Raw genomic sequence first — 144179 nt, 5'->3', positions numbered from 1 at the left:
CTCTGCAGTATCTCTTGAATATGCTAAAACATTCAGATCTCTCAACCCTTGTGGGAGATCTACATCATTCAGTCTGTTCCGCATTATGGATAAATGAATTCCCAGTCCTTCAATAAAAACATTTTTCTCAGGAAAACTTTCTAGATTAAAGAGTATAGCAAAAACAAACATCAGAGTGTTCACCTTTCTCCATGCACTGTCTAGCCCATGCATTCAGATCTCTCTTTCTTTCTTTAGAAACTGTATTACGAGTTAATCTTAGATTCCGCTCCTTTATCAACTACAAGCGGAACAGAACCACTTGGAAGAGAAAGAGTAGACATATCTTGTACAATCGGTAGCAAAGGTGCCAACACTGGTGTAGAAGACAAATCTACCAAACCTATAGCAGCAGGTAAAGGCGGAGGGACAGGTGGAGGAGCAACAATAGGAAGAGGAGCAATAACTGAAGGTAGAGGAGCAATAGGAGGAACGACAACAAGAAGAGGTAAAGCAGCAGGAATAGGTACATACGGAGGTGGCGCAGTGGCACCATGGCTTCGTTCATTTAAAAGCTTGTCAATTAATTCATTAGACGCATGAAAATCTTTAGACGGATATATTTTCTGAATGCCAAGTTGAAAAGCCCTGTCCATATTTCTAACACTCTGACTGTTTCTGTTGATCGTATAATAACGCTTTCTCAGCGTTCGACATAGGTCGGCATGCATGTTTCTCTCTACTTTTAAGTTGCTGCATAGCTTCTTTTTTTCAATTTTGCAATACATCAAATGCTGCAGGTCTAGCTTTTTTCTTTAACAATATAGAATCTAAATACTCTATACGAGAAATCTCAAACCTACCATTGATTGGCCACTGAAGTTCGGAAGCATGTCTGGTTTTTCTGTGCCAAATACCGTTAAACACTATACTTCCAATGCTGTGCTTACAGTATATAGTACACGCCGGCGACTCCTCCTGCGGTGCTGGACGACCAAATAAGATTGTCTGTCTCTGCGGAAGAATGCCCTGAAACAGGCAGACAATTTCTCAGGCATAACAGATTTCTGGTGTTACCTGGTCAATAATTGTTCTCGCAAGGATAATATGCCAAATCAAATTATCAGGATACTTAGGAATCGGAGCACGACTCACTTGATCAAAGAACTAAGGGAGGTCCGATCGGATTACTAAGGTCAACAAAGGACCCTCGTGGTTGGTGATTTCAGCAAAACTGCCCGCCTCGATATATGGACCCTTGTCAAGATGCCATCTCGGATCATGTGCTCACCGTCTGGGCATCAGATCGTGCAGTACTATTGAGGTGTCGCATCTCATCCAAGAAGGGCCCCCTTTCTCACCGTCCTATCCCGGTCTGATAGCCATGTCAACTCTTCAACGAGCTGGCATCAATCTTGAGGGTCCCTATTCGGCTGCCATCTGTTAAAGCAAAGGAAATATCGAGGCTGAATACCACAAAAGGAAATACACCAAACACGGGCTATAAAGATTCACAGATCTTTATTCTACTGTACAGTTTACAGAGAAACATAGAAACAGATAGCTATCTGGCTCTCAACACCCCGCAATGAGTACCAGCCTGTCAGAGAGAGGAGAGAGAGTGCTGGACATCTGGACATCTGAACATTCATAATTTTATACATTTCTAACAATATTGTCCAGCCCCTCTACACGTTAATAATCTGCGCTCTAGAGTTTGTGCCTAGTTCACATACAGCTTATACAATAATATGCATATGGATTACATGAGTTTATATTTCTGCAGTGATACAATGACAACGTATGCTCTCAAACCTACAACAAGCATCTTTTACAACTATGTTACAATTGAATTGGGCCTGTGTCCACGCTTGGCGTTTACTCTGCATTGTCCCAGACGTGTATTTGTGGATTAGTCTTGCGTGCACAGACATTGTTGGGACAACAGTTCATACTCAGTGCAAGGCCTCATTACCTAGTCCAAATAGTCGGCTCTTGGTCAGCCTAAACATTAACATAACTCAAAGGTCGACGGGCTTGGTTGCAAATTGAAAACACAGTCCACCATTTTAGAACAGAGAATATCTGAACGGAAATCAAAATGGCGGATGATTCTAAAATGGCGGCGAAGTTGATCCAAAATCGGAACCTTGCAGCGCGGTTTTCTTCGCAGAGCGACTAGGCCAATATAAATCAAAAGGAGGCACTAATATGATTTCCCGTTTGACAACATAATGAATACACAATTCATTCTAAACCTTCCAGCCATCACCTCTTTTGTTTTGCTATTGTCACCCCGAGTGGGACGGGTATGCTCGGACGTGGGTCCCGTGCCCGCTGGGCCTAGAGACCCAAGCTACTCCTCACTAATGACGCCCAACAAGGCTGAAACATGTCTGGGGATGTTTGTGGTCTCGTGCAGAAGGGATGTGACCTAGCAGTTCGGGCTGGACTACCCTTTTTGGGGGTGAGACCAAGCCTGATTTGCCTATGGTCTTTCCCCTTTTGTAATGGCTTGGCAGGCGAAGAACGATGGTCTGGAGGGTTGCCCAGAGCGATGCCAGAGGTTAAGATTCATTCGAAACCTTCTAGCCATCACCTCCTTTGTTTTGCAACAAAGGAATGATCAATAGTTCTATACAGACTACATTGACACATCTACTGCAATACCATACACTGTAATCACACACTGTAGTTGGCCTCCAGAGCTCACTTTGCTGTGTGAATATGATTGCATTATAAATTAGCACCTGCAGGAGAGAGCTGGCTACTGTTTTCAGAGCCTTTTTTTAAATCAAATTCATTTCTCTCCTCCATCTCTATCTGTGATGTTCCCCAGGGGTCTTACCTATCTCCCTGGTTGTTCAACCAATACCTGGCACTTCTTGCCCACCGCATTGCCGTGCTCTGCCCCAACTTCCAGTGCTATGCAGATGACAGTCAACTCATTTTCAGGCTACCCTCAGCCACCTCTTCTCACTCGCTCGTCTCTGACTGTCCGCCATCCAGGAGTGGGGTGCCGCCAATGATATCTGCCAGTAAGACCGAGATTCTCCTCATCGGCACACCCACACCTTCCATTCCTGTCACTCTCTGGCCAGCCTCTCTTGGCCCTCTCCCTGCTACCACAAACCAACAGGAGTAACAGGGGATACCAGGAATATCTGGATACTGTGACCTCGTCTGGATAGAACCAAAATATTTATTTTAACATCGAAGGTCAGAGCACTGTTGTTTTTATGTGGTGAGTTCATATGCAGTCTACCAATCTACATGATCACACTAACTTAACGACTCAAACACCACCTGTAAGGTGACGTGTCTCTCAAAAAACTGTATGCTGAGATGAAACAAATTCAATCCAACCCAGTGGACACTTAATCATGATTAAACATTTTTATTAACATATACAAAAAATCATTATAAAAGACTGATCTCATAATTATAAAAAACAGTAGCAAATATGTGTATCAATACATTCATTAGTTAGTCAATCCATCAAATTCATAATTGGACTAGTGCGATACATCATTTCCATCTAAAACCATCCCAAACCACACACCAACCATACTACATTCATACTCAAACACTTCATCAATTCACTCAATTATAACATGAAAAACAATCATGCTAAAATACAACAATATAGTTTCTTGCCCATTATCAATATGAACCATGAATTTGTCATAGCTGGGCCACCGCTGATTATGCGGTCTATTCCAGCTCCAACTAGTGTCAATTAAAACGGTTTACAAGTAACAGTACAATCCCAGACCCGACATGTTTCTTTCTGTACAAATCTTGTTCACCAGAAATTCTTCAAGGGCACTATGGTCCAGCATGGTCAGAAGGAATGTAGATGGAAAAGAGAATGTGTAGACTACATCAACAAAGCTCACCTAAATATAAACATAAAAACACACAATCAATCAAGCTCAATGCTTAAGTGTCTGGATTGATCATTACTACCACCGCACCACAAATGAACGGGGTGTAGAAAAGGGTTATTAGTACCCATCGACTCCGTCTACCATTCTGGGGATCATAAGAACCGGGATTCAGAACCATGATTGATATACCATATTAATTGGTATCTCTCACCAGCTACCACCATCACCAACACCATGTGACATGCCAAGACTTCCAGAACTATTAAGGCCGTCCCTCAAGGTAGTAGTGAAACCAACCACAACCCAGTTATGTGTCATGCGAGAAAAAGGAGGCTATAACCAAAATAAATTCCACCGGACTCTCACATTGAGACTTCAATCAATATCTCGATGTATGACACTGGTGTTCGCCGACCAGAATGGTGCATGATCACCACTGAGAAAGTAGTGCCCGACAATCAAGGGGGCAGATACAACTCTATGGAGCGTTGGTGTACGTCAGGGTAAGTCCTTGACCACCTAGAATCACATAAGGGCGGAAAACAAACATTTGATAACCGTAGCGGCACTATAAGGTTCATTCATCCCTTCATCCACATTAACACGTGGTATATTTCAAATAGCCACCGTGTATAAAATGTGTTGACACCCTGGACAGAACACAGAGAGCGCTGCTTACCTTACTCACAACAGAGCGTCCTTCGCTCTTCGCCGCAGTGGTTCTGTGAGCCGGTGCGACCAACGTTCAAACTCAGCGCATCCGGGTATTGTATGCGCTCGCATGATCACGTGGCGTTCAAGTCACGTGAAGTATAGCGTACTTTCAAGGTGCAAGCCCACTCGGTCGGGGCTGATAATACAACACGGCTCAACGTAATGGACACGAATATGTCACATTCAGGTGAGATGCCTTTATTAAATCAGAGAATCACAGCATCGCAATCCGGCGTCATCCATGATTGGTGCTCCAAAGACCACTCATGCATTAATTTGTACATGTGGTCAAACCCAAGGACACATCGACTCTCGTGGGGTATATTTTGCATCCCCTCAACAGCATGTACATGCTGGAAACAATCTAGACAATATACTAGAAAGCCTCGTATGTTCTGGCTATCTTGTAAAGTTTAAGTTATATAACAGAGATAGCCTGAAATATGAAACAACTCGAGCTACAAGTGCCAATCTATCGCCTCATTTAAACCGACCAAATGGCTTTAACTCAGAAAAGATAAGTTTGGTCTCTTCCTAGTTTGTCCTGGAATGTCCACAACATGCAACAAAGTGTCAGTTAACAGTGATATTCCCCAACAGGGAGGGAGGACAATGACACTGAATCCCACGGACAAAAAGCCGTGCAAAAACACAAACCAACAGGAGTAACAGGGGATACCAGGAATATCTGGGTACTGTGACCTGGCCTGGATAGAACCAAAATATTTATTTTAACATCGCAGGTCAGAGCACTGTTGTTTTTATGTGGTGAGTTCAGATGCAGTCTACCGATCTACATGATCACACTAACTTAACGACTCAAACAACACCTGTAAGGTGACGTGTGTCTCAAAAAACTGTATGCTGAGATGAAACTAATTCAATCCAACCCAGTGGACACTTAATCATGATTAAACATTTTTATTAACATATAAAAAAAAGTCATTATAATAGACTGATCTCATAATTATAAAAAACAGTTGCAAATATGTGTACCAATACATTCATTAGTTAGTCAATCCATCAAATTCATAATTGAACTAGTGTGATACATCATTTCCATCTAAAACCACCCCGAACCACACACCAACCATACTACATTCATACTCAAACACTTCATCAATTCACTCAATTATAACATAAAAAACAATCATGCTAAAATACAACAATACAGTTTCTTGTCCATTATCAATATGAACCATGAATTTGTCATAACTGGGCCACCGCTGATTATGCGGTCTATTCCAGCTCCAACTAGTGTCAATTAAAACTGTGAGGCTAACAACCTTGGGGTCATCTTCGACTCCACACTCTCCTTCTCTCCTCACATCTCTGATGTCTCTAAGAAGTCACACTACCAGCTGCACCTCCCCCAGAAGCTCACTGTCTCCAGAGCTCTGGTTCTCTCTAGGCTGGACTATTGCAACAGCCTCTTTCTAAATCTGCTGGATTCTACTCTCCGCCCACTGCAACTCATCCAAAAAACGTACTGTGAGACTTGTCCTTGGCTTCAAGCCAGGGATCGTATCTCTCCAGGACTGAAATCTCTGCACTGGCTCCCAGTGGCTGTGAGGATTAAGTTCAAAAACCTCTGCATTGTCCACAAGGCCATCTGGGGTTTGAGGCCTCAATACCTTCAACTCTCTCTTCCTATATATCTTCCTTCTCGAGCTCTTCGCTCATCTGCTTCCAACTCTCTCAGGGTCAGTCGCTTCTCCAAGTAACGAGTTGGTTGGTGGTAGATCTCTTTCTTCGGCTGGGGCCTCCCTCTGGAACAGCCTCCCTGCACCCCTGAAACTTGAGGAGAACCATCTCCGATTCCGGAACCACCTCAAAACCTTTCTCTTTGCTTCTGTTTTTTCTCCTCCTCTCCCCTGCTGATTTCCTGGCTGATACTGAAACTGCACTGGTTTACCTGGCCACACTCTGACCTCGGGACAAGGTCCCCTCCTATGCCAGTCACACTCCTGCACTGCCCTCCTGGCACCCCCCACACTTAGGGACTATTTTCTGTATCCCTACAGTCCCCCTACCAGCACTTGACACATGATGCCTACACTTCCCTTTACCCTTGCCACCTGCTGGCCGTACTTTACCATTGTACTATTGTTATTTATTATCTTCCCATGTACTGCACAGTCCCCTCCCCTTTCCCCCTGTACTATACCCCTTTCCCCCTTCCCATGCACTTGCGTGATCTGAATGACACCTGACCTAGTAGGATCGTTGTCTGTCTTCCCTCTGTTCCCCCTTCCTTGCCTCGTCGTCCCTTGAAACACTTGTGTATAGACGCTTTATAATATCATATCATAAATCTATTTATTTGTGTCATTCATGTCGCTAACCTTTTACATTTTACAGACACTCAGTCAGAGCGTGGAAAGTCCACTCACCAACTGGCATAGTCCAGTAGATTTTAAGAAGGGTGAGTTCCATTTGCAGGCGGTTTTTGAAACATTTATGTAACATTTACTTTTTTTGCAGTAAATGTCAAAGAGGTTTGGCTGTGCATAGCTGGCTTATGGGTGGCATACAGTGGATTTTTCGTGACCCGTTGCTATGGATAGACTGCATTTCTTGTAGGTTGAGTATGTAAACTAAATTGCATAACCTGCAGGTCTAAAGGAATTTTAAAGAATGTGTAAGGCCTGATTCTTCTCACTAATATTTTACTTCAGTGGTACACACAAATGCTGTATTGATGCTCATTTGATGTTTTGGATCCCAACAACTTCTGGTGACATTAAAAATATTAATACAACATTGCTAATCAAATGGGTGTGTTTGCTAATCAAGAACATTATATTTAGCAATCAATTTTTGAAAACTAATGTATGCCTTGCTCCTGTATGAGTGATGTCATAACCAGAGCGCTTTGCACCAGGAAAGGTAAAAGGAGTAAAAACTTGTGATACTAAATCCCACCCATCTTCCTGTCTATTGTTGATCAATTTCTCTCTGGTTAAGGGGTCTCTCTGTGGTTCCGGATTAAAGCGGAAGGTCTCCTTTGAAGCTGCAGCGAGACTACTCTCTGGTTCCTGCGAATCGCATTCTCATACCTTATGAAGTGTCCCGCTACTGTTCTTATCCACCTGCCATTCATGCTTACTTGGCAGACACATTGATTTCCACCATGAGGCCTCAGTGTGTCTGCCTTTTCTGCCCCTAAAATGTATGTATACAAAATAGTATGCACAGCACATTCTTTCTGAATGTTTCAAAGCTGTCTCCCAAGCATTTCTGTTGGCTGCTGATGCTCATTTTGTGGAGATGCTTTGTGACAGTACAGAGCACTTTATTTAGCATGCACTATTACTGCATTGTCGTAAATTCTATTAGTTTAACTTTATTTTTCAGAATAGAATTCTGACACAGAAACAGAATTGTGGCTTTGTTCATGGTGTTTTGGATGCTTTGTTGAATATTCACTCAAAATCCTAGAATGCACTTTATTGGTACTTGGGAATGCTTTGCTACTTTTACATTGTTTCACAGAATGCATCGTCAGGCCTTTCTGTCTTAGACAAGGTCTTATACAGCGTTGTAAAAAATAAAAATTTGAAAAGAAAATGTGAAGTGTATAAACTGTTTGTTTTTATGCTTCTCTTTCTTCGCGATAAGTGGGGTTGTGTATGGCCAAGAGATGTGGAGTACAGTTGGATGGGGTAATAAAATGCACTTTATTGGGCCTTGGGCAGCAGCAGATCGAAATACGCCACTGGCCACACCACCATTTTAGTGCTTTGCATGGCTGCATTTGACCTATTACATATCTTATGACCAATTACAACACAACTTTAATAATTAGTAACACAACTACAAATATTGAATCAAGTGAAATGTAAACCTATGATAGATATAATACTCTAATTCAAACCAAGAAAGTATATAGGGGGGAAACAGAGAGAAAAAGAAAAGTACATCACTAATGAGCAGAGTTTTACAATGCACATTAATCACACAATTGGTCTTGACCAGTCACTCCTGCTCTCAGCATAATAACATATATTAAATATTCAACAAGTCACATTGCCATATGAATCAAAGATAAAAACGGAAATTATCATTCCAACACCTGCTGCCATCACCAGGGAATCCCATAATTAAGATGAGCTACAAAATACCCCGAGCAGCCTTTAGAGGATATCTAGAAAAAAAACTAGTCAATATTTGAGAATCCAATTTTAACTGTACTTTAGTCTAAGAATATACAAAACAAGCAGCAGATTTGGATCGACGTCTAATTGAGAGGCTAGTAAGAACCTCCAATAAAACGGGTAAAACATACTCGTCGAGATTTATTGTTGACTAATAGCAGGAGAAATACGTCCACACACAAAATATTAAGTGTCGTAACATTTAAACTCCTGACACAAACAATTAATAAAATTATAACATTGCACTTTGAGATATGTTGGACAGACAAAACAACAAGTGAAGGAAATAATGTTAGTATACAAGTCACAAATTAGATGCAAGAAAACGAATGTCCCTTGAGTATCACATTACATTAAACTGTAACACACCAAGGAGGTTAGTTCTGATGGATTATTGAAAGAGTACAAAAAGAGTTACCATCTAATAGCACCTGGTAGGGGCATGGCTTAGGCCTCCCAGGCAATGAGGAGGACCAGAGGGTGGGGGGAGGGGCATTACCATACAGTAATCCTGCCACTCTGATCCTCCTCAGTGCAGAAGGCCACCATCTTCCCTGGTGGGTTTCCAGGTAAGTGCTCCGCCTTGCCCTGCACGCCCCTCCAGCCTACTCTTTTCCACAGCTTGCACTCCCTCCCACTTATCTCCTTTTTAATGTTCCTATGCCGGGACCTCTACAGTTTGGGCACTTCCTGCCGCACAACTCACTGATATGGAAAGTGAGACAAGACTACTTGGTCCCTTCTCACCGTATCCATGGTGGCTCATTTTCTTTTTGTTAAAGTTGTGCAACTTAAAAAAAAACACAGTACATACCCCACTCCAATGTAATTATGGGTTCCGGGGCATCACCAGAAGTGGTAATGCTCCCTCACACTTTGCATTCTAAATTACAGGAAGCAGTTCTGGATATATATAATGGGAACTCATGATAGAAAGCTTAATGTATTCTTGAGCTGGTCCACACTAATCACTTCAATAAGCCAGCACTTTGAAAATTGCATGGTTTGTTTTTTCTAGATCATCTGGAGGTTGCTATAGATATATTGCAGCTCAACCTCTTTATGGGCTACACGGGTGATCTCCGATTCATATACCAGTACAACAATTGTTGATATCAAAAGGTGCATACATATTTTTCTATTCATGAACAGGAATACCTTGTCAGCATGAGTTCTTCTTTCAAGTAAGGAGAATTGTTCCAATATAGCCACACGGCAGAGCATAAACCTGTTCCCTACGAGGTAACCAGCGCAGGATACGTGGATGGTATACACGCATTTCGTCGGCCACTTTTTCATCGTGGGACTTTTCATCGCCGACCCTTTCATTGCCAACATTTTTTTTAAAAAAAACATTTTTTAGGGGGGGTGTTTGTGCGGGTTGGGGTATGATTATTTAAGTAAGGGGGGGCGCCGCCCCCATAAATAAAATTAAAAAAATAAATAAAAAATGTTGGCGATGAAAGGGTCGGTGATGAAAAGTCCCACGATCAAAAAGTGGTTGACGAAATAACGTAGAACCACGTGGACTGATGTCTGCTATCGGTTAAGTCACGGCATGACTCCATACCAGTATAAAGTGCAAACAATGGAGGCAACAATTCAGTATAGTAGTTAAACACACAAGCACCTTCTCTGATACGTGTTCCCTGTGACCCAAAATAAGCAAGATTTGTTTCTTATAGTAACTTTTAGCTCCTAAGGCAGGGTGCATAGTGATTCTTGAATTAATTACATTATCCTTTTTTCCATCCAAGGGACTGAAGATTTAAATACTCGTATTGCGCACATGGGATAGATAGTGTGATGCTGTGGTAAAATTAACAGTAATTAATTTGAGTCAAAGTAACCTTTTACTTATGATTGGCCCCATTTAGGGTATGGCCACACTAGTGAAAATGTATCATATTTACTAGCAAACCTCCACTGCATGTATGCCATAGCCTGGGGATATCCCTGATATGGGGATATCCCTGACATTGGGCTCTCAAAGAAAGTTGCATTTTTGGTGCTTTGGATCTTTGATTTGTTCCTTTACAGGTTTCCAAAACCATCTAACCGCCATTATACATTCAGCCCCTTTGCAGGCATAATAACGGCTACATATTTAAGTGTTTAGTACAATTTCCTGGTCCTGACTAAGGTTTTCAAATTGTGGTCTTATATGGCAAAACGTTCATATGTAGGTCAGACAGTGTCAGCCTGTTCTGATAATTAGATGACACCAGTCTGTCTGATCAGACAATGAGATCAGTGTGCTTTATTGATTATAAAATATGATTAGACTAGTAAATTAATATTGAATTCAGTTTGGAGAGCGCTTAGAGCGCGTGACTTGTTGAATTTGAATATTTAACCTACATGATTATGGCAGTGTCCTGTCGAGATCCAATTGTGTGATTAGTTTGTTTAGTTATTAATTTTATATTTAAAGCAGTTGTTTGTTTCATTCTTTGATTAGTTTGGAATTTATATTTCACTTCAAAATGAAGTTCAGCAGTGTACTGCATAGACTTGCTTTTTAACTTTATCTCTGTATTCGCTAGTCATGATTGATGCATGTTTTTTTTTTTCTTTGTATAGTTTCTGGTCTAGATTAGGATGATTTTTGTTTATCATAGGTTTACATTTGACTTTTATTGAAGCATTTGTAAATTCACATTTCTAAGAGTCATGAGACGAAAATGGGTCAAGAGCACCCATAGACAGCATTAAAACAGCATAATATATGCATTCTAAATCAAGACATAGTGCAACATGTAATATAATATTATTCAATTTAGAGGTGACTCAACCTTTTAATAATTGGTTTAAGAAATCGCTTTAATTTTGAAGCAGAAGACATAGCCATACCATTAACGCCAACTTATGAGCTCTTATCAACCAGTTTATCCTCCAGAAGGGTTGCTTGATTTGCCCTTTTGGCTTATCTTTTTCAGCGGTCTGCATCCATCGGTATCAAGTAATAAAATTGCGGCAAAATTATCACCGGTAATAAAATTGCGGCAAAAATGCAGTGGTTTGACCTGGTAAAGGTGTATCCATTATACCATTAAAGGGGTTTCGGGGGTTGTGGGGGTGTCCCCGGCTCCCCTTAAATGGTATAATGGTTCTGGGGGTTGTGCGGGTGTCCGCCGCATCCTTTACATGATTGTGGCAGCAGAACCACAGCATTTTTGCCACGATATTTTGTATTCACAGCCATTTTTGCCGCGATTTTAAGACATGGAACTCATCCATCGGAGCAAATTTGAGTTTTATGTTCCTAAGTCTTTATTTCTCCATACTTACAAGTCTATCATCCACAGATGTAGTTACAGGTGCCGAGAATAAGATGCTGTGGAGCACACAGGTACATTAACACTATTCTCAAACCAGTATCAGTAGGACTTCCACAGCTTCCTGGTGTTCCGGAATTCTGTGGGACAATTCATTATTAGAGCTTCAGACCATCAAACCATCAGCAGAACATATGTCTTTCAATTTATCCACCTTTCACTTACTCAGGTATTTTAGCATTGTAGGTTTCTAGATGTATAAATTACTTTTGTGAGAACAACTACTTAAAGAGCAAGCTTCACGCAAATACATAACAGCGTAAAACACTGCGAGAAAGGAGATAACGACCTGAATGCCCAATTAACGCTCAATGTTACAGAAACTATACATTTCGATACATTACACTTATGTTGTGCTGCGGTGCAAATTGGCAAGATTGTCCTTCTCATACTGAAAGTCTTGGTGAAGGCATGTTCTTTTTTTGCATATGACCCTTTTGCTGAGACAGTGTGGTGCACGTCAGAATGTACAATGCATTTGCTGATAAACAGTTTGCATATAGGAAGCTTGCTGTGACCTCCATGCCTGTGGCCACGCAGCAATTACATTCAAGCAAAGGTTCCAGTTGTTGGCATAGGCCTTCAAGTGGTTCTCCAGTTATAAGTGTGGTGTAGTTTTTGACCCATGGTTAACCTTTGGGTGTGCAGGCCAGAGGGTGGAGGTACTTGTGCACACATTGCTTGAGGTTCATCCTCCATTGTATCTAAAGATGGCAGGGTACAAATGTTAGCTGTCCAACGTAGTTAGGCTATGGTGTCATCCCTATTTTGTTTGTGAAGAAATTATGTTAAATCCGGTGTGTATGTAAAGGAAGGCAGTGTATGGGTTTTCTGTTGTGTGGGAAGGATGGAGTGGTCAAGTGTCCTGTGAATTAAGTGATGATACAAACAAGTGGCACTATGGTATAATGCAAAATAAAATGCTGAGTGGCTGGATTGAATGTTCAATGCAAGCTGGTGCATCTGCATGTAGGATAGTGATGTGTATGTCTTGGGTGTTCTCAATGTCTCTTGTAACTGTGACCTTACCACCAAAGAGGGATAAAGCAGCTTGCTTGACACTGACCACAGACTTGAGCTTGATACTTACTGCATAATTATCAAAGTGGATCATATTATAAAGATTGCATACCATCAGATGGCACCCACACGCAATTTGTGAAGCACTTTTGCAATCGAAGAGGAGGCGAAGGAAGCATAATGGTTCTGCCCGTTCCATCGAAGCATAAACACAACTTGCATCTCAAATGTATACTTGGGGCATTTCATTTGTCTGGAGTTACAAAAAGATCCAGCATTAAGCCTCACATTTTTCAAAGAAATGATTGCCCACCTGCTGAGATGGATCTATAAGTGCTTGTGATCGTCTGCTCGGAGGCAATGCTTTCCCTTTAATAGCTAAAGAAAATGCTATGACTTCTATATACCACGTCCAAAGCTCCAGTGCAGGTCTGCACAGTCGAGCGGATCAGGTGACCTAGTTAGTCTAGAATAAAACATAGTTGCCCTTTCAGTTAAAATGAAAACGTTAACTCCAAAACGCTGATGCATCGGGATCTGAGTACACTACATAGACAGGAAACCAATCATCGGTTCTCTCTTGTCCATCTAGCAACAAAGTTCTGACTTGCCACTGTTATGGTACCAACTCAAAATAGTTTTTAAGTTTCCTGATTCCAATTGCTGCCAAGTGAAGCAAATGGTCTTATGTGCAGCCTGGCGTAAGGTACACCATACCACAGGTGATTGGGACCTTACAATTCTGTGAACAAGAAGAGCAGAGGCGTTCGTTGCACTGTGCAGACAGTGTGAGACTATTGGAATCTGTCCCATGTAAGACTCGCCCTACAAAATCTGGTGACCAATATCAATCTGACGTACCAAAGATTTTGGGTTGGTCTAAGGGAAGTTCTTGAAATTTATTGGTGCAGATAAAGAAAAAGTAATGTGAAGATACCATACCGTGAGGAGCAGATGCACCAATGAGCTAGCAGTCTGTCAGCGCAAGACCTACCCATATGTCTGACGGGCTTGGAAGACAGGTGTTCCCAAAGAGTCAAGGAGACAATGCCAACAAATTCCCTTACCCCTTTGAGGACGAGACCAGGATAATGATATAAGCACACCAACCTAATACCGTCCCCAGGGCAGAGGCGGTGTATAATGAACCTCTAGCATGGGACTTGATGACCCGACCAGGAGCTGTGTGAGATAAGGACACATTTGTGGTCATAGAGTTCAGTATGGTAAGGCAGAGGTTTCCCTTACCCCAAGTAAGTACCTTTGGTAACAGAGTCCTCACATGAACAATGAAGTCCCTTAGGGACCAACAAAACAAGCATTGGCAATGGCAATAGTTATTTGCATTTTGCAACAGGGTGCAAGGAGGAGGGTGCTTAGTTTTAAAAGAGGAAGCGATATGGGTCGCAGGTGTGCAAGAGAATGAGAAGGAAGGAGAATAGAGCAATAACCTAATATGAAATAACTGTAGCTGGGAAATGGAAAGCTAGGTGCCCGACTTGCTTTTTGTAAAGCTGCTAATTGGAGCAAATATTGTTAGGGTGAGAAGTTCCCAGTTAGGGTAGTTTCTGGGCAGGCAAAGCCGTGCTAAGGGTCTGCGGGGTTCCAGCTCACAGAAGACCATAGCTCCTTCCCTTGTCCCAAAGAAGTCGAGGTCCACACAAAGAGCAAAGAGTTACTGTGGTTTATTATACAAAACACACAGGGGTCATATGCACGGATGAAGGTCCAGGTACATCTCGCCGCATTCTGGCTCGCAGGCCAGTTTTGTAGACTAGTGACATATTCTGCATCACTTGGCAGACTCCCTCCCTAAACCTAACAGCGTTCAGCATTGGCCACTGAGTGGTTGTTCCAGTATAGGAACCTATAGGGAGACAATGTTATTGGATGCAACCGTGTCAGGTGGTATGCTTGGATCATCCCTAAGAATCTCTACTCTGAAAATGTTATATTAGGTAAGCCTTGTGATTGGTCAATATCCCCCGCTGTCTGCCCCCAGATTCCTGATTGGTCAGGCGCAGGCCCCCAAGCCTTGGACAAACTCTGTTCCCAGCCTGTGAGACACTTGTTCTCGTTACATGTAGACTATGTGTCAGCGAGAGGTGCAACTATGTGTCTGCGTTTATACAATAGTGAGTAGTAGACTAATGCCATGATAGTGTTCCATTCCCATTGTACATGATAGCTGAAGAGTAGAGAGTATGTTGCGAACCGCGGTCTAGTCGTAGGACAACAGTTCTTTCCCAGACTGCAAGTCTTGGCTCAGTCTCAGCTTGGTCTAGTCACGTGATTAGAGACCACGCTTGCAGGCTCAATTGCTTCAAATAAGCTTGTATTTTACAGGGAATATTCTTTGTGACAGTCAGTGTCACCTTGGCTCTATGTGTGGAATGTCATTTGCAACATCGTGGCCTTGGCTGAATCAGCTCCTGTCATTGCTTTCTGCTTGAACAGCATCTTGTGGCTTGAGATTTCTATGAGACGATCATGGCATACTGTATTTTCTGAAGGCCTGCACGGCCCTCTAGCATGTGTTCGCCATAATGTCCACAGGTTAATGTGCGTCATGGTTGATCAGGGCCCTCGAATAGTCCTGTTCTTCCATAAGATTAGTTGCATCTAAGCATCTGCAAGCAGGTACACAAGCTTTTTTTGCTTGTTGTGTTTCTGCATTGCTGTAGCAAGCCTAATGGCAAAATAATAAACGTGCAGACAGAGGGCCTCATTACAAGTTTGGCGGTAGGCTTGCCGGTATAACCGGCAAGCTTCCGCCAAACTGATTTTTTTCCGGCACCCGCAAATGGGCAATTACCAGGTCATTACGGCCCTGCCTGACCCAGTAAATGCCCATTCCCGGGTGTCAGAAAAAATTCTCCACATAGGGCTCAATGGGAATGGGGAGGTCGGATGCACCGGCACCATTCAGAATGGTGCCCGTGCATCCGACATGCTCTGCTCGCAGGTGCCGGTATGCCCGCAGGTCAAGCCTGGCAGGCATAAAGGCACCCGCGAGCAGAACTCGTAGTTTGCCATTCCGGTAACAACAGTACCAGCAAGCTTACCGGTACCATTGTTGCCACACCGGCAAACTTATAATGAGGCCCAGTATGTATATGTCACTGTCCTCTACCTCATAGAGCTGTACGCGTGTGTTCTTCATGTAGATTGGGTGCGTGAGTGTCCCGAATGTGCGGATTGCATGTGTGCTTTATGTCTAATGTGGCTGTGTCATCATGATGTCTCTAACGACTTGAGGCTTAGTTTCTTGGTACTGTTAGTCGATTCTGTCTCCAGCTCTGTCTTGTTTCTCCTCATTCACTCTAGGTAAGGTTCGAATTAATGCAGTGTTATATGGTCGGCTTGCCGGGTGTCTTTCCTGTTGGTGATCCATGGTGGGATAAGTGGGAATTGGTGTAAGCTCATGCGCTCGGCTGCCAGAATGTCATTGGTGCTTTGTCCAGTGAGGTGGTCTTTCAGGAGGGAAGGCAATTCTGCATTTTCCCTCTTCAGTCCTCCCCTGGTTGACTTGTTGACCACAACACGATTGTGATTCCTTCTGTCATTGATGAAGTGTCATACCTTGGTAATTCCAGCCAAGTGACCATAGTAGTTGACCAATATATGTAGACACACCCACTTCCCTACGTACTTCTTGGGATTCTCTAGTTTCATTGTAGGTGGATACATGTCTGATTCCATTATCTGCTGTCTTAGTCTTTCTCATTCTCTTATTATGTCGTCCATGTGCTCATCGATGTCCGTGGCCATGAGCAGTTTCATCCCCACCACCTCTTCTGCTGTTGTCTAGCATTTTGCCATGCATACCTTTATTCCACACAAAGATGCTGCTCCCAAATCAGACCTCCTGCCAACACCTTCAGGCCGTCCGATAGCCAGGACGGCATCCAGGACCACATGTATGAGAACCATCTGCCGTCCTTCTTCGTACCCTTAGATTCTTCTTCCATTTTAGCGTGCATCTTTGCCAACTGTGCTACTGCTTCTGACAATGTTCCGTTGTCCTTGTCATTTGCCGGTATGAACGTGCAGCAGGAACTTCCTATTTTGGCACAAACTCCTCCTTCCATAGCCATGAGGAGATCCAGGACGTATCTGTTCTGTAGCTCCACCAGTCGTATTGCTTTAAGCTCTTCTTTAATTGCATTGATCCAGTTTACTGTTGAGTTTATTGTCATCATCAGTTCTCAGCGTGTTATCTGGAGTCACTTGGCGGTAGCATACATCTGAAATCCGGGATGCATCAGTGCAGAGAGAAACATAGCAGTGCTGCTGAATAGCCTGTGAAATGGTGGCACCTCATCAAGTGCTGTCTCTGACCGTCCCCAAAAGTAAGTTCCTTCTCTTTTTACTCTCCTCAGTGTCTCCTTCTGGTTCGTGGCGTTACTCTGTGGGTGTTTTTGTTGATATTAGTGATCTCTTCTTCCTACTATTACCTTCGTCCATTTAGGGGAAGTCATTTGTTTTGACATGTTTCTTTGGTACTACCAACGAGGGTATGTTGACGTGTGCCAGGGTGCATATTCCTCCACAGTTCGGTGGAAGTTTGTCATATGCTTTGGATCCACAAGCCCAATAGTGGTCCATTAGCACTGCCGTACCATTCTCTTTTCTGGGATCTTCTCTATTCTTTTACACCCTTCTTTTTCTCCCATTTCATCATCTCCATTGTGCTGGTAACACAGGGCAGGTGTAGTCAAGGGAATTATTGTGAGTGGTCCGTCTTCCTTATCCACGCAAGTCAGCAGGCTTGCACTTTTAGCCCATTCCTTGAGGCACTTTTTTTCTTCTTGGAACTCGTTTACTGCTGCTTTAGTTAACGTCCGTGCCGTGCTCCCCAATACTCCATCCCCAACTCCATCATTTGTGTATAAATTCCCATACACCAACATTTGTGGTCATTCCCAGGAGCCAGACTCCTCACCTATCGACTTTGCCCTCCATTTGCAGTGTAAGTACTCTAATGTCACTTGTTTAGTTTCACCCTTTTCTGGACCATCATTATGTATTGTAGAGCTTCAGTGTGCTGCCAGTAGTTGTCCATCATTGGTAATGTTTAGATGAAATTATCTTCATAAGGAAATGTTACCTTCGACCTCCATCTTAAAGTTGCTGTCTTCCCTTGGAATATTCTTGTTTGGAACATTGCGAGGTAAAGATGCATTGTGCTGTTGCTACCGGTACTTCCATTGCTACAAATGTCCTGGAGGTGCTCATGGCATATGGGATCGGTGAGCAGACATAACAGCTCTCCAGGGTTGTATCCTTGCCAATTTTTGACATGTGTTTATACCACATGTTGTTTGCTATGTGTGCAGTGCCAGTGAGATATTTGTCAACCCCATAAACATCAGTACCAAAGCTATGCTTACCTCTCTGTACCTTACCTCCAGTGTCTTCTGTACCACCTGACACAGTAATCCTTGCAGCTTGGGTGGGGGATTTAGTATTGGATACAGCAGAGCCATGAAAAGCCATTTTCAACTGCCAGAGGGCAGTGGCTAAAAGACCGGTTGATAGGAGTAACCTCACGGTTGTCATAATGACTTTTATTAACAAAACCATGACTTCCCTTTACTTACTCAGCTATTAAGCAGCTGATGAGATGATAAAGTTGCCCGCCTGAATATTGCGATAAAAAACATTATTGTGTTAGTATTTGTAAGTACTTTTAAGCCCCATGTACTAAACAGTCATTCAATGCCCATGCAAACATTTCCTCCCATATTTCCTATATGGATCGATGTCTAAATGTGGGCAGGACAGGGTGAAGTTGTGGGTATGTTTGTGCTATATACTCAAGGAATGCGGAATAGTACATTTGTAATGGCCTTGGTCTAGAATGTGCAGTCCTTCGTATGGCATGGATGTATTGATGAGACAGTGCTTCAGGGTGGTCAGTAGAAGGTAACATCTAAATTAAATCCTAAGACCTTCACCTATTAACATTTATTCATATACAGTCCACAGTCGCAGAACCCTGCATGTGCGAATTAGAAGAATGTTAAGACAGGGTTAACACAATGTGGTGAATGATGAGATTGTGCGTGCGGAATGATCAAATTAACTTAAGGTGCAGTAACAGTTGATGAATTTCATTTGAGGCACTGGAAGATATTTTTAATGCAATATATATCATCATTTATTGCTCACTTTTCTTAGGTATGGGGCGCCTTAACTTTACTGGTCAATTTCCACCAGTGTTACAGTGGGGACGTCTGGAACCTGGGAGCGTCGAACCATAGGGTGACTAGAAGTCTCTAATAGTGATGGGGTATTTTTATGTTCACAAGTGTTTGGGGCGCTAATGCTTTCTTGAGGGTTGATTGTTGCTGTAGCGTTGGCCCTGTCGACTTCTGTGGAGGCGCGTTGGGGCGAGGCCGATTACTTTGTAGGGCTTGACGTCCTGTGCATGATGCCAGATGGACCAATCTACTAGTTTAACGGCCCTGTCTGTGACTGCCTCGACTGTGTGGGGGCCAGTAAATTGGGGTGCATTCCAGCGCCTCAGGTAATTTTTGAGGAGAACCTGGTCTCCTATTTTAATGGGCAGTTCTTTTAGTCTTTCTTGGATGCTGTTGTCCTCTTGTGTGTTGTCATCCCACCTCCCCTGTATCCGTTGTATCCATCACGAAACAAAAGAGGCACTACAAGTGAATTCACATATTCAAACATTTTGTTACCAAAAATCTCTGAAGCCGCCAAACAATCACTTAGAGTCTTTGTGTGTGGAGCTAATGGGAGGTGCATACGGCATCCTGTCATCACTTCGTGAGATGTCAAGTGACGGTCAGACCCGGGTTTGTTCCGTAATTTGAACAGGGCCAGGGGCAGAGAGTGCAGCCAATTTCTTTTGGTGCTTTGCTGAGTCTTAGCTATGTTTTCTTTCAATAGTCTACTGAGATGTTCACACACACCATTTGCTTGTGGGAGATAGGCGCATGCAAACATGTGTTTTATTCCTAACAGGGCAGTTATATGCTGGAACATTTCATTGGCAAAGTGAGGAAAATTGTCAGACCGCAGGACCTCACAGACGCCTGATCTTGGGAATACTTCTCTGACCAGGAATTTGGCTGCTCTGATGGCATCAGCATGAGACCATGGCCCAGCCTCTATCCACCTTGAAAAGGAGCAAACCACCACAATCATGTATCGGTATCCTTGACATACGTTGATCATATCCACATGGAGGGGCAAAAATGGGCCTTCGGGACGAGTGATTGCTCCTCTTATAACTCTTAATGTGTGTCCAGTAGTGAATTGTTGACACGCAAGACAATTGCTGATGAAGTTGATAACATGGGCATTTACATAGGGACAGAACCATGATTCTCCAATGCGTGCTGCAATGACCTCTTTCCCTGTATGTGTGAGATGGTGCAGTTGCGTCAATGCTGTTTTCAATAGTGCAAGGGGCATCACTACCTTTCGTTATTGTTTTGCTGCCACAAGGCATCAGTAGCAGACATTGAACACCCTCCTTTTACCCAGAGTCCCTTTTCGTCCATTGGGGCTGCTGCCTGTAACTCCATTATTTGAGTTTCTGGTAGGTGGTTACACCCTTCTTTCATTAGCACTTGTCTCACCCCTCCCCTCTTTTAGTTTTTTTTTCCAAGTACCACATTTCTCCAAAGTATGATTCATATTTTGCAAGGTAGTCTGCTGCCTCATTCCTTTTTGAGATTGGGTTGTATCCATTAGTATGAGCTTGGCACTTTACCAAAGATAGTTCAGCTGGATATATGATAACCTCTATTAATTCTCCCTACAGAAAGGCATGTTGTACAGGAGTCCCATCTGCTCTCCGGAGCCCTCTTCTCAACCATCTTGCTAGCCCGGAGTGTACTGTTGAAGTTACGTAGGCACTGTCAGAATAGATTGTAACCCTTTTCCCTTCACATTCCCTGAAAGCCAATATCAGAGCCACTAGTTCTGCTGCCTGTGCTGAATATTGTGGGGGTAATCGGACACCTCTTACTACCTCGCCTGTCCAGTCCTCCTTTAATCTGACCGCCACTGCTCCTAATCTCCTACAACCATCGACTTGATCCATTGTTGAAGACCTGTCAATCTACAGTACCTTTCCCCCCTCAGGCACATCTTCCTCTACCTTCCGTGTTTCTGTGTAAACTGCAATAGCATTTGTGCAATTGTGAACATATTCCCATTTTTTGCGTACTCTTCTTCCAGAAATTGTGCTGGGTTTACCTTCTTGCACCTTACAATTTTAAATTCAAGCCAGGACAATATGATCTCATACCCTGTTTCTCTTTGTGTTGTCAGTGTGCTTTTTGGCTTCTGCAGAATCGCAAAGAGGGCATGTTCCACATAAAATGTGGTGGAGCATCCCATAGTTATTGATGATGCTCTTTGTACTGCAAAACCTGCAGCAGCCAAGTGTTGTTCGCAAGGGAAATGGCCTGTCATTACCGGATCTAATTGCCCACTGTAGTAGCAATTGGCTTGTGACCCAGGCTAGTTTTTTGTGTTAGTACTGCTTTCATGACTTCACCATCTGAGTGTGAAAATACGAACAGTTCCTTTTTATAATCTGGGGTTTCTAGAACTGGAGCTGTAAATATTGCTTCTTTTAATTAGTTGAATGGCTCTGCCATTTCTCTAATCCACCCCAGCTGTTTACTGCCCCTCTGTGCTTCCTTCAGTGCTGTGAGAAGAGGACATGTGTAGGTGCTGTAATCGAAGACCCATGCCCTGCAATAGTTGCAAAATCCAAGGAACCGTTGCAACTCCCGTATTGATTTCGGCTGGGGGGTGTCAAGCATCGCTTGTGCTCTTTTTTGTGTTATGGGCTGCCATTTTGCGAGATTATCTGGCCAACGTACAGTACTTCCTTCTGGCAGTACTGTAGCTTTGCCTTGTCAACTACGTACCCCTTTTCTGCCAGTAGAGGGAGCATGTGTACTGAGTCTTTCCTGCATTCTTCCTCAGTGGTGCTGCAAATGGGGATGTCATCTACAAAATGTAAAACTGTGCTTTCTGTTTGTACATTGCCCAAGTCCATCTGTATTACTCTGTTGAAGATGGAGGGTGATTCACAGTAATCTTGGGGTAGTCTAGTGTGTTTCCATTTCTGGTTGCGGTACATGAAACTTGTCAAGTCTTGTGAATCTGGGTGCAAGGGTATTGAGAAGAATGTATTTTTCATGTTGATGACCGTGAAACATGTGGCTTCGGCTGGGATGCCACCTAGGATCGTGGCAGGGTTGGCTGCTACTGTGTATTCTGCCTCTACAATATGGTTAAGTGGGTGCAAATCTTGTATAAAATGCCACAACCCCCACATTCACCTTTGCGAACGGGGTACACTGCAGTGTTTCATGGAGATCCTGATGGCACTATGATGCCCGTCAATAAGGGCACTGATTGTTTCATAAATGCCTTCATCTGCCTCTTTAGTCAGGGGGTATTGTCTAACCCTTGGCAAGATAGCTCCTGGTTTTAGTTTTATCTGCACTCCTCTTCTGCTTTTTATGCATCCCACATCATACGGATGGTAGCGCAGAGCATGTTAGGTACCTTGGCTAGATCCTCTTTGCAGAAGGGAGGTGGTGCTTCTAGTTCCATTGCCATTTTCTGTGCTACTTCTCTGTATGTTATATACCAAAAGTAAACACTCATCCCCTTCATCATCTCGCGTTCCCCTTTCTTTTGTGAGAAGAGTTCCTCATCAGATACCTGTGTCAACCGACAACCTTTGGATAGTGCAATTATTGCCCTCCATGCCTCTCCCTCATCATAGAGGGTGTGTATAGCAAACCGATCCTCTCATGCCCCAAATCACTTAATGTCAATTGATACAAATGCTCCCTCTTTCTCATCCGCCGGTGCCTCTGACCTAAAAAGGTACTCACCTGGTCTTCTCCACGCTTTTCCTGCAATTCCGGGCAACCATGCGAGTGCCATGTCTGATCCGTATTGGAAGATTTCTGGGTCAACTGGGCCCCCCCACCCTCTGTACGCTCTTTTCACTATATGCCTGAAGTATTTGCCTAGCATGTAAATGCCTGGTGTGGAGCAGACTATGCATTTGTAAATGAGATAGTCATGTTCAGTCTGCTCATTATGTCGCGTCCCAATATGTTTACAGTTGCCTGCTTAGAGTAAAGTAGAGGTAAAGATAAGTTGTGATCTCCTATAGATAAGGAAATGTTATGAGTAAAGGGAACCACTTCTCGAGCCCCGAAGAATCCTTGAATGTTCATGGCATCGCCTGACAATATAGATTTCCCCTCTCATATACATGACCTAGTCGCCTCAGTGTCAACAAGGAAAATGTTTTGTCACCTGTCGCCACCCGTATGCGAGGTTCTTCTGCAGGATTAGGTGTGACTGACAGGATGGGACACAGCAAGTCCCTCTGTGGGCTGTCCTATTGTGGGTACAACAACTGTCCATTTCCTGTATAAGGGTTATGGCCCACTACTGTTACGCCTCCCATCCTTGTTACTGGTACCATTGCCATTGTTTCCATGGGTTGTGGGGAGTCGTCCTGTAATTGTCTCAACTGTTGTACTGATTGCAAATGTTGGGGTAATGGTGCTGCCATTTGTTGTGCAAGTTGTTGTGGTGCGTGCACATGCTGCGGTCCTGGCATCTTCTGTTGTTGCACCTGCGGTTGCTGCATCTTTTGCTGTGGCATGTTGTGTGGTTGTCCAGTCTGTTGGATGTCTTGTCTGTAATATTCGTTCTTCCACCCATGGTAGCTCCGTTGCCCCTGTTCACCCCCACCCTGGTTCCATCCCTCTGCTCCTACATGTGCGGGAAATATGACCTAGCTGCCCACATGTCCAGCATTGGGGTGGCTCTCGCCCTTGCCATGGGAATACTCCTCCTCCCTCGCCCTGTTGCACATGCTGTGGGTATCCCCTGAATCCCCGCCCCCTGGGTGGTGTGATGGAGGTCCAAAATCCTGCCCTCATTGGACCCCTCCCCTTCCTCTATAATTATTTTGGTAACTGCCCATTCCTATGTACCCTCCTCCCATTTGTGGTGTGGATTGCTGCATAGTGCTGTACTGCTGCTGTGGTTGAGGTTGTGAAACTGCTGTCTGTGCTTGTGGGGCTGGGCTGGTTATGAGTGCTCCTTCTAATGCATATTTGGATAATTTCTTTTGGACCAACTTAGCTTCATCTGCCTTCCTGTCTTCCGCCTTTTGATTCATCTTTTCTTGTCGTAGCCTATAATGGTGTACTTTTGTGAGTTGTATCTCTGACCATGCCTTGGCCTCCATCCCTATCAATTTTTTCAGTTGTCTCTGTACCAGCTCTGGTAACCCTTGTATCAAGATGTGATCAAAGATGGTGCTTGTTTTATCTCATGGTGCTCTAGTCTCGAGGCACCAAAGTTCTTGGATGTAATTTATAGGATTTTCGTCGTCACGGATTTTGCGTGACGTAATGGCTCCTATACCTTATGTTTCGGGGTATTGTGTTCGTAATGCCTGCCATACCGCGTGTCTGCAATTTGCAAACAGCGCTCCGTCATGCGTTGTTTGGTCACCCCTGGGAACCCTGCCCTCTTCCAAATGTCACAAGCTGCGTCGCCCAGTATGGAGACCAGCAGACACTTAATGTCACCCACTGCCAGACTGTGTCCCGCCGTCAATTTCTCCATCTCGTAAATCCATTTCACCGCTCCCGCATTCAATGATGATAACCTGTATTTAATGGTTTCTTTGTCTGTGTGCTTCCATGGCACGTACTGAGGCCTTGTCCCTCCCCTTTTCAATAGGGGCATCTGCGAATATGCTGCCCTTTCTTCAAATGTTCGTCTATATTGCCGTATCTGAATGGGTCCCCTCTCATCCTCTGGTTTTGTACCTATGTCCGTTAGTCCTACTGCATGTGACAGATGCAGTGTCCTTCCTCGTGGGCACTAATGCCCTCTATTTTGTATGATTTCTGCCCCATCCTCCTGCGCGCTGGTAGATCCCGATGCCTGTTGGTGTACAGTGTTTGCGGGGCCACTCCTTCTGTTGTGTCTTGAGTTCCTTTACCAAAGTCCCATCCCCCGCCCCTCTCCTCTTGTGTTCTGAACTCCCATCACATCCCTGTACCCGTTCGCGTTATACAGAGTTTACCAGGCCCCTCCCTTTGTCACTTATTTTGTGGTATTCCTCTCCATCCTCTTCCACATCGCTACAGAACCCGTCAGAGAATGTTGATTTGTGTGGGAGAGGATAGCGTGTAGTTACTGTCTCAAGATAGATGTCCATGAAACCACATGTATTCTTCTCCTCCTGTATCCCAGAGTGTGACACGCAGCTCCCTGCCATAGGCACCTTGGATGTGCTCCTGCTACCCACTATGCACCCGTTAGAGGCATTTCTATTGTGTGGTCCTCCACATTGTTGTTCATTGCATCTTTAGCTATCTAGATCTTCTTTATTGCTTTGCTCAACCTTTTGAGTGCCCGCTCATCCTCGTCCCTCTGATCACGTTCCCTTGCCATTCTTGCCAACCTTAACTGCTTTAATCTTCCTTCTCCATACATGTGTTTGTTGCAATAATATTTTCTTTCTCCAAAATGCCATTTCTCTCTCTGCTTCTTCCCCTCCCCTTCTCTCCATCTCCTCTCTTTATTTCTCCATCTCTGCAACCTGCTTCGCTCCCTTCATTTCCCTCTCGATTACCTCTCTGCTCCCTTTCCAATAATGCCAAGCGCTCCTTCTGGACTCACTCCTGTTGTTCCAGTTCTCTTGTTATTTCTTTATTTTGCTCCCTCACCTCCTCTTCCATTTTTGTTTCCTCATCTCCCCGCAGTTGCTCTTCCCTTGCCACATGCGTTGCCCTTCCTTGGCACCCCTGTCCCAGTTCCAATCCTGATATTGCCCTTGTTGCCCCTTCTGCCTCCCTTGTTGTGCCCCTTGTAACTTCCACAGTACCTGTACTGCTACCCACTCATCCGGGTTTATCCCTGCAAGCTCACTTTGTGCACGCTGCAGCCCTTCCTCATCGAGGCCTGGGCTGTCGGCCTCCTCCCAGATCCCTTGTTCATGGAGGTTTGGAGCATAAACTTTTGGGGCATATGGGGGGTGGTTTGTACGTGGGATTCGAGTATCCTTCTGCTGCTTTTAATTCTCGTGGCTGCCTAACTTCCTTTAGTTCCCATAACAGGTTTAGGCCCTGCTCCTCCTCCTCTATTCTATCGGAGGGGACACTAGGTGGTTCTGGAGGTGGAGCGCATGAGCCACTCCCTCATCCCTCACCCCCTGCAAGCTCATAATCCATGGCCTGTCCTCCTGGAACATACGGCACAGTTTGAAGATCTCTATACGTTAGCTATCTTCTTTCCCTTGTATGTGCTTTGTAAGTAGGTCAGTAGTGAATGCAACACGTCTTTGGCGTCAGGCAGCCATGGTCTTGCTATCTTTCCTCCCGTACCTTTGGACCATTGTACACTGTATTTGACTATCCTGTCCTTGTAGAGGGGCAAAGTCTTGCATATGTACTGGATGGGGGTTATTGTTCTTGATCCACTATATGTTGTTCCCTCCACCTCTCCGTTTGATACAAAAACCTGCTGCCTCGTGACCGAATGCCCACTAAACACGGAAAAGGGACTTCTACCTCCGGTCCAATCCTCATACACGTGCTATCAACACTGCAACATCGAGACTTAAAGCAACTTTACAATTCCCCCCATTTTTATTTCACATAGCCCCCACCCACACAACAAAAGGATTGCGCGGACCACACTTATTTTTGTTACACATTGGCCGGTGCCTCTCGGCTGCTGACTCCCCTCTATCGGCTCAGCTCACCCCCTCTGGACTGCGTGGAAACATCAGCGACCACGGGAGGGATAATTTTGAAGTCGGCTCCCAACAACCACTCTCCGTTGTCTCGCAATTCCTGCAAGTGTCCTGCAGTGCTCCAAGGCCCGACGATCTCGCTGGGGCCTCCAACTTGCGAGGGTAGTTTCTGGGCAGGCAAATCCGTGTTAAGGGTCCGCGGACTGCCAGCTCACAGAAGGCGCCAACTTCTTACCGTGTCCCAAAGAAGTCAATGTCCACACAAGGAGTAAAGAGTTACTGTGGTTTACTACACAAAACACACAGGGGTCAAATGCACAGATGAAGGTCCAGGCACATCTCTCCACCTTCTGGCTCGCAGGCCAGTTTTGTAGACTAGTAATGTCATAACCTGCATCACGCAGCAAGCACCCTCCCCAAACCTAACAGCGTTCAGCATTGGCCACTGAGTGGTAGTTCCAGTATAGGAACCTATAGGGAGACGATGTTATTGGATGCAACTGTGTCAGGTGGTGTACTTGGATCATCCCTAAGAAGCATTACTCTGAAAATGCTACATTATGTAAGCCTTGTGATTGGTCAATAACCCCTAAACCCCAGTGTCCTGATTGGACAGGCCGCGGGCCCCCAATTCTGGGACAAACTCTGTTCCCAGCCCGCGAAACACCTGTTCTCGTTACATGTAGACTATGTGTCAGTGAGAGGTGCAACTATGTGTCTGCGTTCATACAATAGTAATGCCATGAGAGCGCTCCATTCCCGTCATACAAGATAGCTGAAGAGGAGCAAGTATGTTGCAAACCACTGTCTAGTCGTAGGACGACAATTCTTTCCCATCTTCCAAGTCTTGGCCCAGTCTCAGCTTGGTCGAGTCGCGTGATTTTTATGCTGAAATCAGACACAAACTACCAGTTAGCCACCCCAATAATGAGCCTCTTCCAAGATAATTCAAATATGTCACAAAATGTTTAAACTGTTTTATTTTCACGTTTTCTTTGATACGCAAGCAACATGTTTTTTTTTATGGTCACATTTTCCTTGCAATATATAATGCAGGACTTTATTAAAAAGAACCATGTTATCATTTGCTGTGTCTTCAAGTCATGAAAGTACATTTACAAAACCCAAAGGCCATTTTATTTTAGACTTCCACCGAAGTGCAATCTGGGATCTGTAGTCTTCCATTCAAGATAGGGGAGAATAATAATACAATTGTATTATTTTAGCTGAACATATTCACAGCCCTCTATTATGATGTGTGCACTTTCCAAGTCATCTTTATAAAACAGAGTATTAATGTAATCCAACATGTGGGTGAGGAGAGGGCAAGTGAGTGATAATGATTTGTTGGGGATGTGGGTAGAAAAGTTGCTCTCCTGGAGATGGTGTCCTCCTTGGTCCTGTGGAGAGGGCAAATGAGTGATGATGATGATTTGCAAGGGATGTGGGAAGCGATGCTGCTGGCTTGGTCCTGCCCCTTTGCTGAAACTGCTACAAAAGCAGCTCTTCATCCCTTTAATGAAAAATCATCACTTCAAACGGATTGTGTTCTCCCATGTATTCCTCATCTTGTGATATTCGTTTTCGCCAGCTTTGCTACACTGGAAAACAATGTGGGCAGAGGGCGCTGTGCTCGAGTTCATGGCGTTGATTGTCCATCTACGGACTCCGTACCGTGCGGACGTCACTGTTGGTATAAGTAGCTCGAGCTGCGCCCGTTGACTTCAGTTCCGTTTTTCCAATTGCTTCGCTCTCGAGAACAACGCGCTTAGAATTAGAAATTTTCTGTCAGAAAATGTCGTCATCATCTACTGCTTCTACGCCCAAGACTGGGTTCAAGAAGTGTATTGACTGCGGTTCAAAAATGTCGATAACGGATCCTCACCACATCTGTCTTTGGTGCCTGCGTTCGGATCACCAAACTGGCGACTGTGGCTCCTGTCAGTCGATGACGGAGAAGGCCCTTCATGAGAGGATATACCAAAAGGAATCGGAACATCACAAAAAACACTAAGATCCAATCGCGTAGTAGATCGAGGCGCTCAACATCTTCATCTTCTAAAAAATTAAAAGTAGACAGATCTCCCTCATCATCAGATACATCAACCAAATTGGTTTGATGTCCTACTAAATCAGATTCCCCAAGAAAGTGGGAGGATAGAAGAAAGATGATGGAGGTCTTTGAAAATGCAGCCTCGACATCTCAAAGAAACCCCAAAAGAGCCAGACCCCGGTCGCTCCATTGGACGACACAGGGAAGTCAGGAACTACTGCGGTAAGGCCCAGCAGTATGGGTGAAACCTGTAAAACTCGAGTCAACAAATAACTGAGGAATCCTCGAGAATCGAGTGCTTCCCCCGACACCACATAAGAAACAGAAGTTGTCAAAAACATCTGCAACTTCGTGGACACCATCAGCGCCGACAGCTGCGTCTTCGACGCCCGTGTCGAAGACTTCATAGGGGTCAACGAAGATTCCTTCGCAGAATCCCTCCATTCCTTCGACGAAAACTCAGGAGGAAGAGAGAAGATTTTCTCCATTGCCAACATCATATTTTTTTAAGTCTATGTCTTCGATTTTTGAAGAAGCTGGCGATGAGGAAATCTCTTCTTTTGGAGTGCAATATGGCACTAGACAAGTTCCAGAGGAATTAATAGACCCAGAATCTAAAATGAGACATGTGTGATCTGCTAGTGGCATTGATACGTCACCTGAGCTAGAACTTGCAATACCTGACCCTGCAGAACATGCAGATTCAGGGTACAGGAGTTTAACGAATAGAATGGTAGAATATATGGGCTGGGGGAGAGCCTCACCCACTTTTGAACAGGACGATATGACGGACATAATTGTTCAAGGTCCTCAGAAGGAAAGAACTGGGAAACTCCTGAAAACATAGCTGCAGTAAACAGCAATTTTCCTAAGAAGTATAGAACTTCTACTTCTGATCCTGAGAATTTGAATAGACATCCCACTCCAGAAAGTCTGGTTATTCAGGCTGAAACTACCTCAAGACAAACTGCATATACAACCATACCTCCAGATAGAGAGGCCAAGAAGGTTGATGCTTAGGCCTGTAAAGTCTCTACTTCAGGTAGCCTGGCGTTAAAGTCAACCTATATCACCTGTACCCTGGCCAGGTTCACACATACCCTGTGGGAATGCATTTCGGCGGTGGCTGAACATATTCCGGAAGGTGAGGATAGGGAAGGCTTCCTGAATATTGTCAAAGACGGGAAGGAGGCAATGGGGGAATGTCTCCAGTCCGGACTGGATACTGCTGAAAGTATCAGCAGATCCATGGCTTCAAGCACAGTGCTACGCAGATTTGCGTAGTTGAGAAAGTCGGGTTTTGCGCCAGATGTGCAGACCAGACTTCTCAACATGCCTTTTGATGGCTCGAGGCCGTTTGGTAGTAAGGCTGATGAGAGCCTAGAAAGACTACAGAAATCAAAACCAGCAGTTAAATCCCTTAGTGTCTCCATGCGACAACTTCAGAAACCCTATTCGGGCTCATCTTCCTGGAGGGGTCGTCCTTTTCGGTACTATTCTTCTTTCGGTAGAGGAAGAGGACAGGCTTTTCAAAGGGGCAAAAGAAATGTCACTCGTGGTGGACGAGGAAAGACTACAAAGCCATCTTCAGGAACGGCATCTTTACACTCAGCCACTCCTGCAGCCGCCTCTAAATCACTCTGAGGCCTTATCATACAAAGCTCCAGTGTGAGGCAGAATCTCTCAGCATCTGATAGAATGGCAGGGCATTACTTCAGATGCTTGGGCACTGGAAACAGTAGCTAAAGGTTACTGCCTTCCCTTCCAAAATAAGGCCTCACGTTCATCCACCGGGAGCCAACTCGGCCAAAATTCCAGACCCGCTCCTCTTGCAGGAAATTTTAACCCTGCTAGAAAAAGGTGCAATAGAACATGTACCTGTGGCAGAGAGGAACAAGGGTTGGTACTCCCCTTATTTTCTCATCCCAAAGAAGGACAGAGGTTTGAGACCCATCTTGGACATAAGAAACTTTAACAAGTTCCTCAGGAAGGACAAGTTCAAGATGGTAAACCCTTCTCAGATCCTTCAGGCTCTCCAACTCCAAGACTGGTTGGTATCATTGGACCTTCAGGATGCTTACTTTCATGTGCCAATCCATCTCAAGCACAGAAAGTACCTGAGGTTCGCAGTTGGCGGTTCCCACTATCAGTTTCGAGTTCTGCCATTCGGGCTGACCTCAGCCCCAAGGGTTTTCACCAAACTGATGGTGGTTGTGACAGCGAGTCTCAGGAGAGGGGGGATTCACGTCTACCCCTACCTGTACGACTGGCTGATCAGAGCACGTTCTCCCGAACAAGCTCAACAACATCTGTCAATCACCTGTAACTTCCTTCACAATCTGGGCTTCTCCCTCAATTTCAAGAAGTATCACATGGTACCATCCCAAAAACTCAAATTTATCGGAGCGGTCTTGGACACTTCCTCAGGAAAAGCCTCGCCTCCCAAGGTAAGAGCTCTCCATATTCTGCAGATCGTAACAAAATTCCAGAAAGCCCTGCATCTGCTGGCCTTCGATTTTCTGAGGTTGTTCGGTCTCATGGCCTCCTGCATTTTTCTGGTGCCAGAGGCCAGGTTGAGAATGAGATCCCTTCAATGGGCCCTCAGAACTCAATGGTCCCAGTTCTCGGGGGAGTATGTCGGATCTTCTGCAAGTCCCGAGCGCAGTTGCTCAGGATCTACTATGGTGGGCTTGCAACGACATCATCCTCAAGAGAGAATCTTTTTGGCAACCATGGCCGGAGAGAACAGTATTAACGGACGCCTCAATCACGGGGTGGGGAGCCCATACCAACGATCTCACAATCAGCAGTTGTTGGTCTCCATCGGAGTCCAAACTAGACATCAACCTGTTGGAGCTGAGGGCAATCAGACTAGCACTGAAGGCCTTTCTACCCTCTGTACAGGGAAAGAATGTCCTGCCAATGACGGACAACACGGTGGCCATGTACTACCTCAACAAGAGAGGTGGTGTAGTGTCACTACCACTGTGCAGAGAGGCAATGCAGCTCTGGTTCTGGGAAATACAAGCAGGAATCTCTCTATTGGCAGTTCAAATAGCCGGGGATCGGAACACGGCGGCAGATGCTCTGAGCAGGTAGAGCACAGTCTACCACAAATGGAAGTTAGCTCAGGAAGTCCTTCTGGAAATCTTTGCTTTTTGGGGAACCCCTCAAGTGGACCTGTTTGCACCCACAGTAAACCGGAAGTGCGAACAGTTTTGCTCATGGGCATTTCTCTCCCCCTTCCCCCTCCCCCGCGAGAGGAGCTCTAGGAGACGCGTTCGTGGTGGACTGGGAGTTTCCTCTACTGTACGCGTTTCCTCCAGTCCCCGTGATTCCTCAAGTAATCAGGAGGTTGAGAAAGTTCAGGAAAACCATGATCCCAATTGCCCTCCCCCTAATTGCCCCGCATTGGGCAAGGAAGACGTGGTACCCGTCTAGACATGTCCATCTGCCCTCCAATATATCTTCCGCAAAGAGAGGATCTTCTCTTGCAAGAGGAAGGTTGTGTTCTCCATCCAGAGGTCAAGACACTCAATCTTCATGCATGGTTTCTGAGAGGTTGAGATACAAGGATTGGGATCTGCCGGATGACGTAATGGAAATTTTGCTTTCGGCCAGGAGGCCAGCAACAAAATACTTGTACCTGTATCGTTGGAACAAATTCAGTAACTGGTGCAGAGATAAGGATGTGGACCCTTTTCAATGTAGCACACCAATGGTGCTTTCTTTCCTATTGCATCTAGCCAATCTGGGGTTCCAGATTGGAACAATTAAAGGATATCTTGCTGCGCTGTCCATTTTCAATCACTCCTCGGAAGAGGTTTCTTACTTCAAAATCCCATTAATCATTCCGTTTCTGAAAGGATTTACCAATGTATATCCACCAGTACCGTTTCATGTCCCAATTTGGGATTTAAATCTAGTTCTTAAATTTCTAACTTGTATACCATGAGGCTTTGCACTCTTGTCCATTGAGGCATCTAACATTAAAAACTGTCCTTCTTGTAGCATTAACACCAGCCCGCAGGGTTAGTGAACTACAGGCTCTCTCATGTAAACCTCCATATACCACGTTTTACAAGGACAAGGTAGTTCTTAAGGTTAAACCATCTTTCTTACCGAAAGTAGTTTGACTTCCATTTGTCACAAAAAATCATTTTACCAACATTCTATCCTCCTCCTCATTTGGGTAAAGAAGAGGAGAAATTGCATAGACTGGACCCCAAATGGACACTCAGTTTTTACATTTCAAGAATGTCAAGATGACCAACTCTTTCTGGGTTACACAGGTCGTAAATTGGGATTGGCAGTGACAAAACAAACTATATCCCGCTGGATCATTCTAGCTATATTGGAATGTTACAGATTAGCAGGAAAAGACCCACCGGATGGGCTACGGGCCCACTACACTAGAGAAGTGGCTACTTCTGCAGCTTTGAAGAGGGGAGTCCCTGCAGAAGACATTTGCTCAACTGCAACATGGGCATCAATGCATACCTTCATCAAGCATTACTGCTTAGATGCCTCCTCCTCTAATGAGGGTTTATTTGCCAAGGCGGCATTTCATTCCGTCCATGAAAACAATAACTAGTACTCCCACCTCCAAATTGACCACTGCTATGGGAGTCTATCACAAGATGAGGAATACGTGGGAGGACACAATCCATTCGAAGAACACGTTACTTACGAACTGTAACGTTCTTTCGACTGGATGTTCCTCCCACGTATTCCTCATCGACCCTCCCAGCCTACCCCGCCGTACAGTTTACGTTTTCTTACACTTTCCTCTCACAAAGGGCCCATCAGTCACGGGTCACACCTGGGTGTTACTCAAATATTTCCTCGAAAAAACAGAACTTAAGTCACCGGGCACAGCTCGAGCTACTTATACCAACAGTGACGTCAGCACGTATGGAGTCCATTGAGGGACAATCAACGCCACGACCTCGAGCACAGCGCCTTCTGCAGAAAAAAAAAATCCAAAGCAGCAAAGCTGGCAAAAACATATCACAAGATGAGGAGTTGGTAAGTAACTTGTTCAACCTTAGCTTGAAAACATGTGAAGGTGGAATAAAGACCGCCTGTGTGCAAGTGCTGGAGGTGCAGACAGCGCTCTAATCGCAGAGGCTGCTCTGCAATGGGGCAAGAAGAGGGGACAGCCATTGCTCTACCTCCTGACCACCCCACATCCCATCTCTACAGTAACTCTGCCACTTACCAGTGTTCGGGGGTTTGCTCGGTCATCCGAGCTGGCCTTTGCTTGGCTCTGCAGGGCACGGGCTTGTTGAAGGGAGGGTATGTTTCACAGCTTCTCTGCACCCCTTTTCCAGGAGTTGGTTGGGGGTGTAGAGCTGTTCCTTTACTGGGCTTCTTGTGGCTCATCCACATCCGCCAGCTCTTTCTCGTTAGGTTAAACGTGGAAACGTGTATAGCCCAACAGCTCCTGCAAACACACCCAAATCTAGCCCATGGTGCTTCACAGGGCAGGCAAAGAAGTGCACAAAAAGCACCTTTTCTGCGCCCCGTGTACTTGTGACTAACAAAGCAAAGACAACAAGAAAAAGTTGATGGCCACTCCCTGAACTTTCAAATATTTGTGAAATTATAGCAGTCTGTTGGAGCCCTATGTTTGAGTGCATTCTTTGCAAAAGCAGACTCCCTTTTCCAAGGTTTCCAATTCCTTGCCCGGAAGAGTCCTCTTTCTGGAACACAAACACTTATGTCCAGAAACTAAGCATATTTCCCATCCAATAACCACATCCAGACTATCGGCTTTATTCTTCTTGATCCCGGGAAGCCCAGCCCTGTACTGTATATTCATCCCTTTCCTCTGCATATCACACTCAAATCACATTTACCTTGGAACTCATTAAAGCAGAGTTGAAAATGGCAGAAGCGCAGCCCTTCCTGAAAAAACAAGGCCCAACTGGTGCTTCGGCCCCTTATTTTGCCATGGAGTTTGAACTCTTCTTCAGGACCCACCCAGGAAGGAACACATTTTTGACAATCTGGTATTTATAACGGTTTTAGGAGAGAAACACGAAAGGCAGGATGCATTTTATACGTTACAAGCAGGGTGAGTTTCATTGCAACTGAACTGATAATCTTCTCTATGACGAAGGCTTCTTTGTATCTAAGTTTCAATTTATTAGGACAATGATGTATATGTAGATATTTGGTGGATAGCCAAACAAACAGAGTCTTCAATACGGTATACTGGACTAGGGATTCTCTTCTTCTCTGCATATTTCTTAGCTGTGATTTGTGCTTGGTTCAGGTGTTGATGTGCTCTCTGAACACCTTCTTGGAGGATCTTGTTTTGGACAACAGATACAGGGGACACGCATGTACTACTGCCAAGTAAAGACACACTATGATAAACATTGGTGATAAAGATGTATCCCCTTTTGTCGAGAAGAAAACTCTAACGAAGAACGATGTCCTACATGCAAATTGGACAACGCCGGAGGTATACATTTTCTGTCGGAATGCCCATCTCTATTGTCGTTCTGGCGGCAAGTAACCAAGAACGGGGTGCATGGTTTATCACTCCCTCAAGCTATTATGTTGCTTGTTTTGGTGGCTCCCTGGGATTTCTAAGGGCAGATGGAAACTGTCTATATGCATGATTCTAGCTAAAAGATGCATTTTATTGCTCTGATCTAGTTCCGTTGCCCTAACTGCTGTGAATGGTTACGAGATTTGGCATGGTAGAGCATGAATACTGCAGGATGTTGCCCAGTTATTCATCAGATGATCTGTGGGACCAAATTATGCATTTTTACAGGCAAGAGAACCTGAAGACAATGCAGAAATAGTGGAGGAGAGAGTTATTTCATGAGAAAAGTGTCCGACAGCAAGACATGACGACGTAGGAACAAGTTACTTACCTGTAACTGTTCTCCAGCATGGGTCTGGCATGGATTCACATGCTCATGAATATTCCCAGTCGTCAGGCTGGGAATCCTCGGTAAAGAAAAAATCAGTTTCGTTTCTGATCTATCTTTCTTAGTAGTAACCAATCACTGATCACTGGGTCATACTGCCCCCAGCCAATGACTGCCCTCTCCCTAAGCCCCGCCCCTGGCAGCCATCCTCAGATTTGGTAGCATGCCAAGTGGCAGTATGATCAAGTGAAGAGCCGCAGAGGAGTAGGTGGGAGGGTTCGCATGTGAATCCATGCCAGACCCATGCTGGAGAACAACAGTTACAGGTAAGTAACTTGTTCCTTCTCCAGCATGGGGTCTGGCATGGATTCAAATGCTCATGAATAAAAGAATACATAGCAGTATACACAACCACGGGAGGTGGCAACAGGCTCAACATTAAGCAATACAACAACTCAACATTAAGCATCTCTTACCTCGTCACCAGGCTCACCTTAAGCGAACAGGTTGCGCAGCACTGCTTGGCCGACCCTGGACTCCTCCCTGGAGTCCCGATCGACACAGTAGAATCTTGTGAAGGTGTGCGTCGACCTCCACGTAGCAGCCCTTTAGATGTCCAGCAGGGGCACACCAGACAGGAACGCCGTGGTAGCAGAGATCGCTCTGGTCGAATGGGCTCTCGGACGGCCGGGCAGCGGTCGGTTTGCCAACCGGTGACAATGCATGATGCAGCCGGAGAGCCATCTGGAAATGGAAGTCTTCGAGAGAGCCTTCCCTTGATTCACAGACCCAAAGTTCACAAACAGTTGTGACGTCTTCCGAAAACTCTTTTGTGCGGTCCACGTAGAACTTCAGCACTCTAGCTACATCCAGCGAGTGCAAAGTCCTCTCGGCCGGCATCGAAGGCGACGGAAAGAAAACTGGTAACACCAAGGGCTCGTTGAGGTGGAAGTCGACGGCACCTTGGGCATGAAGGAGGGGTGCGTCCTCAGCACCACCCTCGTTTCATGAAAAGTCAAGTATGGAGGCTTGCAAGATAGGGCCTGAATCTCTCCCACTCATCGTGCAGAGGTGATGGCCACGAGGAACGCTGTCTTCCATGACAGGAACTTCCAAGGCGCCAAATGCATAGGCTCAAATGGGCCCCCCCCCCCCATGAGCCTGGTCAGCACCACATTAAGCTTCACCGGCGGGAATGATAGGAATAGTCCCTTCATAAATTCCTTCACCTGGCGGTGAGACCACAAGGACGCCCGTCCCGTCGTCCTGGTATATCGGGAGATGGCAGCCAGATGTATTTTTATGGAGGCGTGAGCCAGTCCAGCCTTGGCCAGCGACAACAGGTACGGCAGCACTTGAGGGGCCATAATTCGCAGAGGGTTAATCTTTTGTGCACGGCACCAGACAGAGAACCTCTTCCATTTATGACCGTAATACGAGAGTTGAGGACGCCCTTGCCTTTGCAAGAACCTCTCTGCAATCAGCTGGGATATCATACCCTCCAAACTCGAGTGCTGCAGGAGCCAGGCCTGCAAGTTCAGCGACTGTGGGTCATGGTGGAGAATGGCGCCTCCTTCTCTAGAGAGGAGATCCGCGTCCGTCGGCAGCCTGACTGGCAGGGACGTTGACAAGTCCAGAAGGTCTGGGAACCAGACCTGCCTCTGCCATGCCGGTGCGACGAGGATCATCCTGCACCTGGATTTCTTGAGCTGGTTGATGAGGCAGAGCAGCAACGGCAATGGAGGGAACGCGTATAGAAACAGGCCGTCCCAAGGGAACGAGAAAGCATCGCCCATGCTCCTCGGCTGTGGGAACCTGCTGGCGAACCTCTGGCACTTGGAGTTCGTCGCTGTCGCGAACAGGTCGATCTGGGGTTTGCCCCATCGTTGGAAGAGTCGATCCACTTGATCCTGGCGCAGTTCCCACTCGTGGCACGAGCGCAGCTCCCTGCTGAGTGAGTCGGCGATGGTGTTTTTTATTCCTGCCAGGTGGAAAGGAACCAGAAACATCACCTGGGCGACGGCCCAGTGCCACAGATCCTGGGCCTCCTTGGATAGGGCTGGGGATCTGGTGCCCCCCGCTTCCGTATCTAGAACATCGTGGTGGTTTTGTCGGTGAAGATCCTCACCACTTTGTCCTTGAGGGACGGGAGGAACGACTTGAGAGCCCAGAACACTGCTCGGAGCTCCAAGATGTTGATGTGAAGAGACCTCTCCTCCGGGAGCCAAAGGCCTCTTGCATGGAGATCTCCGGTGTGGGCCCTCCAGAGAGGCGTCCGTAGTCACCGTCTCCTGAAACACCGGGGTTTGAAAGTCCGTGCCTGTCGTGAGGTGAGCCCGGGTGCCCCACCATAGGATTGCCCGACTGAACTCCTCGTCGAGGGGGATCCTGTCCTCGAAGCAGCCCCTCGCCTGAAACCAGCGGGCGTCGAGGAACTCCTGTAGCGGACGCATCCGAAGTCTGCAAAGGGGCACAAGGTAGATGCATGAGGACATCATCCCGAGAAGGGACTTGATAGACCTCACCCTGGCAACGTCCGTGGCTAACAGGCGCCGCACCTTGCCAAGGATGGTCTTGGTCCTCTCCTCTGAAGGGGAGGCCAATTGCTCCACTGTATCGAGCTTTGCCCCCAAAAACAGTGCTACTTGAGATGGAACCAGGTGGGATTTGGGGTAGTTGATGGCGAACCCCAGCTCCGTGAGCAACCGGACGGTCCTCGCCGTATGATCGACGGCGAATTCCTTTGACCTTGCCCGGATTAGCCAGTCGTCAGGTAGGGGTAGACGTGGATCCCCTTCAGGCGCAGCCATGCCGCCACTGGTGCCAGGCACTTGGTTAAAACCCTGGGTGCCGACTTTAATCCGAACGGTAGGGCTCTGAATTGGTCGTGGCATCCCTGAACCACGAACCTGAGGAACTTCCTGTGTCTTTTTAGAATGGGGATGCGGAAGTAGGCATCCTCCAGGTCCAACGACGATAGGAAGTCGCCTTCCTCCAGCTGTCCCAACACGTGCTGGAGGGTGACCATCCCGAATTTCGGTGCCTTGATGCATTTGTTTAACCGACGCAGGTCCAGGATGGGGCGCCAACCGCCTGTCTTCTTTCTGACGAGGAAGTACCTTGAGTACACTCCGGAGCCCCGGAGCCTCCTGGGGACGAGCTCGATGGTACCTTTCTTGAGCATCGCCTTTACCTCCAACAGCAGTTGAGGGATGCGATTCTCCTTCCTGGCCACGGGAGGAATGCGAGGGCACTTCTTTAGGAATTCCAGCGAGTGCCCGTTGGCCAGTGTGTCCAACACCCAACGATCGGTGGAGATGGGCTCCCACACTCTGACGGACTTCGTCAGCCAGCCTCCCACCGGGGTGCTTCGGTGGGGGCCCGACAACCCGGCCGGGTCAGTCTTGCTTGGAAGCGGCTTTGCCACCTTGGCCTCCTTGGCGACGACGGCGGGAACCCCCTTGCTTGCCATGACCTCTGTAGGCCTCCTGGGAAGAGGAGCGGGCCGCCTGGCGTAAGTGGAGGAGCCACCGCTGGATCCTTTGGAGGCACCCTGTCTGCCTCCGGGGCTCCGAAAGGGCCGTCGCTGCTGAAGCACCCCAAGGGCCCGGGCCGTCTCCAAGTCAGTCTTGATGGCCTGTAGAGACTCATCCACCGCCTTACCAAAGAGGTTGCTGCCATCGAACGGCATGTCCAACACTCTGGTCTAGACGTCCTGGCGAAAGTCTGTTGCCTTGAGGCATCCTCGTCGTCAGAGACAAACTCTGTTGCCCAGTTGGCGAAATCCGGTATCGGCAATGTCCGTCGCCACCGTTACGGCGTGATCTGACGCCACCTCGCCCTCCTGCAGAATTTCCAGGGCCTCTGCCCTGTCATCAGGAAGAAAATCTAGCAGGGGAGCTATCTTGAACCAGAGCTCCCTGTCGTAGCGGGCCACGATCGCCAAGGAATTGGCCGCCTTAATCGTTGTCGCCGCAGACGAGATGACTCATCGTCCCATAGAGTCCAACTTCTTGCCCTCGCTGTCCGGCGGGGAAGTGGAAGTTGAAGCCCCGCGCCCACTGCCTTCTTCTTGGCCGCTACCGAGATGACCGAGTCCGGCGTGGGCTGGGCCCTGAGGCACAAGGGGGCGCCATCAGGGACTCGGTACTTGTCATACCCGGGGAGGGGGGGACGACGACGGGATGTCCGCTGTGTCATCGCCGCCGTCATCATCCGTCCCCATCGCCGTATCCGTCACCATATCCTCTCCCGGCGAGGGGTCCACCAGTCTCGCAGGCACGAAGGGCGGAGTGGGGTGGACTCTCCTCCGCTTGTTCAGAGGGCTTCCCGACGGGCTTGGTTCTGGCTCCTCCGTCACGGTGCATGGTAATCTCGTCCTTATCTCGGTACATAAGGATTGGATTGGCAACAAAATGGCCGCCAAGCCATCCTGGGGCTCGGGCAATGGCTGCGACGGACCGGATGGCCGCTCCACTGGGCCCTGTTCGTCGTCGTTGCTATCTTCGATCACGTCAGCAGGGACCGTCCCCTGGGATCGAACCTTCTCGAACCGCTCGTTGAGGTTTATGAACCTCTCGTTGAGGCCTATGGACCTTTCGTTGAGGCCCTTCTCGGTCTCCACCAGTTCCTCCTCAGTGGCTGATTCAGAGTCTGTAATGGCCACTGCCCCCCCCCCTCTTTTTCAACCGGGGGCTTCACGGGGGGGTCTTAGCGATGGGCTGGAAAGAGGATTCCCTCCGCGGCGGCAGGGATACTCTGGGCCCAGAGGCCGTTTCCATTGGCGCAGTCTCAACCGGCTCCGCCAGGGTCGCAGCGACTACTTCAGTAGAGGCCTTAGCCGGGTGGATCAAAGCCCTCACCACCTTGGTGCGACCTGGGCCTTCGCCTTGGGGGGGAGGGTCAGCGCCTCGCTCCCCCTTCGAGATCAACCGGGTCCGCTCCAGCGGCCTACCCGGGTTCTCAGACTTCCTCTTCCCCGAACCAGAGCGCTGGCTCGTGGTCGAACGTGCCGGGGAAGTAGCGCCCTGCTTGGCAACCGAAGAGCCCGACCTTTAGGCGCTCCCTGAGCCCGCGGACTCACGGTGCTTGGCCTTCTGTTGGGCCCCCGTCGCCGGGGCGTTCTCACAGGACTTAGAAGCCCGCTCAGACTTCTTCTTCGCCTTCTCACTTGCTGTGCCATTCTCCAGCCAGGTGGCGAGGCGGGAACGACGATCTTGTTTGGTCCGTTCCGAAAGGTTCTTGCAGAACGCACAGTCCTTCTCCACGTGCGTCTTGTCCCCATGGAGGCAGTAGAGACATCGCGAATGCTCGTCCTCCTTGAAAACGTTATATAATCCACATCCAGGGCAGTTCCTGAACAGCTTGGATCCGGGCGTCGAGCTCCCCTTGTCCTGGGCCTTGTCCATTGAGGTAGGCCGCAGATCTTCCGGAATCCTCCAAAACTCGACCAAAACTTCACCCTTGAGGGGCGTAGAAGAATTCCGAAATGGGTCCCTGTTATCGGAAGTAGAAACGGTGGAGCTCGAGGCTCGATTAAACCGAAAAATGGCTGCCAGGGGCGGGGCTTAGGGGTGAGGGCAGTCATTGGCTGGGGGCAGTATGACCCAGAGATCAGTGATTGGTTACTACTAAGACAGACAGATCAGAAACGAAACTGATACCGATTTTTTCTTTACCGAGGATTCCCAGCCTGACGACGGGGGGAATATATTCATGAGCATGTGAATCCATGCCAGACCCCATGCTGGAGAAACGCATATGTTTTGTGTTCATGAACGAAAACATGTTGTTCAAATAACCCCTGGGATTGAAGCATGGCTGACATTTTTGGTGTTGCTTTCGCTAGAGCAGCATGGACATTGGGGGAAGTGGGTGGAAGATTGTTTTGTGCATAATAAAAGACTGTTTATCGCTAGAGTATGATCTGTTATTTCTTCTAGCTCTAAATGTTCTCCAGATGTCGGATATAATGTGAACCCATTTATCAATAAAGTTTAAAAAAAATATAGGTGATAAAGAAAATTGAGTATTATGTATGGCAACAGGATATGCATTATTTCTAAGAAAAATTGGCAACAAAGGAACATATTTATCAGGGAAATGAGAGTAACAACGTAGCTATTGACATATGGTCTGAGGTCTGATTCACTCACTACATTTGTCCATCGCTTTGATGGTGATATACAGTTGAGAAGTTGATTTTCACCCAGAGTCTTGTTAAGTTATTTCCAGAAGGCAGAAACGAATTGAGAACTCCTAGCCAAAATGATGGTTGGGGGCAACCCATGGAGTTTAAAGGTAGATTTGATAAAGTGCTCAGCTAATTGAACAGCAGTCAGGACCTGGAGTAATGCAATGAAATGGCTCAACTTGGTCAAATACCCCACTGTCCAGATTACGGTACACCCATCAATCTTGGATATGTCTGATTAAATCCATCATACAACATTGCCAAGGAGTACCTGGGACAGGTAACTGGTGTAGTAAAATCCATTGGAGCGTGTCTTAAGCATTTTCATTCTAGTGCTCCCCCCTGAAGATATCCCCCCTGAAGATAGTCAGTTACAACCTCCATACGATTCTTTCCAACTTGTATGTGTTTCAACACCGCCAAAATGTTCTGTGCTTGGGATGTCATACCCCCAGTGTAATGCAAGGAGTTAGTTATTTCCTAAAGGGAAGTGTTACGAGTGCGGTAATGGATAGACCACTTGAAGACTGAAATGTTTTGAAAACAAGAATTTTATTGAACACTTAACTTCGCGAACCAGAATAACTGAAGACTTTGATCAAGAAGGAGCAGACTTGGTTTCTTTTCTTATTATTAAGTCTTTGCTTGGTACAGGCATTTCCTAAAACGGTCACTAACTTGAGACCTTGGTCTAGCTTCTTGTTTATAATGTCTGATTTGTTATCATCCGCATCTATTGAAAATAGGGTTAATTAATGTGGAAGACTTATCTTTCTAATAGCTTCTCTCCTTCCAACTTGCCCAGACTTTTTCCTGAGTGGCAGCAGTTCGTTTCATAACTAAAACAGAATATGATTTTCTCCTTTCACTATCTCGCCAAGCCCCTTTCACATCTCTTCTCTGTTCACTATCGTTCGGCTTCTTGCCAGTCTTCCCTTATCACAGTTCTGACAGATTCCGAACTCTTACTCTTTCCTCCGCTCTCTTCTTAACAGCTGTTCCTCTCCACAGCTGACTAGCTGTAGATTGGTTGTCTCGCGCGGGCCCCTTTCCTCTCGTATGTATACGAGACAGGCTTGCGCCACGGCTCCTCCTCAAGGGTGGGGGCAGGAGTGGAACCGCGGACCCGGGGACAACCTCCTCGTACGGACCCCTCTCCTCACACTGCCTTGTGCAAGGAAGGCGTGCACCGCGGCTCCTCCTCCTCAAGGGTGGGGGCAAGAGTAGAGCCACGGACCAATCTGGTCTCCTTCGTGACAGCCGAGCTTTTCGATCTCCCGGCAGCGAAGGAGTGCCTTCTCAAGCGACTCTTCCTCTCACTTGTAGCTTCAACCTCGGCACTTCCCGGCTCATCTTATTAAAACATTAGGCACAACTGGTGCTTCTAAATATTGTTGTTCGCAGGTAAAGTCAATATGCCCACTCAAAAATGCCCTCCTCTTCCGTGCTCCAACCTTCTTGCTGCTCCTTTTCAACGGTTTTTTCATCCACCCAACCGAACAAAAACAAAGGACAGAGAGCTCAGCATTAGAACAAAGTACCTTCTCATGAAGCAAGTATCAACATTTCTTATTGGTTCATGCAAATCATTCATATAGATGTCATTCACAGAACAGCTGGGCTATCACTTTATGACATCACCCTCTCAAGTACCAACATTTCTTATTGGTTCATGGAGATGTCATTCATGCTCCAGCTGGGCTACCAGGGAAAAGGGCTTTAGGCTTTAAGTGGCTCTGATCTTCCTTTAGTCCTTCCACCATATCACAGGAAGCCATAAGGATTTACCTCTAAAGCATAATCCCTGTATTACTTGATGAGAGGGAAAGAATGTATCATTCCAGGGGTCTATCTGCCTATTAATTCTTTTTCCAACCTATAAGTACACTATTGGTAGCCATGATTTTCTTTTCAGGGGAAATGAATTGAATTCCTTGGATCTCTTCTTGCTCAACCACAACGCCCTGAGAGTCACTCTGGGTTAATAGGTCACCAGAATATCAAATCTTGAAGAAAAAAAATGAATCCATTTATTCTGTCGCTGGTTTAGAGCCTTTTCTGTTTTCAAGAATTCGAGGTTCCTATAATAAACACGCCCAGGTCAGAAAGGCATCTCCAATGGCTAGAAGTTCCTTTTTGAAAAATGCTGTAATTACTTTCCACAGGATTGAGGGTTCTGGAATGATAATTCACTGGGTGCATGCTGTTAAAATCTCCACATCTTTCTGTAATAACAAAGCTCCTAAAGCATAATCAGAAGCATCCGCTTTGACAGTGAAGGGTTGGGTTTGGTCAGGTAGTTGAACTGGAGTGTTTGTAAAGTTCTGCCGAAGAGTCTCAAAGGCTTCCTGTGCCTGAGGGTCCCATTCAAAGCGAACAATCTTTGATTAATCGAGTTAATTGAAGCATGATCCTGCAGTAGGCTGAAATGAACCACCGGTAGAAGTTTGAGATACCCCAGAAATGTAGTTCCTGGATGTTGAAGGGAGGGGGCCAGGTAAGGATTGCATCAATCTTCACTGGGTCCATCTCGATTCCTTGGAATAAGTATATGTAACCCAATTATGAAATACGTGCTTGATGAACACATTTTGAGCACGTAGCATAGAGATTAACTTGGAGACGATATAGTACCTTGTTCTTGCTCACGCTTGGAATAGATCAAAATGTAATCTAGTTAGATGACAACATAAACGTTAAGGATCTCATGACCGACCTAACTGAAGAACTGCTTGAAGGCGGTATGGGCAGGTCAAAGGACATGACCAAGTATTCATAATGCCCCAACCGTACCCAGAAGACTTTTCCACTCATCACCGGGGAATAACGCGAACAAGATTGTAAGCCCCTTTTAGAACTAATTTAGTATAAATACTGCTGTTCTTGGCCTGCTCCAGCAGGACTCAGAATAGTGTGAGAGGGTACTGGTTTTTCACTGTGATCAAATTCAACTGCCTGCTGTCTACACATGGCCGCAGTGCAGATTCATTTTTCTTTGGAATATATATATATATATATATATATATATATATATATATATATATATATATATATATATATATATGCCCCTGCAGGTGATGAGGCATGACTGATATAAAAAAAAAAATACCTTTTTCGGATTCTCATCAATGTATTCCTCTAGAATGTTCGACCATGGGGGATACTAGCCCCAGGGACTAGATCAATTGCAGAGGGAGGGTTTTTAGCCTTCATTGAGTCGAAATATGGTCAACACTTGGCATTCTTGGGTAACCTCATTAAAGGAAGTGGTTCCTAAGCATAAAGGCATGGACTTGGAACAATCGGCAGGAAGGAATTTATAGGAATATTTCTGAACTAAATGATCTACCTTTTCACATACTGAGGATCCCAACAACAGTGTTATCAACAAGAGGGTTATGGCCAACCAGAGATTCCCCAATACAAGTTGGTAGTTGGGTGCAGAAATGGCATCAAAATAAATATGTTCATAATGGAGTTTGTTACAGACCATGAGTAAATGCTTGGTTCTTTGGCGATGGTCCCATCAAGAGAGGAGACTTAACTGATATTATGGGCTCGGTTTTCTTTCTCCCTGTTAAGTCTATACCTTGTTTTTGGGCAAAGGAAATATCAATACAATTCCCTGTAGATCCGAAATTAAGGAGGGCTATTGGGGGGGTGTGGGGGGGGATGCAACCGACATTTAGAAATAGAAAGGAGAACAAAGGACAAAAATGCATTGCTAGAGCAAGGGTTATTGGGAATTACAGAGGGGGGGGGGGAGAAATAGTATGCTCCAGCTCATACAGCTTTCCAGGGACGTAACAAGCCGATTAGTTTCCTGTCTTGAAGGGGTTCTTTCTTTTACACTGGTGGACTGTATATCACGAATCCCCACAATAGAAACCTATTCCACAGTTTTTGTCTGGTTCCCTCTACTCGAAAAATTGGTCTTCTGATATGGCCTAATTGCATAGGTTCCATAGCACTGAAGGGGATAGTCAGTTTCTGGTCTAGCTTGGTTTCTTCTAAATTGAAAGGGTTATTTTACCACCTCCTTGTGTACCCATTCTTATGTCTAACCAGACCACTAGGGAAATAGAACTCAGATAGGCATTCCGGGGGTGATATCACCTGGCTAAGGGCATCCTCGAGTTCTTCCTCGAGCCCCCTCTTAAAGTAAACCACACATTTCAGACCAGAAGGTCTGTGTTGTGAGGTTTCTAAATTTGGCTATTTAAGTCAACAAATCCTTGTTCCCTTGGCGTAAGTTTATGAATTCATTATGCAATGTTTCAGTAGCATATTGCCTGTTGGGCAGGTCTTGCAAGGCAGCAGAAAAAAAAACACCCCATAGTTTTGTAAAACGGGATTGTTGCTGTTAGCAGTGACCCATGACAATGCCATTTTATCAAAGTTCAATAGGAGAAAAGCCTCCTTGGCTTGCTCTGTAGCATACATAGTAGGTCTATTCAGAAAGTGTATACGACATTGTGTCATGAATGTCCGGAATTCACGAGTGTCACCAGTGTATTTTGTAAACATAGGAGGGGATGGAAGAATACAACCGTGTCTCAGGGGTTGTAACGTGGATGAGTCAGTAATAGAGAATCAGTCCTAGCAGGAGGCGGAGTCAAAGGCCCTGCCTTAGCGCCCCATGGTTGTCCTACCCATTGCCTCAACTTTATTCTGTCACACTGCCATAAGACTGGTGTATAAACCTCTAGGATGGGACTTGATAACCAGACCAGGAGCTGTAAGTGGTGAGATTAGGACACACTTGTGGTCAGAGTTCAGCATGGTAAGGCCGAGGTTTCCCTAACCCCACAAAAGTACATTTGGTTATAGGGTCCTCACATGAACTATGAAGCCCCACAAGAACCAAAAAAAATGCAGTCCTTGTGTATGGAAAGAGCATGAAAGGAAAGGGCGTGAGCAGCACTCCGCAATTACAAGATTCTAACTACATAGTTCAGGAAGTCCACAGGGCATCACAGGATGTTGAAGTTTTTCCAAGATGCAGAGAAGACTTCTTGCTGGGGTTGTATGCCGTTTGTGCCTGAGGAAAAACACGCTGGGACATTCACTTCCAATGTCTGGCAGCCATCTTGGTTGGGGATAGGCAACGATTTCGGAGTGCCATGAAGGTTTTTACCATGAAGCTGCAGTCCGGCAAGCCTTCATATCGCCTGGACTGTGGAAGACTTGTGGGTCCCAGGAGGAATCCCAACATGGACCATCACCACCATGTATCAGCAGGTCCATCAGGGTTGCCAGAGTCGACACACTGGGTAAGCAAATTCTAACAGTCAAAACACATGTAAATGTGAACTCACTTCTGCCGCAGAAGGCAGTCACCAGGTCACGGAGCTGAACCAAGACCAAATTCTATTACCTTCCACCAGACTGATCGTGGCTAATCTAAAGTTCATGCTATGAGAAGGACAAATTGGAACGTACATGTAGGAGACCCATCACACACAGCCAATTCCCTTCTTGGCACGCATTTGGAATCCCGGGAGATAGCTTAACGGCAACGTGCGCGCCTTGGAAGCAAGACGACACAAAGCAACACGGGTTCGATCCCCGGGTCCGTGCTTAGAAACCTCTGGGTGTTTAAGCACGTTATAAACACGCAACCAAGAAAAAAAAAAAACAATTACGCAACTGAAAAAACAAACAATTACTGTAACAGCGCCTCAATGCCCGCGGGCTGTGTGAGCGCTTTAAAAATGCAAAATAACTTTTTTTTAAAAACCCACTTCCCTCAAGGTAGTGATTGACGCACGAGAGGTCCAGAATCATCTGCCATCCCCACTTGTCTAACTAGAAAAAATTCATCCACACCCAGCCTTCCATCTGTGTTGTGGAATAGAGGAACAATTAGAAGTCGTTTTCTGACCACTGGAATAGTCCATTTGTTGTGAATCATCAACCTAACAGGGAAATACTCAGAAATCCTGCTTCAAACTGCAGTCACTTGACACTAGGTCTTAAACGTCATCAGTCAGCTCTTAGGCTTTTCCACAGACGAAGCTGGCAAGAAAAAAAAAAAATTTAAAACCCTCCCGTAGGCATCTGGTGATGCTCATGATGAACACTTTTTGTCAGTTGCTTGGTCATGGCAGGATTAGAGTATTGCCTTTTTCGTCGCAGCGTTTTTTGGTGTTCAGGTGAATCAATAGAAAGCCACTGCAAGAGCATTTGTTGAATTGCGTTTGTTCTGAGAATGTGTGTAGGTATATAAACCGACCTCCCCTAACTGGTGCAGAAAATATGACCCCTACAATTCGGAATATAGCTTCTGCATGCATCATCAAGCAGTTCACTGTAAAAATTACTAAGTGATAGAACAAACCAACTATCCTAAACAGTTTGACAACTCACCTTCATATTGGTGTAGCATAAACAATAGCACTGGATACAAAAACAGCAAATGGTTTTCTAATTGTCCGCAGGAGAACTAACATATTTGACTTTGAAAATACCCCTTCTTCACATGTAAAACAAACTTATTTTAACTGCAACGCCGTTCCACACACATTTCCTCATTAACCTCATGTATTTGAATCGGCCGAATGAGTCAGCAATGGCTAATCCCCCACACTAACGTGAGATGGGGGTTTAGATTCTATTAAAGACAAGGAGGCGATTATTATGCATTCTAATCTTTACTCTGAAACCACAGCAGCAAAGAAAAACTTTACAAACAAAAAAGTTTAAAACAGAACTAAACAGAGTTCAATGTCAATGCAAGGGAGAACTCCCCAATCCATCATGGAGGACAGAGTCATGCCCTGCAGGAGGCCAATGAGCAGGGACCCTTCCTTATATAAGTCCATTACTCTAAACCCAACCCCTCTTTCTGTAGCTGCCTTGAACCAGACGTCCACTGCACAGATCAGATGATAAACGATGAAGGCAAATCCAGCGAAGCTCTCGTACCACGCACTCCATAACTTGAAGCTGTGAGCCACCCTCCTGCTCAAAATCTCAACTCGTAGCTGTAAAACAAGCAAGAAGGGTGGGTGGATGGGAAGACCAACAAACCAAAGACTGTTCTTTCTTAAAACATCTGTGTACACGCGTGTCATAACTGTCATATCATACCCAGGGTGGGTGGGTGGGATAATAATCGCCTCCTTGTCTTTAATAGAATCTAAACCCCCATCTCACGTTAGTGTGGGGGATTAGCCATTCTATGACAAGACAGGAGGCTCATATTATGCAAGTTCAAAGCCCTTGCATCTTACTAGCACAACATCATCAATACCATAGACAATATAATAAAATAATAGGAGAAGAAAATTATTTAAATACTTTCATTAGATCAACCAACTGGCCACCAGAGAATTACCCAAGACTAGGCTGCTTTAATAACTGTCATATAAGGCATAGCCAAATCCCCTGCAGACCAACAACTGGAAGATGTGCCAATTCCAGCTTTCCTTACAGGTCACCAAACCCAACTGGTTAAAAGAGGGGAACACTGAACCAAGTTTTCTACACTAGTAGGATGGGCCATCTCATGCGTTAAAGGAGATATTGCATAAAAGACAGGGCATGTTACATAACTACACTGGGGAACAAGTGGGAAGACAAACCTTCCTAAAAAGGTAAAATGGGAGTAAAAAGGTCATTTATTAATCTGTAATAGGACGACCCATCCAGAGCGGAGATGAAAAGCAACAGACTTAACCCACAATTGTCTACAGACATATGAATAATAAAGAAGGTATGTCTTCTGGAGGCGGAAGCAGAATGGAAGAGCAGGCCCCACCTGACCGCTAACATGCCAAATTACCCAAAACGGAGACCAACAGACCACCCAAGCTATTGAAGAAGGACTTTGCTACCATGACAAAGGCAGATATTTACAAGCTGACCTATAAGAGACCAAACTTGGCAAAGAGAAAAATGTATCTTATATCCAACTACTACTATTATAATGAAATCTGAACCCCTTTGCAGATGTGCCCGATGCTTGATCTTGTACCCTCCTCTATGGTATGACTCCCCTAGAGGATCATAAACTAACCGAAGGAGGACCCTCTAAATTCCAAAAACTCAACAAGTACTCTAAACTGTAAAGAACTGATCCTTAAGCAGCTAAAATGAAGTCGCACCCCAGAAGAGAACTATCCTCTAGAGCTGGCACCTTATTGCAACCAACAATCTCCTGTGAAACCCTAATAGGTCTACCTGCCATGCAGGAGACTAGGCGACACAAGTCATTAACATATATATATATATATATATATATATATATATATATATATATATATATGAGATTAGTAGCGCTTCCAAACCCCTCTATCCCACCAAGGGAAATTGAACCTCCCCAAAGGAGGAGAACCCTTCCCCACTTATCTAAGGAAAACCTTGCAACCCAAAACAAGGCTACCCCGAGGACCACGCTAAAGCCTCGCTTTACACCCTTAAAATAAATAAATACACTCTTGCACTTCCAAACAACCCCCTGCCCATGAAATGGGCTCAAATGAACTTATGGAAATATCAGGCATTAGCGCAAAGGAAGTAACTGAAGGGAGGGAAATGCTCAGTGCGAGTCTGCACTGGTCACGAGTCAAAATTCCTGTAAAGGAAAACAGAAACCATCGGGTATACTCCAAGAGGTGTAATATCCTGATGCAACCCTCCCCAAGGATGGCGGGAAGGGGAATGAGGGGGGAAAGCACTCTGGGGTAATTATCATGCCCCGTAAATGAAAAGGTCGTGAAAGCATATTGGGACCACTGCCTATCAGACCCTGAGGTCAGAGTCTCTGCGTGTTTTGTGAGGCTGAGCTGGCCACTAAGGTAATCAGGGAAGGAATATTAAGCACATTACCCATAGCAAAATAGCACTTGTATAGTGCTACGAACCCTCAGGTATACTAGTATTACTCAACACTACTACCACCAGTGTGGTGTGAGGTGTTTATTCAATGATTGCAGCGGGATAAACGACTGATTTATACCCTTCCCAGATAGGAACCTGCATCAGTAGGCTGATCACGGGTGTGAAGCCAGCACTCCATTCGCTGCACTGTAGAAAATATATGTACATAACAAAAGAGGCTAAACAACTCTCCTGAGTATATCGAAGCCTTGCTAAACTCCTCTAGCAGAGGAGAAATTGTAACACGCTGCCAGACAGACAGCTGAATAGGCCAAGCTTTGGGAGGAAGCCCATGGGGCAGGCGCCAGAAAGTTATTATTTGGCAACTCACCCACCTGAAATCAGCAAGTGTTTCCAAACATTTCATCCAAGCAGAACATGGTTGTCCAACGTGTCTTGCAACAAACTGAACAGTTACCCTCGAGCTGGCTTGTCTCCACCAATAGTTCAATAGTAAAAGAATGTCCAAATGGGACAAATAGTAAGGGAACACTTCCCCACTAAAGAGAGCGTCAAGCCCTGCAGACCTCAAAAGGGGCATAAAGTATCATTTTCTCCCCTCATGTCGAGAGAAAAACTCTCTGCAGCTTAATCAGCACGAGCATTGGGTGGAGCAATTGTTATTGGGGAAAGCAAAAACCTAAGGAAAGGACTGAGTTGTCCCAAATCTAACTAAGGTAAAGGGCATTTTACTAAGACGAAGGTTAACACCATAGTGATGGCTAGAGGGAAGGTACAACCCCCACATGAGTCTGTTATAACCACCTCCTCGCAGTCTTTTCTTTAAAGAACTTAATAAATAAATATAAAATATAAAAATATTTAAAATATTGAAAATATTTAAAATATCCAAAGAAGAGGGGTTACGCCCTCACAAGGGTCCGAACCCCCGGCCCTTATAGAAGGTGATACTTACTGAACTATCCGTGTTACTGACAATTCTGGAAACGCAAAAGTGCTCCAGTCAACACTTAAACATATTGTTTAGCAAAGAGTACACTGAGTAAGTGCACCTCAACTGCTCGCCCCAGCAGGGCGTGGCAACCAGCAGTACACGAGGGAGTACCTCGCAATAGAAACCAGGCAAAGCCTGAAACCGAGCAGGATACGGCATGTTTACAGAAAAAAAAACATACAATGACAACTGCCATATGCAGCACTTAAACAAAACTGGCGACCTTAAGGGAGGGATACACTGAGCAAGTGCACCTCCAATTGCTTCGCCCGAGTAGGGCGTGACACTCAGCAGTACACGAGGGGGTACCTCGCATAAAAAAACTCAGGCAGAACCTGAACCGAGCAGGTTATTGCACACACCGGTAAAGGTAATTACCAAAGTCGCCGACTTTAAGGGAGGAAAACACTGAGTAAGTGCAGCTCAAACTGCTCACCCAAACAGGGTGTGGAACCAGCAGTACACGAGGGGTAACCTCGCATTAGAACTCAGGCAGAACCTGAAACCGAGCAGGATATGGCACACACTGGTTAAGGTAATTACCAAGTTGCCTACTTTAAGGGAGGAAAACACTGAGTAAGTGTATCTGAAACTGTACACCCAAGCAGGGTGTGGACCCAGCCGTATACGAGGGGTCACCTCGCAGAAACCACCTAGGCCACCTCGCCGCCGAGCAGGTGGCTGCACCTATCCAGGGAAGATACTGACATCTGCCAACAGCAGCCCTTAAACAAAAAACTCTGCCAGGTTTAAGGGAGGGGTGCACTGAGCATGTGAACCTCAAACTGCGCATCCCAGCAGGATGAGGCAACCATCAGTACACGAGGGCTAACCTCGAATTAGAACTCAAGCAGAACCTGAAACTGAACAGGCTATGGCAGCTACAGTGAAGGCAAATCCCCTATGCCCTGTGCAGTGTTTAATAAATAAATAAGTAAATAAATAACAGCAGATTGGCATTGCATGATGCTCTTCAGTAGGCTAACTAGTGTTAATATAAGCTGAAATATCAATTCAAACAAAAGAAAAATCAATTCTTAAATATATATATATATATATATATATATATATATATATATATATATATATATCCACAAGTAAATACATATACATAAATATAAACATATACACACATACATATGTGTATACCGCCAATGGGGGTATCGAACCCAGGGCCTTCTGCATGGTAAACCTGCAACCCTCTTATTGAGCTATGTCGCTTGTGCTGCAACAGAAGCCTTCCTGAACTCATATGCACATAAATAAAAAGTAAACCTAATAAACATATTAAACAGAAATAAACCCCAAACAAAGAAAACATGGCGTTCAACTTAAAAATAAATAAAGAGGACAGCTGCCCGCTGTAGAAGTGCTCACTAAAGAGCTTCCCAACTACAATAAGGCCCTAGCGAGCCGCCTCCCAAAGCAGGCAAAGCCTGTAACCTCCTGACTTCATACACGAGCAGCGTATAAAAAGGAAACAACACACACGCGACGCGTGTGAACTGATTGACCTGCAAGGCCAGTCTTAACCGCCGTGACGCGCGCCGGAAGAAGCTGAGCTTCTTGACGCGTCACAAACAAACTGAGGGAACGAGCGTGCTGGCTCCGGGGAGACCGCCGCTTAACCAATAAACAAACCCTCTTGAGGGAAAAACATTTTGCGCGTCGCCGCCCAGTTGTTAAATGAGGCGGGCGACGCGACCAAATTAAAGTAAACAAGGCGCGAACGCCGTTATAGAAAGGCAACAAGAAACCATTAACGAGCGGAATGCTCCATACGGAGCACCGCTACAATGTAACACTCTGGACTGGAGGAAAACGTTCGAGCGCGAACGCGACTTTCAGTAAGTAATGCAAACACACATGAAATGCCCATTTCTCCAGAACAGTGTTATAAATCACCACGGCTCTTTCAATATTATTCAAAGAAAAACACTCTAAACTCCATAATTTCACACTAAGGCAACAACTAGGAGGAGTAGACTTAGCTGTGGATTTCAGCAGCAAAGAAAGAGGGGTTGGGTTTAGAGTAACGGACTTATATAAGGAAGGGTCCCTGCTCATTGGCCTCATGCAGGGCATGACCTGTCCTCCATGATGGATTGGGGAGTTCCCCCTTGCATTGACATCGAACTCTGTTTAGTTCTGTTTTAAACTTTTTTGTTTGTAAAGTTTTTCTTTGCTGCTGTGGTTTCAGAGTAAAGATTAGAATGCATAATATGAGCCTCCTGTCTTGTCATAGAATCCCGTTTTTCTTAGGCCTAGGAACCGATAGCTCATCTACTTGAACACAATTGGTTGAACATATTAATCAAACAATGAAGCATTGTTCGTCCAAAGGAGGTGCCCTGAAAACAATTACATTAGCATTACTGGTATACATCTGAGCAGGACTAATTTCAGAAATCACCGATTTACTGATCATATACAGCATATGAAGCAAAAATGAATAACATTTGACGTTTGGATTTTCTAGTTTTAGAAATAGCCCACACAGATAAAACGATTGCCCTGGTTCAACTACGTTAATGTTCTTTCGCAACACGGAAAAGTTGCATCAATTTGGGAAACGCACCGAATTGTTTTGAAATATTTGATCGAATAGTTTTAATATAAAAACACACGTAAAATGTTTATTCCTTCACGTTGCAATAATTAATACCTTCAACAGCGATTTTATAGAAATTACCACAGGATGGGCCTAGAAACGCAGCACATAGGCCAGGCAGCTTCGTGGCAGAAGTCTTTTCGCAAATCTGATGTTCCGTGGATGCCTCCGATGTTTTTACTCCCAGTATCACCAACAGCAAGGGTAGTTCTTCTACTTGACAAACGGGGGCATCTATTGGATGCATATAATGCTATATTTTTAAGTCCCAAGCCTGGTACTTGCCAACAAATCAAAGTAGTTGGATTCGCACGTGAAACAAAATTAACAAGTACATGCATCTTCCCAAACACCACAACAGCTTCCACGGTAGCGCACAACAGGACTTGCGCCTTAGGAAAGCCTTCCTCTCAGTTATCCAATCTTCCATTAAAGAAGGAATTGCACAACATTGCTGCAGTATTACAGGCCTGCGACTTTGTGAAGATGGATTCAAAAATTATTTCGGTGGATCATTGTGTCATGCTCCCCCCTCCCCCAATTTTGTACTCTAAATGCGGAATCCGCATGAACATCATTTGTATTTGAACACCATTTTTTCTTTATAAAGACAGAACTAGGCAGAGGACACCCATCTTCCATTTCTAGAACCCATCATGCTACACCGGTCTGCTCAAACCACACATCTAACGTGCAAAGCTAGTCAGTCGACTGCCGGTTTAACCCATTTTAATGTTTTAAAGTTTCTTATCATCTGCCCGTGCAATCGGAACAATGCATGTTTTTCTCCCGGGATTATATTTAAACACAAACTATACCTTAAAGACCAATGTGTGGTACACAATTTACAGTTTCCTCTACCTATGTGTCAAGGTACAGTACACTTTGGGAATTGCATGCGTTTGTTTTGAACACCAAAGCGCAAGAAGAGTCAAACCTTCCAACAGGCCTGACTTTCTCGAGCCCAAGTTAGGATTTTGGTGCTCATCAGCCACACGTTTTGTTTCATGTCAAAGCCCCTAGTCACAAGCCTCCAACATAATTTTAAGCATCCGCCACTCCAGTCAAAAATGATTCATTCCAGTCGGGTGACATCTTGGTGCTGCACACTGGAAATACTTGGTGACGGCTTAATGCTAATGGATAGCACCGTTGCAGTGCACCTCCTCACCAACCAACCAGCTAACACCCAGCCCCCCCCAAAAAGTGCACAGCTATGTTCTCCTTGCTGAAATAGTAAAGGCCAAAAGTGACATGCTTGTACAACTTACTTTGCTGTGCCAAAGCGACTAACACTACTGCAGACAAAGCTGGTTGCTGTGCAGGGGAATGGGAAGAGGGTGCAATTATAGATTTGCACTGAGTGCAGAACATCCACTCCAGAAGCGCCACCCACTAAGGAACCACACAACAAGGAACTGTACCTTTCCCAAGCCTGTCCAGAGACGACAGAGGCCAGGGACAGGAACGCTGTGCTCCTCTAGTCATTCGCTCGCTAGCACCTATCCTGGTAAGCAGCCCTAAACATTAATTATATTCACATGAAAACTACTCCGGGCGTGCTACTCTGCTCGCCTCAGCCCAACGTCAGCATCCCAGACATTCATGTACTGAGCACTCGACTGCACTGTCCTCACTGGCCCACTGTAATGCCTGTATCCATTATGGTTTGCCATACTCCGTTTACGCTCGCACCTTGCAACGCAGGTCTGCTCTATTAGACACTGGCACATGCAGTTTTTCATGCTTTATGTAACTGCTTACATCTTATGCTCTCACTATGTAGCATGTCCGACGCAATTTTATTTAAATAAGAGTACATTAGCCTCCCCTAACCTGCCCGTATTCACCTATGTGCTCGACCAAACCCGGTCGCCGCATTCATGTGATAACACACTGTAGTCACTGCATTGCCCTTCAACCTTATGCCGCCTGCATCTGCCTTTCCGGATCGCGTAGCACATGTCTGCCCGCTTCACGGGTGTAGGTCATTGATCAGATTCCTTGTTTTGCACCGTATGATGCTCTAGCTGCTTTGGTTCACGCATCCAAGCCCATGCTCACGTACGCTCGATTAGACTCTGCATGGTGCGCACTTGCAATACTTTACTGAGTCGAGCACTATATATCTTACTACTGCCTGCTGCACTAGTCTGCTATGACAGCTATGCCTATGCCTGCTCGCCTCACACGGGTGCTGAGCTGCACTAGGTTACTGCATGGCACTGCCTGTTGCGCAAGCTTGACTGATTTGCCTATGTATGTCTGCCCCATTCCTGTACTAAGTTAAACCTGCATTATTGTAGGGCACCTCTTGATGTGCGAGTCTGTCTTGACCTACTTGCCTAGCCTGCCTGTTCCACATGTGTGCTGAATACATCCTGCCTAGCTTTTACTCGCTATACACGTTGGTCTGTTACACTAGTTCACCCTATCAACAAATACTTGCCCACTGTACATGTATGCCCTATCTGATCCTGTTTCGCCATTGTTACCTGTTAAGACCTCAGCTAGTACCTGACCAGCTGACACTACTGTCCTTGCAAATGCCCTCGGTCACCAATCTCACCCCGTTGCCCCGCCTTAGCAACAGTGTTACTGCTCGAACATATGTGGAATAAATGAGCAATACCACTAACACCCATAGTCTAAGGTCCAATGGTTGACCTGCCTGATACAGTTCCCAGACTCCCTCAACTATTGATCTTAATACAGATAACTATGTGCAGTTATTACCATACCATGTACTACTTTTATCTACTCTATATGATACTCACTAGTCCTAGCACATAGCAATATGCATAACCCCCATTATCACATTACCCCTCTTAATAAAGAATAAAACACTATGTGATTAGAATGGCTGTAGGGTTTAGACAAATAGCCACCTTGCCAGAACACATGCAATTCCCCTTGCGCCCAGGACCAGCATCACAGAATTCTGCACCAACACCAACTAGTTTAACACCTCCCCTTAAGCCTTACCTGAACTCCCCAGCTCTATGGCTGGAACATTTTGCTACAAAACCTGCACCCAACCAACCCTGTGCACTGCACCTTTGAAATCTCTCATTAGGTTCCATCACCCAACCTATCACGTACAAACGTTTAGTGCACCTGCAATCCTACCTACACCCACACAACCACCTATCAGTTCATCCAACACCCCACCCTCCTCCACACCTACTTATAACATTCAAGTATCTAAAGATCCACGGATCAAATGTGCCCTGATTAACGCCAAGCCCCTTACCGCACACGCTCTAGATATTGCCTATTTTTATTACCACCCAAGATCTTGATCTCCTACTGAGACCTGTCTTCACACAGCCTCAGGTCCCTTACTAGCCCTCGCCCTACCAACAGACTACTCAATCATCAGATGAGACTGCAACACTAAATCAATCTAAAGGCAGAGGCGTCACCATTATTCATAAAAAATCTGTCTGCATTAGAGCACTTTCTCACCAAAAGATTCCATCAGCTGAACTCTCAGTTAAACTCCCTATCTCACCTAACCTAACTGCCACCATCCACCTGACCTACCGACCTCCTGGACCTATCACCACCTTTGCTGATATTACATCCATCATCGCAGACAAAACCAAAATTAATTGCCAATCACCCTACTCAGTGATTTCAACCTTGGCTTCCAAGACCACAAGGACACCATAGCCTTGGACATTGCTAACACCCTGTCAGATTTAGTCTTCTCCCCCCCCACATTCGGTAACCCACCCACATTAAGGGGAGAACCCTTGACTGGCTTACCGACTTATAACTGCAACATCAACATACAATCTAACTCAACCTGCACGTGGTCGGACCACCACCTGATCAAGTTTAACATTAAAGCTAATGCACACAACAATAGACAGACTCCTACCTCTCATCCTACCATTTCTGAATAACGTTTCATCGGCCTGTTCCGATCCTACAACACTAGTCGACACCTACAACCAGGCTATGCCAAGTCTTGAACACTATTGCTCCTCTCTCAAGCTAAGGAAACCCAAACCGCATGCTCACCTTAACTCGTGGTTCACAGCACAATGGAGATCATTGCGAAAAGAGAAGCGATCCGCCGAAATTCATTGGAAAAGTCTCCCCACTGACTCCAATAAGTCCAGCCTCACATTAGCAACCCCCAACTTTAAGGAAGCCATCTTCCAAGCAAAAAATAAAAAAAAAACTATAACAAGGGTATCACACAAGCTGATTCAAACACCAAAGAGTTCTTCAAGAGTCTCAAGGAACTAGAGACCCCTGTCACTACTGCCCCCCCCCCCCAAACGTCTGCATTAAAAGACAGCACCTTGGTGCTCTAACATTGAAACGGCGCTCCTAGGTAAAATCACCACACTCGAACCAAAATCAACGCTAAACAAAGTTGCCTCCAACCCAACTTCTTGCCCAAACTGCCCACCCAGACCACCACGTCCACTGCCCTCATTCACTTCCCTTCACCTTCTTCCCTTTAACGATCACAGAGGTTGAAAATATAATTACCAAACTTAAACCCTCTAATTGTCAAGGCGACTCTTGCCCAGCCCCCATTATCAAGGAGGCTACTCACGAATTAGCCCCATTTATCAGTGCCTTCATTAACTCATCATTCCAAACATGTACTGTACTAGACAATCTCAAGGACGGGTGGGTCATCCCCCTCCCACACGACTTAAAAAATCCACCCTCAACCCAAGCATACCTACTAACTACAGACCCATCACAACAGTACAATTTTTGCTTAATATACTTGATCAGGCTTTCTACTTACAAATCCAGGACTATTTAGAAACCAACAAACTCCTCAGCTTTAGGCAATCTGGCTTCCGCCCCAAACAGTACTGAAACCGCCTTCATTGATTTAAAAACACAAATTGAAGACTTGAAAGATAAAGGGAAACTAGCACTCTTACTACTATGAGATTTATTTGCAGCCTTCGATCTGGTGAATCACCAAATCCTCTGCCAGCATCTCAAATCAGCCGCCCATGTCTCAGACTCTGCCACCCTGTGGATCAAGTCCTTCCTTAACAGATCCATGAGTGTCTTCTCCCCCACAGCACCTGCTAAACCATCACCGGTTCTTTGTGGCGTCCCCCAAGGATCTTGTGTATCACCTACACTATATAATGTGTTTACCAAACCATTATTCGATATTCTTGACTATTTGGGTGTCACACCAATTGGGAAAAAAAAAAAAGTACAAATGAATTCTCTCACTTCGCAGATGAGATCAGAGAATACAACCTGTGGGCGGAGAGGGTGGCTGTTCTGGCTGGAACCCGAGAGTCAGTAGTCGATATAGAATGGAAGTTGTTGTGGGAACCCCTATTCCCATTAAAGAGTGGCCCAACTCTACCCTTGGAGGCCAACGCATGAGCGGCAGGCAGAGGCTGGTACATACCATCATCTGGGCAATCATTGAGAACATTTCCCCTCAATAAGTCCTGATCCATGATAAGGGGAGTCCTGCTCAGACCCTTCCCTGTTCAAAGGCTCAAACATGCTGGAAGTTTTGTCTTGCCCAGGTTATGTGGGATACAAGCCTACCCCACCACTTCAGAAGCCACTAAATTAGGATTAATATGGTGCATAGAATCCATGCATTTGTGCACTTCCTTAATGGTGCACACAACTTGTTCAATAAATGGTGTGTGTAGCATTTATTTTTGTCCCTCAGAGGCATAATAGAATTCATGAGGAAAGGGTTTCACAAGCAACAGTCTGAGGTGGCTGCTCTTAAGAAGTGTGCAATGGGCAAAATGCTGCAGGGATAAAGGCGCATGAGCATCCTCGGGAAGTATCCTGGTAACTGTTTCTTGTAGATGTTCCAAGGCTCCCCCCAAACGATAATCCTCTGTAAATCAAGACTGCATAGTTCACAGTATTTTTAGTTTGCCAAAGCTGGACCGTGATTAATGTCAAAGTATTAGGCTGCATAGCCTCCTTGGAGGTTTCCAATAGTATTCGGCCTGTATGGCACCTAGAGGCACACCCCCACTGAACCATGACAAATGGTACGGGAAGGACACTGAGGCCCTAGTGACATTCTGGAAAGATGTCCTGCCTCACATTCTGGAAAGATGTCCTCTAGACAGGGTGGGTGCATGCGAAAAAAAAAAGATTTGCCAGCAACAGATGTCTGCAATGCCGTCAACGTTATCTGATGAAAGATATCGTTACACCTTTGGTGTAGCTACCATAGCCTTGACAGAACATGCACTGCAAAAACTCCAAAAACTAAAGTTACAAGGCCTAAGGCACCTCAGGCGCAAAATGTGTACGGAAATCAGTATGCATAAAAACGCAAGATATTAACCAGGTTACTCACCATAGTGACCACCTTATTCCTAGTCCATAGTCCCCTTTCCTCCATACTTATGGGACATTCCTCCGTCATGTGGGACGGGACCGGAGCACTTTGTAAAAGCATCTAAAATTTTGCAAATATTTTAGTGCTTCCTCTCTTTCTACACGGGGCACGGCACACGGCCGTAACCCCGCCCATCTCGGCTCCGCCCCACGCATCTCCCATCAGTCCTTTTCCATCACCAGGTCAGAGACCTTTAAGCAATAACAGAGGAACCTTATTCGAGGGGACGGAGGGCGGGCGTATGGAGGAAAGGGGACTATGTACTAGGAGTAAGGTGGTCACTACGGTGAGTAATCTGGTTATACTCCTACGTCCCGTCCCCTTTCCTCCATACTTATGGGAGATTCCCCAAGCAATCCTTACAGGAAAAACGGGTGGATTGAAAATCCCTTACTGTAAAAGGTTCTTCAGCACAGCCTGACCAAACTGAGCATCAGACCTGGAGCTCAGGTCTATACAATGTTTATAAAAAGGTGATATGGAGGCCCAATTAGCCGCCTTTGCGATGGTCTCCCAGGGGACATATTTCTGAAAGGCAACTGCGGCTGCCTTGCCCCGCACCAGGTGTGCACGATTGCCTTTAGGAGGCTGCAGTCCTTGGACAGTGTAAGACTCCGTAATACAGGCAGCAATCCATCTGGAGATGGTCGCCTTCGAGGCCTGCTTACCCTGTGGATTACCAAAGGTCACCAACAATTGAGAAGAGCTCCTAAATTCGGAAGTTCTGTCCAGACAGAACTTAAGAGCCCTTCTAACAACCAAGCAGTGCAGAACACTTTTTGCTTCTGAAGCAGGGTTCAGGAAAAAGACTGCAGGGAGATTTATTTAGATGGAAATCAGAGACCACCTTCGGCAGGAAAGAAGGGTTTGTCCGTAGGACCGCCTTATCCTTGTGAAAAACCAAGAAGGGATGTTCCACCGACAAAGCCTGTAGCTCACTCGCACGCCTTGCTGAGGTAACGGCAACCAAAAAGGACACCTTCCATGACAGGGGCTTGAGGTCCACCGTAGCCATTGGTTTGAAGGGTTTATGGCAGAACGCTGTGAGGACCACATTTAGATCCCACAAAGGGTGCGGACTACGAATCGGGGGATAAAGGCGCGCCAAGCCTATGAAATGTCCCTTAACCACTGGATTAGACGGAGGGTAAGAGCACTGGTCCGTAGATAGATAAGCAGATACGGCCGAAAGATAAAGTTCTGCATGACAGAACGTGAATTCCCGACTGCTAGGTGGGATACAAAAGACAGTACCGTGTCAACCGTAGCCGCCCTTGGGTCCAGTTGTTTGTAGACACCAATGACAGAACCTGAGCCATTTGCTTCTCTACTGCGACCTAGTCGAGGGTTTCCTGGCTGCCTGAATAAACCGCATGTTATCCGCAGACAGGTTAAGATGTTCTAAAGACCTGAACTCAGGCACCATGCCGCCAAGCTGAGCTATTGTGGGGAGGGGTGCCACAGCTGTTGATCCCCCTGGTGAAGAAGATCGGGCTCACCGGTAACCTGATCAGTGGATACACCAACAAATGTTGAAGTTCTGAGAACCAAAACCTGGCCGGCCACCACAGGGTTATGAGTAGAAGGGAACAGTTCACCATGTTCTTCAGCTTGCAAATCGTCCGATGAACCAGATGCAGAGGCGCAAAAGCATAAACCCTCATGTTGTGCCATGGAATCTCAAGGGCATCCCGCAGAGAGGAGGCTCCCAGCCCGTTTCTGGAGGCATACAGAGGAAGTTTGTTTGCCGCTGTCGCGAAGAGGTCCACTTCCGTAGTGCCATGAGAGGATCTCCGCCTTCAATTCCCACTCGTAGCGGACCATCGTCCACCGAGTCAGGGCATCGCCGTGACATTCAGCTGGCCCGGAATGTCTACTGCAACTAGCCAGGCACCATGTCGAACCGGCCACTCCCAAATCTGGATGGACAGGTCCACGAGAGGGGAAGACTTGGTGCCCCCTTGCTTGTTGATGTGATACATTGACACAACATTGTCTGTGCAGATACGGACCACTTTGTTGGCAATGATCGGTCTGAATGCCTTGAGGGCTAGGAAGATCGCCAGAAGCTCCAGATTTATGTGGGGGAGTTGTCCTGAGGCAACCAAAGATCCGAGACCTGAAGAAGGTCCAACGTCGCACCCCACCCTAGAAGGGAGTCGTCCGTCATGACCATCACCATAGGGGCTGGGTCCTGACATTCCGCCCCCACCGACAGGTTGCGGAGAGACGACCACCACTCCAGGTCCGCTCTCATAGAAGCCAGAATCATTATCAATTTGGAGTTCGGATCCACAGCCTGACACCAAGAACTTCGAAGAGTCATATGAGTCTGCCTCATCTTGAGACGAGCAAGAGGAAGAGCCAATACGCATGAGGCCCAGAAGCCTCTGGAACCACCAGGCCGACATGCTCTCCGACTGTGCAAATACCTGACACATGGCCAACAGATCTGCCATTCTGTCCCCGGTCAGGTACACTCTTGCAGTCGATCGTGTTCCACCGCAAACCCAGGAAAATCAAGTTCTGAGAAACCATCATGGAAGATTTCCGCCAGTTCACCCACAGCCCGAGGTGGAACAGGAGCTGGAGGAGGGACTGAAGATTGCAGGCGGCTTTCAATGGGCAAGCAATGGGCAAGGGCTGCGTAAGAGCCAGTCGTCCAAATACGGATACACATGGATACCCGGCAGACAAAGATAGGCCGCGATCACCCACATCATCTTCGTGAAAAGACACGGCGCAGAGGCCAAAAGGAAGCACTCGAAACTGGAAGTGCTCCTCTCCGACAGAGAAACGGAGAGGTCTCCTGTGTGGATTCCAGATCAGAATATGCATGTGCGCATCCTGAAGGTCCACCACGCTGAGCCAATCGGCCATCTGCAAGGAGGACCGTATCTGGCCGGGCATGATCATTTTGAATTTCTCTTGGGGTAGGAAAAGATTGAACTGGGAAAGGTCTAGGACGGAGCGCAGGCCAGCCTGGTTGTGTTTGGACACCGTAACAGTCGGGAGTAGAAGCCCTCCCCTCGTTCCCCAAGGGGAACGGGTTTCACAGCTCTGAGGTCCAGCAGTTTCTGAACCTCGGCTTTTAGGGAGGACGACCCAGACTGCTGGAAATGAGGGTTGAAGAGTGGGCAGGGGGTAAGGGTAAGCAGAAGCCCGCCCGAGTGACTGACAAGACCACCTGGCCTCAGTGATGGTCTGGCACACCTCCAAATGAGATGCAATGCGTCCTCCCATCGGGGTCTCATGCGAGCGCAGAGAACCCTCTTTTGGCAGGCTTTTCAGTGGTGTTACCACCTGAACCTGCGGAGGAGCGGGAGAAAAACCGAGTATGTTGCTGCCTCTGGCGGAAATTACCCAAAGGGTTAGCCAGGACGGACAAGAACTTCGCTGCCTGGGTTCTGTCCTTAGTTTTGGTCAGCTCCACATCCGTTGTGGAATGGAAAAGCTCCTTACCGTCAATGGCAGGTCCAACACTTTGTCCTGCACCTCCTTTGAGAACTTTGTGGCATGCAACCACGCCTGTCAAGAGACATCAACTCCCAGCACAAGGCCCCGAGCCGAAGTGTCAACGTGATGAGCCGCGGGCTCCGCAAGATCCTGGGCCAAGACCCTAGCATCAGACAATCCAGCCTTAAAGTCTACAAGCTTCTCGACCAGAATCAACTCAGACAGACCTTTCTACATCTTCATATTCGCCCCCACTAATACCAGTTCTGCATTGGCATGCCGGAGCTGCAAGGCCGAGTTAGCGAAAATCTTCTTCCCAAGGGAGTCGAGGAGCTTGTCCTCTTTCCCCAGGACCCATGTAGCCGTCGTATAAGAGGATGCTGCAGGCCTGGACTGTAAAGTGGCCTAAGCCACCAGCATGGTGGGGGCGGGGGGGGGGGGCAGACAAGATGATCGGGCCACCTCTTCTGAAGAATGCAGCCTGTATCGCACGTCAATTTTCTTATTGACGAAAAGTCCAGAGTGCGGCCTTTCCCAGACCCGACGGACCTCGGCCAAGACATCCTTCTGCAAGAACAGGCCAGTACGCTCCGAAGGAGACAGGGTGAACACCCCCGAAAGCACACGCTCCTGCGGAGCGAGGCCTCGGGCACTGGAACCCGGTGATGAAGAGCTCTGGTAGAGCGGGGCTGGTCTTCTCTGTCCTGATCGCCCTGCACATCATCCGACAGGTCAGGATCCTGCTGAACTGTGCCAGGCACCGCCTTGTCCATGGGAGACAATGGAGGCAAGGGCGGAAGGGTCGGGGGAGGCAACGTAGGCAAGGGCGGCGCCGCGGAACCACCGGAGGAGCGGGTGGAGCCGGAGGCACTGGCGGGCAGATCTCCCTAAAAAGACCCTTGAAATACTTTCTCATGGGGTCAGTATGCATGAGCGTCTTAAATTTGCCGAAAAAGGCGTCCTCCGGAGACGGTTTTGGAGCTGCCGGAGGAGGCCTCATGAGGAGGATAATTCCAGGGACACAGAGGGGAGGGTTGCCAAACAGGCCCATCCCCAGAAGTGTCAAAATCAAGGGTGCTGAACCCACAGGCAGCGAGATATTGTGCTGAAGGGGCATCCGAGCATTCGTCATAAACTGGACGAAACGGATGCGCACAAGAAATCTTATGTTCACCCACAGAACCAACTCCTACACCTGAGGCTGATGGCGTAGTTGTAGGAGAAGCGCCCAAAATGGCCACCATGGTCGTGGCAGGAACAGCCGCCATTTTGCCATCACCTGAGGGAAACTGCGGCACGTCTGGAAGTGAGGCAGGGTCCCCGTTGGTGGATCAGGGGTCTTCATTTTAGCATTTACACAAGGAACCTCGGCCGAGCTGGTACTATGTGGCCTGGAATGTTTCTGTGACATACCAATAGCCTAACTAGCCTTCACATGAAGGACCTCGGCACTGCCGGTAAAGGAGGAACTTTCACTCCTTGCCCCCTCAACAGTTCTGGCGTCGCAACAAGAGCAGGAACGGTGAGAAACAGCTTTCACCAATAAGGCCTTGTCGGGCCTCTCAGAAATGTTGGTTTCCTTAGCCTCTGTACGAGGGACCTCGGACCAAAGTCCGGTCACAGCCTTACCAGCGCAGGCCTCGAACATCTGTTCGGTAACACCAAGCCCAACCAAGGCCTCGGGACGCACCCCGGTACTTTTGAGGGAAGCCAACAAAGAGGCCTCAGATCGAGCTCCGGTACCCCACGAATCAGTAGAATTAGGTCTACAAACGCCCCCACAGGAGGGGCCTCGGAGCGTACTCCGTTACAATTATTAGGCCCAGAAGGCACCTCAGGGCAAGCCCCGGTGATAGAGCGGTCGACACTCCTCCCAGCCCGGGAAGAACCCGGAAAGTTATCTCCCGGCTGGGGTGCTCTGAAAAGTCAAGAACTTACCGGGCGTTTCTTCTTTTCGTCGATGAAAGATTGAAAATGCGAAGGAGGAGTACGTCGAAAGACCTCCTCTCCAATCGACGTTGAAGTGGCCAGACCGAAAGTGAATCGCAATAAAAACCAGGAGTCCCAACGGTGATCCGGACCCAAACACTCTAAACAAAGAGGATGGTGAACCGCCCTCGCGAAGCGTCGATGCCACAATGAACAATCTGGGAAGTCTAGTTTGAACGACATAGAAGTACACGATCACTAGCGAGAGCCAGAGAGGAGGAAAAAAGGAAGAAAATCTTCCGCGGATGCAAGTGCGTCCAGTCCCGAACTAGCGGAGAAAAGGACTGATGGGTGATGCCTGGGGCAGAGCCGAGATAGGCGGCGTTACGGCTGTGTGCCGTGGCCCACGTAGAAAGAGAGGAAGGACTAAAATATTTGCAAAATTTTAGATGCTTTTACAAAGTGCTCTGGTCTGTCCCACAGGACAGAGGAATGTCCCATTAATATGGAGGAAAGGGGATGGGACGTAGGAGTATAACCCTCTTCCTCAGGGTATAGCTGCAGGTGTCCAAGAGACGGAAAGGGACTGGTGGTTTGGTCCAGGAGCACGCACAATGACGATTTCTTCAAGGCATGAGTTCCATGTACCTTAGCACAATTTTTAAACAACGAATCATGTTACTGTCCTATACCACTGTCACGGATGACAACGGATAAGAGATGGGTCAGAAGACGAGACTGTGCTCCTCAAATAGTGCACATGTAGAACCAACAGACAGCATGAAATCTCGTAGTGAATCAGTTCTAGGTTGCAGGTTGGTACACCCAGTGCTTCATGGTTCATCTCAAGTCCCAACTGGACACTACACACAATGGATTCTGTGCAAGGAACCACTTGTTTAGATGCTACAGCTAGATTAAATATTCCCTGTAAAGCCCTGTATGCTTCTTCTTGGAGCTCTGTGCACAGCATTAATACGTTAAAAAAAAATATGTTAAAAATGATCTTATGTTTAATAGAGGTTGGCATGTTCTCAGAAGAGCAAAGCATAACGCTGTTCATATTTAAGAAGTTTCAAACAGGGGAAAGCAGCAAGGAGTTAAATAATTCCAAACACTTATAAAAGGAAACTCAGAAATCGATTCAGTTAATGGAAACAAGACTTTATTAAGTAACTTTTAATATCAGAAAAATAAAACTCTTATAATTCTCTTTACAGCAAATATATAATATCAGTGCTTTGGCCATCATAAGTTAAAGGCCCTTTATCATAAAATATATGGTTTGAACTGTACTCAAATTGAATTTATAATTCATATAACTTCCCTACATATACAAAACAAATAAATTGTAAAATTAGCAAATTCTAAACTATATGGATAGTTTGTCATTTGTAGTTTGGATTATTGAAATATGGTACACGCATCTAAAGTACGTGGATTCCTTGGCTTATTAGTTGCTGTGTACAATGCAATACAATACAAAATACATGCTTGGTGAACATTCGTTCATACCTACAATACGGCAGCTTAAAATTAGGTATTAATACTGACATTAAACTATTCTATAAGCAAGTAGCATTAAAGTACGGCATTACATCATATTGCGCCATCCAGGCAAAAGTCAAAATAAAAACCGTTATTTGTAAACTTTCATACGAAATGTAACTTTTCAAGTGGAAATAAAAAATAAAATTTCTATATATTTTACTATTTCAATAGACATTTTTTTAAATTTGTTACACAGAGAAAAGTATTTATTTTGCCATGGGAAAATAATGCTTAAAAAATAATTAGTAGAAAAATTCCACTGGGACATCACATTTGATGCCCACATAGATTTGGGAACTTACCAACAATAATTAAGTAGAAATAGATCCACAGGTTGACTTGTGAACACAATACAAAAAGGAGTCATAACGAAAACAATCTTAACGTTCCTTTGGATAGCAAATATTATTTGGAAATACAATAATGATTGTATATCATTGTCGCCATTTTACAATTTTAAACAGTCTGCAAGTAACCCTCGTGTATTTACTGTGATTATTAAAACAAATGGGAATTTGTTTGCAAATTATGAGAAAATAAAAACCACTTTTAAATTGTTTCTAAAAATGAAATTTACTAATAACTTCATTAGACTAATGTATGGAATGTTAGCATCCTCACTATTAGTCAACTAATATCCAATCCAAAGACCTCATCGAAATAGAAAGGACCCAGCTGGCTTTTTTTCTCCGATCATACAAATCTGCAAGAAAATTGGGCACAGCTAATACAAACTGGATAGCGTTTATGCCAAAAGCATTAGTCATCGTGAAATGGCAGACAAAGCAAATCAAATAGATAAATATACTAGGCATTAAAAGGTTACTTGCAGTGCTTAAGAATTAGGCATAAGTTGGTGTGAATTAAAATACACAAAGAAGTGTTTGCTAAATACATAAGGGAACAAAACCCTTCAAGATACATTATTTTTCTCTTACAAAAATAAAGTCAACAGTCAACAAATCAAAGTCACAATTATTCAAAATAGTTTTGTCATAATTTGAACTATATCCAATGTGATTAAGTAAACATGTTGTGCCTGCCTTTCGAGTCTTCATTAAAATATACATTAGATAGGTTGCTCAAATGCATCCGAGGTGAACCTGTACTTAGTGTTAATGTAGCAGCATTAAAAAAATAAAAATACAACCAACTTCGGCCTAATTCTAGGAAAGCTTCAAAAACAGTCAGGGGAAACTGTTGGGATATTTAACAAGAGGTACCATTACAATTTGATGCATTTAAGAAAGGATTTGGATCGCCTGAGTAACAGATGCCTGGCAAACCGGACACAATGGCATTTCTTTTTCACATATTTTCTTAGCACATTCCATGCAGAACAGGTTATGGCCACATGGAACTAGGGCAGCAATAACTTCATTCTCAAAGCATATGACACAGTCGTGCTTTCTTCTCGACTCTGGAGGTGAACTGGATGTGGACCCACTATTGGAAGAGGAACCACCATTGGAAGATGAATAACCGTTTGAGCCACTGGAAAAAGCAGGGATATAAATTGGAAGGCCAGCATGGCTATTTGCACAGCGTAGGTCGCCCCTTACCCTCATAACCAGAGAATGCTCAATACCTTCCGGAAACGTTGGAGAAAGGCTTTCCGAGCGCTGATTTTTTACATTGGATGCTGCATCTCCACCAAAACCTGTGAGGGTATTTGTAGATTCAAATGGTGCCCAGAATGCTTGAGGAGGTGCTTGTAAGGAGTCGAAGCTTGGAGGAGAATCGGCTGAAAGATCTTCAGAGCCCATAGAGGGGTGCGTTTCCCCAAACCAAAATGTTCCTGCACTGAATGGACTTGTTGGACTGAAGTCAGACAATCTATTGCTTCCGAAAAAGGAATCTGTGGATCCACTGCCAAGAGAGCTGGAGCTGTCGTTACGGTAACTGGACACCATTCTAGTACGTACAGGAACAGTTGCATTTGAACTAAGCCATGCAGATGCAAAACTTCCGGCTTCAAAACTGACATCTGTACCATTGTAATGGAAATCATTTTCTTCATTCAGCTCGATGTAGTTCCCTGTGCGCATGGCGATATGCATTTCAATTTCTTCACGTGCTCGATCTACATTTTCAGGCATTCCTGTCACTTCGAAGACAGGCTCCTTATCACGACTTGGTGTTACTATATATGTGTGGGTCTGCTGCTGGATTCTTTTAATGGTTGCCCCTTTCGGTCCAACTACAAGGCCAACAACACGGTAAGGGACTCTTACTTGTACTGTTGTCTGGCCTGGCAGGTTGGTAGTAGAGGGGGTACTACCCGCAAGGGCTGGGCCATTTTTGTTGCGAGAAGCTCTTATCATTGAAAAGTGTTCAGCCGCAGAAAGTATTTCCCTTTTAGCCATGGCTACGTCCTCTTTACGCCCAGTGACAACAAAAACTGGTTCTTCTCCACGAACAGGTGTCTTGATGTAAGTATTGGTTTTGGCTCTTAGTGCTTTGATTTTGCAACCTTTGTAAAAAAGAAAAAGAAGAAAAGTTAAACAAATCAAATTTCATTCAAAGATACATAAGCACTAGGACAAGCACAGACGCAACTTAACCTTTCTTCGAGTATAAATCTACATCAAAGCAGGCTAAAACTGTAATACTAGAGACAAATTGATCACCTGCGCATTACAAATTATCAGAATCCAATGACAAGGTTAAGATCAAAATGGCTTTTGCCAACTTGCTAAATGTTCGCGTGTATGTGTGTCTAGATCTGTATAGACACACACACATACAGATACAATGTTAAACATGACCAAGTATTGTGCTCTGTATAATGTGTACAGTGTGACAGAAGAGCTGGTTCAAACTTCCCTGGCACCATTATCAGCTAAGCAAAATTAGCAAAATTTCAAAAGCAATACAGGACGAGAAATTGTACCACCATTGGTTGTAAAAATGCTGAGATCGTAGTTCATCTACTAGTACAGTGTTCCATCTGCGGCATTGATGCTATTTTTATAGCAGTTTATCTTAGCATTCCATGTCAAAAAATGTCTGCGTTAGTACGATAGTTTGTGTTTAGTTGATAATGCATCTTTAATAACGAAATATTGCTGCCATTACAAGGTTCTATGAAGGTTTAAACATATTGCTTATACAACAGGTGAACCCAAACTTTGTTTTTCACGAGGGGTTTGTGTTACAATTGGGTTAGTGTAACTATGAGGAGAAAAGGGGGGAACACAAACTGCCTCCTAATCCTGGAATGTGTGTAAAAAACATGCATAACAAGTCTCTAAACCAAAATCGAATACCGAAAAAGGTTGCAGGCACCAAACAATTTCTTTGACCAAGAGAAAAGGTCAATGTGAATCATAGGAGCGTGCAGGGTACACAACATTTTATTAACCTTATTAACCAGTCTCCCTTAAGTTCCTATTCATCAAAGTATAAAAAAGTGACTCACTCTTTGAGACATCATTTCACATACAGAACAAGTGTAACATAACATCTAAATCAGAACATATACCTGTATACATACAGTTTTTAAAAAATATACCACAACAATATTTCTGACCAGTTTCAGAATTGATTTTTTTTTTTCTTAACCCATCTCCTCTCAGGAGTGCTAGTGGGCAGTGGATGAAGCTGCAAAGTTATTGTGTAAACACGGTGCGTTTCGGCCCCTATGGCATGAGATAGACTGCATCCATCCGTGGCCTTCTCCTTTAGTGTTGCCGGGCCTTCATCAGTATGGGGAGTTAGTTGTCTAAAAGGCTTCTGTAGTCTTCAGCCCATGTGATACTTCTTTCTTTGTTTGTATGGTGAACGAGGCAGGGACAGGGGGGGAAAATCACTTGTTGATATTAGTTGACTATAATGGCCTCTTCAGAGACCAATATCTGGAGGACATGGTTCTTGCTGTGCAGCAAGCTGATATTTTTAGTCAGCCCGAGGTAGTCTGCGCGCTTGGACACCGCCAAGAGAATAGGAAGTAGCTGAGACGCATGCCAACTGCGGACCTCTAGATACACGAATCACATGAGGAGCCCTTTTGAAAACAAGAATATCAGCTTGATACACAGCAAGAACCAAGTCCTCCAGATATTAGTCTCTGAAGAGGCCATTATAGTCAACTACTATCAAACAAGTGATTTTCCCCCCCTCACATTTCTAGATCGAGGGGTTTAAGCTAAGTATTAGGTGGATAGGCATGAATTATGAACTCGCAGATTGGCCTTCCAACTCAAAAAAACATGACCATATTGTACAGCAACTAAGCCCAATTCCTACTCTTTCCTTTTTTCGCAGTCTCAGGGAGTGTTCGATGGAAACTACCTTCCCTACAATCAGATCTACAGTTGACAGCATGCTCACCAGGTCTACGATAGCTCAGTGCAGGAGTTGGTTACCTGCAGCTGAGAAGTTCACAATCATTCCATTGCAGCACGTAAAGAAAATAAATTAGAACATGGATTGTGTACCAACATACTGTGAAATTGAAACATGTCTGCTTCACCAAACAGCACGCCATAAGCCCTCTAGCGTTGCAGCAGACATTTGCAGGCTACCATATTCCCTCCTTTCTGATCATAGTGTTATGTGGATGCACCACTAAAAAGAGAAAGCTTTGACCAAGATTATAGTCAGATAGAATACAATTCAGTTTGCAAGCCAATAGCCATGCATAAAAAGACACTCGCCCACCTCAATATTTCAGATACAGATTGCCAAGTGTCCCTTAACATTAGCCTATTGCTAGTTAGCCAGGATTTGACCACACAATTCATAAAATGGTACTTTTGTCACTAAGTTAACATGCAGCTTGCCGTTAGATCCATTTCACAGCCAAGAGGTGCAAACCAATACGTGTTACACTTGAATGTCCAAGTTGATTTCCCTTTTTAGGTTAGACAACCTGGCACCAACCACCTCCACTAAAAGGAAATGTATTAACCATGTTCGCCAATCCCTATAAACCAATATCTGCTTTTTTGATCCAATATGTGACCAAATTCAATGTCTGTTTTAAACATATAACCACTACCATCCAAGACCTTTTTCTGAGGCATTTGTGTCTTTTTTAGGTGGTCTGTGATAGTATCAGCATGTGCATAGCCCTCGTAGTTAGTATGAGTTCATGGCCTTTACTCTTTTTATAGTGTGGGCTATTAGGTGCGTGGGACATCTATAAAGTCCAATCTATTGCATTGGAGTAATGATATCAAGTACAGATGGGGAGGAATGGCATCGGACGAGGGACTCAGGAATGGCATTTGAGGTGGGACACAGTGTACAGGTGTTCAGTTAGGAGCCCACCCGTAGCAATACTAATCCCTGTGGCCATCCCACCCATTTCTGCCTTTGCAACCCTGCTCGGTTATAAATACCCGTGGTCGGACATAACGGTATCCTTAACGAGTTAGTCACCTGAACTTTTCTGTTCTCATTTTTTCGTCAATGGTTCAATTCCAAGAGCCCAGTTTACATTATCGTGACATGCACCGCTCAATTGATGCGCCTCACCACTTATTGCAGGTGTGAAAACAAGCCACTGCAGAACGAAGCGAATTATTCTCTTACTTTACTCTGAGAAACGAATTGCAAAGATAATTAGTAACTGGTCAGTGCTGGGTGCAGTCCTTAAACCTCCAGCTCAATCGCCATACAGAAAACGTGGCCAATAAGTTCCATTGTTTGCTGCGATTTAGTGCACGAGCCGCTGCAGTGTCTCAAATGTTGTGAACGTAGCTACAATAGTTTACTTCCATTTTAGAAAACAGGTGTGTATTTTGGAACAAGAGTGCCTTTGCACGTGGAAAACGAAGCGTTCGTTGTCTTGTACAGCATGCAGTTAACGTTCTGTAATCCCATGAAGCTTTGTACACTCATTTTTTTCCTGTTGGGACGTAGGTTTTGATTTTCAAAAGTATTTGAATGAAATGTGCACGCTTGAAATGCTAAGTTTTCAAAAGTGACAGTTGCATTTCACAGCATGCTGCGTTCTATAGTCCTTTAGTACAAATAGTTACTTAGCATATTACACGCATCTTCTATAATTAAACCACCCGATATAAATGTGTCTTCTAGCGGCACCTGCAAGTCGAAACTGATGAATTAGAGAACAGATAAGTATGAGGAGATACACAAAGCTTGTAGGTGTCGTTTTGGTTACTAACCCACCCATTGACTGCCCATGCTAATCCCTAGGGCCATTCCCGCCCAATTCCTGCCCCTCCCGCCTATTACAACATCTCCTGGGATCTTTTTGAGCTCGCCTTTATCACGCCTTACCATACAACTTTGAACTTGAAGTACCTGCCAGTGTTTTTTTTTTTTTTTTTTAAGCAGTATGAGAGTTAATGACTTAACTGTAGCAGTAAATGTGCTACGGGTTTAACAAAAATGTGATAATGTCTTAACCAGGTCTGCCTTTAGCCACCCAATTTACAAGCACTGTGTCTCCTTCACCGAAGTCCTGTTAAAAACAAGCATTGACAAAGCTAACACTTCAGCTGGTGTATAAGTCTTCGGAATTTGTAAGGCACTGCAATTGGTACCCAGCTACTTGCACCATTTTGCAGCTGCTACCATCAACAGAAACACTACATTAGTAAAAGCTAAAAGTGTCACAAGGGATAAATTAATATTCATTACATATTTCCATTAATCATCATAGTGCAATTATCCACTCTTTTCTCAGTTTAATAACCATAACGCCTATGACAACCATTGTATATTCACAAAGATGTTTTCAATCGGGTTGTCAACACTTATACAATGTTAAAAATCTTAAATACAACCTTTATAAGGTACAATCCATCACACATTAAAAATATGTTACTTTGACATGAGAAAGTATGTGTCATACAAATAACACAAATTCGCATTTTAAACGTAAATACAGAAAGGTAGATTGAACATCAGTATGAAAAGCCGACGAAAACAATAAAAAATAGACATCACAAGGCATACGGCTATTCAAACATAGGTGAGGTAGCCTTTTTCTAAATCTGGATAGCAGTGAGAGGATGCTTCGTTATGAAAATATTTAAAGTATTCTTTACCTATTTATAAATAATCCATGGAATAACATTTCACTCGATTCTCTTTTTTTGCAGTTCTCAATGTAATGGTCCTGAGGCAACATACCACAAAGTCATTTCGGTTTCAACTTGTCGAAACCAGCTATATTGAAGGTCACCAGGACAATAAATGTGTCCATATTTAGAAACTGCTACCTCAGCTAGTTGATCTGTGTTTGAATAGGCGGATTCCGCTTTGAAATGTCGATTTTATGTTTTTCGTCAGCTTTCCATACTGAGGTTTGCTGCACTTTTCTGTTTTCAAAGGTATGGGATTTGTCCCAAGTTATTTGTATGAGAGACACTTTTTCATGTTACCCTTTGTAAAATTAACGTATTTGTATTTTGCGATGGATTGCGCTTTATACATGTTGCATTTAAGGTTTTTACACTGTATAAGTGTGATAAGCCATTGAATGGTCCGGAGTAAAAAACATTATTTTGAATATATAATAGTTATCATAGGTGTCATAGTCTAGTACACTTCAGTGGATAACAACACTATGGGGATTAATGAAATATATGTCATAAAAATGCATCCCACGAGACACTTTTTTGCTTTGACTAATGTATTCACTTCCCCTGCTGTCAATGAGTTATGGGGAATCACCCACCAATCGTTTGATGTATCTAGTGAATACCATTACGGCAGTACCCGACAAGTGCCTTTCCCATGCCTACACAAAAGCCCAAGCTGTTGGCATTGCAATGCTCGTTACTAATGCATAACCTTCTCAGGCTATTTCACAACATAGATATGGAGCAGGATTGAAAATACAATTTAGAAGTTGCGTGCTTGATCGCAGTGTGTGCACGAGTTAAAGGTCAGCGGTCTGGAAGCAGAAAATCCTGAGACAGCTTTCCATTTTTGGGAGGTGTTGGGGAGAGGTGGCGTTTCCCACCTCCCACACCCCCAATATTACTGCACTGATGAAACACAGTATAGTCTAAAGGGGGCGACACCCCCACCCTTATCCATGTTTTCCACACTACATAATGTTAGTAAGGTCTTTATGGCTGGAAGGTCTAAGGCCGTCAACCTTCTTCATCTTGCCACCCTCAACTCCTGCTCTGCTGTCAAACACTCCTCTGACATCTGCCACCTCCTTGAAGAACTTGACCTTGACGTCCTGGCTCTTACAGAGACATGGTTCACGGCTAGCTCTGTCACAAGCTTAGACACTCTCCTCCCTGATGGCTACAAGATTCTCTCTGCACCCAGATCCACTCGCCCTGGAGGGGGTGTTGCCTTGATCTTTTTCCTGAGTGGATTCCTGCCACTATAATTCCCACTCGGATCTACTCCTCTTTCGAATGCCTCATCTGCAGGCTCTCAATCTCTCCTAGCCACTCTCTTACTTTTGCCACTCTCTACCGGCCCACTGGTCAAATCACCTCTTTTCTCCGAGTGGGCTGATCTCTCCTCCTCTCTCCTGGCCTCAACCACTCAACTCCTCCTCCTTGGTGACCTCAACATTCACCTCGATTCTCTCTGTCCCTCAACATTGCTCTTTTGCGACCTCTGCAATTCCCTCTCCCTCTCCATCTCCATCTCCATCTCCATCTCCATCTCCATCCTCCCCTCTGGCCCAACACACACTGCAGGGCAGGCACTTGATGTCTTGATCTCCTCTAGCCCCACCCCTCCCCCCAAGCCAAGCCTACCCAACACTGCCACCTACCTTCCTGGACATCCGGCCCATGAAGCGTGTCAGTCGAGGCTTTTGCTTCCACCTTCTCCCCTCCCACTCTTCCTCTGGCTGACTCACACCCTGACACAGCCCTGTCTTATCTCTATTCTTCTATGTCTGATAATCTTGATGTTCTTGCACCTGTCATGAGGATCCGCCTGAAGTCCAAAGCCAAGTGCAATTCCTGGTATGACTCTGACCTAGCTACTATTAAACGTAGGTGTAGGACGGCTGAGAGAAAATGGAGGAATTCCTGCTCATCCTCTGACAAACTGGCCTGTCACCTACTCCAAAGGCAATACCGTCTCTCTGTCCATACCAAGAAGAGAGTCCACATTCAAGCCCGTGTCTCTGCGGCATCTAACAGCTCAGCCGAACTCTTTAAAATTTGTAAGGAGCTGGCCAACCCTGCTGCAGTCTCTACCCCCCCCCCCCCTTGCCTCTCAGGCTCTTTGCAATGACCTGGCCTCACACTTTATGTCAAAAACCCAGGACATCCTGTCCACACTCTCCTCCACTCCCACTCCTCTCCCCTCTCAGTCGGTACTCACTGACTCTCCTCCAGGCACCCCCCACCCTCCTTCACTTCCTTTCCCCTCTTCTCCCCAGATGAGGTCGCTAGACAAGTCTGATCTATGAAAGCCTCGTCAAAAGAGGTTCATCCCTGTTCCTCTAAAACTCTCAAGGACCACATTGATACCCTCGCTCCGGCCCGTGCAGACTTCTGCAACCACTCCTTTGCCTCAGGATCCTTCCCCTCCCCTCTTAAGCACTCTTGTGCATCCTCTCCTCAAGAAACCCACAGCGGATCCCTCTTGTCCGGCCAACTATCGCCCAATTTCCATTACCCCCTTCTTAGGCAAACTACTTGAAAAGTTGGCCAACTCTCAGCTAAACCTTCATTGTGATTCTGTTGGCTGTCTCCATGACCATCAGTCTGGCTTCAGATCTGGCAGAAGCACAGAAACTGCTCTCCTGAACATCCGTGAAGATCTGCTTTCTAACCTTGACTCTAGCATTCCCTCTGTTCTCATCCTACTTGATCTTTCCTCTGCCTTCAACAGTCAACCATACCATCCTGCTCAACCGTCTCCGGGATAACTTGGGCATCACCGATCAGGCTCTGGCCTACCTGACCTCTTTCCTCTCTGATCGACCCTCCCAGGTCCAACTTGGGTCCCTCCCATCATCCGTCTTCCTCTCCACCTCTGGTGTTCCCTAGGGGTCTAACCTCTCGCCCTGGCTTTTCAACCAATACCTGGCAACTCTCGCCCGCTGTATTGCCATTTTCTGCTCAAACTTCCAGTGCTACGCACACGACACAACTCATTTTCAGGCTGCCCTCGGCCACCTCATCACCGATTGCCTAACTGCCATCCAAGATTGGTGTGCCGCCAACGGTCTTTGTCTTAATGCCAGCAAGACAGAGATCCTCCTTAATGGCACACCATCACCTTCCTTTCCCCTCACTCTTTGGCCGGCCTCCCTTGGCCCTCCTCCTATCACCACCTGCGAGGCAAAGAACCTTGATGTCACCTTTGATTTCACAATCTCCTTCTCCGCCCACATCGCTGATGTATCAAAAAAGTCAAACACCCTACTGCACCTCCTCAGAGGTATTCTTCCTTGCCTCTCATTCCCCCAAAAGCTCACTGTCTCCCAAGCTCTGGTTCTCTCCAAGTTGGACTATTGCAACAGCCTCTTTCTTAATCTACCTGCCTCTACTCTCCACCCTTTACAACTTGTCCAGAACAGGACTGTGAGACTGGTCCTTGGCCTCAAGCCCTGGGATCGTATCTCTCCAGCTCTAAAATCTCTCCATTGGCTCCCAGTGGATGTAAGGATTCAATTCAAAACCCTCTGCATTGTCCACAAGGTTTTCTGGGGCCTGGGTCCAACATACCTTCAGCTATCCCTCCGCAAATACCCCTCATCTCGAGCACTCTGCTCCTCTAACTCCCTCAGGGTCAGTCGTTGTCAAAGAAACAAGCTGGGGATAGATCTCGGTCTTCGGCTGGGCCCTCCCTCTGGAACAGCCTCCCTGCCACTCTAAAACTGGAGGACAACCATCTCCGGTTCCGGAAGCACCTCAAAACCTCTATCTTTGCTTCTGCCTTCTCCTCCCCCATCCCCTGTTGATTATACCCTCCCTAGGCACCATGCACCTGGCCACCCTCTGTCCTCCGGACCCAGGTATCTGCTCATCTTGCCACCCTCACGCACTGCCTACGGGCCACCCCCTGCACTGGGGGTCTGTATCTGTACCCATACAGCCCTCTCCTTTTCTTCCTGCACTTTCAAGACCTACATGGCCTGCTGCCATAAACCCAGCACTTGCCACTTGCACTCCCATTGTTTGTTGCCTTTTTATTATTTTAGTTTTTTCCTTCTCGCTCCGCACTCTCCTTTTGTTCCCCCTTCCATGCACTTCTCCCCCTTCTGCCTCTACCCTGCACTTGCACGTTCTCAATGTCACTGGGCCTATTAAGATTGTTGTTTTTGTTCTCCCGTTCCCCTTCTCTTGCCTTGTCACGCTCTGAAACACTTGGGTATGAGCGCGATAGAAATAAAATATCAATATCAACAATTAACCAAGTCTTTGTCATAACCTAGCAACTCCATTTTGTGCTACACCAAACGCCATCTTTTTCTAGGCCCAAGAATGATCTCTCAGTAGTCACGGCTCTCCCTTCCCCAGCGGCGTGCACAGACAACCCAAGCCCCCTCCGTCTCATGCCCCCTCCGTCTCATGCCCCCTCCGCCCGAGCCTTGTTCTCACGGCATCCAGCCATTCATTGTTGCAACGTTTAGTATCCCTTCTTTCTGATGAGCTCATCACCCTGCATGAGACCAGAACAGGCCACAGGCCATGTGCACATGAATCTCCACTAACCTACCCATGCCCAGACTCCCACCTCACCAGTCAACGGTCCACCATTCCCTCCCACCTCTACTCTTAGATATGCATCTGGCCCCTTGCAGTAACCATTCCAGGACACCTACCATAGCCCTCAATCCTACGCACCAATATATCCTCCCCAAAACCAACACGTCTGTCTATATCATGAGGCATATCAAACCCACTGGGGGAAGACACCTGGGAATGTGGCCCTGTGTGTTATGGACTCCCTGAGTGCAGGGATCGGAATGTCAGTACATCTGTCAATGACCTGAAAGTACCCACATTCATGCAATTATTTTTATGTCTGCCATTATTCTAATAGAATCAGTTCCTGTTTATGGTTTTTATTCCTGATGTATATATGTAATAGTTCTGCTCATAACCTGTATATATGTTTTATTTCTGCTCATAACTCTTTAACTGCTGCGCCCCGATACCGCCGGGTCTGGTGCGCATTAGAAAGGAATAAGCAAACTAGCTTAGTTAGATAGCACTGTAGAGCCTCTCTGCACTGACCTTCACCGTGACGATGAGCCTAACTGACCACATGCACCATGACTGACGAAGAGACAGCAACCAATGGAACCCAGGCATCCCATATGGAGTCGGGATTAGTATATGTACTTAGTCAATCGATTATGTTAGTTTGTTACTTATATGTGATGTCATGACTGACACTTGGTGCCTTTTGAAAGTGCTGCCCGTGTATCTGTCGGCAGCGCGCTCTCGGGCAGCAGAGTTCTCTGCATGCATCCACTATCTTATATAAATTTGTTTCACTTGCAAATCTCCTGGTCTCATTCCCTCACGGGGTGTGTCCATTATTTGGCCTAGTGGATATGACGTGTTGTGTGGAGTATACATTCATTTGGTGACCCCTCTTGCGTGATATTCCTCGAGACCCCCACCCGTACTTGCGGCGAGATCCAGGGCTTCCCCCAGAAGGGCTGCCCCACCTACGGCTGACTGGTCGCCAAAAACGCGTATGCAGAAGAATACGTGGGTTCCGGCTTTGCAAATACCCCGCTGCTCGCCTGAGCCGGGTGCGGTCACGATGGAGAGGCCAAGGCTTTGTGGATAGACCGCGAACGGAGGCTCTTGGAAGAACCCGGGCACATGAGTATTAATTGCGAGACAAAACAAATGAGGGACAAGGGGGGGAATTGGAGCAGATTGAGTAAGGGGAACACAAATGATATGGGTATGAATGAAGAAGAATGAGTGTAGGAAACTAAGCGGCTTCTTTTTTCGCCGTCAGTTTTTTTAATATACATAACGAAGAATAAAGTGGAAAAAAGAGGAAGAAACCAGAACCTAGCTCCGAGAGCTGGTAGAAGGTGGCGCTGCAGTGCACTGTCCCGACCAGTACAGAAAGTGGGTGAAAAGTAGGAGCCTTGTATAATTAGTGGGCTCGGGAACGAGTAGTGGTTATTTTTGTTCGTTATTTTAGCTTATTATCATAATTTTTGTGTTTTTATAATGTGGAGGCAGGCCCACTAGGGCGAAATGTGATGCAAGTGTAGCATGAGTGAAGAAGGGTTATTGCTCCATATGGGGGGAAAAAGGTTTGTTTTTATTCAATGTTGTTGGTTTTTCAGTTGGTTTGTCCATGAAAAGTTCAATGGTTCATGTTTCAATCTGTGGTCTGACCAATGTGTTAGTGACGTGCAAGGATAAAAACTTAAAAAATAAAAGTAAAATATTGTTGATCGTATAACTTGTTAAGATTTGTAGATTGAAATCAAAGGGGAGGGGGGAAAAGGGCTCTTTCAGAGAATGGGGATGGATACCCCACTGTCACACATTTGTAGACACCTCCCCTTGTACAGAGAGCAAATAAAAAATGTACCATGGTCAGTGGGTAACAGAAATGAAGGGGAAGGAAATATTAGATCATGTAGCAACTTAATTGATGGCAAAATACAAGGGGGGACCGCTCCAAAGCAGACGAGAGGTGGTAGATTTGTGGAAGATGTTCGAGGAAACACCCACCACAAATAATGGAAAAGAGGGCAAGTCCCCTAAAGATATGCAAGACTGGGAAAAGAAACGGGGAAGGTGGCGAAGAACCCAAGAGGATATACCCATTACTGACGAGACCCGCAGAGGGATATTTCCGACCCGCCCTATGTACTGGGGGTAAGCACACCAGCAACTCCCAGCTCAGTTCCCCCACTGTATGTTCCAACTACAACCACCCGGCCCCCATAGGGCCGTCTAAACAGGATCTTGAAATAGCGCTAACAGCCACACAAACAGAACTGACCCGATTAAGAGCGATATGTTAGAGAACCCAACCTTTTTGGGGGGGGGAGGGAGGGCCAGTGTCACAACCCTTAAAAACCTCCTCTCTTGCCAGAAGGTGAATGGAAATCTGGGCACGTCCTTTTTAGAATAGACAGTACAACAACAAAGACAGTATGAATGGAAAGGGAGGGAGAGATAGAGTTTTGGATACAATACAGTAGCTTCGTAAAGAGATGAGGAATGTTGGCGCGATTTTGACGAAGGTGAGGAAGGAGCCGTAGGAGAGAAACAGCCAACTCAGTGGTCTCCCCAAGGGCGACAGCGGAAGTAGAACAAAATGGGAAGAATGGCATTAGCAAAAAGGAAAGGAAGAAAGGCAAATCGCGAGAAGATGAGATAAAAATTCCAAATGCCCCTCATTCTTAAAAGGAACAGGCAGCCCCATTACGTGCCCTGGGCATTGATGGACAAAAACAACCTCCTCAAATCTCTCCATCCACTCATAGCGGACGCAGGAAAATGGATATATGCGTTTGTAAAAAAACAGCAGGGGTGAGCCTGGCCATAGGGGATATTAAAAGCCTTTTGGTATCTGCAGTAGGAGATCAAGCAGACAGTGTGGGTGAAAGCAGGGTTCCCGGGGGTCACCACAGGGAATGATACACATGACGGGGCATCATTCATCAATGTTCGTTCACAAGTGTGGCATGCCCTGTTGAGAACCTTTCGACACCCCCGATTTATACTGCATAATGCAAGGCACTATGGGGGGATGAGGAAGATGCTGCAGTTAATTCTTCAGGTGCAGTAGATGTGGTGCGCGGACACTGGCACGGCTTGGGACCAATTCACCTCCCCATTTCATCATTAAGCGAGGCCTCCCGAAGCAAGTACAGAAGGCCCTTGATAAAATAGCTGGGATAGAAGCTAAACGATGGGCAGAAATTCAGAGCATTATAGTACACCATTGCAGGAGGTTCAAAGAGCGAGAGAAAGAAACAATGCAGAGGAGATTAGCTGAAGAAGCAAAGCCTGTATAGAGTAAGTTAGTGAAGGTTGCAGCAGTAACAGCAGTGCCGCCACCAGAAAAGCAGGGAGAAGGAACAGTGTTAGTAGCAATACAAGCAAGGATGGCTGCAGCATGGGCAGACAATGGGCAAGAGCAGTGGGAAGGAGAACACCCATACATGGGACCCCAATGGCAAGGAAGACCCGCAAGGGGGCGATGTGGGTTACTGGGAAAAAGAGGGGAGGAGGATATGGGGGGCAAGAGCAGTGTTGGTCTTGTGGGATATGGGGCAAATTTTCACAGGAATGTCGCAGCAGACAAGGGGGAAACTATTAATACCAATATCCACAAATTAATCAACACTATGGCCACCCCCTCCCAGGTAGCTCATATGCCCCCCCCCAAGGGAGTTACAAATAGAATGAACAACCAGACAGCAGACCAATACCGGGGTACCATACGCTTAGACACCCTCCACATAACATGCAGTGTCACCCCACCCGCCAAAGTCAAATGACAAAAATAAAGGAGCACTACTGAGTTAGGTTAATGTAATACATGTTTTGTGGTACTTGGTTACCCCATGCTGTTTGTAACAAAAACAAGTTATAAAACCTACTGTCTGTCCATTCCTTATAAATCCTGCTTCGTCGCTCGCTTCACCCTTGCTTGCTAACGACTATTAAGAGGTTGCTTGTCCAATAATTGAGAGCTTGCTTGTCCAATAATTGAGAGATGTGGACATACAATACATGTCACAACTTGTGTCCTTTCAGATTTCAATTTGACCTCGCTCGGTTACACTAGATACTACAACTTTTTGGGGTGTCAACTTATGGAAAATATCTGCATACCGTTCCGGCCTTGAACTTCAGATACAAGGCACCATCTTTCGAACTTTAAACTTCTAATCACACCAGTTGCCTAAGATGCGTATGGGGCATGGCAATCAAGGTTTAGATTCGATTTCCATATTATCAGTATAAAGTTCAAATCCCTGATGTCCTGTAAAAGCACAATTACCCTAAATAAAAGAGTAACACGGTCTCCTTGCACATGAACCCAAACACTGCACAAATGCAGTTTCATAGGGCACACAAGTTCACACAGCATGTACATGCTCACACTGCTTGAGGGCTCATGGCACGGTACCTGTAGCGAAGCAGGGGTGTTCCATTGCACAGACAAGATAAAAAACAGACAACATGTACACACCCACTGCAAATATGCCCACACTGCAAACTCCTACGCAAAATCTGTATATGCCTCTAGCCATTGTCTAGGGATATATGACTCTTGGCCAATAAGAAATGGTGTGCTGTGTATATGTACATGGAGATGGCGAGTGAATTATAGCTGCATATTAGCTTGAAACTGATTTTTTTATTTATTTATTGTGCATGTGTGCCCCCGTCAATGTGTATATAAACAGAACCTGCATATACCTTCAAACTGCATACAGAAAGACCACTGCACAACATTTTTTTTATAGGCATCTTCTTAGTGAATGAGACTTCCATTTAAAGCAAGCATGCATGTCTAACAAAAAGGTCGAACAGGTGATTTGAAAGTGTGGTTGGCACAGAATCTTACAGCTTCATTGAAGATGAATCCGTTTCAGTAATCTGAGCTGGTGAAAGGTTGGGGAACATCAGGAGGAAGCAAAAAAGATGTATGAGTTACTCTGAGGTTGGAGAAGATCAAGAACAACATACAGACAAATTAACTAAGAATATTTGGAGGAAGCCAGTTGGGTTCGACGCAGGAGAAAAGACAAAGGGCCATACCAGAGATAGAAGAGAATGGCACGGTATCCAGGAGGGCCAGAACCAGCACAGCTAGCAGCCTCAGGCTTTAGGTGATCAGCAATGGGAAAAGGGGCAGAATGAGGGGGGCATAAAAACCAGATTGGTGTAAATCCTTAAGGCAGTGAGGCAGACAGAGCCAAGAGTACAGGAAACCCTAAATCCTAAAACTAGGAGAGAAAGAGGAGGTGGGAAACCACTGAAGCGTGAGACACAGGAAAGAGAAAAGGTTGCAGGTAACCATCAAGATATCCTGCTTCTAAACATAAAAAAAGAAATAGCTGACTCAAAAGAACATTGGAAGTGGAGAAACAGGATACATGGTTGCCACAGTAACTGAAAATGCTAAGCATGAATTTGCTCCATCACCAAATTAAAATGTTTGAATCCAGGGGTATCGAAATTAAGATTGGATAAGCAGGAGGTAAAGGCAGCTACAGGGTGTCCAGAATTAAACAGTGACCAATCGCTACCATTGGGGAATCCCAGTACATGGTGTTGGGCAATTTTCTTTCAGTCATCTCCTTATGCCTTAAATGTTATTTTAATTCAATTAGGTGTGATTCCTCTGCATCGGTTCGCCTGGGGAGCATAAAGTAGCTCCTGGAAGCTGTTTGTTTCAAGCTAACAAGGCTCTCCCAGCTACCCTCAACTTCGAACCCTGTGAATCCATCCGCCTTTTAAACCATCCCGAGGTTAATGGCACAATCAGGATTCTTCCTACAAATCACGTGCTTTTGTTTCTTCCAGACTTCGTAGTTATCCTTCCATTGCTGGTGCTGGGCCTGCCTCTTTATGAGCCATCTACCTCCAGCATGGCTCCCCCTCTTGCGAGCAACGCCCTCGAGGTGTTATGGCACCCTCGTTTATCCACACAAAAGAAATCCTGTCCTTTCCCCAACGGCCCTCTAGGCTTCCCCATGTCAGTTTCAGGTTGCATCCTCGACTTTGGAGGAACCCACTCCTGTGGCTTTTGGATTCACCTCCCCAGCCACCCTTCTCACGCACTATTGACTGGCAAAACCAAGATTTGCCTACTGTACTCCCCACCCTCTCTGCGTGGCATCACTGTCGCGGTTGACAACATACACTGGCCGTCGCCAACGGATAACCCAGAGTTAGACTCTAATTGGGATATAAACCCTAGTATTTTTAAGGCCAGTTGTGATGGCGACCCCCAATTGGAGGTCGCAATCCAAACTAATCAACTTAATTTCAGATGCATGAATGTTCAAAAACTTGGATTGCTTCTGTGTAACCTTTGATGCACCGACGTGCATTAATAATGCTGTCACCCCGATTCAGCACAGTCAAGAGCCAACAAGACCGTAAATGATACAAGGCAGACAAATTTTTGTTAATAACAGACATTCTTAACAGACACACTCTACTGGTGTGTGTGTAAATCAATTACAAATCAATACAAAAATACAATCAGCAATTTCATCAAAAACAGTGTTGAATGCAAACTGATAGTCAACTGAGATAAACCAGGTTTGGTTTTAAACATTCAATAAAAAAAAAAACAGATGACAAATGGCAAACAAATACTTCATCAAAATAATGAATGCGCATGTGATTCCAGGATAGATATCATCTGCAGCTTTCTGGCACCAGTATGGGGGAAGATATGGCTCCGGCCTATGCAAACACTGATATGTATTACTTGGAAACTGAGCATGTATTAACCTCTGCAAGGTGGTCACGACATCTGACTGTCTATGTGAGACACATAGATGATATTTTTGACATCTGGCCTGGCCCGGTTGATGAATTAACAGACTTTTTCCATTATGAATTTGATGCATCCACGCATTAACTTTACTACACAGACTAGTAAGTCGAAGATCAGCTTCCTGGATGTGAAAATCTACACCAAAGGAGCCAATTTGGAGACCAGGATCTTCACTAAATCAACAGGCAGAAATAGCCTCTTGTTGGCAATAAGTTTCTACCCACATAGGACAATTGACAGTGTACCCTTAAGTCAGTTTGTGCGCTACCGGAGGAACATCTCAGAGGAATCAGAATATGTGAGACAGTCAGTTACTCTGCGGAAAAAGTTTATGAAGAGGGGATACAAACCAACATCTATTTCCAAAATTGAAGAAAAGGTGGCTAATATCGAGAGACGGTTCACATGTCGGAAGTTTTCCTATAGGAAAAGGCTATATATGTGTACCGAGGGGTCCCAGTCTGACGACGGGGAATATTCTAAGCATGTGAATCCATGAAAGATACCAATGCTGGAGAAATGGAGTTACAGGTAAGAAACTATTCCCTTCCCCAGCAGGATGTTACTGCAGGGCTGGCAGTTATAAAAAGGTTGTGTGCCTCTGTATTGGTTTGATCCTGCCTGGTTCATTGGAGTCTCTGCTCGAATCGGGCTATTCCTGAGTGCCCTACTATTCCTGTATGCAAAAATAGGAGGTTGTGAAAAGAGTGATTGCGTCCGAGGATCCATTTGTAACATTGGCCAGTTCCTCTGGATAATGCTCCTAATTATTTTGCTTTGGATGGAGTGTGTGGTCACGTACACAATGTTGCCATCCTTGTTCTTAGCTCTAGATGTTAACCATCAACATCGACAGGAACTCGGGTCTACTCGACAACTGTTCATCGCATATGGTCCGTCGACGAGAGGAAAAGCAATCTCTAAACAGGGATTGGCTCGATGGGTCTCATCGACGATTGCGTTTTATCACTCCAAGGCCGGAAGGCCACTGCAAGGACATCCTAGAGCCCATTCTACAAGATCAACGTCCTCCTGAGCAGCATTATGGGCAGGAATTCCGCTGACGGACATATGCCAGGCTGCGGCATGGTCAGTGCCCCACACGTTTACCCGCCACTACTGCCTTGCCAGGCAGCATGCGGACGAGGTGCAGATGGGAAGAGCTGTCCTGCGCCATCTGTTTCAGTAAGGTAAGCTCCACGCTGTGGAGAATCTGTTTTCTACCTTTTGGTGACAGTATACTTTATGTGGGTAAGGTTATAGGAGTTAACTTATTCCTGCTGTACATATGCATTGTGTATTATGGTGAAGGTATATTACATTACATTCTCACCGCCGTTTCAGGTGTTACTGCTATACAATCTATTCTAAGCATGTGAATCCATGAAAGATCCAATGCTGGAGAAGGGAATAGTTTCTTACCTGTAACTCCATTTCTCCAGCATTGGTATCTTTCATGGATTCACATGCGCCCTCCAGCCTCCCCGGAATGCAATGTATTTGATTGATGAGTTTAACCCTTCCTACTTTGGAGGGGCCGAAATCTGAAGGGGAGCCGCGGGGCGGGCCTCTTATACTGGGAAGGCCTACGTAGCATGCGTAAGCGGGTCCTAAAAGGACGTAGATAGGACACAAAAGTGTCAGAAGTTTTCCTATAGGAAAAGGCTATATATGTGTACCGAGGGGTCCCAGTCTGACAACGGGGAATATTCTAAGCATGTGAATCCATGAAAGATCCAATGCTGGAGAATATGATTTTACATCCACATACGGCAAACTGATCACACTAAAACACTCTTGTACTTGTGATTCAACAAATGTGGTTTATGCACTCAAATGTCCCTGTGGTTTCTACTACATGGGGATCACTATGAGGAAGGCTAAATTGAGGTGGACTGAACACATGTCTAATATCAGGACCAAAAACCAAAAGATTACTAGTGTCAATTCCTTTTGTTGAAGCAAGACATTCTACTGCCCAGTTAAGATGCATTATCTAGGAACAAGTACAAGTGTGCCCACGAGGGGGAGATGTGCACAAACGGCTGCTACAGAGGGAAATTGTCTGGATAGACCAACTGAACTGCCTCAGCCAAAGGGCATGAATTGTGAATTTGATCTGATGTGCTTTCTGTTGGTGAAATAATTGTCTCATCTCTGAAGGTTTATGTAACAGGTGCAAGATTGATATAGAAACGGATGCATGATTCCGTAGTGCATTGACCATTAGGATTCATGTTTCTAGATTCATGGAAATAGAAATTATGTATTTGCAATCATGTGTATTAATGATGCTTTTGGGTCATCCACTAACCATTTTGTGTACTATACATTGTATAGATCATGCCGTGAAAATGGAGGGTTCAGTATACTAAATACCAAGAGTCATGAACCTATTATTTAATATTGCACGGAGATCGGCGAGACGTGAAACCTTGTTCTTACATGGTCCTTTGCCCGGCCTCCGTGTAATCCCAAGTGTTAGCGAGAGGTGGGGCATCACGCAGTTTAGACTGCGGTGGTGCTCCGCCATAACGCTTTTTCATTTGATTAAGAATTCCGAACAGAATTCATGAGGTGCTCTTATTCCTCACCTTTTGTTGAAAAATGCAACCATGCTGGGCAATCCGTACACAACCGTGTGGGGTTGCCCTGGTGATTATTGAGCGGACGTTTCATCTCCCCGACAACCATCATTATGTTACCCATAGTTAAGGGCTAGGAGTGGCTGAATCAGCAGGATTTACACGATGTGGGTGTTTGCATGAAATTCTTCGGGTTACAACGGCACGGAGTAAAACGCAAGTTACATAGTTCAATATAGATCCATATGATCTATATTGAGTCTAAGTATAGACTACGAGTCAGAATACATGCCCACACCAACATGGCAACCATGGAGGCAGCGCGCGTGCGCGTCGCTCCCATGGAAACCTTCAAACAGAGCCGAGCAGCCCGTCTTCCTGACGGGGAACACGAGGTCTGCGTCTGCTTGCACACTGCAAGTAGGAGTTTATAATTACTATGGCAGTATTGCCTGCCGCCCCTACCTATTCACTCGCTTGAGAATATGCTCATTTGGAGCACTCGTACAATATTTATTTTTACGTTCAGTTTGCTGACGCCTAGCAGGAGGTTCGCTTCCTGGTGCTTTATACATTCCGAAGAAAAAAAACTTTACACACTCGTATTTTTTTGTAGTCGAATTTGTTGAATCATGTCCTCAGTACTGGATTTCGGCATAAACCACATTTTTATTGAATCCTCTTGCTGATGCAATTTGGGAGTTACGGTCCATCAGTTCATAAATACCCAAGGCGAGGAGTATTCCTTTGGACCGGGTGAGTGTGTAGATTTGAGTTCTCTGAGCTTCTCTCTTTAAACAAAACACTATGTTCATGACAGCTGAGAATTGTTTTTCTGCTCTTAACACAGGTTAAGGTGCTTTTCCGTTTACCCCAACTATAAGGTTAGTGACTTTTAATGCAACACATTTTCTAAATCCATAAATGAATTATATGACAATGCATTACTTACCGTAAAAGCATTTCTGATGGTTGTATCTGCTTAGATTCACATGCTGTGCATAGGTCCGACATCCAGTGGTCACTGCGGAGTATTGCATTTTGTTTTTCGTAGTCGAAAAAGGGGACGTCGACAAGGCGTGTCTGTAACACTATCCCTATAGTGACGTGCCTTGTACCCATAATCCCTCACGCGTCGAGGTCCCTCTGTTTGTATTTTTCTGCCCTGAGGGAGCCTTCTAGACGTGAGTGAGTACAGAAAAGAGAGAGATATAGAAAAGGATGTCTATATTCCTTCCATCCGAGCGGGGAGGAAGGGTGGGCGCATGAGAATCTAAGCAGATACAACCATCAGAAATGCTTTTACGGTAAGTAATGCATTGTCTTCTGATGTTTGTTAATCTGCTTAGAATCACATGCTGTGCATAGACTAGCGAGCAGTACCCGGAGTTGGCGGTGGGTTATGAGAAGGAACAGTAGAGAAAAGATGTCTTAATACTGCCTGTCCCACCTGGGAGTCAGATCTAGAGTGTGCATCTAGACAGTAGTGTTTTGAAAAGATGTGCACAGAACTCCAGGTAGCCGCTTTGCAGATGGACTCAAGGGGAACATTTGCAATGAAAGCTATGGAAGTCCCAGTGCCTCGAGTGGAATGTGCTCTTGGCTTGAAGGGTAGTTCTCTCTTAGCAAGAGAGAAACAGAGAGTGATGCATTGAACAATCCATCTAGATATAGTGGACTTTGAAACTGCATCTCCTTCGCTTCCTGCTGCCACAGAGACAAAGAACCGATTAGTCTTTCTCAGTGGTCTGGTTCTTTCCATGTAGAACATGACAGCTCTGCGTACATCTAGTGTATGCAGACTTTTTTCTCCCAAGCTGGAAGGGTTTTGAAAGAACGTTGGTAGTTCTATTGTCTGGTTTACATGAAATTTCGAGATGAATTTTGGTGCAAACCTTGGGTGTGTGCGTAGAACCACCTTATCCTAGACGAAGGGGTCTAGTACAGAAAGAGCCTGTAGTTCACTTACTCTCCTAATGGAGGTGATAGCTATTAGGAAAGCAGTCTTAAGAGTGAGGTCTTTAAGAGTTGCCTTGTGCATGGGTTCGAAAGGAGGGCCCATGAGTCTAGAAAGTACCACATTTAAGTCCCATCCGGGAGCTGGGTTAGCTATCGGAGAGTGTATTCTCTTTACCCACTCCATGAAGGCCTTGATAACTGGTATCTTCCACCACGACACTTTAAGTTGGGAAGTGGTGTATGCAGAAAGTACCGCTAGGTGGACTTTAATGAAATTGAACACTAGACCTGAATCCAGTAAATGGGTCAAGTACAGAACAATGTTAGTGGGAGAGCAGTCAACCAGGTTGATGCTCTTACCTCTACACCAGATGACAAATCTTTTCCACTTGCTAGAATAGCAGTGGCGAGTATTAGGTTTTCTGGCTTCCCTGAGGATGTCCATACATCTCTGCGGGAGTTGTAAATGTCCAAATTCTATGATCTCAGGAGCCAGGCTGCTAAGTTCATGGTCTGAGGGCATGGAGGCAGTGTCCTGCTCTTGTCCTGTGACAGCATGTTGTACAGGCAGGGAAGTTGTCACTGGGGGAGATAGAGACATCTCCATCAAGTGAGCGAACCATGGCTGCCGGGCCCACATTGGGGCCACTAGTATCATGGTAACCTGCTCCTGGTGCATCTTGTGCACCACTTTGTTGAGAACGGGAGTCGGGGGGGGAAAGGCGTAAATAAATTTCCCTGACCATTCAATCGACAGACTGTTCCCCTTGGACTGGTTCTGGGGTACCTGGAGGCGTAACTTTGGCATTGTGAGTTCTCCAGAGTTGCGAACAGGTCTATTTCCGGGAATCCCCATTGCGTGAAGACGTCTAAGACGATGTCTTCGTGCAATTGCCATTCGTACTCTTAGGTCTCTGCCGAGTTTGTCTGCTAGCAGATTGAGTTCCCCTGGTACATGTTGTGATAGTAGGAACATGTTGTGTTCGAGAGCCCACTTCCATATATTCTGGGACAGCTTGGACAGTCCTGGAGAGTGAGTGCCCCCTTGCTTGTTGAGGTAGTACATGGCTGTGGTGCTGTCTGTGAGGACCATCACTGTCTTTCCTTGTAGGTGTTCCTGAAAGGCTTTCAGTGCTTTGAACACCGCTAGTAGTTCCAGCAGGTTTATATGCTTGGATGCTAAGCTCGGAGTCCACGCTCCGTGAGCAGTCTGATGGGATAGGTGAGCCCCCCCATCCTGTAAGGGATGCGTCTGTGGTTATAGTGGCTTCCACTGCGGGTGTGGCAAAAGTTTTCCCTAATAACAGGTTTTCTTTTGTCCACCACCGTAGCGAGAGAACCAAGGCCTGCGAGACCACCACTAGATCGTCCCATTGTCCGCTGGCCTGACACCACTGGCTGTAGAGCCACTCTTGCATTGGGCGCATGCGCAGGCGCGCGAGGTACCAAATAAATACACGACGCCATCATCCCTAGCAAGCGCATTGCTTTGCGTACCGTCACCTCTCGACCTGCCACATAATGGGGGATCTGAAACAGCATGTTTTGGACCCTCTTGTTGGAGGGGAAGACGAGGCCGTACTTTGTTCGAATTAGAGCCCCTAGGAATGGTTTGATTTGGCTGGGGTCTGAGCTGGACTTCTTTTCGTTGATGAACAAAAGGTCTACGGTCTTTTGGGTATTGGAGAAGCATGTTTCGTAAGAATCCCCTGTTATGAGCCAGTCGTCGAGGTAAGGGTATACCGGGATGGATAACCTGCGCAGGTGGGCCGCTGCCACTGCCAGTACTTTCGTGAATACCCTTGGTGCAGATGCTATCCCGAAGGGTAGTACTCTGAACTGGTAGTGTTTGTTCTTTATCTTGAACCTGAGGTATTTTCTGTGCGCTGGCAACATTAAAATATGAAAGTATGCATCTTTCATGTCTAGTGTTGTCATGTAATCCCCTTGTGATAACAGTGGGATTACTTCCTACAAGGTCACCATACAAAACTTTTGGGGTTTGACAAATTTGTTGGCGCAGATCTAATACAGGGCGCATGGTTAAGTCCTCTTTGGGTACAAGGAAGTACACTGAATAAATACCTTCTGTTACCTGAGATAGGGGGTCAGCCTCTATAGCTTCTTTTTTCAGTAGCTCTTCTACTTCTTGAAGAAGAATGGTGAGGTGTTCCGGTGTCATGCGTCGGTTTCGTGGGGGTCTGTACTTCGGGGAACCGTTGAATTCGATGCCGTATCCGTGGGCTATGGTGGATAATACCCAGCGTTCTGACGATATTCCCTCCCATGCTGAAAGGAACGATGTTAGCCGGCCCCCGACTGGTGATGCATGGGAGGGGACCCGAATCTTCGGGTCATTTGTTGGTATTGGGAGTGGAACCTTTGGGGCTGGAGCCGCAACCTCTTCCTCTGCCACGGCGTTGGCCTCTTTGACTGAACTGGGTGTTGTTACCCTGGTTAGAGGGCCAGTTGGTAGCAGAGTAAAATTGCTGTTGGTTTTGCTGCTGGCGTTGGCCACGAAAGGAGCGTCTATTGCCATAGCCACGTCTGTTAGGGGGCCTTGAAATTTGGTCAAGAGTCTTGATGGTATCAAACTCTTTCTTCGCATGTTCTAGGGCCTCATCAACTGCTTTCCTAAACAGATGTGTTTGTTCTATTTAGGGAATTGTTATTTGCAATCCTAGTTGAAAAGGCGGCGGACGTCGTGATTCTCTTCCCAAGTGCATAGAGCTTCTTGACCTCTTTGTCAAGTGGTGCCTCACTAGTGGATAGTGGTACCCCTGCTCTTTTTCTTGTATTAGTAACTACGAGGGAGTCCGGAATAGAATGTCCTCTGATGTACAAAGGGTCAGAGGACGAAGGGCTGAAGAGCTTTTCTATCCGAGGGTTGACCCCTCTGACTAAGGCAGGATTGGAAAGGGAAGGAGTTATTCTTCTCTTTATAGAAGCCAGGAGCGGAATAGACAGACTAACAGGGGCTTTTTCTTTAATAACTTTCTCTACAAAGTCTATGTCAGGAAGAGTCTCCCCTGTGTCTATTTCAAAATGCGCTGCTGCCTTGCGCAATAGTGCATTAAGTGAAGGTTGGTCATCTATGGGAGAGGTGTTTCCAATAGGTGAATCCTTGGGAGGAGAAGGGTGAAAGACATCAGGGTCTGAGTGCACTGATGGGGATTGCCAAGGCTGCACTGATGGGGATTATCAGGGCTGCGAGGTAGCTGTATCTTCTTCGAAAGCTCCTGCACTAGTGTAAGGATCTTCTTCAAACCCCTCTTCCTCATGTTCTTCCTCTCCACCCAAACACTCCTCTTCCTGGAGGTATTGCTCCTCTTCAGTGAGGTGATATACGTCTATAGAAGGGGGAAACAGCCTAGGAATCTTGACCCTAGGGTCATCCTGTGGCCATTCTCTTGGTATTTTGGGTGTGGGTGGGTTTTGGTTTCCCAAAAACCTTTCCATTTTCTCCATACAAGAATGGAGTCTTTCAAGGGTCTCATGGGGGACCCCTGAATAGTCTAGAGGGAGGAAATCAGTGTTTTCACCTTCAAAACGCTTAGAACGCTCACACAACGTTGAAGAAAGGTTTCCGTCGCCCTCTGAAAAGCCCTCCGGTAGTTCAGAAGTGCCCTTAGATGAAGGGGGCAGTTCCTGGCTACTCTTGTGCTTTTTTGGCGTTTCCATAGCTTTTTGTGCGCTATTCAACGTTTGTTTCGTCGTCCGCTTACGTTTGTCTTCGGAAACAATTCTCGCCAGGCTCTCGACAACGAGTTTGTCAGTAGAGGACTCTGGTGTCGACATTGCCTGCGTTACGTGTTGTTCCTCGACGGCCGCTCTATGGAGCATTACGTCGGATGATTTTGGGGTAGGGCCCGTGTTTGATGAAAGCCCAATCGCTGGTCGTGGCTGCGTTTGCTGGTGGGGCTTGAGACCCTTACGGTCTGAGGTAGACGCCGGAGTGCCCTGCATCCCCTTCGGCGCTGATGGATCCTTCGTCTTCGACGAAGAAGAGCCGTGGGTTGTGTGCTTAGGCCTATGGGGTCTGTGTGCATCCTTGTCGCCGGGGTGTTCATCCCCATAAGCAGGGCGTGAGCCGAGCCTGTCGGGGCCGGGGACGGACGTTGAGGAGCGCGAGCGCTCCTTCTGGGGGTTAATGACTTCCGTAACAGATGTCGAGTTATCACCCTCCTCGTCACTTTCTGTAACAGCGGCGGCGGGTGAGGAAACTGACTTCGACATAGCGTAGTCCGCCCACCTCTTAACTTTGCGTTCTTTAAGAGTTCTTGGTTTCAAGAGCTTACAGGCCGCGCAGCTGTCCTCCTTATGATCGAGGGGCAAGCAACGATTACAGAGCTTGTATTTGTCCTTCCAAGTGTATTTGCCCCTACAGCGTGGGCAAAACTTAAAAGGTGTCCTCTCCATGGCGGAGGCAATAATAACTGGTGATAACAACCCCAAGGGAAAGATAGGGGAGAAAGAAAGACATTCTCAAAGAGAAGATAAAAGTTCGAACCCCCACTCTCCCTACTGTATGTTGGCCGGCAAGGCCAGGCCACGTGTTCGGCAGCGCCGAAGGATCTCCTCCGTCTCTTCCCCTCCGTCGAAAACTTGCTCGGCGGAGAAACAGCTTCACAGCTAACGTCGAGGGAGAGATCTTTAACAATATAATAAGTATAATTAAGGACAGAGGTCCGTAGTAAGTATTTGCCATGTCTCTCTAGGAGCTCCGCGTAAGGCGACCAGAAGCTGGGCGGAAAAAAACAATCTGAGGGACCTTAACGCGTGAGGGATTATGGGTACAACGCACGTCACTATAGGGATAGTGTTACAGACACGCCTTGTCGACGTCCCCTTTTTCGACTACGAAAAACAAAATGCAATACTCTGCAGTGACCACTGGATGTCGGACCTATGCACAGCATGTGATTCTAAGCAGATTAACAAACATCAGAAATAGAATTAGTTTACCTTCGGTTTTTGTAGGGAGATCGCAAACAAATACCTTGAAACTTTACACTTCCCGCCCCGAAGATGGATTTGTTGAAATCCGAAACGCGTTGGCACTTTTAGGAGTGAATAGGATGAATGACTGAGCAGAGGGGATGCTACTACTCATATGTATAGAATGCACTTTCATTATTTTGATGAAGTATTTGTTTGCCATTTGTCATCTGGTTTTATATTGAATGTTTAAAAAGCAAACCTGGTTTATCTCAGTGGACTATCAGTTTGCATTCAACACTGTTTTTGATGAAATTGCTGATTTTATTTTTGTATTGATTTACACACACCAGTATAGTGTGTCTGTTAAGAATGTCTGTTATTAACAAAAGTTTGTCTGTCTTGTATCATTTACGGTCTTGTTGGCTCTTCACTGTGCCGAATTGCGGTGACAGCATTATTAATGCACGTCGGTGCATCAAAGGTTACACAGAAGCAATCCAAGTTTTTGAACATTCATGCATCTGAAATTGTTAAGTTGATTAGTTTGGCTTGCGACCTCCAATAGGGGGTCGCCATCACAATTGGCCTTAAAATTACTAGTGTTTATATCCCCAATTAGAATGCAACTCTGGGTCATCGGTTGGCGACGGCCGGTGTATGTTGTTCACCGTTTGTTTTTGTCTCGAGATCTACCCAGCTGCGCCTGAAGTCTATATAATACACAAATTGAATAAAACAAGAAGGAGGTGTGTACTCCTTATTTACTATGTACTAAACACACCACCACACGACATCGCTAGTGCCTCCCTTTCCATGTTCTTTCCTTTTCTCATCACTGTCGGGGTGCCATGCAGCCTTCCAAGATGGTTTTCCGGACACCCATCTTAACCTGGCCAGTATATTCAGACTCTTGCCCACCCAATGCTATTTTGGATGTTCCTCGCACCCCCATGCTTAAATCCCAGCATGCTAAGCCCATCTCTGTTCTTCGGCCCAGACCTGGTTTTGCTGGTAATAGCCGTCTCATGCCTTTGCCTTTTTTTTTCAGTTTCATGCCTTTATTACCGCAGGTCACTCCATTTCCTTGCACACACCTTCACCACCCTCCCTTTCCTGTGCTCTACAAATCGCTTATGTAAAAAGCATTAGTAACATCGCCAAACATTACTTGGTCTTTCATCTTCCTGCCATGAACAAAATCAGCGTACCGTTGGTGTGTTGATTCTCCCAGCTAGTACTCCTGACATGTTTTGTTGTACAGCATTTCAAAGGCCGAGATGCTTTTGCTGGCTGTTAGGCAAGGTTTGTATGCAGTACCCACTGGAACCACTACACACAATTCTGACTACAGGTATAGGCAAACCAACCTTTGGTAGAAGCTTGTACTACACAGTTTTGGTAGCTTGTTGAGCAGCCAGGCTTATCTCAAGAGGGGTAAATGAGAGCTATAGTGGAGGGACACCGATTTACAGTTACAGGTATTCAAATAAACTATTATACTCAAGGTTTCTTGCATAAACAATGATTAATTTATGTATCAGTCAGTTAGAAAGCCTTCTTCAGAAGGGAGCAATATAATAGTAACACACAAATACACTTCAATACGGTACACTAAAGACCCTTTTGGGATGGCCCACAGACACAACCTATACCCACAAGTGACTTCAATAACTAGGGTGTTAGGGACAATATCTTACTGTTGGCATTTAGAATACTTTTAGGAATTGGTAAGAGGTAAACGTTATTAGGTCACAAGAGACCACAAATATTCTTAAGCAGGGAAATACTTTTGGATCCTCCAAGAAGAGTCATACAATTCAACAGGCTAAGCCAAAGTCAATGCGCAAATGTCTTGTATAGGATGAAGCACTTCTGGTAAGTAAATGGAAAAGTCTTTGCACAAGTTCTTAGGAGTCTTTGATGAAAAGAAGCATCAAATGTAGGAACACAAGCTGATTAAACTTGTGAGTTGAAGAAGTTTGAAGCAACTCTACAGTAAGAAGTTCTCAGACTTGTTTTACAGTACCTTAGAAATGAAGGAAAGATGCAGCTGGTGACTTCTGTTCCTGTGCAGCTCTGCAGATCTCACTGTTCCTGGGCCTCAGTCGTGGGGACAAGAGGGAGGACGTCGGGGGACTCTTGCAATGTACTGGGACGGTTAAAACTCGCAACCAGCAAACTTCACTTTCAGTGGCTGTTCAGTGTTTCAGCTCCTCGAGTCTACAGCAAATAGCAACACAGCGGTTCCTGTCTGTCGAGACGGACTGTCCTTGCTTCTGGGTTCCCACAATCTGTTGAGGGGGCTCAGGCTTGGGCAGTCCGGCTTCCTGGGAGTCTGGAGGATCTTCCAAAAGCTCTAGGCCAGCTTAAAAGGAACGCACACAATCATGTGCTCCTCTGCCTGGCTATACGGTCTCCAGCAGCAAGTCTGTGGAAATTGAACCAGCTCCGAGATGGATGTCCAGGTGGCTTACTTTGGAGTTGATTGGTCCCACAAACTCAAAGGGAGAAGTCGTCCTTGCGGAGGCTTCCCTGTGGATGCAAACTTGGCGTTTCGGCACTGCAGCAGGGCTTCACTGGGCAAACCAACGGTCCAGGATTTGCAACAGGCATCCTCTTCAAGCTCTTATTCGGTTCCTTTGTCCAGTGGTCGACTTTGCCTTCTAAGCCAAAGGACTTGCCTTTTATTCTGTTCTCTCCCATTCATTCCAGCCCAGCTGTCAATCGCCCAGCAGGGGGCTGTCCGTGCCGGACAATCAGCCAGCCAATCACCACAGAGTGCATTTGAGTCTCCTAGTCTCCTAAGTCAGGCACCTCCTTCACTTCCTGCCTAACCCAGACACTCTCCGACCAAAAGCAAAATGAACAAATAGACCAAACCTGGTTTGGCGTGCAGAGTAAATCTCAAGAAGGACCTTTCTACAAAGAAATGGCGGAAAAAGAAGACCGGGTCCCATTTTGACAAAGATGGCTCCCGTGGTTGCTTTACAGCAGCTGTGAAAGTAGCCTGCGGTAAATGCACACCATGGTGGTTTAAATGAAACTACTGCCACCAGTCATTCAATGAGAAAAGGGTAACAAACTTTACATGAGAAGGTAAACAAAGGGGATACTAGGTAACCCCTCTAGCACTCCATTGTAAGATAGCGTGTGCTGGGTCAATGGTAAGTAAAGTCAATTTCACTTTACTACTCTGGGCAACAGTTGTTTATCCCAGAGAAGGTTGTTAAACCATTGGGAAATCTGGAAGACTTCCCTGTGTCACTGCACTGAAGGTGATGTGTGACACAATGTAAAAGATGCTGCCTATGGAGTTGGTCAGACTCCACAACCAAAAGAAACAGGCAAAATCCACATTAGAATACATGAGAGAGTGAGGAAAAAAAGGTCTCACCCTCTCCAGGTGGTAAAAAAAAAAAAATCAAGTCCTCAAAATCCAGCTAAATTGAACGGAATTAGCACATTTCTGAGAATTCTCCCCAACACTGGCGCCGATGTAGATATTGCTTTAAAAGGTGAGACAAGTTGGGAAAAGGACATGGTGATGAGTTGCACAACAGGGATAGAATTTGGAAATCGTGCAAAGGCGCACACTGTGCTGACCAGTGTAACTGAGGGACAAGCAAGGTAAGGATAGTAAATTGCCAAGCCATTTAAAGGTAGCGCAACCTGTTCGACATATAGGGCCAAAGGTACCGGTAAAGTTATTAGATTGGTGGATGGCCAAGTATGAACGTTTCCAGTTTAAGTTGCCATACTGCCTTTCGAGCAGAAGGAAATGGCTTAATTATTAACAGTATCCCACGAGGAGGGTGGCTGCATGGTATTTACTGTTGCGATATAGCAACACGTGGTGTGCAGTGTCAGGTCGCCCTGTAATGAGGGGGTGAGTCGCCACCTGCCATGCAGAGTAGCAGCAATGTAGGTCTGCCTTTGGACTACCTTTTGCAGGCTCAGACCATTTATCATGGAACACTGTACATAAAAGTGATGATGTACAGATTCGTTTAAGCTGGATTGCTTCAATTATTATTCGTTCAGTTAACCCAGCAAGCAAAGTACTTGTGGCAGGTTGCTGTACAACTCCAATCACCGCAGGCCAGACTCTGCAATATGGGTGGAGTCTTAAATGGCGATTGGTGTCATGGAAAGGAATCTGAATTATAGAAATCCTCCCATCTTTCTTGTGCCAAGAAGGGAGCCACTGTAGTGTTTTTTGCTGTCCCAGATATGAGCAGTTTTATGTGCAGGGGAGTGTTTTATGCGCAGGGGAGTATTACCACTGAATAAACATTTAGTTGTTTATTTTCATACGGAGCTCGCCAGTCGCCCCTCTTTCCTCAGGCCGCCTTTCATCTCCGCCAACTGCCGTTCCTCGCTGCGGTCACGCGACTCTCATTACATAAAAGCTTGAGAGCGCGCGCGACCGCCGCGAGGCACATTACATTCTTACACATCTTCCCCCTCAAACAGAGCAAATATATATATGAAATACTATAACAGTAATGTAAAACTTAACACTTATGATTAAACTTAATCAGAAAATTTGTTTGACCAGAATATAACAGAATATCAACAGACTTGTACAACTTGCACATGACCTAGTATCCTCCGTGTACAATTACATTGTAGATACCTTAAACACGACCTGAACACTATAATGTCAGGTCTCATAATCCCTCATCCACACCGGCTTAGACCTGGCTCTATGTAAAGAATCCTCTTCAACTTTTGACCTTTGACTATCATCTTCTCTGACCTTCCCACCTGCCTTTTCCCTGTTCTCATCCGTCACCTCTCCTCTCACCTTTTCATTAAATTTAATGTTATTCCTCTCCACCTTCCTCAAGTGCTCCTCATCTTCACTCCTCTCCTCATCACCCGCTTTCGCCAATCTTCCTTTCGACCAAACTTCACCACCTTCCAGAACTACCACATTACTTTTTACTGCACATATCTTCTTAGGACCCAGAAATCTACTTTCCACACACTTGTTCACTAGTCTAGGATTTTTGACATACACTTTTTCTCCCACCTTCCAATCACGTTCCTTCACCCTCATTCTGTCATCAAACAGTTCCTTATTTCTTTCCTGACTCAATGCAATAAGTTTCATAATCTGATTACGGTCAACGTTTACCACTCTGGCCATTCCTAGCCATCCTGGACAAAGCCTTGTCCCAGGCTCCCTTCCCTTCATTGAAACAAATGGGGATACTCCCGTCACCGAATGAGGCGTAGTGACATAATTCCATGTCAGCATCCTTAATACTTCCCTCCATGGTTGCCTCGAATTCATGGCCATCTGCGGGCCCCCCTTTATGTACCTGTTAACTCTTTCAACAAGTCCATTTGCTTTAGGATTATATAGAGCCGTCCTTGTGTGTTTTATACTGTATCCTGCAAGAAACTGTTTCATTGCTCCAGACACAAATTGTACCCCATTATCTGAACAATTTCCGCCGGGACTCCTTCCTTAAGAAATACTTTTTCTAAGAATCCAATTAACTCCCTTGCCGTGACCTCCCTTACAGCCTCCCACTCAAACCATTTGGAATGGAAATCCACTACAACAAATACAAACTTTAACCCATCTCCCAGACCTGCCACCGGACCCATTATGTCCACTGCTAACTTACTCCACGGCTGGTCCGGTGCCACATTTGGAATTATTGGAGCCTCTCTCACCACTCTGCATTTGTCACTCGTTTGGCAAACTATACAATCCTTGACATACCTTTCTGCACACCTGTCAATTCCCGGCCACCAATAATTCTGCCTCAATTTCCTTTTCATAGCCGCTTCTCCAGGATGCCCCTGATGAGCCAGTTCAATTAGTACTGACCTCAGGGAATGAGGAGGAACAATGCACCTCCCCCTCCTTAACCTATCCTCACATAAGTTTAACTCATTTTTTACTTCCCACCAAGTATTGAATTTACCATCCAAATTTTTTCTTTCTGGCCACCCCGTAACCGTCCAACCTTTGACTAACTTGAGGTCATTATCAGAGTCCTCTTCCTTCGCCCATTCCTCCTTGCTGACCACACTTTTTACCTCTGCTACCACTAACTCCTCCTCTGTCACTCTGTCCTCTATATGTTCACCCTTAAGAGGCAGTCTGGAAAGGCAGTCTGCCACAACATTTCGCTTCCCTGGTAAATAGCTCACTTCAAAGTTAAAGTTTTGGAGTCCCAGACCCCGCCTATTCTTGGAGAACCCGTGGCCCACCTGCCACTCTCAAACATCTGAACCAGTGGTTTGTGGTCCGACCTGACCACAAATCCTCTTCCCCACAAGAAGAACTTAAAATGATTCACTGCCCAAAACATTGCCAAAGTTTCTCTTTCAATGACAGAATATTTGCTCTCTGCCCCTCTTAGCGTCCTAGACGCAAATGCTATCACTCTCTCAGTATTGTCCTTATTGTACTGCACTAACGTCGCACCCAGTCCTAACATGCTCGCATCCACTACCAATACCGTTTTGTCCTTGGGTTCAAATCTACCTATGGATGGTGCCTCACCCACTGCTTGCTTAATACACTCAAAAGCCACATCACATTCCTTAGACCATTCAAACCTCACTCCTTTTTTTTTAGCAACGTTCTGAGAGGTACTGATACCTTGGCAAAATCCTTCACAAATCTATGATAATATTCGGCCAAACCGAGAAATGATTTCACCTGCTCTTTGTCTTTGGGTACAGGTGCGCACCTTACTGCTTCCACCAAATTCTTTTTTGGCCTCACCCCTTGCTCATCTATCTCATGTCCCAGATACTCCACCCTATGTACCGCAATCTTACACTTGCTCCTCTTCACCGTCAACCCTGCCTCACCCAATCTGCTTAACACTTGTCTCAACACTTCATCATGTTCTTCAATAGAACTAGCATATATTAACACATCGTCCTGGAACACAATAATGTTTTTCACTCCACTCAACACCGTCTCCATGACCATTTGGAACACGGCTGCTGCGGACGCCAGCCCAAATGGCATCCTACAGTATCTAAATGAACCAAACACTGTGATAAATGCTGTCAGGTATTGACAATCCTCCTTCAACGGGATCTGATGATAGGCTTGTGAAAGATCAATAACTGAAAACACTTTGGCATTGCTCAGTACTGATAGCTGATCACCTATTATTGGTAAGGGATGTCTATCCACTAGTATATCTGTTCAGATCTCTCAAATCCACGCATAACCTAATGTCTCCATTGGCCTTAGCTGCTACTACTACTACCGGCGATAGCCATTCCGAGCTTTCACTCTTCTATTATTCCTCTTTGGAGTAACGACTCCACTTCTACTTTGAGTTTCTCATTCAATCCGTGAGGTACTGGTCTCACCTTGTGCACCCTCGGACTGGCCCCTGCCTTTAATTGAATTTCATGTTCAAAACCTTTCAACAATCCCAGTTCCTCCTGAAACACCATGGGATACTCCTTTTCCCATTTATCCTTTCAATTCAGCCACATCAACTGGTCTCTCCGCATTCGCCTGTATCCTAATTCCCAATTGCCACTGTTCTTCCCATCCCAGAAGTGAAGAACCTTCTTGAGTTACGTAAATCTCTGCTTCACAGCTCCTCCCTTTATACTTGATGGAAGCTCGGAACATCCCTATAATTACAATTTTAACATTTCCATATGTATACGGCTCAATATTATGCTCCTTTAATTTTGTCACGTCTCCTTGCATGCAACTCAAAAATGTCGCCTTGGACATTAATGTCCACGGTGAGCAACTGTCCACCTTCATTGTCACCACTCTTCCATCAACCATGAATACATCGGTGGGTGCACCTCCCTTGCTTGATACTTCTGTTACTTCCAATACATGCTTTGTTTGGTTGCTCCTTCCCACTTCTAAATCTTCACCTTGTTCCGACATTCTTCCTCCTGCTTCAAAGCTCTGCACCGTCCCCGATTCCCTACACACTCTCGCGAAATGCCCTTTCTTTTTGCATTTTAAACACGAGATGTTCCTGGCTGGACAAAACATGCTTGTGGAAATATGACGGTTACTACCGCACTTGTAGCATTTGATTTCTTTGTTGAAGCCAGTCTTGCGAAATCCCTTTACAGCAGCCACTTCTCCCTCCGACTTGTCTCCCTTCATAGTGGTCATATATTTATGGGTCTGTTCCATACTCCTTGCCATTTCTATGGCCAACTCCAGTGATGCATCCTTTGATAGTAACCTCTCTTGTATCTTTATGTTATTTGTGCAACGGACTAATTGGTCCCTTGCACAATTGGCCCAAATTCGCACGTATGACTAAGAGACCTCAACACTGCAATGAAGTTTTCCACCGGCTCTTGTGGATCTTGTATTCTTTGGAAGAACTTGTGTCTCTCAAATGTTATATTTTTCTTGGCCTCAAAATGGACTTCCAACTTCTTTTCTGCTATAGAATACTGGTCCATCTCTCCCTGGCCTTCTTGTGGAGGATCCGGTAATCCATCATAAACACTTCTGCCTTCGGTTCCCAAATTGTGCAGCAGGATTGCCTCCTTTCTTGCTGCTGCAAACTTATCCCCTCCAATGGCAATCAGGTACGTGTCAAACAGCTTCTTCCACCTATCCCACCTTATAGGTGGAGCACCAGGTTCTGACAGGAACGGTGGCGGAGGTGCCATACTTGCCGCAGCCATTTTCTTGTACTTAGTGGCTTACTTTCCAATTTTCGCCTTTGGTGTTACTTTATTTTTTTTTTAATACTTTCTGCCAGTCTCCTGTGCTGTCCCCTTAGGCGATTCTTATATGTGAATAGTATCTGTTCACCACATTACAGTCTTACTTCGACACACCATATATTTAAGACTGTGCCGTTACTTTACTGTCCTCTGGGAGGAAGTCTTCCTGTGTACCCTACCCGCCACTGGGATTCACCTTGCTGTATCTTTACTGTCCTGTTCTGAACACACCCCTCTTATGGTTTTTATCTACTCCGAATTTTCCTTCCTTACACCTCCTCCCTGGCTGTGCCCCCAACCCCCCCTCTCCCTGCTCCTCACCTTCGTGTCCAATGAGAGGGGGATTGGGCAGCACCCACCAGGACAAACAGCCTTTCCTTGTGTGGCCGTTCACGTGAGAGTGGGGAGAATGTCCCCCTGCAGCGCCACGCTCCGAGGCACTGCTGAGACAGCTGCTCTTCAGGCCCCCACCTCTCCGCCGGCTTCCTCCTGTATCCAGCTATAAATAGCATGTTTCGCTTCAAAGGAACGTCGCTGGGCTCCTCAGCGAGCTCCGTGTGCCCCCTCGTCGCCACTTGAAGAAGGGAGGCCACACTGAATAAACATTTAGTTGTTTATTTTCACACGAAGCTCGCCAGTCGCCCCTCTTTCCTCAGGCCGCCTTTCATCTCCGCCAACTGCCGTTCCTCGCTGCGGTCACGCGACTCTCATTACATAAAAGCTGGAGAGCGCACGCGACCGCCGCGAGGCACATTACATTCTTACAGAATCAGCCAATAAGGTGGCTTGGATCTTGGGCTGAAACTGGCGATCTCTGCCCCCGTTCCATGTCGGATGAAGGCCAGTTCACCCGCCGCCATCTTCCCTCCCCCCCCCCACCGTCTGTCCCAGTTTTCTTTTCCACAATTCTCACCCACACTTACCTTATTTTGGCTGCGGGGCTCGCCACAGCCGCTCCTTCCTCTTGGTTACAATGGAAAGGTGAGGTTATGTACAGGCCTCCCGCCTTCCCTTCCCTTCCCTGGCATTATCTTGAAATTGTAATTCCGTTCACACCAGGAACACACTTTAAATTAGCCCTGTCCCAGCATTTGGGACGCGTTTCAATGGAGTTAATCCCCCCCCCATTCTCCCTCCATGTCAGTCTTAAGCAACATCTGTTTGCATAATATTTGAACGCAAACATCCGCTGGCAGGCGGAAAAGCCGGCGGCCACATCCAAGGCCATTATAAGGCCACTGTCCCCATTTGCCCCTGTTCGCCGATGTGCACTGACACATCACTGAACTGTTGCTGCTGCACGGCCGGGCAGCTACTACTGCTACACGCCCAGCACCACTCCATCGCCAACTTAGGCAGCCGCCTACGTAAGCATGGACTACTCTAAGTAAATACGGCTGCATAATTCTTCTGCTGCCCCTCGCGCCGCCACTTACACTGTCTTTCAACAGCAGCCTCTTGTTACACAAACCGCTTGCCATGAGCATGCGTGATTCTACCCGTTGACTTCCATTGGGCCACTTGCCGTGCCGTAGTTCTATGCCCATTTTGCACTCCAGTTAACTCCGCATATATCACTGCCAAAAGTGAGCCTGTCACATCATGCATATAATCCATTTACTTCGCATGTTGTCAAATTGTCAGATTAACACCACCGATTCCTGATTATGTATGTTTCCCATTACTATAATTCCACCCCCCCCTGGTCCGTATGACAAGCTGAAAGTAGCCTATTCAGCCGACCAAAAGTGATATTAGCCTAATCCTGCAATTCGATTTTAGCCTATGCCTACATATTGATTTTAGCATATGCCTGCAAAGGGATCTTAGCCCATTCCTGCAATGATTGTAGCCTATGCCTAGATATTGATTTTAGCATATGCCTGTAAAGTGATCTTAGCCCATTCCTGCAGTGATTTTAGCCTATGCCTACATATTGATTTTAGCATATGCTTGCAAACATATTCCAGCCCACTCCTGTGCAAATAATACTAACCTAACCTTTGTGTAAGTGATACTAGCCCACTCATGTACAGTGACTCTAGTCTATTCCTGAAAGTGATATCAGCCTACTCCATGATCGCCTATTTCGCAAATATTGGAAATAGTACTCCCCGCGTCCCCCCCAAATAGTCCACCTCATGGTATCGTGTCCTAACCAAGTCCATGAACATGAGTAAAATCCTGAGGATCCAGACACCCCAACTTCTTCTCGACCTCCTCGCCACAATGGCCTTTGCTCTGTTGGCAACATGCCCACCTAAGGACAGAAATATGAGACTTGGATAACGATTGCCCCGCCTTCATGAACCTAAACCAAAATGATACCAACAGACTTCCCATTCTTAATGCCCCACAAACCTCTGAACGTTCAACCAGACGTGCACAGCAGAATAGTTCCCACAGTCTGACCTCGGCCCATGTCTCCACTATGCTGAAAACTCCCTCAAGAAGTAAGATGCCCACAATTAAACAGCCAACCACCACCAAAATTAAAACACCCTATCTCTATCAGGATCTCTTATCAATGCCAGATCACTGGTGGCCCACGCTGCCGATATCGCTGACACCTTATCAAATGAGAACTTGACCTGCTTGCCATAACTGAGACCTGGCTTCACGAGGCAACAGGAACCTGCCCTCATGATAACGTACCAGATGGTTACCAGATACTCGGAGTCGATAGACCAAACGCCAGTGGTGGTGGCTTAACCATTATCTCCAAAACCAATTTACCTCTCCATTTTACCAATCATGTGAGATACTCACAGCCAAACTTCTATCTAATAACCATTAACCATACACTTACCACCTACCCAGGGCTTTAAGTGGGGTAAGAAATCGAGGGGTGGGGGGGCCCTCATTTGGGGGCGTGGCTTGTGGGGGCGTGGCCTAAAACGTACACAAATCGTAAGGTATGCATGTATGCATATATATATATATATACACACACACACACACACACACATTATACATCTGTGTGCGTACCTTACTATGGTTTGTGTACTATGCAAACCATAATTTCTAAACATAGAAATATGTAACATATTTCTATGTTTAGAAAAGATGGCTTGTAAAGTACACAAACCATAGTAAGGTACGCACACGGATATATAACATGTATATATGTGTGTGTGCGCATATCTTATGGTTTGCCTAGTTTTCAGGCCATTTTTTGGCAAAATTGTCCGTCGGCAAAGCTTTATAGAAGATGGCTTGAATTGTGCACTTTTCAAGCCATCTTTCATAAACCTCGAAAAATGTCGAGGAATGCCCAGGTTCGCCGAGGGTTAAAGACGCCTCGGCGACCTGGGGAAACAAAGGGACAGTAACTGCCTCTGGTGACCCCTCGCGCAAGAGGTCACCAGAGGCAGTTACTATGACTGACAGAAGTGGCAGCAAAGCACAGCATCGCTGTGGTTGGCTGCCACTTCCGTCAGATCGCCTGACTCCATGGCAGGCGCATCTAGCGTCGCGGCTGCGACGGGATAATGCATCCCGCCAATGTTGCTTGCGGTGGGACCCAGGGACCCCACTTTTTGGAGACTGCCGGGGCCCAGCCCCAGCCCACTTAAGGCACTGCACCTAACTGATATAGAGACCACCAGGACCATTAGGAACCTTCGAGGAAGACATAACCTGCCTCCTAGACAACAATACCAAAGACCATGCACAAATCCTGCTGCTGGGCGACTTCAATCTTGGCTTTAATGACATTGATGATAAACATGCTCGATCAATAGCAGCCATACTCAAGGATCATGGACGGATACAAAAAGCTCTTATCCCTACCTACACCAAAGGAAGGACCCTCGATTGGGTTGCCGACCTGAACTGTAATATTACCATTTCCAACATTGCCCCGCTATGTTGGACCGACCACCATATAATTACCTTCTCCACCGCACTGGACCTCCTTTGCCCCATAACTATTATTGCACCTCCTCTCCCCACTAGGAGTAAAAAGGATATAACAGCGGAAAAGCTACTCCCACATCCCCTCCCTGCCATCAACAATCTAGCTAGCAATACTGACCCTACTAGTGTTTTACTACTAGAATTATTATTACTGGAAGCCTTCAACAGCGCTATGACTAAGGCACTGGAGACCATTGCACCTGTCAAACTTCGTAAAGGTAGATAGAAAGCTCATCCCAATTTAAAGAACTTAGACTTCAAAAAACGAAAGCTCCAATCAACGTGGTGTCACTCTCCCACTGACAAGAATAAAGTCAAGCTAACAAACCTTTCTATACTCTACAAAAAGGAAATAATTAGCACAAAAAAAAAAGAATATTTTAACGATAGAATTTCAAAGGCGAAGTCGGACACTAAGGAACTATTCTCTATCCCTCGGGAAATGGAATCAACAATACCCGATAGCACTTTAAGGATAAGCCCTGGTGAACTGACATACAAAATGCCCTGTCAAATAAAATTGCCTCTCCAACTAAAAATTGCCAACAAGCTAGCTTCATGAGCAACAACCCCTACCAGTCACTCAGGCCAGTACCACCCCACCTTTCAGTTTCAAAATCATACTCTCCTTAAAATCTTCAAACTGCAAAGGAGACAACTGCCCGGCACAAATTATATAGGATGCAGCTAGAGATTTAGCCCCTTTCATCTGGAAGATTATTAATGCCTCCTTCAAGACCAACTCAGTGCCTAATGATCTCAAAGAATCATGGGTATTCCCACTGCTCAAAGAACAAACACTAGATCCCTCCATCCCAACCAACTACAGACCCATTACCACGGTCCCCTTCTTACTTCAAATTATCGATAGAGTAGCCTACCTACAAATACAGGACTACCTGGAAGCTAACCTACTAGGGTCACGCTAATCTGGCTTCCGCCCTCTCCATAGCACGGAGACAGCCTTAATAGATCTTAAGACACAAATTGACGAGTTGAAGGACAATGGAAAATCAGCTATGCTACTCCTCCTTGACCCATCTGCAGCTTTTGACCTGGTGGATCATGCAGTCTCATGCAACCACCTTAGGTCGGCTGCCCATTTCTTAAGTGATGCCATAACTTGGGTTCAGTCCTTCCTAGCCAACCGTACAATGAGAGTCTTCAAATTTCATGTGGTGTACCTCAGGGATCATGCGTTTCACCTACAATGTATAACATCTTTACTAAGCCCCTGTTTGACAAGTTGGATAGACGGGGCGTCACCTACACTAACTATGCAGATGACACCCAGATACTCATTTCCCCTTTCGGGCAACTTTCTGGAGAACTCTGCATTAGTAAACAAAATATATCTCCTCATTCAGGCATGGATGGCATCCCACGGCCTCTGCCTGAACAGCGACAAAACAGAGTTACTGATCATAGATTCAGAGAGAGCCCTTTAAACCCTAGTTATGCCTCCTTCAACATTGACAATAACGTCATCAAGGTGATGCCCGTAGTTAAAACTTTAGGCTTCTACCTCAACTCTGCACTTACCCTTATGAAGCAAGTCAACTCACTAGCATCCACAACAGCCTACACCAGCAAACTGATACAAGCTTGTAGACCATTTATTTCTGATACTAGTTGCATCACCTTGGCCAAGGCACTCATAATATCCAGATTGGACTATTGTAATGCCTTGTATGCGGGAGTTAATAAGTACATTACGGACAAATTGCAAAGACTTCAAAACAATGCCCTTAGAGCAGCTTTAAACATCCCCATCAGAGATCACATTTCCACATTTATAAGAAATGTCCACTGGCTTAAGATCAATGACAGGATCCTTCTTAAAACACTCTCACTCACGTCTAAAAGTCTGAACAACATAGCTCCACTTCATCTTGTAGAAATAATAAACAAGAGACTTACCTCTGGCCCTATGAGATCTGCCAATGCCTACACCTTAGAGATCCCCAGATTTAAATGTTCCACTGCTAGCGACTCTAACTTCCCATTCATAGCCACGCAATCCTGGAATGCACTCCCCTTAGATCTCAGAATGGATCAACCTTACTCCAGATTTAGACGGAAAGTCCTCACCTGGTTACGAACAAATGACGCCTAAAGTGTCTCGTTCCGCACGTGTAGTTTGACTACACCTGCTACCTAATGCCGGTGAGGACTTACCATTCTCATTTGTGCTTGTGAGTAATGCATCATTTGACTACAATCTTATAATGCCATATGCGACCACCATTCTCTATACTTATTAATGTGGCAATAATTCTGTATATCTCCTGTATTTATGTACCCTACTTATTATGTAACTAAGCTTCAAACCAATTTGTCACTTTTGCGCCAAGCTACCTAAGGGTTTGGTGCGCTTTATCAAATAAACAAAAGTCACATTACTACATTGTGTTTTGGAATTTACAAAGGTCGTGTTCATGCAGGTTTAACCCGAAGTGACAAAACTTGCTTTTTGTTCCGGGGTAAAATAGAGAAAGAACCACACTAGGAGTGAAGTGTACTTAAAATATATATGTACACACACGTTCTGCGTGATACCATTTTCTAGCTTAGGCCATATATTATGGGAATCCTATCAAGTACACAACAGTGAGGGATGCAAGGATGCAATGCATTCCGTTAAGTTGGATAGCTTTGATTGTTCAGTTTGGATAGCTTTGATTGTTCAGTTAGCAAAGTGAGCTAAGTTTTTGTGAAGGTTTCAGTACAACTTCAATTCCAGCAGCTAAGACTCAGCAAAACAGGCGGGGAGGAGCCCGCCGACCACTGTGCAGATAAATGTAAACGCTGCAGCGAAGTTCCATTCTTCCTTCTTGTGACAGCGTAGTGGGCTTTTACGGCTACATAAAAGAATATACATTTATTTACACAGTCATTTAGAAAACATTCCACTAGTAAGAGCAGCTCAATATCACAATCTAATATACTACAATACACAACCAATCAGTTTCTGAACAAGTTCAGTTCCCCTGAAACGGGAGCAAAATGGCATTTCAGATACTTTAAAAAGGGGTTAAAAGACAAGGTTATAAGAATCAACAGCACAAATACTTTCATAGGCAGGGCAAAGGGTTTCGGTTCAATAGGCCTGGGCCAAAGTCAATGGTCGGTTCAGAGTATTGTATGAAGCACAGTTCTGGTAGTAAACCGTTAAGTCTTTGCCAGGGATCTTAGAAGAATTTGGTCAGACGAAGAGTTAGATGTTGGTTTAAGGAAGGACAAACCTTCGAAGTCGGGAAAGATTCACAAACTTTCACTGTGGCCGAACAGAGTTCTGCACTGCACTTGCACAGTACCTTGTAAGTGAAGAAAAGCTGTAGCCGAGGAAGTTGTTCCTGGCAGTTCCTGCAGATGTCGCTGTTCCTGAGCTTCAGTCATGGGGACAAGAATGACAACATTGGGAGGTTCCGGCACTACCCAGGGAAGAGGCCACAAGCTTGGCAAAAGTCAGTTTAAGGTGCGAGTGCCTTAAAGTCCATGAGCTGGTTTCCTTCCCCCTGGCTATCCAGTTTTCAACAGAAAATTTGACCAGGTTGGGGACAGTGTCCAGGTGGCTCACGAGTTGGTTGTTCCCACCAAACTCAAGGGAATAAGTTAACCTTGAAGGGATTCTCATGCAATTCAGACCTGCAGCAGGGCTTCACCGGTGGACCAGGAGTTGCAGCAGTCTTTCTTCCTTCACCTTGTCTTTGGTTCTTTCGTTTCAGTGCTCGACTCTGCTTTCCAAGTCCCAGAGACCTGCTTTTAAACAGTTTTCCCCCATTCATTCCAGCCTGGCTGTCACTCACATAGCAGCGTGGCTGTCCTTGGCGGACAACCAGCTGGCCAATCACACCAGAGTGCATTCAGGTCTCCAAGGAGACTAAGCACATGGAGTTTCGGGCATCTCCCTCGCATCCTGTCCACCCCAGACACTCAGGCACCAGAGGAGGGCTTCAGCACTGAAGCCCGCCAAAGGCCAACAAACAAAAGGACCAAACCTGGTTTGGCGCACATAGACAAACACAAGAAGGACCTTTCCAAAAAAAGAATATGGCGAAAAAAGTTAACTGGAGTCTGTAACAGAAAGGTCTTGGGTACTATATTGGAAAGCATGGCTGACCCGATTTTTAGCTACCGGTGTTCACGGTCGGGGAAAATCATGCTAGTTTGTTTAAAACCACTGCCACCAGGCACTTCCAAGTGGGAAAGGGTAACATTTGACAGTTACTTGAGTGTTTAGACTCAGGGGAAGCTAGGCAACCCCTCCAGCACTCTATAGGAAGATAGTGTGTGCTGGGTATGTTGAGCCTGTAGATTTAAAGAGAGTAGTAAAGTCAATTTAACTTTACATGCTCTGGGAGACAGTAGTCAGTCCAAGAGAAGGTATTTAAACATTGGGGAGTCTGAAAGACACCCCTGTGCCACTGCACTGGGGGTGCTGTGCGTCACACCGAAAAAGATGATGCCTATGGAGTTGTTTAAAACAACATAACCAAAGAACACAAAAGTAAAACACACATCAAAATACATGCAAGAGTGGGATAAAAGGCTCACACTCTTCCCAAGTAAAAAAATCTAATCCTAGAAATCCAGCAAAGTTGCTGGAGGTTTCAAAAGATAAGGGAAATTAGCACATTCTTGTGAATTCTCCCTAACACCATCTAATAGGATTGACAATGGTGCAGATGAGGTGAAGCGTATACATTTAAATTGCTTTTGTCACATTAAGAAATGAAGTGTTGTAGAATATTGCATGCTGAAAAACATTCAGTATTTGTAATGGTAAACCCAGATGGCATCAACATATAAACTTCCCCTTAGAATCTATGAATACCAAACAGTTGAAGGATGTATATGCTTTGGGCAACGTGGATAATTATGGCTTGGTTTGAGGTTTCCAAGGGATAGGTTGGTAGGTAATGCCAGAAGTAATGGGGTTGTAGGGTTGTGCTAGAATTTGGGGGGGGGGGTGGGTTAGTATGGAGAAACAGAAGCTGTTCCAACATTATTACCAGTAGCAATACATGAATGGATGTCACAGGTTTGAGAATGCTGGTCCGTGTAAGGGCCGTTAAAGTGGTCTGCTGGGGCAATGTGAGCATGTCTGGGTGAACAAAGGGCCATTTGAGTTTAGACTTTACAATGTGCGATGGAATCTCTACCATAATTAGTACCCTGGTTCCTGATCAGGGCCAAGCACAGTAGATATGGTGGTGCACGTGAATCTCACTATACTTTATTATGCAGATTAAAGTCAACATTAATTAGTAATGTTATTTAATTAGTTATTCCAGTGGGAGGCATAGTAGAAATGCGAAGCCAGCCCCCACTGAAGGCATACACTCAAGGCCTTTGCAGTCAGTCTGTGCCAGTTTCAGTCGCGTCGACCGCAAAGGAGACATGCTTCGCATCAAGTACTGTCCACCCCTGAAATTGCTCCCTGGGCTCAGACCCAAAAAGACTATACCGGTCTGATGTATGTACCATAGAAGATTCATGTCTCAAATGTAAACAGTGTACCAACACAGCCCGACAACAAAAACTGTATTGTTCTGAAAAGTGTGCAAAACATTACTTGTGGCCCTCTAGACATTATTAATCCATTGACCATGGGTAGTAATGTTGAGAAGTCATGCAACACCCCGTTTTGAGGAGGCTCAGTATCCAAATAAACAAAGTGTCATTTGGAAAACCGCATCCAGGTTTACTTTGTCGTCCCGTCACCTGCATGCATCACACGCACCCTTAGACCAACACTGCCGCATGCCTTAGACACTGCATCATCGGTGCAAAGATTCTAAAACTATAATTGCTGCCGACGCACGCTTACATCGTAGTCGGAAGTATTGCTCCAGCCTTTTACTGCAATGCTCGGAGTGGCTATCTGCACTCCATTGCCCGCATAGAAAATGCACTTTTCACAGACCCACATGCTCCACACAACAATTTACGCACCACGACCCTATCGAGCACGTGTCAGATTGTTGCGGGAAAACTCTCCCGCTCAACATTAGCTCTGTACCACACATGGTGCCTCCAACGCACTCAGTGCAATCGCAACTATATAATAATAGGTTTATTGTGATTTAGTTCAAAATTAGAACTTTACACAAACAATCTAGATACAAGTAAAATACAAATATACACTAGGTTAAATTAAATCGGATAAATGAGTACATACAAAAACTGTTTCACAATGAGATCAATATCAAAATTCAGAGCTTTCCAAATAGTTTCAACAATTCATCAGTTCATGATGCACACATCGCGATAGCCCCGAGTCTCCTGGGAAGAACCCCCGCATTCGGACAGCAGAGATTTAACATGCAGCCACACTCGATACAAAGCAATTTGCAAGGCAATAGAATCTATATTTAAGCAGTAATCCCAGAAGAAGTCTTCTATGATTTCCTCGCATTTATGTACATGGCTACCCAAACTGCACATATACAATGGCCCATGGTTGGCACACAAAGTACATGTCTTGCAGGTTCCATTTTGCCCGACGCCACAAATGCAGCAATACCCATCTTCAATAGCTAGTTTTAAACGAGGGCCCGTGACTGACGAGCGGCAGTTGGTTTACGCGTAATTTCAACAGGAAACATCGTATGTCCGGGGCGGGACATATGGTTGTGTTTTTCTGCATCGATGGACTACGTGCAAAACTGCTTCATACCCCTTTAACTTTGAGAGGTGAATGTAATTCCTGCACCAGTCCCGTTTGTTAAATTTCTTCTCAAAGGATTTTTTCCAAACTAACAGAAGACATTTCTGCTGTGCTCAGAAGTCCAACCAATCTCCGTGAAAAAAAGAGTCTCATTTAGGGACTTACAAATCCAACACCTGTGTACCCTCTTTGTATCACAGTTCTGCCCTACAACTGCCAGCAGCTAACAGACTGGGTCAGAGCGAGATTTTCGATAAAAGCACCCTCTTGCCCGAGACAAATTGCATATGGACTTCTATATGTATGCTATACAAGCATATCAGTGTACCTACTTTAAGTTGACTTCAGTTGCAGTATTACCTGCAAGGGGGTTGAAGTGTAATTATCTTGGAAAGATATACATATATTCCAAACCTTTCTACACTGACATGTTGGCGTAGTCCTGAGCCGCACTCCCGAAGTGAAATTCAAAATCAAGTTCCAGTATTTCCCACAAATTGGTTTAAAATGTCCTTTAATGTCCAACAAAATGCAATTTAAAAACATGAATACTTCCAGCCCTCACCCAGCCGAACAAACAACGAAAGCCAACAAAGGATGACGCATTTTCGATACTACTCAATATAATATATATAGTACTAAAATGATAATGCGTGCAAATTAAATTATTCACAACGTTTAACATAACCTTTTGCAAAATTGCGCATTATCCATTTCAGATAAAGAAATAAGCTTTATGGAAGCATGGTTGACTCCACCATGAAGGCCAAGTACAATGTCCAATACATTTTTGTTGCAAAACTCAAGGGAGTTCATTGGGACACCTGGTTTTTTAGAGCATGCGCAAATGGGAAGAACACTAGTTAAGCAACCGTGCAAGATAGATATAACATGGGTTGAACAATACTAATAAAATAGGTGAGACGTATTTAAAGGCGCTACAATAGCTCCAAAAAGGCACAACCAATACATAGGAACGTTTTGAAAGTTTGAATTAAACTCCAATAATGTATACAATAAGTGTAGTGAAACCAGGTATCCATAATAATGAATGGTAAAAAAACAACATACCATACATTAGTAATAGGACTCAAAGTGAGGATTAAAATAATTTGAAAGCATATCAATAATATGAAGATTGAAACCATTCAACGATGGCAGTCCGCAACTGCTCGCTGAGGAACGGAAAAAGAGAAGGACTAGATGAGTTTCCAGGGAAACAAAAGCATATACACAAGAGGAATCCTCGCGCTCACAATCAGTGAAGCAAAGAGGCCGATGCGGGTTATTTTGAAAACTTCAGACCGAGGTAAGAAAATATAGTGATACCCTTACCAGGGCAAGCACACCAAATGGAAAGACCATGTATTTAGGAATTTATCTATGAGCTCACAGCAGCAAAATAACGATCAGTAATGCAAAACGCTTTAAATCATGCCAAACTTTTTTAAAATGGATCGCGGCACCCGCCCTACACGTGTGATGCCGTGATAGACATACATTTTAATGCCGTATAAAATAGGTGGAATTGACTAACGTAATGATTATAAAAAGGGGACTTGAACTGATTACCACAGCCCATATAACTTTGCCAAGACAGTAGAACATGGGGTGTGAAGGGAGATGTAATTAGTGCCTATATATATAAATTTGTGCAATCAATAATTACGGAACAAATATATTGCAGGAGGGATTCTAACTCCAAGACTTTGCAGTCCCCTAACTGAAGCACATTGGATTAACTGGATCATAACAGAGAATATTGCATTCTGCAACCTGGTAAGAATGTTTAATCATATAACAAGGGGTGAAATAATATAAGGATAATCAAATGATGTAAATGGGCTACACAGAATACATGCTGAAACCAAATGGACCCATTCCCAGTAAGCGCACATGAGACATCTTAAGCATTTGAATGTTTCTTCACACTTAGATTGATCAAACGAGCGCAAAGAGTAAAGTTTCAGACATTGACATTGACATAATGTGGACTTTTGCAAATGAAACAAGAAAAGGTTTTTCTTTTATTTATGTATTGTTTTCTCTTTTCTTCTTTTTATTTTCTCTATTTTGTTTGTTCCTTCTCTAACCCATCCGATATCTCTCGTCCTATTTTTCTGTCAAACACATATACTTTTATTTTGTAACACATGCCACTGAATATGTTGAATATGATGTAATGGGTAACTTAAAAAGAAATGGGGATGAAGTATATATGCCCTTCCGTTTTGAAAAAGGCTTAGTGCAAAGCCGAAAAACGCTTCAACATTCTCTGAGGGCGATTATGTGAATGTATATAATTTGCAATTACAAGATTGTGTAAACCTAACCAAGTTCTGGCACAATTTCTTCGTGTGTGAGAAATAATTTGTTTGAACCACGGAGGTGGGGGGGGGGGGGATCTCTGGCTCCTCCGACCACATCACACAGCTTTTGCGACACGCTGATAGCATAATGAGAAAGGTAGCTTTATGTACATTAGTCCCCTCTTCGCGAACACTTGGGTTGAGCTTCCTCTCATCCCAAGCTCCAGACATACTAGTTCTATAGGTACTGATGTAGGTAGATTCAATGTGGATCTCCAAAATTGACTCCACAATTTGTAGCTAATGCAACTCTATTTGCAGGAGGAAATCAAGACCACAGACTACAGTGGGACAGAAACTCTGCTTACACAAAAGTAAAATCCCTGCATAACTAACTCGCTGTGCTGTATACAACTTTATTAAAAACAATCTGTAGGATAGCTTTATGTCTCTTGGTAGCCACAATCTGCTTATACCCATCAAGACTGCACTGCAGACCTAGATATCTGCATGATGTAACTCATTCAATGAGTCCCTCTTCAAGGATCAGGAGTTCTCCTACAAGAGCTGCTGCCACAGCACAGGAATTTAGTTGTCCCTATATTAAGAACCAGATCATGGGCTTACCCAAACAGCACACTGACCATCCGACGCAAATTTACATGTCTGATCGAACCATACAATGTCGCACGCATAGGCTAGCCACCTGTACCTGGGTGGCATTCCCAGAGTGTCCAATAAAAGCAAATTGTGCGCTGTGGAGGAACCACCCCTGAATCCGGTCTGGAAGGTATCTAGTAATTGTGATGAGTCTACCCATTTCTGATGGACACCCCTCCCACCCCCCCAGGAGAAATATGGCATCTTCCCCATTGCGTCCAACATGGACAGGAGATAATTAGATAAAGAGTTTCTACAGCCTTTTTTAAAGACTAGGATTAAAATGGATCTTCTGCATGACCATGGGATCTAGCCCGAGCAGCGCACCTTACGGAATAATATTTCTAGAATAGGTGCCCATTGTTGGGGGTTTCACTAACTAGCTAGACCATTGACTCGTAGACTAATCTAATGACCATTGATCGTTTCAGTTTATGAATAGCCATTTCAATGTACAGTGGATTACCCTTGTATGCTCCAACGCCTCGCAAATGCTTTTTTGCCTGCTAGCACCTTGATCATTGTCTGCCACAGTGTGTTTTGTGGAGAATGTCTTTTTGGCCATTTTGGCCATTTTGTTTATTTGTTTTCGGCTTTTTTAATTAATATATCACAATTTATTTGTTCCTTTACTTAGTATTCTGTTCTTTAATCTCGGGGCTCGGTTGGCCAATTTAATTTTTCTGTCAAATGTCCATTGTGGGTTAACTGAAGCAAATGATCTGGTAAGACTGGTTATCCATTCCTCTATCACATAGGTGGTCTTGTTGTATAGTCCGTCGACTCGTAGACTAATCTAATATCCATTAATAAACTAATCATGTCCAGATTACGAGCGCTCCAGTTTATCCTGTTTTCATGGTTAACCCCTCCCCCCTCTTTTTTGAATTTATGATTATTACATTCTATGGCTATTGAAATGTCTAGGGCTACAATCTCATGATCACTACAATCATTGGGCTTTATGTTTAGACTTCTAATAGGAACTTAAATTATGAAAACAAAAGGAATAGCTCCACTCCATGTGCCAGACACTCACTACTCTTGAATCACCCCAGCTTTAATCATCAATACCATTTCAATCGGAGGACTGCTCCATGGTTGCAATTTCCTCACGGAGTTTGACACACAATTTGAGGAGTATTTTTTTATAGTGATTTGCATAGTACACACGGCCGTTAAAGGGTCTTGCGAAGTGTCTCTACTTTAAAGATTGCTCAGTACCAGACGGGGACAAATTCTAGGTAGAACTCAACCTTGTTCCCATTGCCGGCTCTGAAATCCCATTCGGGTCTACCATAGTATCAGTGCGAGGCATGTGGGGATTGGGGGGGTAATTCAATCTGCATGCCGGGTTTTCTTATGCCACAATTTCGGACTGTAGTGAATAACAGATTAAGGAGAGAGTTACTGCCAATTTCAACAGTCTGCAGGGAGACTGCCTTCACCTGCAGCTTCCTCCTAAATTTCACTCGGATTTACAACTTGGAAATACAAGGTTATTTTCCTCATTTCAGTCCCTGGCTTAGCAGCCTCAGAGCGCTTCCCATTGAAGTCAGCCTCAGAGTGTTTCCCATTGCAGTCCGGTTGATCTACTTGTTCCTAGGCGCAGTGGTACTCTTCTGTGCTCCTTGCGAGATTATAGTATGACTTTTCACCATTTTGTTAATTGACCATTTTCATATATTTTGTCTTCCCAACAAGACCAACAGTCAATCATTTGTAATGTTCCAATGACGGGTTAGTGGCGAGGATTCGGCTATGCTCAGATTCACACTTATTTAATCTCACGTCTCTGTGTTACATCAGTGACTGCAGTAAACTAGTTTAAAACTTGGACAACTACCTCCAGGTTAATGGCATCCACTGCAAACCTCCACGCCAAACCACCTTTCACTCCGAGATTGCACACACAGTGGCTCGTGGCTGTGAGTGTTATAGATGAAGGTGGGAGGAATCTGCTTCAAGCACAGGTAAAGCACAGGTACAACAAATACAATCCAATCACCAGCAGCGTTTACCGCGAAACCACCTTTCACTCACTCCCACAGGTCACGCCATAACTACCTGGACTGCTTCTTTTGAGAGTACTGCCAAAAATTGTTGGTTTATAGTTTGGCTTCTTAAAAAGGCACAAAAAGGGTCTAGCTAAATTACAAGTGGACTTAGTTTTAACACTGTTTTTAATGTGCATAACAGGCCTCCAGGCTCCTAGTACAGACATTCAAGGCACCTGCTGCATGTCTCTGTAACCTACTGTGGGGCACAGGTTCAAATTCTTTCGATACAGCTTAACATTTATGCTGTGGGGACCTTTGGCTTTAACCTGCAGGACTGTATCCAGCCATGGTCGACATGAACCGTCACCCCAAATTGATTGTCCCTCAGAAAATGGTTTTCCCACATCTTTTCCACTTGGCCAAGTAGTGTGATACGGAGCAGAATATTTTCTTGCAGTATGCCTGTTCCTCCATCTCCTAAAATTGATGGCGTGAATAGAAACTAGACATATGCAGTCAATAATGACTATGGGTTGTTCAGTTTTTTGATAACCTTAGGGTGGGAAGGCCGAGGCACACTTAATTTCAGAATGTAATCAAATTGGAAAGCATACTCAATGCACTCTTCCAGATTTCCCACAAACAATTTGTAATAGGTCTTGTAAAATTATTACGTTGAAAAGCTTTAAAAAAAAAATAATTTCATTACAAAGCTACATTCTGGTATATAAACGTAAAAACAGCAACACTTTGCTGACAGATGAAGTGCATAATTTCCCATGTCTACGCCAATGCTTGCTACTTGTAGTCCCCCTCACTTTATCATTTGCACTTAGAATGTCTAATAGTGGTCTTGCAGATTCAATTTCCAATTAAGCACAATCATTATTTTAACCCAGCAGTGCCACACATTTTGAAAGAACAACCAGGGTGCAAAATGTGCACTCACCAATAGCCATTGGCTAGTGATATTGGGCTCTTGGCGAAGAAATAGTGCACTGTGTATGTATCGAATTGAGGTGGCATAAAAAAAAAAAAGTGTACACTACTATACATTTAGATTAGAGATAGTAATGACCAGCAGGAAGTCAGTTGCAGTTTGGGGTGGTTAGGGGGGGGGGGGAAAGTCGAGCCAGGTTATATGGACTAGGCATTCTAGGAGAGCCAGGTACAGACTGGTGTAGGGAGGGTACAATTGAAATAACCGGTGCTCCAGATTTGAGGTGGGAGTATTTTACGCCCTATTTTTAAACTTTGAGAGTAAATGTGATTTTATGAAAGTAAAAATGACTTTCTCCTTTGCAAGAGAGTAAAATTTATGTGACATCCAGCCGACGTGTGCAAAAACTGTATGGAAATCATTACTATGCGACAGCTTTCTGCATTGTGGCAGAATACACTTTTTATTGTTTCTCTAAGCTCTGCCCATTTCATCTCTCCTGTATATATTTAAATGTTGAAAACACAAAAACCTAGCCAATTACATAGCAAAGCAAGCATGAATTGTGTTGTGTGTTGTGTTTTGAGGTTCAATAGCAGAATTGCCTTTTGATGTTAAAGTCCTCGTTTCCTGGAGCTATTACTATCTAATGGTATGCCAATGTTATGATACAACAGTGCAGAGAGGCAAGGCTCCAAGCTAAATTCTATATATAATCTCAGTCAAATGTTTAATTATGTAGAGCTTTTGGAAAAGTGCTGTACATACAACATATTTATCAAAATTATCACCAAAACAAGTCAGTACTCCTTCATCGACCTTGAAAGAATGAAAGGCTGAGTTGGCCTTGCCGGCATTCGAACTTGCAACCTACAGATCATGCAGAGCAGCAATGAGTGCTCAACCAGCTGAGCTAGCTTATTGGCTAAAATCCTACATAGGACGGTTAACTGAGTATCGACTGAGGTGTAATAATCAAAGTGCCTAGATGTTGGATGAAGCATGTATGAAGCACTAGATAGAGTTAAATATCTATCTGGATTATCACAAGGACAGTTTTTGCTAAGTTTCTATTTCAATTACAAATGTAACTTTCATTTGTTTGTTTTGGAACGGGGCTTGCACTTTCTAGCAAGTCAGGTTTCGGATGTTTTAATTATAGTCTTGAAGATTTGAGAGGCTATAACACCTGTGATTGTTGTAATGACAATCACCCTTGAACAAAGACTCTGCTGCCACTGACCATTTATAGTAATGTACCCCATTGACTGCAAGGTTAAATGGATGTAAACTAGACAGCGCATAGTCATCATTTTACACACTGTTTTTATAATTAGAGCATATATTAAATTATAAGTGTAAAAATGATCTGCCTCCGCATGATTATGCACACAGCACAGGAACTCTGAATAATACAATAGTGCAATACTGGTCTGCTTTCACTGGAGAAAAGAAAAAAAAAAAAGCATTGTTACTAAATAGTATTTCTCAATTGCAACTTAATTTTCCATCTTCTTAATTGCACAATTCTAAAATGCTAGGAAAATAAATGTGCAAAGTACTTCTGTTTGCTCCATGAGCAGCAACAGAGCAGAAACTGAATGGAAACAAACCATTCCTTTTATCACAGTGTGCAGTTTCTTTTTTTGAAAGGCTTCAACATTCTGTTTCAGAGGTGTTTATCCATGGCTTGCAATTAAATCCATGCAGATAAAAATCTAAATAAGCCTTCTGGTTTCTGTCAAGCAACCTGACCTTTGAGCTGCCCGCTGCTCTAAGCTTGTGTGTAAAAAAACACAGGAAAATAATAAAGATGTAGTATTTATAAGATTGTCATGCGTAAGAAGGCCTTGTACGCACCTTATCTGGAGGCCTGGAAAGAACCATTTCACAAATTCAGGGTCAACATTAGAGTACCAATTGTCATCCACGCTAGCATACCTTTTCTTTCCAACAGCTGCCATTGCCCGTGCCATCATAGGCTCTAGACTTCACTATTGCAACACAGTATTCGCATGCACCTCCTTGTGCCACATGAACAAATTGCAAAGTCATCCAGAAAATGCTCTTCCAAGTGGCACTAGTCCTTCCTAGACATGAGCACATCTCAGCCGCCAGAAGAAATGTTCACTGGCTCCTCATAAGCGAACGAGTCACACTATCCATAACCCACAGATACCTTATAAACTCTACCCCACCCTACCTCTCTCAATAGTTTGAAAAAAAGCCCTTACCACAATACCAACATGATCTGACTACACTTCACTGTCTCATCACTCCTAGATTTAGATGCAGCGGGGCCAGTCTTCCAGGCATTGCTGCCAAATTATGGAACTCCAAGCCACTCGCCCTGTGCTCCAAACAATCGTATTGGTCCTTCTGAAAAGGCCTGAAAATGTGACTATTAGCCTAGAGATTGCCCTCCAACTAACTCAACCGTTTTATCTTGCAACCAGTGCCTTGATGCCCACGGGTTTAGTGCGCTTCTACAAATGTAAAAATAAATAGTAATTAGATAGGGTGGTGATTTAGCTACTGTGGCGTTTTAGCTACTGTAACAAGTACAGCCAAGACATGTTATTAAGCTGATGTGAAAGCTGTTGACTTCCTTCACTTTTTCAACCTCAGTGTTTAAATTTGGTGTTCAGGTACACTGGTAGGATGTGCCGGTGTTGCTCCCCGCTGTAGCAAGTAATCTCCCTCCATGTTTCAATGCTTCGAAATTAGGTCTGGTCGGAATATTGCAACCTGTTCTTGATGTCTCTTGAACGTTCTTATACATGTAGTATGTGAGGCATTTTAAGCCAGTTGAGCCTACATTCTGTCAAACGATGCATATTATTTTGAAGATAACGTGTTTGTGCAGCTCTGGAAACGTGCACTGGACTGCAGGCATGGACAGGGATTAGAACTTGGGTGGTTTCAGCCTGTGCAACTATGTAACATGAACAATGGCATTCATATAAATGACACATATGAGTCTCCAAACAGCTGGCATGTGAATTGTCCACCCTTCAAAGAAAGGTATCACGCACCAAATATGCAGAAGCAGAGTAGCTGCATCTCCTGGGGCGGTGGGGTGAGGGGGCGGTGGGGGGGGGGGGACAGCTTCCTTTTAAAAACTATTGAAGCCAAGAAAACACAGTCATGCAGGGTTTAGAATTTGAAACGAGGCAAAGAACGGATAAGAAGAGGCTCGAGAGCAACCAGCGCGCATACAGAAAAAATGGCAGGCACATACTGCATGGCTGACTGAGGAGCACCTCGCAAGGCGGAGTTGGCTGGGGAGACGGAGAGTGGCGGTGAAAGAAGTGACAGTGCCGGGAGGGGTAGCAGAGCGCTCCTCGAGAGGTGAACGGCAGCAGCAACCACACGCAGAGCGTGCTGCCGGAACCCGTGGAAGCGGAGGAGAAATCCGCCCACTGCACACAGAGGCAGGCACAGAGAAGTGGAAAACTGCGGTCCGGCGGATGGGAAGACGCGCAGCGGCCTACGAGTCACCAGGTGAGTGGAGAAGCTGGCAAGAGAGCCGCGAGGCATATGGTGAGTGGAGGGACTTGGAAGGGAGTGCAGGACAGCCTGCCCCGGGACATTAATACTACGAATGCCGCGTGGGCTGACTGCAGCCAGGTGACCTGGTAACACAACCAGCTGGGCCCTGCACAGTGTACCCTGCACAAACGAGGGGGTACCCATAAAACCTCAAAGCAACAATATCCTGGGTCACACTGAGAATTCACAGAGCCACGCATCAGGGAAAACCTGAGCCTGCATGCCCTACAGGAATGATACGGCGACCGTAAGTCAGCCTGAGACTCGCAGAGCCCCGCCGACGGCAGTATAAACCACACTGAACTGTAGCTACATGGCAGTGAGACAAGGGGAGAGAGCGGAATACGCAAACAGAGTGATGGGAAGCCGCCATTATATCAATATACAACGCTCTACGGGGAGAAAGAAGGCCCAGCGGCACCCGCCGAGGGACCCCCATGACTAAGGTTGTAACACACAGAAAAGGAGGGACAACGGGGGCTGCAATAACTAACAAGTGGCTCTACAGGCCGGGGAGACAGAAAGGAGAGTACTCGGAGACGCGCTGGCCACCAGCAGCCACTGTCAACACAGTTTACCCGCACCTCAGGAACAACAACGCTAAAAACGGGAGAACAAAATCCAAAGATCCATCACATCACTGCTGCGGACCGCAAGGAGTATCCGGCCAAGACCATCGAGGAAGTGGTAAAAGGCCAATACACAATTTTTTTTTTAAAAAAACACTGCTACAACTCCAACGGCAAGCATGATCATAAGGCAAAAGGGGACACAAACCACTGCTGCCCTATGGGCGCAACTGAACAACGTAGTAGTCCGGAGAAGCACAAAAGGTGGGTGAAACAGCAACAGACAATATATGGAGGAGCCCAAGGGCCACTAATAGCCGTGATACAAGCAGTCCACCCATGCCAACTGTGTAGGAATGCCTGGTCAGTGCTTATGAACAGCACCTAGACGTGGGAGAGCAGAATCCACTGATTAGCACAATCCACTGACACATAATATCAGTGCTGGGGGCTACAATGATTAACTTACTAGGGTTGCCTAGAGAAGCAAGGTACTACCCACTATAACTGAGATCGCAACTATGATGGTTTTGATGTGGAGGATGAGAATACTAACTTTTATTCTGTTATGCAGGATGCCGTTCTTTAGGGGTAAGAATTGGGTAGGATTAATGAACGCATGGGGGAGGGGTCTACACAAATGTGAATGGGAATGCACAGGGGGACATTACAGCACACTGTCTGTGGTTTAGAGGCAGAACCTCATCTGTTTTGGAGAATATATATAAGTCCATTTGAGTCAAGTCACCAATTCCACAACACCACCTAGTAGCCATCGCTGGAAGTTCACCTGCAAATTAGCTCAAATGCACGCTGTTGGACAAATGCTCCAACCACAGCCTGTCAGAACTATACTGTGCTGACAGCCTTGCAAATGTCCATCTTGGGTTGATAAAGCTCTGTATAAAGTAGCAATGTTCTCTTAGATAAATACAATTTGCTGGAGAAAAGGGTTTTCAGTTGAGCTAATGTGCATACCCACAATGCCTTGCTGTTGTGGCTCAGAAATGAAGGTCATCTTCCAGCGATGGCTACTAGGTGGTGTTGTGCAATGTGCGACTTGGCTTAGTGTGCGTGTATATAAAATTCACAACTTGATTTAGACAATGCAGATCATCAGTGACATCCCCGATGGGTATCGAACACTGCGCTTTTACAAAATGTCATTGCTGTTACTGTTAATCAGCTTGTTCGGGTATAATGTGGGTCAGAAAATGAATCCCAATAGTCATTAGTCCTTAGTCACACATCAGCCTCGCCCGAGGCATTATGTCATACATATAAGCCTGGAACCCTCTGTAAGCGACTTCAATTCAACACTACAGCTAAGTCAATGCCTAGTCTGGGATGCTGATGGAAGCCCTTATTGATGTATTTTTATGTCCAGTTCATTTACTCTGGATGACAACCCTTATATAACACCTCTCTCTCAGAATCCCCCTGACCCCGCTGAGCCAAGAAGTAGGTTTGTTTTGCAAATTTAAAAGGTTTATTTGAAAATTAATATATATATCTATCACACTTTTATAGTAAATTAATATTTGATAGCACACTTGTGAGGATGATAGTGATCAACAATGGATAAAGTTACAGTGGTACACTCTTTTTGATGGCTTATAAGTGATAGAGAGGATGAAGTAGCTGAGAATGCTTTTATGGCTTCAAGGACAATGCAATGAGGAATGAAAATTCAGTACAGAAAATAAACTTGATATGACTTCAACAAAAGACAATGTAATCACTTTTCTTTGACAATTCACCCCGCCCTTTATGCAAGGTAAAGAGATGGGAGGAAAGCACACAGTTCTCAGGAATGCAGTCAAATATAATTCAGTTCCCCCCTAGCAAGCTTAGAGGAAAACAGGTAGGAGTTTTAAACACAGGCAAAATCATTTTATGTGGTTGCAATTAAGTGCAAAATATGCTAAAATTGCTTTTAATTCCCTATAGGAGGTTCCGGGTGGGCGAGAGATACTTTAAATTAATTCAGGATCACTTTAGCAATGCTCTATGAATGATTGTCAGGTTGCACACGAATTTCAGCAAGGAAAGCAAGGACAAATATTTGTACATGTGGCTGAAATTAAGCAAAATGTCAAATCGCGGCAAATTTAGTTGCGTGCGCCGAGCACAATTACGGAGGCACTACGGAGTAGGAAGTCGGTTCTAGGCTTGTTGGAAAGCTTAGAATCTTAGCTTTAAGATGACAGTTAAAACATGCTCCTAGCCCAACTGGTTCCGGAGATACGGCCGATTTAGTAAAGGTAGTTTTTCGGAATTGAAATTTTAAAGCTTAGAATGACAGATGACAGTTTTCAGTTTTAAAGACGACAGAACGACACGATTCTAGGAGGCAGTTCTAATAAGCTAAAATAGTTTGGATTGGATTATTTCAAACTAAGAGATTGGTTTTAGCACAGTGCTAGCTGGGTACTCACACTAGATTTTGGACAGGAATGCGACTTCATCACCGATCGGGTCAGGATTGGCTGGACTTCTGCTAGCAGTTCTTCACAGCGATCTGGTCTCTGGTTCCGGATACAGCACTGCTTTCTGGATACTGCTACAGGTTCTTGCAAAAGTTCTTGGCAAAGAATTCAAACAGCTCGCCCGGCTGTTGAATAGTTTGGTTGGTTTTGAGGCCTGCTGAAGAGGATTCAGCTGGTGGATTCAGGCGCCTCTGCTACAAATTCTGGAGTTAATTTCTGGTCTCTGGAGATTGATGGATTTGAAGTCTGGATATCTGGATGTGAAGTCTGAAGTCTCCCGGCAAAGCGTCCCGCAAGAAAGTGGAAAGTGAATGTCTCTACCTGGGTTTCAGTGTTCCTTTTATGTGTTTTGAAAATGGGTGTGTGCCTGGGCCTAGCTAAGCCTGCCCCTCTCACTTATCATTGGCCAAGCTTTCCTCTCTCCCTTGATTGGGGGAAAGAAATGGAGTGTCAGAGTGATGTTGTAGGTTTTATGGTCAGAGGAACCTGACCCAAATACATATTTATCTATGTACCATTTTTCTAATATTATAGGTCCAGTTAACATTTTCTGTAGCACCAAACCATCCGATCCCTGTCTTTGTACGATGTCGTGTCCACTTATGACATAATTCTCCCCTTTTCATCCAGATAACGACCTCTAAACCTTTCCAGATTTTACACAGATGTGCACCAGGGATATGGGTGTCAGATGATAAAGTGTCAGATTTTTAACATGCATACATTTGGAGTAACAACCCTTTTTTCCGCTACTATCCCCAAGAACATACCACAGGGTCCTAACACCTCTTAAAGGTGCACAGAAAAAAAAAAAAAAAAAAAAAAAAAAAAAAAATCACAAAAATTATGATGTTATTTATATCATTGACAAATCCGCACTGTGAATTATCCATCTTTTTAAAATCATGCTCTGGCCCCAAAGGGGTGTGGTTTTCCAAAGCACATGGTGGAATTTCTGGTTTATCCACTTCCCCCAAGCTCAGCTGGCTCTCACAGGCACTGCCCCTCCCAGTTTCTCCCAAGAGGGAGCCATTTTACGACCCCCCCCCCAAACATAACATTTGTCTCAGTCCAGGACAGGGCTTTCTTCAACTTCCTGCAGTCCCCAGGTGCTCCTCCCCTAATCCAATCAGAGAGGTGTCATCTCCTTTTGGCAGGGGCAGCAGGATGCAGCTAGGCCTTGGAAGAGTGGCTGAGCAGGTTTCTCCTGTCGGGGGTAGTTGTCAGGCAGAATTCAGCTAAATGTCACTTTAGTTCCCAGTTTTCTACATTCAAATCCAATTTACAATTTTTGCACATGCAGCTAGAATGCTGATTCTAAGTTAAAAACTATGACATTTAAACAATTGCAACCTATGTGACACTCACAAGTAGGTCACTCATTTATTCTAAACATTTCGATTTTAGTGGCTTTAAACCCAAATTCACTTAAGCTGTCGACATCCCCAGCTATTTTTTTATATATACACATTAAATAATTACTTCCTTCAAGTCATTTCAGAATATAGTTTTACATTGTATCCACCTCTTAGCAAGTCTTTCCTTGGCCTGGTTTGGGTTCATTTGTTCAGTTTTACACAAAAGTCTGGTGGTTTTAAAACGCCGGCTTTCTGATAGTGGGGAGCACCAGTATTGTATCCATTTTTGACATTAAGAAAATTAATTCCGCACAGTTCTGGGGTGCTTTTGGCAATCAGCATTGCCATTCCCAATGGTTTCAGGCTACTGTGTGTGTAGCCCAATTGTGGTTTTAGGCAGTGCCCTCCAGTGCTCACAACATAGGCAAAAATGGAAAATGGATGGCAGCCTATTCTTCATGTTTTCCCTGTGCACTCTCGGGGGAGTTCTGGCCATCATAATGTTTTCAATGCCAGTAATGCACGGTTTTATGGTAGGGCTTGGATGCATGGGTAAAAACATCCCACACCTCCCCATATGCTGTCTGGGCGACAAGGAAGAGGAAGCATAGCTATGCAAGATTCTTCTCTTTCATTCGAGTAGGATAGTTCCTTCAACCAAGTAGTGTATGTCGGAGCAAGACACGGTTTCCAGAACGTAAGAATACATTTGATGGCGATAAGACAAGCAAGGTTGTTTTACCCATGTCCCCTAATAAATATTTTTCGGGAGCACGTTTTTGCCAGGATGTTAGCAATTTGGGATCAGAATTCCTGCACGGGCGGAATACCCAGAAATCTGCAGTTATCACAGCACTATCCGCACTAGGGGAGAAACTGCCCATTTTGGCTGGTGTGCAACATAACCTATTCATAACTTTAAACTGGATTTAAAAATATATATATATATATATTTTTAAAAAAAAACAAAACAAAAAAAAAAAAAGTACCCGATGTTGAGGTAGAGGCCTTTAGTAAGACGAAAATATTGTGCAGATGGTGTGTGTCTGTTAGAACATGACCTATATCGGTCTCGCAGGGCTAGAAGACACGAGCTGTGGGCACCAGTGCTTGCTGTGACCTCCCGTACTATGTTTATACTGGTCTGACAGATTTTTGCAATTATATCGAACCGGATCAAATGTGCAATCATATTCGTCGCTGAAAATTAGCGAGGTTCAGCGGTCTAGCACCAATCTGCTCTATCACAAAAGGCCGGGGAGTGGGGGTGGTGGCATACCAATGCACCGCAAACTGAGCCTGACCCATTAGGCAACATAACTTGAAGTCCTGGGCTGCAAGACAACCACAGTGGTAAAGTTGTACCATAGCAGTTCACGCCAGCCTGGCAGTGCCAGAATCCCAAATGTTTAGGCCAAGGATTGGATTGTGTTTTGAAAAGCTCCCTACCAGGCCATATTGGAACATCTTGTAAAATAGTAGAGTAGTTTAGCTACCACCACCATCTTCAAGAGTGACACACAGCCTTATAAGGAGATCGGTAGTCTGGACCAAAAGTCCAGCTTAGTCACAAGGAAAGGAAGATGGGTTGCAAGGTTTTCGGCATGCAAGGACCTAGACAATTTGAAAACCTTGACCTTGTCTTATAGCTAAGGGGCAACATGCTCGCCTTGGAAGCAAGACAATACGAAGCAACAAAGGTTCGAACCCTGGGTCCGCACTACAAACCTCTTGGTATTAAGCACGTTATAAATAACCTATCATATCATAGGAAGATAATAGTCTCCTGTGCTGTCTTGAATCCCAACATCTCAGTGAGTGGGTTTGTACACGCTAAGTTGAATAGCTCGGAATTGTACCAAATTATTTGGTACCCTGAAAACAGATAAGTTCTGAATCTCTAGGGCAAAGATTTAAGTCTGGGCTATGAATATAGAGCAGAGAGTCATCTGCATATAAGGCAATTATGTCAGGGGGCACAGAAAGCGAGGGAACGGTGCCCATGTAGTGTGCAGATAAGCTCCGCCAGAGGGTTGATGCATGAAGCAAAGAGGAGTGGGTGCAGGGTAGGATAATGTATTTTGCATGAATTAACTTGGTATGTTTTAGTCTGATTTGACATTGTAAAAGATTTGCATTTCAAGCCAAAACACAAAGAGAACATGTTGCCTGCAATTGGCATTAAAAAAGTGTGGATTGTAACATTTCCAATGAGGGGAAGCTGGCCTCCTTATGAATGTAAAGCTGTGGACAAGCACCTCAAGGAAGGCTGCAGAGCAAAGGGGAAACTATTTAAAGGGGATAATTAACTTGGAGACTCTTCGGTCTGGTGACTAAGAGGTGAATGGATTGCAGGGAGGTCAAGAGGCCAGAAGCAAGGAAGACTACTTTGGCCATCTTGCATCTTACTGAGCTTCACTTCCCTCGTAACACCCCACATCGCCCACTTTCAGTAAATCAAGGATTCGGACATGACACTTCAAAGGAGGGAAACACTTCAAAGGAGGGAAACTCTGCAACAAAGTCAAGGATTTACCTTTAACCGAAGGCTTGAGAAAGTACCAATCCCATTCCATTAGAATATGATTATATATAGGGGTGACCAACACCAAATGTGGTGAACCATCTTTTCGGAAAGGAGGAAGGATCAAGATGCAACTCTTGTAGGGGCTAAATGGGTACTGCAAGATAATAGGGAAGCAGGCTCTTCAGTGTAGTCAAGAAAAGTGACAGCTGGAATGAAAGCTTGCCTGCAAGTGGAGGCTGCTGGTATCCTTTGGGCACTGATCACAACGGTGGCCAAGACACTACCAAGCACCTCTGAAGTATTTCCCTGGACTAGGAAAAACAGGGCAAACCTCATTTTTCAATTGCCGGGTGAAAAGATCCACAACGTGCTGAAAGAAAGCCCATAGGTGCTGCCTTTGTCCATGCTCGTTTCAGTACCGAGCATTTCCTGATTCAAGCTTCATTGAGGCAAAATCGAACTACCATCAAGCCTCTAATGCTAACCTGCTTCTCTGCCAGTTGTGCTTCGATATATGCTTTGCACATCAAGCCGTGAAGTACGAGCAACCCACCTGGGATCCGCTATATTCAAGGTCTGACTCACTGCATCAAACAATCACAAGTGAGGTCTGCTTTTTGAGCCACCGGTCAACCCTTGCGCTTGGCAACTGGAACCATCGCGGCCTGGACACAATCTCCTTCAGCCACAGTGGAGAGCTATACCAGCATGCTCAATTCCAGTTGAGCCACTTGCCCACTTTAAACCATGACACACACCACTGAAATAGCCTAATAAAGACTGTTTCGATTTTGTTTACTACAAAGAGTTAAACGCAGTGCTCTGAGTGGACTAGAGGCCATTAAAAATGATTTCCGAGGTTTTGACCCTTGAACCTTGAACTGTGAAGGACAGTTAGGTCACCATTACCAATCTTAAAAGACAACTAAAATTAATCATTTTTCTCTCTACATTGCTGCGTTCCACTCCCAAACCCCTGTTTATTTGCTTTACAGGGGGTACGATTGTTGGTGGTTTTGAACACGTTTCAGTAATGCATCTATATTATATAGCACAGCAAGGACACTGATTCGCTGTGCTATCGTTGTTTGGATGTTTCCGTACTGGTTCACACATTCCTGAAGAGAATTGCCTGATCTCAGCCCATGCTATCTTGAAGAGGCATACAGTTCATTTGGGTCCACGTTTCACTTTTACAACTGGATCACTGTTGCAGTAGTAGTAGTGTCGCTGTGGCCGAATATACATCTGTAGTATCCTAATGCATATCTGTAGAATCTGGGGATGCCCAGATTCCATGGGAGACCATTGCTCAAGACTTCAGGGTAGGAACTTGAACCATAGAGATGTACCATCCATACCCTCCTGCCTAACTGCTATACCTAACTCTGTAACATAATAAAGCATTCTCCTTTTATACTTACTGGTATCCCGAGTGTTGCTGGTCAGAGTGATTCTCTTACCTGAAGTCCCAGGGTGCCGACTTTGCATGCTACAGATTGGTGACAAGGTGAAGAAAATATCCATGTGCAAAGATAAAGGGTTGGCAGTTCATTGGAAGATATAGTCCATAGCCAGGCTCTTGTTGAAACATGAAATACCTGGGAGGTACCAGAGATCAAGTATACTGCAGACTACTGATGAAAAGTGGAGAAGTTAACAAGTGGCTTTGACTTCAGCCTCCCAAGTTCAGTGGGGCTTTTGTACTTTCTACTGTTCCAATGACCCCTTGCCTATCTGCTGGGCACCACGTTATAATGGACTTGGTGCCTGGCAGTAGCAAAGCTGTGGAGCTTTGAAAGAAATCTGCCCAGAAAAGAAGGAGTAAAACCACTTTACTGAGGAAAAACTAAGCGAAATGGTCCGTGGAGCGGCAAAATTGGGAGGTAAATGTTGCCATTCAGGAGCAGATGAAAAAAATGAAGGAAAAGATCTGGGAAGCTGTGAGAACGTACAGCGAAGCCCGGGGCACCAGAGTGGCAGGCGAGTCATTGGGGGAGCGCAGAGCTCCATCCGCAATCTTAGCATTGCTCAGAAAATGACGTCAATGTGCAGGTTGGCGATTGTGGAGCTCTCCCGCCGTTCCTTGCATAACAATCCTGATGCCATGGATCCGACATGAACCGTAAGCCGATCTACGAAGGGTGAAAGTAAAAGGTTCTTCGAGTGGTGATGTCATGCGCATTTGCAGGAACTGGAACACGAAGATGAATGAGTCGTCCGCCTTGCAGAGGAGCCTACAAACGCTACTGTGCAATGGATTATATGGTCAATCTGGACAGAATCTTTAACCATAATGTTTCAGCCACAGGTTCGGAGTCCGTGCACGGCATCTTTATTGCTGCATTTATATGAAGAATTGTGGGCGGGCTGAATGAGGTTGACAATATAAAACATAAGCATTTAGTAATAACCAAGTACTACATCAAACAGCGTTTGGCTTGCTTCGAGAAAGTTTGAAGGTGTGCCAAGTGCATTTTGCATGACTTGTCTTTTCTTAACATTGACACGAGGAATGAGAGTTTTGACATCCGTGTTAAGGGGCACCTATGAAACAGAGATTGTACACAACCTGAACAAAACTCTGGAACTCAGAAGTGAATAACGGAGGAGGTCATTCTGTCAGTAGCTATGAATGCAAAAGTAAAAATGTATTACACTTCACAGGGTGTACTCATTTTGTGCCGTTATACTCCGAGCACTTTACAGAAACATGCCAATGAACAGTGCTTAAAATGAATAAGTTAATCATATAGTGCAGGCGAAATTAAATACTCCGAGCACTTTATGAAACTTTATTGCACAAATTATGAAGTTATATAGCGGAGAGGAATACATGAATGCCTTTAACACTTTAGGTAGGCAGGTCTTTGTGCAAGTTTTATGATGGCATTATCCAATGTGAGATACCACAATGTAGTGCAAGGAAATATTTGAATTTGCAGGGTACACTACAGAAACTGGACACTATGCTAGTTGTGGCATGGAATTTATCATAGTGCAGGCGAAAACAAATAACCATAGCACTGTATGAAAATATTTACTTCACAAAGTCGATTATTGAGCTTACAATTTGTGTTACGCTAAAATTGAATGTGGTGATGTCTTAGAAAGCGATAAGGTTGTATTTTGATTCTGGTGCGATGCGTAAGGTAACAGTTTCTCGGGGGACGTGCCTGATCACCAGATGTCTCTGAGAAACGCTGGGCACTAAGCTGGCCTTGGTGCTTATAATGGTAAAGTAATGTCAGTAACGTTTCTCTTGATGGGTGGATGAAACGTATGTACATGGTCTGTCGTAACAGAGGTTCTATGGCTAAGAATGGTGTACAAGTGGGTCATGTTAGACCTTTAAGGGAACAGGTTACGCGTGTGGTGAGAATTAAAGTACACAAAGGTTTTGTACAGTCTTTAAAGTGAATAGGGTGAATAGGGTTATGTGTGTGGTAAGTATAGAGGTACACGTGGTTCGTGTGATCTTCAAGGTAAGGAAGGTCACTTGTGAGAGAATTTCAAGCTGTCCACCACTAGTTACCATAAGCATGCCGTAGCGCAGTAAGGCTTGTGGGGAGTTTTGCATTTAGCAATGTGTGTTGTAGTTATGCACATAATAAAGAACTTTTAAGGTCAGTGGCGTATGTCAACTGTGCATAACCATTAGAGTTCGTTTTCATCTTGCACACTTATGAGGACACTTTTTTTAAAATTGTTTATGTGTGTCTTTTTTAGGCAAGGAGAGGAATTTCCAATGTTTACCCTTGTGTATATACTACCGGGTGTTCTCAATTTTCCTATTATTTTTCATTTATTTTTAGTGTCCTTGTCTGTAGTTGTACATTAGTGAGCGGCTAGAGCAAGAGGAGATGCTGGATCACTGCGCTGATCTGGCTGTCTCTTTGAACGTTCTTCCTATTGCCTGATTGACGGTTCCCAAAGAGCGATGCTCAGTAGCGCCCAGTGTTGTGATTATGTTTGGGGAGGGCGGGGGGGATTTGAGAACCCAGTCGGTAATGGCGCTGGATTTGCAGAGGTGATTCTCATAGGGCTTGCGCGTGGAGCGCATGAACATTATTTTACCACTGAGACAAAATGTGCAATGGTTTTTATTTTTCCATATGCAAAGCCAACACGCTTTTCTACCAAAAGGGTCTTTGTCAAGGCGTGGTCGGTATGTGGGTAGAGGATCCTCTATAAGGGAGCTGGAGGACAGCTTGTAGGCCAACAAGGCCTCTGGATATCAGATGCGCGGTCACCGTGATCTCGATGACAAAGACTCTTTTGGTCACGATCGGACTGAGAAAAAAAAAGTCTGACCGTACAAAACAACTGAAAAATGCTACCACCAAAAGTTCGAACCTTTATGGTAGCATTGCAGGCAAGTAAAATTTTTAAAAAAATAAAATAAAAAAAATAAAAAAAGACAGGGGTTGTCCCCCGCAAAAAGAAAAGGTCATAATTTTTAAAACGGGGGCTGTAGGGGTTCCCCCCGACAACACCAGCTCACTATACTGTAAAGTATAGTGAGCGGGAGGAACCCCTGCAGCCCCCGTAGTATTTAAGTGTGTGTGCATGAGAAAGGTGCAAACTTTTGGTAGTTCGCACCTTTCTCATGTGAACATTCCAGCCGCAGCAAAATCAGCCACGGTCGTATCACTTAGAATCGTTAGTTTTGCATATGGAAAAATGCACACTTGTTCTTGAGAGGTGTTGTGGAGGAGTACTCATCATTTTGACTTTGCCTAAAATTGCGGTAAAAGGGAGGTATGTAGCATCCACGCTCATGAGATATGCAGGGTACGAAATTGAGATTCGATGAACTGTAGCTAAAACCAGCTCTGGGTTGTCAGGCAGCACCCTGTGGGCAGGAGCTACCGCCATGGAACCAAGAGCTACCAGATATGCTCCTTTAACTTTGTCCATTTTGTATGAGCCATTGTGTTTAAATGCATATTAGATGCGTTTTAATTCTTCTTTATTAACATTCTCAAATACTCAGAAGTTAATGTCACATTTATTTGTTTGGAAGGCACCAGAGTGTAATGTAGCTCCTGGTAGCCTTTGGTTTCAAGCTAACCAGGCTCTACTGTGCTAGAAGCAGGAGCTAAATAGCTCCCAGCTCCCCTCAATTTTGAACCCTGGATATGTCGAGAACGAGCTTAGTATTTTATTTTGGATAGAAGGGAGTTGTGTAGTATCACACATCTATAAATGTTATATGATGCTTGGAATGTAGAATCTGGGGATGCCGAGATTCCATGAAATAGCTTTGCTCAGGACTTCAGGATAGGAGCTTGAACCATACAGATGTACCATCTATACCCTCCTGCCTAACTGCTGTACCTAACTAACATAATAAAGCATGGTCCTTTTATACTTAGCAACATCCTGAGTATTCCTGCTCTGATTGATTCTCTTACCTAAAGTCCCAGGATGCCGACTTTGCATACTACATCTTAGAAGCCATCATGCTTCCTGTAATACTGCTAGACAATAATAAATCAATCACAGTATTGTTTTGGCATAGACTTACCATTGTACCAGAGCTGTAATTCCTGGAGGAAGGTGAGGGGATGTGTTCATTTGCATTTTGGTCAGGACCTAGATTTAGAAGTATCTGTGAATCATCCAAATACAATGAGTGCACAAGGGTGAATGATTCTTTTAGGTTGTTTGCAGGTCGGACATAGAAATCCGGATGTATTGTGGTGTGGTCATATTTGAAAAAGTTTTGGTTATGGGAGAGGCTACCTGCCGAGGGGTATGCTGGTGTTAAGGACAAAATGGTGATGGAAATCAGTCCACTCACCAGACTCAAATGCACAAAAGGCAATAAATAGCACGACATGTGCTTAATGAGAGAGTCATACAAATAGCACTGTCCGAAGCAGAAGCACTACCTTAATAAGAGGTGCTTGCCAGTGAATACCAGTCTACATTGTAGAAACCGGAGGAAGGATAACATGTTCTCTCCAAGTCCCAATCAGTTTATATAGGGATCGAATCTAAGCCCAAATGTGTCTACCTTCAGAGAAAAAGAGGGCAAGTGACTCAGACATAAATGTTTTTAGAAATTAGACTGATCAGACTCATCCCCCTAGGAGCCATCAGCCATAAAAATAGAAGGACTGAAATAGCACACATTCATAGCCACAAAAATAAGTCGGTCACAGCAGCTACCAATAAGTCATCTGCTTTAGTACTTGAAAGGAAAAGTTTGGAAACATTTTACTGCACGCCATCATTTGATACGTGTTGACAGAGAAATCATTGTCAAGCAATTGAAGCCAACTGCACTATAAACTTTTAAGAAGACATAAGCAGTCACATTTACGAGGCATCTTTAAGCCACCATATGTAAAAAGAATACCGCCAGGCACCCTTTACTCTTATTCTTCTTTTCTCATAGCAAGAGACAACTAAGATGGTATGCACTGCTATTTACAATACCCATTAACATTACATAGGAAAACCTGCAGAATAACTAACTTCATCACTACAATCCCACTCATCTGTTTCCAGGTGTCTCTCCGATTCTTTCTTTGTTACCCCTCTCAGTTACCCCAACATCTTCTGCACGCACTAGAGAACAAACAACTACTGCATACCCCCACCCTTAACTGGCCTCCTCTTTCATGGTCATCTACCCCAGTTTCTTGATGTTTTCCATTTCCCTCTGGATACCCTTCCCTTTCCCCGTTCTTAGATGCAATTTTCTCCAGAACTTAATAATGGACCATCGACCCGGCTGACACCAACTCTTCAAACCAATTGCATATTACTTCTCCACACCACTCACACAATCTTCCATTGCCATGACCAATTACCAAGAGCACCTTTCCTAGGAAACCCCGGTTTCCCATTATGGTATGTCGCCCCCCTTTTAGCATACCCATTTCCGCGTAATGTCCCTGCTACTTTGATAATGATCACCCACCCATGCGCCATCACACTCGAGTCTGCACATTCCTGCCTATCGATCCTTCTCTCGCACTCTTCCCTATTTTCCCCTGAATGGTCTGCATCTGCCGACAACCCCCCCTCCCCCGCCCGGTTATCCCAACACTTCCCTTCCCAAACGTATTTTCCACTTACTTCGGCGGCCCACAAAGTCATGAACGCTCATCTTTTCGTCATCAACACAGCTTCCTACTAATCGCATTCCTCCAGACCCCCTTGCACTCATTCCACCTCCTTTAACCATCAGCCAGGCTCCAACCCTCCTAAGGCAACACCCTGGTGGAAGAGGCTGATACTATCCTGTCTATCTAGGTTTCTGATGTTTCCCCTCTGCTGTCGTTGCCTTTATTCCTGGAGATGCCTAACCGTGGGTTAGGCCAGTGTCTCCATCTATATGCCTCTCACATACTCACCCTGTCGGCCCACGATTTCGGCTACGTGTTCAGATGTGGGCACGGGAACGAACTCGTTGGTGTTGACACTTCTCCGGCTGCTGCGGATGAGCGCGGCCTGCTCACCCCCGTAGGCCTGGGCCAACGCAGCAGCCACCCCTCCACGGCGGCCATCAGGGTAGACCAGCGGGGTGTCTGGCGGGCCCAGGCCTTCTCCGGACATAAGCAGCAACACCGGCCCGTCTTCCTCCTCCTCCTCCTCCTCCTCTTCGCCGGACTCTCCCTCATCCGGCGCCCGGGATGGCTCCGAAAAGCCGCTGCCGCTCTCCTCCAGCCCGAGCCCCGCCAGGCTTTCCCGTAGCAGCGCCGCTTCCATATCTAGGCCCTGGCCCCTGTCCTCGGGCAGTGGCGGCCCGGCGCCGCTCGGCATCCCTGCCCGGGGCTAGATTGCGGCCTAGGGCTGCTTCTTGGACGGAACCGGCGCTGCCTTGCCGGGCGGGGGAATAAGCGGAACCGCCGGCCAAAAGATGCCCGAAGTAAGCCCGGCCCACAAAACGATGGGAAGGGCATTAACATCACCGTGCACAAGACGTAAACCTAAAGGCCACTCAGATGAGAGTACAGTACATTAATCACACCAACAGTGTTCCATACTGATGCTTAGTGAAACACAATAACACTTTATAAATATAAAATAAAAAAAACTTGCACCAGCACTTACATGCCGACATTGTGCAGCAACTGGCAGGGGGGTTTTGTCACCAAAAGAGCAAGAATTGAAATGTGCCATTGGTTTGCATTGGGGTTAGAATTATTTTTGGGAAGAGAAAGTAAAAAAGATCAACTTTTAAAATATAAAATGCATGAGTCTCCTGACTAAATAGAGATGGTTGCCATGTGTGAGTTCAAGTTGGACTAGACAGAGACCACTGATCTGTTATATCCTTAGCCTCAAGGGCAGGAACCACAACTCTCCAGCCCTAAAATCTCCCCAGTGGCTCCTGGTTGCTGCAAGGATCAAATTCAAGACACTCTGCATCATCCACAAGGCTCTCTGGGACCAGGGACCCCTCTATATCCAACTCTCTCTCACTAACTATCTACTTGCTATCTACTTGCTATCTCGCGCCTTGAAACACGTGTATAGGCGCTGTGACGTCCCAGTTAGTTTGTGCGCGCATGCGCGAGCCTCATTTTGGGCCCGCGCATGCGCAGGACAAAATAAACTGCGTACCACGGCAGTTGCCGCCGGGACGCGTAACGAGCAACAGCGCGTCCCGTGTCTCCTTCCATGGGTGTGTGTGCATGCCTGCTGTGAGTGCGTGTGGGCCACCCGAGGCACGGGTGGCCGCCCTCAACACAACAACTGGCGACGAGACAGGATACCGCCATAGCGCTCGCCACATATACACGGCAGTGAAAAAAATCAGCGACGCTACGGAAGCACGGACCCGGCGCGAACATTCCGGTAACGTCAAAAGGCAAGCACACAGCAGTAGCGGCCTGAAAGGGTGCTCGTGCGCTGCTGTTTAAGTGCAACCAAGCAATTTTTGGAACTTTTGGTCGCCCCAGAGCCCTGAGGACGACTTTTTCAACACAGACACCCTGTTGAGGAGTGCTGTAAGACACGACAAGGTGGTGGATTAGCAAACAGCAATCTGAGCTACGTGTGAAATCAATCCCAGTCAGGTTTGCGACCTCTGAGACATTAAGAGGTGCCTGTGCGACCTGTGAACATGGCAGAAAGTGATGACGAAGGAGGAGCTGCGGCAGTAGTGACGAGAGCACAACAGGGGTTGTTGCTACCAATGCAAGAATTTGATGTATCAGGTCGGTCCCCTGTCGAAATTAGGTCCAAAGTGGTTGCTATGGATCAAGAAACTTGATATGTATTTCACAGCAACGGGGATAACTGACGATGATGCAAAAAGGGCGACCCTGTTGTATTCCGCAGGTCTGGACGTAATTCGCATATATGAATCTCTTAACCTACCAGTAGTCACATATGATGACGTCAAGGCTGCATTGGAGAATCACTTCATACCACTTTCCAATGTTGATTTCGAAAGATTCCTGTTCTGCGGGGAAAAACAGAAGGAAGAGGAATCCCTGGATCGATTTTGTGCCAGACTGCGGCTGATGGCCACCATGTGTCGATGGGACAATGAGGAGTTGATGATACGTAATCAGGTCATCCAAGGGTGTAAATCCGGGAAACTACAGAGACAAATACTGAGAGAGCCAGGGTGGACTCTACAACAAATGCTAGACAGTGGCAGAACGTATGAGCTGGCGGAAGCGAGAGGTGCCAAGATGGACGCCGCAGTGCAACCGGGCGCATCTGAGGATGCGTTTGCCATCGGAAAGCGAGCCGGATCGAAAGACAAGTGGGGCCAGAGAAGGGAAGGGACTCAAACACCACATGGGTCTAACGTTATTTGTCAAGACTGTGGGTATGATTTGCCTCATTCGGAGGAGTGTCCGGCAAAATCAAGATCGTGTGGCAGGTGCAATGGACCGGGACACTATGCGAGAATGTGTCGTGCCCCTGCTCCCGTCTCTGTACAGAGAGGCCCAGCTAGAGTTCGGGGGTGCGGGTCAAGATGACAACGGAGCATCGCGGCCCTGGAGCAGGAAATGCAAAGACTACAGTTGCGCAACAAGAAGGAAAGTGAGAGGAGGGGTTTGCGAGAAACGGAAATGCAAGTTGGCGATTCCGTGCTGGTTCAGAATCGGCACACGGAAGGCAAGTTGTCTCTACCTTTTGAACCTCGCCCCTGGAAGGTAACGCATGTGAAAGGGACAATGGTGACGGCAGCGTGCGAGCGTGGCACCGTCACCCGCAACCAGTCCTTCTTCAAGAAAGTGGACACGCCGGATGAAGCCCAGACCCCGGGTGAGACTTTAAGTCCGGAAAGGAGCCCCAGAGCGCACGAGGCCGTGCCATCGAGCGAGAGTACACCCGCTGGAGACAGTGACCACCCCCTGCCGATGGTCACGCCCCGCTATCCCGTCCGCCGGGATCGCAAGCCACCGGTTCGTCTCAAGGACTACGTCCTGGACTCAGGGGACTGAGCCCATCGCAAGAGAGACCGTTCCAGTTTGGTGAGACCACATATTCATGTTTACAAGTTCAGGGGAGCCTGCGCACCCCGAGTGTTACACTGTTTGTCGTTAAAGAAAAAAAGGGATGTGACGTCCCAGTTAGTTTGTGCGCGCATGCGCGAGCCTCGTTTTGGGCCCGCGCATGCGCAGGTTAAAATAAACTGCGTACCACGGCAGTTGCCGCCGGGACGCGTAACGAGCAACAGCGCGTCCCGTGTCTCCTTCCATGGGTGTGTGTGCATGCCTGCTGTGAGTGCGTGTGGGCCACCCGAGGCACGGGTGGCCGCCCTCAACACAACAGGCGCGTTATAAATGCCATATCATAGCCCTTCTGCATAGCTCTCAACTCATATGCTGTTTTTGGCGGGTGTCACCCACCTTGTAAAGAGCTGACTCACTCGCCAAGCCTCCTGCACGCCCATTCATTTCAACAACCTCTCACCCGCCACAAATAAAATCTGGTGTTTTCACCCACCTTTGTGACACAAATCGTTGGGAGCTATGCTTCGGTCATCTAGCTCCAACTCTCTGCAGGTCAGATGCTTTTCCAAGCAGAGAGTGGGGAGTAGATCTCTCTCTTTGGCCGTTGCCTCCTTCTGGAAAGGTCTCCCTGTCCCTCTTAGACTTCAGCTGGACCGCTTTAAGTACCGCAACATTCTCAAGACCTTGCTTTTCTCTACCTCTTTCCCTCTCACTCTCCCCCTTGCTAATTCCACTTCTGCCTCTGTGACTGGTGGTTTGGTCCCAATGTGTCCAGCAGGTTACCAAGCCTTTCTTTGACCAGTCTTTACCAGCACTCCCCCTGACAAGCACTGCCCGCCCAGGCCCCCCACTCCCTGACCAGCAAGCCTCCTGACTCTGGTCCTTCTCCCTTCCTCACACTTAGTTGGTGTTCCCCACCGACTGCATATCCTGGCACTTACCCCTGCGCCCCCTTCTGCACACTAGGCCTGGAGTTCCCACCTAACTCCCCCCTCTACACAGTATGCAGTCCCACCACCCTCCTTCTTCCATTTGTGCACTTCTTTGTACTGCACTTGCACGATACAAATGTCACAAAGCCTACTAGGACCGCTATTGTTGTATTATTTCCATTGTTCCATTCCCCTTTGTTTGCCTTGTGGCGCCTGGAAACACCATTTGATGTATAGGCGCCTTATAAATATTCAATAAATAAATAAATACATTCCGGAAGGCCTTATAAAGATTCTGTCAAAATCATTCAATGTTAAGACAATTTGTCTGGTGAGGTCTTTAAGAATGGGAGTCATGACTGTGTCATGACTGGCTCCCAATGAAAGGAGCCTCGGCTGGCACGTGTGTCAGTATGGCGACAGCCTCCATGCCTGGCCACTCTGGTGTCCGTGTATCATTTGGGTCTGCAGGGTGACACCGTGTGATCACAGTACTGCATCTCCCCCACCCCCTCACCCACTGATCTGGGTGCCCCCAGATCTGTTTGTGTAGCCTGGGTGCCCCCTAGCCACTGTACAGCCGCATGCTAATGGCAACATCAAGAAGCCCGGATGCCCCAAGAATTAACACAAGCCAGCATTATAGTTAAACACGCTGGCTTGTGTTAAAGAATTAAAGGGTACACCCTTTACAAAAGGACTAGCCGCACACCAGTGTGCTGCATACCAAATGAGCCTTTGATGCTATTGACAAAGTAAGGGGGCAGGGTTGGTGTGGACAGAGGAAGCTTACACCAGCTGGACAACAGTTCCACAATCCTCTTTTCTCTCTTCCATCTTGATCCATCCAATTCCTTTAACACTAAACAATGTATGTGGAATGTCAAAAAGCAATGTCTACTTGAACCAAGAAGAGGGATTGGACTCCCAAGGCATGTTTGCTTGCTTTTGTCCAATCCCTTTAGACTTTTGCCTTTAAAAGAAGGGGTCTCCCACTCCTTCACTTCGGAACAAACACCTAAGGAAGAATTCAATGGACCTCTTGTGGGGAAGAAATCCTTCCCAAAGCCCTCTGCCAGTGGTGAAGACTGAGTATCCAAGGCATAGGCAAGCTCTGCCTCCTAGCCATCCCCAGTGCACACTAGGGGTGACCTAGTGCTGGGGCAAGACCTGCCTCTATGCCAGACACAATGGTACCCACAACCTATGCTAAGAATGCCTGATGTTATGGGCCAGCCTCACCTGTACTTGGGATCCCGAGAACTAGCACCCACATTGTCCTTGGAACCCAGGAGTGGGACCCTTGAGACCCTTGTCCCAGCACCTAATAGCCAAGACAACCAGGATTCCTGTATTTTCACTGTCTAACCACTTCGAGTTGTGATCCAAGCTTGTTCGAC

The 144179-nt window shown here is 45.4% G+C and overlaps 1 protein-coding gene across 1 annotated transcript; it reads right to left on the bottom strand.

The window, feature by feature from the left end:
• Positions 1–67388: 67388 nt before the first annotated feature.
• Positions 67389–139291, bottom strand: MEX3C (mex-3 RNA binding family member C). Its single transcript, XM_069626981.1, has 2 exons — positions 138782–139291; positions 67389–70269 (listed from the first exon to the last, which is right to left on the bottom strand). The coding sequence occupies exons 1-2, from the start codon at positions 139188–139190 to the stop codon at positions 69038–69040; spliced, it is 1641 nt and encodes a 546-aa protein (XP_069483082.1). The 5' UTR covers positions 139191–139291; the 3' UTR covers positions 67389–69037.
• Positions 139292–144179: the final 4888 nt, after the last annotated feature.

This window comes from Ambystoma mexicanum, chromosome 6p (assembly GCF_040938575.1).
Source record: "Ambystoma mexicanum isolate Mex_15411 chromosome 6p, UKY_AmexF1_1, whole genome shotgun sequence".
NCBI lineage: Eukaryota > Metazoa > Chordata > Amphibia > Caudata > Ambystomatidae > Ambystoma > Ambystoma mexicanum.
The sequence above is the reverse complement of the archived record's forward strand: the minus strand, read 5'-3'. Positions and strand labels throughout refer to the sequence as shown.

What these genes read in the sequence shown, in the direction of transcription:
- MEX3C (XM_069626981.1), bottom strand. Translation starts at nt 139,190, where the DNA reads ATGCCGAGCGGCGCCGGGCCGCCACTGCCCGAGGACAGGGGCCAGGGC. An exon ending in CGAAATCGTGGGCCGACAGG is followed by an intron (nt 70,270 to 138,781) that starts GTGAGTATGTGA and finishes TTTTTTACAAAG; the next exon opens with GTTGCAAAATCAAAGCACTA.